Source organism: Microchirus variegatus, assembly GCF_963457635.1.
Source record: "Microchirus variegatus genome assembly, chromosome: 19".
NCBI classification, from domain to species: Eukaryota; Metazoa; Chordata; class Actinopteri; order Pleuronectiformes; family Soleidae; genus Microchirus; species Microchirus variegatus.
The window spans coordinates 5,572,429-5,716,607 of record NC_139820.1 but is presented as its reverse complement, the minus strand read 5'-3'; the positions used below and the strand labels follow the sequence as shown (position 1 = coordinate 5,716,607).

General features: G+C 43.1%; 1 protein-coding gene across 1 annotated transcript; it reads left to right on the top strand.

Annotated features, from left to right (window-relative positions):
• Positions 1 to 61,333: 61,333 nt before the first annotated feature.
• On the top strand, positions 61,334 to 143,942 carry xylt1 (xylosyltransferase I; the record flags this gene model as incomplete). The annotated part of the gene is made up of 11 exons (XM_083906332.1): positions 61,334 to 61,651; positions 106,677 to 107,289; positions 114,323 to 114,495; positions 115,956 to 116,158; positions 121,504 to 121,584; positions 122,690 to 122,906; positions 122,995 to 123,171; positions 127,172 to 127,437; positions 132,708 to 132,906; positions 139,424 to 139,757; positions 143,620 to 143,942. The coding sequence occupies 11 exons, from the start codon at positions 61,334 to 61,336 to the stop codon at positions 143,940 to 143,942; spliced, it is 2,904 nt and encodes a 967-aa protein (XP_083762458.1).
• Positions 143,943 to 144,179: the final 237 nt, after the last annotated feature.

Here is a 144,179-nt window from a genome sequence, read left to right as displayed (position 1 = left end):
AAAAGTTACTCACTACAGCTTTAAGTTTCCCGGTAACATTTCCGTGAACTTTGCATCATCAGAGCAGCCGAACGCGTACGTGTTTTCTTGCCTATTTGTATTGAATAGCAACATAAATATTTCAAGGACGTTACTGCCGTCGGGGTGCAGGTGGGAACTGTGAATGGTTTTGAGGGCAAACCTGATTCAAAGACCAGGAACAAAAAAAATAAAATAAAACAACTTCCAAAATGAAGAAAAGTGTCAAGACGAGCCTCGTCTGTCTGCTGTGTTCAAGGTCCGTCTAAGACAGGTCTTTTGGCACTGAGAAGATTAAATCCAATATGTGTCTGTTGCTGCAAGGATTTTTTATTTTTTGTCTTATGAGAAAGAAACGTTTTTGAAATGAAGCTTTGAAAGTGTTTGATTTGACCTTTCGGATGCGTGTCCTATTAAAGTGAAGTGCGTGTCTGGCCGTGGATTGGCTGCACTGCCGGCTCTGCCTCCCGCTGACCTTGTTAACCAGAGAGCCGACCTTCATCCTCACCTCACTCTTTTTTCCCCCCCGCCTCGGGCCAAATTTCTCCTCCTGCAGAAAACGGCTGACCTTTGACCCTGTGTGCTTTTGTAATTTATGTTGTTCTTTCAGTCTGACTGTTGTGCCAAGGGCTTTTGTTTCATGTCGCAGAGGGTTTTTTCCCTCCCTCCCTCCCTCCCTGAGTCAGATGTTCACAAAGACTCACACCTTGTCAGAACTAACATAATACTGTAAACCGCCCACTGAGAGGCCAAGCACACTTCCTGTTTCTCTTTGAACATGAAACAAAACACCCTGTGTGTGGCTACATACGAGTTTTAAATCAACGTGTGGCCTTCTAAATTGCACTCGCTCTATTCATATCCTAGCATGTGGTAATGAAAACACCTCCAAGAGATGAGTCAGACGGTGAGAGAGTGATGAAGGACATGTAGCTGTGAAAACCTACTGTACCTGTATACTGTTGTTTTTTCCATCCATCCATCCATCTTCTACAGCTTTATCCTGCACATGAGGCTGCTGAGCCAATCTCAGCTGACATCGGGTCACACCCTGGACCAGTGGTTGCACTAGACTTTTTTGGCTGTCCTTCATTTTGACACATAGGGTTGTAAAATCTGTGTGAAATCTCTAAAGACAGTGATATCTAGCGTCCTTTCCCACTGACTTTAGTTACTTTTCATTGACAGTAGTTGGTAACAGTGTCAAACAGTCGCCAAACTCAAGACAATGAATGACAGCGCAAGAGAGAGCTGGGGATAGGTCGTCTTCGTTTTCCTCAAGTAACGTATTCTCTGACCAAATGCAAACATGAGGCCGGTCCCTAAATGTGGGATATCCTGATGCTACGAGCACTCACTTGACGATCATTTGGACAGCCTTCAGATTTTTCTGTCATGGTAGAAAAAGGAAAAAGAGAATTCTCAGTTAACGCAATCCCTGCCCTGGACAGATCGACAGTCCATCAGACAACCTCACACCTACGGTCAATTTAGAGTGTCCAATGAGTTTTCCAAAATGGCCGACTTCTGGATGGGCGGAGCTAATGGAAGTAAATTGGAAATTTGTTTGGAATTATGAGAGCAACAAGTGTACCAAGTTTGGTTCAAATCGGAACAACTATGTGGTGCTTAGACAATATAGAATAAATCTGAAATTCAGCATTTAACGCAATTTCGTCCCGATCCGACGACTTTTGTCTGACCATGACCCAACTTCTGGGGGCGCTATTGAGCCCTGGGGCTACGAACGGGTTCTGTGCCCATCCACGGGATGGCCAGCGGGCATTCGATTATCGCTCTCAGTGGCAGTCCGGTTGAGGGCTAACAACAGTTTTTGATCCAGGTTGTCCCTCCCTGAGTAATCTGGGTCAGTGTAGCAACGAAGATGAGGTCTCCTGTGATGTGTTAGCACTGTATGAAGGTCTGTCTGCACTGTGCTCTACCACCAGCCTCTCAAAATACATCATTACCAGTGAGTGAGCACCATGAGTTCAGTCCATAAGAGCTTGGCTTTTTTTGGTAATGGGGATGATTACTGCTGACTTGAGGCGAGGGAGGATGGTGGCCGCGTGACGGGGAGATGTTGTGCGGTGAGGATCCCAATGAGCTGCCCTGCACATGCCTTTAGTAGTTTGCCGGGTGCATCATCAGAAGCAGCAGGCCCTCCTGGGGTTCACAGATCTCAGCACTTGAATCACCTCGCGTTCCTGCAGGGTGAGTGAAGTGTTAGTTGTGGAGGCAGGTGGAGGCAGGGAGTCTGCAGGCGGATTCACCTCAGACCAGGCAAAGAAACGCTTCAATACCTCTGCCAGTGACACGTCTGTGTTGCTGCTGCTGTTGGTGAAGTTGTATTCCCGGCCTCATCCTCCATGGGTTACCATCTGAGAGGTGGTCCTGTGGTCAGCTTTGGCACTGCTGTACTGAGACCTGTCTTTATTGTCTGAGAGCATAATGTTCCAGTTTCTGAGGAGGATTCGCTCCTCATTTGTCATCCAGGTGTTTCTGGTGATGTGTTTTTTTGGACAGACAAAGTTCTTTATACAAAATATGGCACTTTTGAATAAAACAGCTCTAGCACTACTTGACTTGACTCTGCTCGGTTTGGTATCAGGCATGTCCTTATGTGCAAAGCAGTTGTTTTCCAGACTCCTCTGTTAAATATTGAGATTTAAGAAATTCATTCATTCATTTTGGGGGATTGGACGTCTTTTTAACTGATCTACAGTTTGGCATTGTACAGAAAAGCCCCACTCCTTGTTGTGAGGCTCTTGTGATCATGTGCTGCTATGCATATATAATGAAATATGTACAATAGAATATGTATTATGTGTATTTTTGTAGTTTTTGAAACACTACCAGCTTATAATTAATAGATTTAGTAAAAAAAAAGAAGCATATTTATAACATAACTGCGTGTAAATCGTCTGATTTGACATCGTGTCATGGATTTCGGTAAAAATAGATGGTTTCTTTGGCTCTGACGAGAACTTTCTAAGTTTGTTTTTTTAAATTGATGATGTGACCAGGGTTATCGCAGAGAGGGTTTGACAAATTACACATTTTGACAGAAAGCTTGGGACTGTGCCGTCTGAGAGCAGTAGTGATTTATCACACATGGACGGAGTAAAAAAAAAAAAAGACCAAAAACTTTTTTTTCTCTTAATTACGGTGCACAGACTAAAATGTGGATATCTGCGTCTCATAATGAAATGTATCACCCAACTAACTGAAAATACTAATGTATCTGTAATTTGATTTGAGGCAAATGACAGAGATTACTGTAATGTTCTGAAACATGGAGGATTCGGGTCATTTAGCCTGGTATGGCTCGATCGGTTCATATATGAGCGAAATGGAGGCTGTGCAGTGATTTCCTAATTAAAACAGCGAATGCGTCTCTTCGAGAGAATTCCATCCAAATTTGACTGCCTTCTCCTCGTCTTAACGTCTCCAGGGGCTCGTCGCGAAACAGCCTTGTCACTTAAAAACTGTTTCCATTCACCGTTAACATAACAAATGACCGTCATCAAACCTTGATGTATGTGTGCTATACAGTGGTATCATTCATTCTGACAGTACACTTCGAATGTGCTCCGGGCGCAAAATCGTGTCAAAAAAAAATAACGTAAGAGCTGCACACGTTTAACCCTTCAGGTCTGCGTCGGACATTTGCCTCAAAATATACAAACTTCAAGGCCGTGGATTGAGGTTCCAACTTATTCTATTTAATAGATGTAATAAGCAATAATCAATGTAATAAGACTAATAAAAACTAGGACGACTCATAGGACTCACAGTCGTGATAACTGCCAATTTCATGTAGTTCTGTTTACGTCAAAGCTTTCAAAAAGTGTCTTAAGTACATTTCCTGCCATTTTAACATCAACTTTGTCGGAGCACTGAGGCCACGCCTTTTGGCTTAGAGAAAATTGTTTGAGAATTTTAAATCATTAACTTGTCTCGAGCTCATGTACCATGTTTGATGTGGCTAGCTCAGACATGCTAGGACAAGTTTGTTCAAATGCGTAGACTAGCCGTTTTTTGTTTTTCCAAAATGGCCGACTTCTGGGTGGGCGGAGCTAATGGAACTAAATTAACAATTTGTTTGGAATTATGAGAGCAACAAGTGTACCAAGTTTGGTTAAAATCAGAACAACTATGTGGTGCTTAGACATTATAGAATAAATCTGAAATTCAGCATTTAACGCAATTTCGTCCCGATCCGGCGACTTTTGTCTGACCATGACCCAACTTCTGGGGGCGCTATAGAGCCCTGGGGCTACGAACGGGTTTGTGCCCACATTTTTCACCGAACCAACCTCCATGCCAAATTTCAAGAGTTTTTATGCACGTTAACCCCCTCAAAAATGAGCGCAACTTCGGAGAAAAATAATCATCTCAACGGGAACAATAGGTTCCTAATTAAACAGAAGCAAAGTGAGTTAGGGCTGATACAAGCAGCTGGATATCAATATCAGCGTGCCAAAGAGCTTCAACTCTGTCTACTTAATATTCCTGTCTGCTTGCCCCATTATAAGTAGATAGCATTTTGAATGGCTCAGTAGCAAAATGCAATGTCAGTGAATTGCACGGCATTATCTTAACCACCGAGCTTTGTCATTCAGTCGATGTCGTCTGTGTACGCCCGGACAACTCGGGGCTGTTTGCCAGCGCGTCGGCCAACTTTATCACCTTTGCCAGTGAGCTGTAACTAATACAAACACACAAGCGACATCTGGCTCACTTCATCCGCCGCTTTAAAATAGTTGCGAAAGATTTGTTCACTCTTTCCTTCGAGGTCGAGTGACGGCCGCCTTAAAAATGAGTCAGGGGGGGAAAGAACGCAAGGAAGTAAGGGAGGATTCTTTGAAGGTGACAACTGCAATTTTGAATGTGTCATTAAGGCACGATTTACTCAGTTATATCATCTTACTTTGGCGTAAATGGGGAGGGCGTTTGGTGCCAATCTCAGCTGACATAGGGCGAAAGGTGGGGTCACATCCTGGACCTATGGTCAATTTAGAGTGTCCAAATTGACCTAATCCCCACATTGCATGTTTTTGGATATTTGATAACGCTCACTGATAACACGGCTGCTAACAGGGACAGAAGAAGAAAAAAATTGATTGAAGGCACTTTAAAAAAAAATGAGTGTCTAAGGAAAACCCTAATGAAAAGAGCTATTATCGCACATTAATGCTGTTGATACTAACCTAAGATAGGGGGCATTAATGGGTTAATTTGGAAAACGTCCCCCTTCCGTTCTGGCATCATGTATCTATAACATATCACGCATGAATAATTAACTGGCCATTAGCTGAAGCAACTGACGATTAGCGCAGCGTCGTTGTCCATCTCTGGCCTCAGGTTACTCATCTGAAGACGTCTGAGGACGACAAACCCGTCGTCCGTTGCCTACGTTTTTTATAAATTCACGCCCCAGTTCGCAGATGCAGCTGTGGTGTCTTTATGCACCGCTTTCATCCGGACCGCGTACAAGGAAAGTACATTTATTTAGAGAGTAACATCGCGCCTTTATGACTTATGTAAAGGTGAAGCACTTCTAAATATTGATAATGTTTTGCACAAAGTCGTTTCCATTGTCCTGGGAGTCCTGTGTCCTTTCTTAAATGTCACAAAAAGTCCCTTAATTATCTGCTGCCAGATAATGCGCCTCTGCCAAAATTGGCCCAATTAGATTATTGTAAACATCGTTGGTTTGTTTCGTCTTCCCATAAGATCATTAGCCAAGTGTCATCAAGTACAGGGAGACCTTTAAGTGCTGAAATGTTTGCTCTGTGTACTTTTTAACTGAAAGAATTGTGACTTTATGAGATTAAGCATTCAACAGTGACAACTTCATCACAGGCAGCGCTTGTATTTCAGTGCAGTAAAAGTTAAATATGCATCAGAGTTCCTAAACACCTTAAATGACATGCATCCCGAAAGGAAAGAACAAACAAAAAAGTTTTACAAGTGCATTTAAATGTGAAATGTTGAAAATGATCAATTGTTTCCATAAAATGTCCATAAAATATCAGAATATGTGAATCTGTGCTTCCCAAATATTGAATTGATGCTTTTATTTGTGTTAAATGGCGAAGAGAAACTCCCATTTAAAGCAATCATACACTTATACAAACACACATCTGGGGGAGGATATGCCATTCCTGTCAATGAACGCTCCACTAAATCGACTTTTATGGTAATATAATATAATTAGATTTTGTCCGTTTTTCTCTCTTGGATGCAGTTTATTATCGTGGTTATTGAAAAGCAGAAAGCTGGTATTGCTCACGTCTTCGCTCTTTGTTATTGCCGACGATACAATGATCCTTTTTTTTTTTTTCTCCTCCATCTGCATGGATTTCAAAGCTGTATTGTGTATGATATTATCAATCTCTGTTGCCATAGCAGCAACAGAGACACTCGCATACCCTCATAGCTCATAACGTTTGTTATGTGGCGGCTTGTTCTTGTCGTCCGAAATCTACTTTTGTGTTATTGGTTTTTTGAGGTTTGCCGTAATAAAGGACTGTCTTTTAGTGGAGGTTTTTGCACTGGCGAGAAAACACTGAGCGTGGGCTTCAGTTTCCTGAAGTTTAAGACTTTTTTATGCCTATTTTAACCATAAAAAGGTCAGAAAATGTCCTGTATCTTAGTGCTTTTATATATCTTTTAATATCTGACAGTTATTTACAATTTACTGCGTGTTAAAATGCGGTTTTAACAATTCAAAATGAAGATGTTAAATTTGGAATTTGAACGGTACAACACATAATATGTGTATGTACAGGCGTTTTTCAAACTCTTTCCTCTTTGGTGACAAAGGCGCTGATTCGCCGGAATTACCGTTATAACCACACGTTGTCAGCTTTCAGAAACTGTTGTTTCGGAATTTTCGATAGCACGAACCGTCGCGTAATTACGGTAATTCAAAGAACGTGCTGTCGCTCGTGTTTTATGCTGATAAGGGTCAACCCTGATCATAATTATAAACTCATTATAATTAATTCATATAATATAGTTTTATAATGTACTAAAATGTACCATACAATGCTGTTTTGCTCTAATTGGATCAGAATCTGAATACAATTCTTACATTTCTTTATTTATTATAAAAAGATGGTTAGCTCAGCATCTCACTGCGACTTTGAAACAGGAGAGAAATTACTTAAAGGCGCCACATGTAAGAATGTGGCCAAAAACGGTTACTACACTCAAATTCAAAATACCGAGGTCTTTTTTTTTAGGTTTCGTTTTCTCCGTCATTGTAGCTCAGACGTAACTGGCAACCCGTGGTTGCTCGGCAGCTGAGCCTCTACTGGCTGCAATGATTGGTAGACGGCGGTAGGTGGCGCCACATGTCAAAATATGGTTTCAAAACATAGTTTTGTGGTCCGCAAAAGTTTTTTTAATGTGATTATTTTGGCTGTACTGTTGTTGTTGGATGGTTCAGTTTGTTATATGAATATTATGAGTCTCTGTGACATATTAGGAGGATTTTACGGCCAGTTGCTTTAGATTTATTACACAATGCACCTTTAAAACCCCAAAAACTCACTTACTAAGTAGTGTAAAAATGAAAAGTTCTGATATAAAGGCGTTTACACAGTCATACCTGAGTCAATAATCTGTGGCAAAAATGATTTCCTCCTACTCTTGTCTGTATTCTTTCACATTTCACTGATGCAAGAAGGAAAATGCCACTGAGAACATAATCTCCTGTATTTTTAAGGATTATAAAATGTAGATATATGAATGAAACAAAATTATTTGCAACTTAATGCATGGTGAGATTATGCAGGCACAACACCAACAATGGGGATAACAACGATATCAAACATGTGCAATGTGTACAGTGGTGTTTATATCCCAGGGCTGCTGTCTGACAGGAATAAAGGGAAAGCAGGAGGAGGAGGAGGAGGAAGAGGAGGCGAGGGAGGAGGGGGAAAAAAAAAGCCTGTGTAGTGATCTTTCATCATAATCCTGTTACTGTTGAATAATTTAAGTATCTCCTCGCAGACATTAATTTCCTATCATCTACTTTTCCTCTAATTCACTGGGAGAATTAATGAGGATTGACATGGCCACTCTTTCTTGTGCCGTGAAAGCTAACATGGAGCCGATGATAAGCGAGACGTGGCGCTGGAACAATGGGCGGCCGCTGCTCGCCTCATCACTTATTTTACTTTTTTTTCCCCGTGGTCCGCTTTCATTAGTTTCCCGAGAAAATAGGGCATGAGGGAAAATATATATATATATGAAGTCATGTTAATTAGCTGCGGTAATAATGATTATCAGAAAATTATCGATGTACACTTCCGTTTTCTTTAAAAAGTCAGTGAATTAAACACGCACACCGTCATCTTTAGTGCGCATTATCTTTGAAAGGTCACCTCTAACGCCGCCGTTGTAGATATGTCAAGGACGAAGCCGCGCGACTGATAGGCAATCTGTTTCTAAGATTGATAGCTCGCCGCTGCTATCAATGATATGCCCATATGCCTCTTAGCATTCTGTAGATCTTCATTGTTTTTTTTTTTTTCCTTCAAGGGCATCGCGGGGGGGCCACGCGGCACCACAGACGATGACTTTTTTGAGGAAATGTATAAAAGGAGGAAAATAAAGAGCGTCTCCGATAAACGAACCACTGTCAGTTACAACAACAGGTTTGAAATACAGCGCTGTAACATCGCGGGCCCCCTCTTAAAGCGGGCCGTACAGTATGAAGCTGCCGGGGGGAGGGGGAACAACATCGCTGGGGTGAGTGATGTGTCGAGCTTCAAACATCTGTCATGTTTCCAGGCCGACTTCAATGGTTTGAGCGGGAATATGGAGCCGCAGCGACGTGCGTCGTGTCTCAGGAAACCCTGTGTACGAGTCGGTACGTTAAATTTTAAAAATACATGTGAACACGTTAGCGTGACTCAAACTGTACTAAATTGCCCCAGGGCAGGGCATATCAGGTGTGCCCACGGAATTCCAAGGCCAAGGATCTGCAACTGCAAAGGCCTTGGTCACCTCTGGTCGTCAGCTTCGTTTTTGGGACGTCCAGTAGCAGCTGGGTAACCGAGCGCCAAGCGGTGCCAGCCCCTTTAGTCAGTTTAAAAATCCAGGAATATGTGTTAATCTCCCAACATTTAGGAAGGAAATTTATAAACACAAAATTACAACATCATTTATCCCGTCAATCGGACTCAAACTGGCTCCACAAATGCTCCACAGTTCCGGCCCCCAAGCTTTGACCCGGAAATAATTGCAGCACCAGATGGAATCCCGGCTCTTTTATCTCTAATATATTGAAAATAAAACAATGTTATTCATTCATTCATTCATTCATTCATTCATTCATTCATGGTCTACTGCAGCCATTCCAAAACGTAAGAGTGTCAGGGCCCTCTTTGAAATCTGCCAATCCTCTGAGGTCCAACCAAACGTTAAATCACAACTCTGATCATCGCACGAGGCTTCGTTCTATCGTCTATCGTCTTTATCGTCCATATGAGGGTCACTGCTGGAGATTGCTGGTGCCAATTCCAGCTGACGTAGGGCGAAAGTCTGGGGTACACCCCGGACAGGTCGCCAGTCCATGTACCTGGTCTGAAAACATAATTGTTTGTACATTAGAAGTCCTGCTTCAGAGTTCACTTGTAAAATTGGCTTTACGAACAAATGCACGTTTACCACGACATGTTACCAACTGTAGGGGGAGTCCAAGAGCAAGTCCTTCTTTGTGTTACTTGAACGTCAACGGACGGTTGGACACACTTCAATATATCAATGACTCAGTTTCCCACAAATGTTTGTACACTGGGTCAAGGTCAGCTAAACGGCACAGTCAAGCTACGACAGTTGCTCGACTTAACTGTGCCGATAGAAATAAACCAAAAATGTCCAGATGTAGAACCACGACGGGCTGTGTGAATGTTTCCCCGTGAATGGAAAACAACCCGAGCGTTTGTGATTGTTTTTTATCTCGGCATCTTCTTACTGTCAGTGAAACAGAGAGCGTTTTCAGGCACTTGTAATCTCTTTTTTTTTTTTTTTTTTGCTTTCACGGGGGGGACACTTTTCTCTGTAATTCAAATCCTTCAGAGTGACAAAAAAATATCCGCGCGTGATATGAAGTCAACAATACTCTTGGCACTCGTGATAGTAATTTAATTGAAATGTCAGTCGAGATACAGGCACTCCAAATCTGCGAAATCAGTTTTTTTTTTGTTTCTCTGGTGGCCACGCTTCCTCTTCTCTTCTTCTTTTCGCCGCTGAGTTACAACTCCATCTCAGCGCAATGGCCGAGGACGAGGAGGCCGAGCCATGCATCAGGTGACGCACTCAATGCCGCGCTCATTTGACCCATCACCTCAACAATGGAAGCTGACCCTGAACTGCTCCTCCAATTAATCACACAACCCCTCGCTTCACACCACCACCACCAGCAATAGCTGCCCTCTCCTGCCACCTCATCAAAACGCCCACCCTCCACTCTGCGTTTCCCCCCTGCCTACGAGGGTCGGAGACATTCGTCCACCATTTCGCATGACTGCCAGTATAAATCTGACGGAAGTAATTACCCATCACCCTCTCGGGTCCGGGAGCAGGAGCCTCCCACCCCACTCCGCTGCTTCGGCGTAGTTCAGCCTTATTATGCTCAGCTGGGAGGAGGATTTCAGTGCACGAGCAGAAAGAGTCGCGTTTAGAGTTAATTGCCTCAGGCGGGCGAGGACATCAGTTCCACCGTGTGCCCAGGCAGATGGCTCACTGGAGGCAGGTTCAATCGACTAATTGTAGAGTTCTGATGGGGCTTCAGGGAGGCGTCGACCTCGAGGTGAGATCAAGGGACGTGAAGCAGACCGATTGGGTCGAGGTCTTCATAAGGCCACAGTTTGTTTTATAATGCGCTGCTTATGCCATGTCATCGTCCGACACTTGTGTAAACATTACATAAAATCAGACAGGAAATCAGAGATAACTCATTTGCGTCCACAACTTGGAGGATGATGATGGACGACTAGACACGATTACATAAATCTATTCGTCCATTTGTGTTGAGATGTAAAAAAATGACACGTATGGTGGAGGTATTAAAAACCATTCCGCGATATGGTTCGAGCACGACTTTGACGCAAGAATCAAACCGAACAATGCGAACTTTACACCAACTCATTTGTAGAGCACATTAAAAAAACAACCAAGGCTTGACCAAAGTGCAGAAGAGAATGACACCAACAAAAATCCATATACATAACAAGCATAGAGACGTTTAAAAATGATACAGAACAAAATAAATGCACAACCTGAGTTGCATGCACCTGACCATGATGCTCCGGTCATGCAGGAAGTACTTCTTCTTCTAACCCTGACCCTAACCCCAACCTAAACCCTGACCCTTACCCTTTACAAATAAACAGATCCTAATGATTCAGTACGCCAAAAACTGCTTTGCCCATCACTAGTTGTGTATTAGCGTTGCGTATTTGTATGCAGATTCCATATATGTAGTTTTTATGTCCCAGTGAGCATCAAAAGCAAAGCTATAGCTCTCTATCAGTCTTTGAAACAACCTGCCCAACACTTAGCTTAGTCATGATGCTATTCATTAGGGCAGTCCAAAATGATGTGATTGAGAGTGATTCAGATGTACTTGATGTGTGTACGTAAAATCTGCTGTACTTACAGTACGTATACACACATACATACACATAATATTACCAAGGTCCTGTTCAAGCACATGTCCTTGCAGTTGCCTTGAGCTGTGGCCTTTATTGCAGAGGGAATAGGGGGAGGTAGATGTAAATAAAGTTGTTGTATGCTGACGTGAAATTACTTTGCCGGCCAAAACAAAAAGGTGCAGACGGCAAAAACGGGAAGAGAAGCCAGGAGCCAAGTCATTCTGCTTTTAGCATTTTTGTTTGTTAGTAATGAACATCTTACCCGCTGTCTTTAAATGAAGAACAAGCCAAAGCCGCAGAGACGGACATTTGCACAAGATATGAAACACGATGGAGTTGGAGGAAAATAAAGTAAATATAGCCACTGGACTGTCGTGTAGGTGCTGAAACTGCATGATTAAAGGCGCCATATGTAAGAATGTGGCCAAAAACGGTTACTACATTCAAATTCAAAATAGCGAGGTCTTTAAGGTTTCGTTTTCTGACGTAACTGGCAACCCGTGGTTGCTCGGCAGCTGAGACTCTACTGACTGCAATGATTGGTAGACGGCGGTAGGTGGCGCCACATGCCAAAAACATGATTTCAAAACATAAACATGATTTGCAGTCTGCAAAATAATTTTTTTAATGCAAATATTTTGTCTGTACTGTTGTTGTTGGTGAGTTCAGTTTGTTATATGAACATTATTCCTGAGTCTCTGTGACATATTAGGTTGGTTTTATGGCCAGTTGCTTTAGGTTTAATACATAATGCATGTCTAATTTGACCGAAAACTATAAACTATCAAATAATGACATCTGTAACACATTAGATTCATATGTGGGAAATCACACACTTCTTTAAGACAGTAAGGACTACAAGTTTTTGCCATTAATTTGGAGAAACAAAGATGTGGTGCTGAGTGAAAGGCAAACAAGAAATTGCTGCTTTTGTACGTTAAAAAAATTCTAGACATCTAATTGCGATGTTAGATGTTATTTTTACGCGTCCAGATTTAATAAGACAGCCATCGTAAGAAATGTATCAATTAAACATAGAAGTCTAGACACAACAATGGCGACAGATCTCCGCACAGGCTGCGCTGAATATAAACATTAAAGACACAAATTACAGTTATGATGAGAATGGCGTTCCCTGAGGGATAAATAAGAAAGCTACATTATATATTAGCATTTTGTGTTGACTCAGGTAGAGACAGGAAAATTGAAGGGAATACAATGAAAGAGTCTGACAGAGACATAACAGGCAGCACAGGTCCAACTGGACAGGAGTCAAATCTGTGAGCAGCTGCTCGGGACACACTGTATCCTCCATGTAGCACGTGCCCGAAACCACTTAGCGATCGGGTCACCACAGAAGAGTAAAAGGTGATTTCTCCTGGACTGCACGCATGATAGAACACAAACACTGGCAAAATGAGAATCTCCCAGTGAATTCCTGCAACTGTTGGACGACAAGTGGTCGCCAAAGGTGCATAATAACTGCTTTAAATAAATGTTTTTAAAACTAGCTTACAACAAGTGACTAGTATTACACGGCATTTTTAGAAATTAAAATCACTCGATAAATAACTTCTCTCACACTTCATTACCCCCAGGGATAACAGTGATCCAAATCACCGCTCCGCTGCATGAAACGAGCGGACGTTTCTGCTCGTTTGAGCGCAAATACTAACCCAAAGCAGGAGGTCACAGATTGGGTTCATATATGTAGTTTTTATGTCCCAGTGAGTATTAAAAGCAAAGCTATAGCTCTCTATCGGTCTTTGAAACAACCTGCGACTATTGCCCAACACTTAGCTTAGTCATGATGCTATTCATTAGGGCAGTCCGAAATGATGTGATTCAGGGTGATTCAGTTGTAATTGATGTGTGTACGTAGAATCTGCTGTACTTACAGTACGTATACACACATGCAGACACACAATATTACCAAGGTCCTGTTCAAGCACATGTCCTTGCAGTTGCCTTGAGCTGTGGCCTTTATTGCAGAGGGAATTGGGGGAGGTAGATGTAAATAAAGGTGCACAAAACCGGCTTTAAATACATTTTTAAAACTACCTTACAACAAGTGACTTGTATTACATTGCATTTTTAGAATTGAAAATCACTCGATGAATAACTTTAAATGTCGTGTAACAAACATTTTCTCTCACACTTCATTACCTCCAGTGATCCAAATCGCCGCTCCGCTGCATGAAACGAGCGGACGTTTCCGCTAGTTTGACGCTAACCCAAAGCAGGAGGTCACAGATTGGGTTCATCATCAAGCGGTTGCAGCTTTAAAAGCAACAATAAACTGTAATAGTGTTTAATTGAGTCGCTGCTGATGGACAAAGTTTTTGTTGAAAACTTTTTGACGGTTTATTTTTCTTAAAAGAAAAAATGATGCGTGACGCCGACGCTGAGGGCAACGTCGCCCGAGGAAAGTCCTTTTGTTTACCGCGATGCCGATCACACGTCATTTTGGATGAAACATGTAATGCCTCGCAGCAGCTGGCAGCTCTGCCTCGCTCTGATTGGACATCAGTCATAAAAATGTGATAGTCGCTCATTCGTCACTCTCTCTCAGCGTTCCATCGCGCGCCAGTCGATCCACCGCGGACGTCTCTGTCGGTGCCGTCGACCGAAAATAGAAGTGTGTGTGAAAAACGCGCAAAAACCTCACCTCCACTTTGATGAGTCACTAACGCAAGAAAAACTGCCGTTTAACTGGCTGTGGCTGAGCCAAACAAAGTGAAAGTGAGAGTGTGGAGGGATGAGCTGAGCTGGTGTTGGATTCATCGGGTGAAATGACAGGCCCCCGCTAGATTGGATTTTCCCTCCTCCTCCTCCCCCTCCTCCTCCTCCTCAGCCACAACTCATTCTGCCCAGCGCAGCCACTGATCTGCAGCGTAGAAAGCGAGTGTCATTTCAGCGCCTTATTGAATTGTTTTTCGTCCTCTTGTTTTAGTGCAAATGAATTCAGTTCATATCCGAGCGCCGGAGCACGAGCCGCACCACGGATGTGTCAAATGAAGTGTGTTGCACAAGCTCTTTGGCCTTGGGAGAACGATGGCGCTTTCACAACAGCAATATGTGGTGTGTGTGTACGTGTGTGTGTGTGTGTGTGTAGAGAGAAGCTGATGTGCATTAGTGAGCAAGCAACGGGGATCCAAACTGCTTTCACAGAGGTAAGAGTATTGAAAGTTGCGGTTGCCACAGCAACAGCGATGGTGACTATAAATCACGTTAATGGTGCCTCTCATCGCGCCTCCGTCTTGATCAAATTCAGGCGCAGAGAGAGAAAAAAAAAAAAAAGCCGAAGTGACGAGGCCCTGCCCGCATCGCAGCCTGAGCCGTCAGCGAAAAATAAATAATGGTAGTGACAAGTAGTGTTTTTTTTTGTTGTTGTTGTTGTTTCCCCCCAGACATTTTTGTAATATTTAGCCCTTTGTATGCTGGACATCACTGCAGAGGGGTCAGTGAGACTGAGGGGGACAATTGTTGCTGTATCACATGCATGCAAAGCCCAAAAGAGGGATGAAACGGAGAATTTATTTGTGTTAACCCTGAGAACACAGAGCATTTCAGCTGCTTTTGTTCCCATTACATACAGAGGCTATAAGAATATGCTACATATAGTGTCTTATATCCTTTTTGTTAGCACACGCAAGGTCTGATGCAAGGTTATTATAGTTTTGAAATGTTCATTTAGCTCTGAACAATTGACTTGTTTCAGTTTTTATTCAGTTTTAGTAGTGCTGTGCACGTTAACGGCGTCAATGTTAACGCACGGCACGTTTCCATGACGACTGTCCCGGAAAAAAAACGCGCGTGACGTCATGTTTACGTGACTCCCGATTGTTAAAATGAGTCTCTAAAGTAACGCTAAACTAAAAAACAGAGGCACACGTACGCAGTACACAGGTACGCTGGTTATTTGTAGCGCTGCTCTTTTCCTTCAATAAACAGACCGCTCCAGTTCGACTGTAGGCGCGCTAACGGAGCTAATGCAGCTAACGGAGCTAACTGGTAAACGATGCCTGGACTCCGGTGCACTAAGCACTAACTTTTAGTCTTAGTTTTTCAGGTATTAAGAGAAAAACCTTGAACTGTAAAGAATGTGTGACACCAAATATGGATGATCAAATCCTAAATGATTATTTCAGTTTTCGTGAACTATAATAATCTGCTCTGATTTTCACCAGCCTTATAAACACAGTTCAAATTTCGCTTGGTTGTGTTTTTATGAACAAAAATAAAAAACTTTTTTCACAATTATTGCTACTTTATATCACTCCAAAAAAATGCGATATAAAACTAAATCATAACTTTGACTCAACAACACATTTTTTTTAAAGCCTGGAATATTATGCGACCTATAAACACACACCCTCAGGATGTCCATATAAGGCGTTAAACCTGTCATGATAATGTTAAAGGTGATTACACGGTGATGGAATAATGTCTGTGTTTATATCGCTCACCTGTAAGGCCCTGCTTTCATTTTTTTTTACTCGACACAAAGAAACTGTGATTTTATTTGTATTCCATAGTCAAAAGATAAAGAGGATGCATTCACTCAGTATCTATTGTGCTTTTCAAAAACAGGGCTTTGTTTAATGTGACACAACAGCAGCTCTGAGGAAAAGCGCCAGTGTCCTTACTGCTTGGTTTTTACCACAGAGACCAAAGAGCAAGATGTGTTTTTTGGTTTGTGGAAAAAACAAATTAATCAAGAACATTATCGACAGTTGCAGCCCTAACCTTAATCGGTAGATTATTTGTATTTCCTATGTGCGAGCAGCAGAATGCACTTTAAATGCATCCATGCCTTCGAGAGTGAGGTCACTGTTCTCGTCTCCAGCTCCTGCAGGAACTGGAGCTATCCCTCGGTCAGATGTAGTCTCCTCCAGCACAGGAATAATAAAAAATAAATAAATGTGCTTAGTACATATTAATACAGTATGACTTTATTGCCCGGGGCGATATCTCACCTCCAACCCGGGGGCCACAAGGAGTCATGGCCTAGGCTTGTATTTGCTGATTCTCATCCCGGCAGCTTCACACATGGCCACAGATCGCCTCAGGCCATGAACGCCGAAGCCCATGTTGCGCCAACAGAAGCACAGCAAAGATTCAATTCTGAGTTCCCCCAGAGAGAGGGGGAAGCCAGATTAAGATAATTCCATGTAATTACAATAAATCAGCATCAACAATGCTTTAGCAGCTCATCTGTAAATTGAACAACCTCCTGGAGCTTGACCTGGAAGGAGCCTCAGTCCAGGCCTCAAACCACGGGTCTCGATGGGTCACGGCCTCTGGAAAATTGGCTCCCTCGCACCCTCGGGGATAGGAACTGTGGTAGACTGCTTAGAAGGCTAGATGGAAGTCAAAGGTAGGGCCTTGGGTGCTGCTGACTCAAGGTCCCAAGGACTTCAAGTCAAAACTTGATAGTCTGTAGTTAGCAGTAGAGTCACTGGTTTTTTTGTATTGGTGTTGTACTTCCTGTGTCCTGAAAAATGTAAAGTGCCAGGATCTAAAATCAAAACGAGGGGATCTTATAGGTGAGTTTTCTTGGTTCATCACTCGACAATCGACCCCTGCTGTATTTAAAAAACAGCCCTTTCTTGCATCATTTATATGAAAATATTGCATATTTTTGCAGCATTAACTCCTAGAAAACACAGCATTTTGACTGCTTTTTTTTCCATAACTATATAAAAACATGCAGTATATACAGAGGCTATAAGAATGTGCACTGTAGAGTGTCTTATATTCTTTTTTTCCAGCACAACCTATAGGCAAAAATACTAAAAACGTTTAAAATCGCTTTGCATTAGAGAAATTTGAGTTCAAAGTTCACTTGGCTCGTTTTTATGAACAAAAACAGAAGAAAAACGTCTATTTTTGTGACTTTTGTGACAATTATTGCTACTTTATATCACTACTAACAAAGCGATATAAAATAACTTGGACTCAACAACACACAAGTTGGAAAACAACACATTTTTTAAAGCCTGAGTATGTGCCCTTTAAACGCACTCCCCCAGGATGTCCATATAAGGAGTTGTGTTTTATTCCCAGGCCAATTTACCACAGATCCGTGCCTCGTCGCTCGTCTTATCTCCCATTCTCTTAACATACATTCCTTTTACTTTGTTCGTTTATGTATTGGGACTTTGTGGGAGGAGCTATGCTTTTGTTGCTGCAGAAACATGGTCAAGATGGTGGCCTCCACAAAGTCAAGCCCCAAGTTTTATTTTAAATCGATTGCAAACTAATACTAATACTAATTGGTCGTATATTCACTTTCGGCATATATCCACAATACCCTAAATGTTACACAGTGGAACCTTTGAGATCTATCTTTCAATTCAGTGCCCACAGAACTATACGTTTAGAGGTTTGGAGGTCCTTGAAAAACACTCCACATGTGTCTTTTGCACATACAGAGAAAGACCGCGCTGCTGCAGGTCACCGAGTCTGCACATTTGCACTTTAGGTGGAAATCATTAAAAGGCGATGCATTTGCTAATCTCCCCTACGATCACTTTGACACACTGTATTTTTATCTGTATCGTATTTCCTGCCGCAGTAATAACCCCAGTTCCCTCCTCTGAGATCGATCGCGTTCATCTCCTCTTCTTCCTTTTGCCGTCTTTAACATCGCACGAGTAATAACGTCGTCTCGGGCGAGAGCGCCGTAGCCTCGCCTGAGCCAATCGGAACCACATGCGCTTGATGTGTTATTACTTCCACGCCCGTTAGTAGTCCACTTGGGATAATATGAATTTGAAAACGCCACAACGCATTGGTGAGAAGCGTCTATAATCACCGCTGTATTACCAACCAAAAAAAAACAGAAGGAAACCCTCAGAGGCAACACATATATGCAATTTGTAGTCCGCCGAGCAGGTGAGACCAAACAACTGCGATGTTTATGCTCGTCCCCGTGTCTGCTTTGGTGTTTGAACATATGCTGTGCGCTCTCCCATTCTGAATTTTTTTGTGAACAATTAGCTCCGGGGGGGGCGAACCACAGGTGACTGTGTCTGTTTGACTAAACACCGTCAAGAGAGGGAAAAAAGACTGTGAATAATCATCCAGACTTGGATAAGGATCAGTGACTGTAAAGTGGGGCCTGTATTGCTTACACACAGAGCCATGTCCTGTGATCCCCCCCCCCCCCCAGCCCCCCATCGACATGAAGAGGGCAGCGGCACTGAGGCGTGTCCAGGCTTGCAGGGCATGAATCAAGATCACCATAAACAGAATTAAAAAGAATAAATACTTGGCCATCATAGAGGCTGAGTGATTTATTTTACACTTTCCCCAGCACTGGTTGAACAACGGCCCCTGAGAAATCAATATGTAATTATAAACATCCTACCCAGGGCTGTTCCTCTCCCAGCGTCCACCTCACACCACCTGACACCACCACCACCTCCACCTCCTCCACTTCCTCCTCCTCCACTTCCTCCTCCTCCACCAACAACACAACAACAACAACCAACTTGAAAACAAATGTCAGAGAACTGAGTCCAGATAAAAACAAGACAGAGTAAAAGACTCTCCCTGTTGACTACAATCTTGTGTCTGCACATGCACCGTTTTCGGTCTGGGTGCCATTTTGAACATTTGCTAGTCTGACTTTAATCTGACAATTCTGACTTTGATCTCAGGTCTGACTTTTCCTTCAATTTCAGAATGATTACTTTTTTTCCTCAGGATTATGACTTTAATCTCCAAAATCTGACTTTAATCTCAGTTCTGACTTTTTCTTCAATCTCAGAATTCTGTTTGTTTCGTTAATCTCAGAATTCTAACTTTAATCTCAAAGTCTGACTTTAATATCAGAATTATTACTTTAATCTCAGGTCTGACTTTTCCTTCAATTTCAGAATGAAGACTTTTTTCTCCAAAATCTGACTTTAATCTCAGTTCTGACATTTCCTCGATCTCAGAATTCTGTTTTTTTTCTTTAATCTTAGAATTCTGACTTTAATATCAAAAGTCTGACTTTAATATCAAACAAGTCTGACTTCAATCTCAGATTCTGATTTTTTGTCTTCAATCTTTTTTTTTCTTTAATCTCCAAAGTCTGACTTCCATCTCGAATTATGAGATTTCTATTCTATTACATAGAAAACTAAATATTACAAGACAAAATAACAGAATCATGGACAAACACGGACGCTACAAAGATGAAATGCTTAAAAGCAAAAAGAACAGAAAGAAGTTGAAGCAAAAAGAGAAATAACTGCAACTCATCCAAACACTGACTGTTTGTACCGAATGAAAGCATAAATTATTTATATTTACCCAACAGTCAAATTTAAAAAATTGAAGAAATGCAAGGAGACATTTATTCAGCCTGTGATGTAAGATGAATTGAACCAATACTTTCATGGGTTTTTCCAATCGAACAAGATAAAGCTTCTTTTTCTAAAAGTAGTCTTCAATAATTTAACAAAAAAAGACGCATTATTCGACTCTTTTAGAGTCAAAAGTTTACACGAGTGTAACAGTATTGTCTTACGGTGAGACTCATTTTCACCGACGTTTTGTTTCCTTCAGTTAGACTGATATCGCGATGTGTCGCTGCGGTATCGTGGACCATGTGATTCCAACCAGTAAGTAAAGGAGAGATCTTGCGCCTCCATATTCTGGCCCATACTAGTTATGTTTTCATTAAGGTTTTTCGCAAAATAAAACTACAACCAAATACTTTTGCATATGAGCTGTGATTTTAAGACTCCTCCTTTGAGGAAGATGGCCAAAAGCATTTTGCGTTTCCACGGTTTGGGAAGAGTGATTTTCTGCTTCTGCTGTTGCTGTAAATGCAGAAAAAGCGTTTCCGTTACAGTTTTACCATAAACCTTCACAACCGCCTCATGAGAGCATAAAAATGTCTTTGCGGTATAGAGGTTTTTTTTCGAAAATGTAGACTACCGTTCAAAAGTTTGGCGTCACCTATACTATTTTTGGGTGTTTTCCATTAAAAGTCACACTTTTATTCATCAAAAGAGATGCAAAATGAATAGAAAATATAGTCAAGACATTGACAAGATTAGAAATGATGATTTTTTCTTTCGTCAAAGAACCAGCAAAACTGTTTTCATCATTGCACAAGGGTTTTCAGGGGTTTTCTGATCATCCAATAGCCTTCTAACGCGATTAGCAAACACAATGTAAGATTTGGACACTGGAGAGATGGTTGCTGGAAATGTGCCTCTATACACCTATGTACATATCGCATTAAAAACCAGACGTTTGCAGCTAGAATAGTCGTTTACCACATAAACAATGTATAGAGTGTATTTCTGATTCATTTAATTTATATTCATTGAAAAAAAAGGTGCTATTCCTTCAAAAATAAGGACATTTCTAAGTGACCCCAAACTTTTGAACAGTAGGTCTTTCCATTCTCACGGTTTTTAGGATTTATGCAAGGATTTTTTTTTTTTTTGGGTGGACGCCACGAGCTCAGGTGCTACAGTTGTGGGAGCCGCGTTGCTCCGACACATTGATCAACAGCAGGTACAGGTTTCCCGCAGTGTGCTCATTGCTCTGCGCTCACTCCCAGCCAAATCAATGAGCTAACCGGTCAATCCATGCACTCCCCCCCCCCCCCCCCCCCCCACACACACACACTCAAGCTGTTGCCAAGCCCTTATCTGGGCCCGGCAGTTTAACGCTGACCCCAAGCACAGGTAGCACCAGGGCAGCCTAATCCATCTTTCCTCGCCCAGACAGACTCATCTCATTCTACTCTCTGTCTCACTGGTTCTGTTTCTCAAAACATGATTTCTCTCCTTCGTTTCCCCCCCTTTCACCGTACTCCGCATGCTTATATAACTCCTCCATGTCTTCCATGTTTACTCCTACTCCGGTGTGGCCACAGGAGGGGGAGCTCTGGTTAAATTTACACACTCGCGTCGCCCGTCAATATCTGCTTTCAATAAGGCCTGAAATGATTGGGAATCCGAGCAGTTTTTGATTCGTCTCCTCCTCCTCCTCCTCCTCCTCCTCCTCCTCCCTCCGCCTCGGGGGCTCCAGCGTTTGATTACAAAGAGTTGAGCTACACAATACCTCCGCGTGGATGTGAAGTCATTTGATCCAACACGTCTCTCAGATTATAGCGCAGGAACAAGTGTTTGTACTGTAGCAGATCGAGTCCGTGGATGTATAATTTCATCATAGCTGCAGCCAGCGCCTGCTGTGATGTTAGAAATGTTAGAAACACAGCAGCACTAAGGATGCCGTGCGGTTATCAGTCGACTATAACGACTCAAACGGCATCCAAACCAATCGCTTGTGTCTCGTGTCCTGGAATTTGTGATAAAACGCAGCTCAGTGGATGACTAATGTGAACATAAACACTCCTCCAGTGTGAGAAAAACCCTGATAAAGCACAGTCTGAAGTCATCAAAAAGATATTTGCACATGGCTGGAAATCTGACCTTGTGGTTCTGTGGTATTTTTCATTAATAATTGGCAAAATAGTGTTTTTAAATCAGTCAATTTTGACTCAATACAACTGTATCTACCAGGAAAATGCACTTTCTAATCATAATAAACATGTTTGCCATTCAATAGTATCAATAATTGCAATTTCCTTTTCCTATTTAAGCCTAAATTTAATGATTCTTTAGAGAAGTCATTTTCAAATTCAGTCCTGTATTTATCTAAAGTGAGTGGGACTGTACACTGCCACATGTAGATGCTAATAATGGGATAAATACAAGTAGAAAATACAGTATTTTTAGCTGAGCTGGTGCTGTAAGAAAATAAGAATAGACGCTCTCCAAATGGGACGCAGCACAATTGTGAGCCTTCCGATTATGCTGCTTCAATTTAAACTGGTTTCCTTCTTCTTCTTTTTTTACCCCAAAACCCTGGATGGCAGAAAAAAAACTGATAAAAATTGATAAATAGAAAGTCTCTTCAAGTTTAGTCTGCCACTGCTTCTTTTAGTCACAATTCTTCGACGTGTATTCAGTGCGACCTATTATTATTTCATGAGTTATTATTGGCAATTTGCTCATTTATGAGGCCAACTTTGAGTCACATTGTTCCAATCCGAGTGCCAAAGCTCGTAGATTTTGACAGACAAAAACAACAAAGCCGGTTTGTGCCCAAAGACTTTTGCACGGAGAATGAAGCGAGTCGTCTTTTTCAACTCGTAGGTTGTGGGTTCCGCTCGGCTAGTCTACATGCCGACGTGTCCTTTGGCAAAACACTTAACCCCACGTTGTTCCTGAAGGATGAATGTCTGCAATAGAAAATGGGTGTGAATAGCAAAAGTGAAGGGTAAAGCAGCTTTGAATGGTCATCAAGACTAGAAAATCGCAATATAAATACAGACCATTGACCAAAATCTCCAGTTTTATTAAATATACAAATTTGGCCTGTATTTTCTGTCCAAAGTCCAGCAGTTTTGGTTCTATAATAATGTTATTCATGCACTCTTAGAAATAAAAGTGCTAAGTAGAACCATATCAGGTTCTTCGGCTTATCCTCATAGTATTTACCCTACTAGTGCAGTGCCCGTAGGAAGTATGTGCACACCGTAAATCAAATACGCCTTGTAAAGAGATTCCAGCTTGGCTGACTGTCACAAAACAGCTAGCTACGCTAATGCTAATCGTAGCCTCGCTAGTATAGCTTTGGAAACAGGTTCGCCAAGTTAGCCGCAAAATAGTAGCATGCTAATGCTAAATAAATATGTGCTTGTGGTGACCCATGTGAAAACGTTTCACCCACCGTGAGGACAGCCTCTTCACTCCCACCTCCCCATTCCAGACAGCACAGCTGCTGCTGATGAGCCGCTGCCATGCCTGGTGTACCGTGATAAATCAGCAAAAATTCTAATTACTCCAAAATACGTGAAAATCAAGGGTGCACACCATTGGGCCATGCTCAAACCATATCCAAAGTCTTAGGGCGATCTAACTAACGGTCAGCAAGATATGCCTGTCACAGACAGACACACAGACACAACTTGTGTTATAGATAGATAGTCTATGGAGAATTACAAAAACATGTTGGACCGGAGAGCAAAAACACTCCTGACACTAACACGTACACAACAAGAGTTTTGGGAGGGTAAAAAAAAAAGATCTTGTTTTGTGAGTTCTTCACCTCACAGGATGTCAGAGGATGGGGCTGTGATACGCTGAAATGAGCAAGACAAGGATGTGAACAAGAGTAAAGAAAGAAAGAAAAACTGGAGAGGCAGGAAGGGAGGAGGGTGAAGGCCATATCGCCACCAGGCAGTGCCATTTAGTATTCATTATTGGCAACTGCACGTGCCTCAGCAGGGAGAAACAGCTGTCACTCTGATATACGATAGCTGTGTTTCCCCCCCTAAATTCTAATGGCCCATAGTAATTTGGTATTTAGTAAGTGATGTTTATCTGCCCTTTTTCCTCATTCTCAACCCCCCCTCACTCCTCTGTAATAGCTGCACACTGACATTCTTGTTGGCTTTAAGGAGCTCCTGTAAATAACAGAATAAAATCATGTGTGAACGCGAGAAAGAGACAGCAGGTAAATTAGACTGCAGCTCCGTGGGATTGAAGAGAACATGTAGGACAGACCGAGGTTTGCTTCAGACAGATATGAATGTGTGTTGCACAGGTGGACGGAAGGTCAGTGAATGTCTCACAGGCATTTTTCCTGTCTTTTTCAGACCTGTGAGCTCAAAAACTACACACAAACACACACAGGTTTGCACGGCTATTCGTCTTAGGACACTGCATTGACTTCCATTCATTTAAAGGGGACATAATTATGCAAAATCAACTTTTTAATTGTGGTACTAAAACATGCAATGTTGACTTTTGCACACATTGGGACGTCACAATGTGCTAAATTCCTGGAATTGTTGTCTCGCGGAGTGGTATCTGTAAACTGGAAGTCTGCGAAAAGTTCTATTCTTGGCTCCACAGTGCAGCACAGAGTTCTACACAAACTCCCAGCCTCAGAGGATTTATCTGTCCAGTGGATACATGTTATATATGACGGCAATGTGCCTGCTAGAGCCTGCAAATGATCAGTTTTCCAAATGCTAGCTGCTGTTAGATCCCAGAAGCCTCTGTGGCTGATGTCATTTCCTGTTCCTTAAGTTTCGTTTTACTTTTTTTTAAGGTGGACCTAAAGAGATACTACTAAACAGAGCGTTCTGAACAGGGCTGTTTTGACAGGGTGATTGAACTGCTGTGGTGCTTCATCCGCATGTTCATTAGCACACCAGGGAACTAGGTTAACTTGGGTATAATAATGTCTCCTTTAAACAAAACATTATTCAGAAACCTTAACCATAACCAGTTAATGCCTAACCTTAACCTTGCCAAAATGAGGGTCCTGAAAAATAAGGATTTGTTCCGTAGATAGGGAACACGCTCTCAGTGCAAGACAATGACAAACATTTACAGATTAATCCACTAATGAAGACAAGTGCAATTTGCACGAGGGGAAATAAAATCCCTCTCCTGCTGTCAGGCCCTCTCCATCTGTCTGTCATTCACTTTTAATTGGTCGTCCGATTCACTGTCTAAGTGAGCAGAGAATGGAATTTTCCTTATTTTCTTATCAGGGAAAATTGCCCACCACTAATTTCAAATTAGCCCTGAACTTAACCAGTTCCTCACAAACGAGGTTCTGCCTCATTAAGACCAGGTTGTGATGCCCGACTGGTCCTGACAAGGTCAGTGTTTGTGCCAGAAAAAGGTCTAGATTATTAGCACATTAGCACAGCGTTAGCACACAGAGCTGATAGCATTGTTGTCGCCTGCTCTTCTTAGCAGCAAACGTCTCTGTCTCTGCATCTGTGTGTAATACAGGAGTTGTGTATATAACAGATGAAAAAGTGCCACCGTTATTAGAAACTCACACTTTGACTTTGGTTGTGACTTTGCTGCTTTCAAATGATGGCTTACCGGGGTTTTCTTTCTCCCGTCCTGCCAAAATGATTACAATCTTGTCCTAATGTGTTGTTTTGCAGTCTGAACAGTTGATAATCTGATTTTTTGATTGCCTGCGATCATCAAAGCACTTATGTGCGCACGCTTCTCGCAATGGCATTATATCCCACAGGGAGGGAATGGTTTAGTAATCACTGGGTTAAGGAATTACTGCAGTGACATTAAGGCTGGATTGGCTTGATGTGCTACCGAGGAAATGTTGTTTACAGTTTAGAGCTGAAATGTGGAGAATGCCACTGTCATTTTAATCATTATAACAAGATTGCTCGCTGGATATTTTTTTTTTCTTTTTCTTTTTCTCGCTCTCTGGCTTCATGACAGTCACAAATCTCAGTTTGTTCACCTCTGCAACCTTTACTCATAATCCAAATGTCTGCCGTGCTTACAGGAGCCATGATGCGATGTTATGTTATGTTTGTGCATAATGTGTCAGTGAGGGGTATGTGCATTCACCTGGAATGCAAAAGGTGCAAGAACGTAGACAGAATATTAAAAAAAAAGTAGGCATAGTCTTCCAGTATAAAAATATACTGAACTGGAAAAGCACTCGGAGAGCGCAGACCTCCGCCAAGGCAGCTCAGTACGTACAAAATACACCCTGCTGGCGTGCCTGGGTCAGACAGCAAGTTGTTGTAACCAGTGATGGCTTCTACGGATCACGCCCCAAAATGTTGCTAACACACAGACAAACAAACTCCGGCTAAAACATATACCTACTTGGCGGAAGTCAATAACCACCAAGTATGCTAGTTGCTAAAGGTTCTCTTGTGGACCTAGTTTGACCTTTTCTTCAATAGCACGTGATGTAAATTTTGTCATTTATGTCCCAATTTTAAATTTTCTCGTTTGGGGAGGTGTGAATGCGCAACCCAACTCTGATCCGCCTAAAACATAGGTCACAAATGCAGGAAATGGACTACAACGCAGGGCATTGTGGGTAGACACTACCTATATGCAGAGTAGAGCTGGATTTGTGGAGGAAACAGAAATTGTCCTTGCGTCAACCAACGGACGAGCGAGTTTTCCTGTTCATTGTTTGTCTCGTCTTCTCCTTCAGTCATTCTTGATGCAGCGCCGCCTCAGGCGAGGAGGGGAATACGCTATTCGAAAGGTTTGTTTCACCAAAGAGCTTACCCCGAATTGAACCGAGTCTAGCGGACGATTAGGTGTGAATACGACTCTAGATGTTTCAAATAGTTAGTTTAGCAACAACAAAAACACAATTTAAATGTGTTGGAGCAGGGAACTAGGACCAGGATTGAGAAACACTGGTCTCATGGGTGCCTGGGTTGCAGGAAATGTGACTTTCTGCTCATAAAAACCTCAACATCAGCCGGTCAAATTGCAATCCTGACGAATTCAGGTGCCTTACATTGTGTGACATCATTACCGGTCGCCACCAAGACAAAGAACATCTATTTGTGTCTGCTGAGTCATACTTCAACTGAGTTGTGAGTGCGCAGCATTCATCAGTGTCCACTCCACGAGCACATTTTAGAGGCCTTTGTTCCAGCGGAGAACAGTGAAAAGGTGTTTAATGAGAGCATCTCCAATCTTACGTGGTTCGGATATGGAGGAAACTCCAGTCTTTCCTCCATGCAGGGTGTTTTCCTTCACCTCCAGGGCTGAGCCGCATAGCTCACAGAAGCAGCATGGCAAATCTCTGCTGGTTGCCTTTGCATTTTCTCATCATCATTCCTCACCTGGGGGAGCTGGAGCCGGCCGCGGTTGCATGTGACACAAGGCCAAGAGAGAGAGTACAAGATAGAGAGACGGGAGAGAAGATGAAAGTTTCATGAGGCTGGTGTGTGCAGCCACAATGAAAATGCAAAGATTGAACTTTTCTCCAGGAGGAGGTGGGGGTGATGAGAGTAAAGGCAGCCTGGAGGCGTGTGGGTGAGGGAAGAAAAAGGCAGGTGAGAGGCTGAGGGGGAGTGAACACAGCCTCAGGATGTGAGGAAGGAAGAATAAATGCTTTATAATTGGGATGTTGTGTTTTTTCTCCCCCCCCCCCCACCTCTTTAATCTCCTCCTGATTGTTTTTGAATGCATTTCATCATCCACTGTTCCTCCTTTGTTATAATCCGTCTCCACCACCGCGCCGCGGCATCCATCCGCCCACATGCGGTGGGCGTAGGAAGGAGAAATCTGACCACAGGCTGCAGGAAGCAGCCTCGAGACCGAGCTGGGAGGTGGCAGATGTTTGGGTGGCACCTTTAGAGGACGCTCTCACAGTTCTATTGTATCTGTATATTACGGTGGCCCTGAGGTGCAAAACGCAAACGCAAATCAAATAACTCAAAAACGGAAACACAAATCACACAACACAAACACAAAAGCAGAAAACACGAAAACATTAACTCACAACACAAACACAAATCACACAACGCAAACACAGATGCAGAAAACACAAAAACATTAACTCACAACTCAAACACAAATCACACAACGCAAACACAGATGCAGAAAACACAAAAACATTAACTCACAACGCAAATACAAATCACACAACGCAAACACAAATGCAGAAAACACAAACAACATTAACTCACAACGCAAATACAAATCACACAACGCAAACACAAAAGCATTTAACACAACAACATTGCTTTTGTGGTTGTGTTGTGTGATTTGTGTTTCCGTTTTGAGTTAATGTTTTTGTGTTTTGTGATTTGCGTTTGTGTTTTGCACCTCAGGGCCACCGTAGTATATCCACACACACACACACACACACACACACACGCAGGTCCACACAGCTATGCTCTCAGCGACTCGTGTTGACTTCCTAAACCTAAAAAAAAGCCTAACCTTAACTCAACCCCAATTCAAATCTTAACACCTTAACTTCCTTCCGCCTCATTCAGACCAGGCTGTGGTCTCCTTGAGGACCTACTGGTCCCGACAAGGTAAAGTGTTTACGCCAGAAAAAGGTCCCAAAGAGGTAACAAATACAAGCACACACACACAAACAAACATAGCGGCTCCACGGTTCTCCCTCTTTGCATCATCTTGTCTCCTGCTTCCAGGAAATGTGCGGCGCTGTGTTATGATCGATGGGCTGCGTTCAGAGACGGAGCGGCCCCCACTGTTTGTTTGTCTCTGTTACACATGGCTGCCGAATGACAGCTGGGACTGGTGCATGTTTTTTTCCGAGGCTGTCTGGCAGGGGGAAAAAAAAAGTTCAGCTCCTTTTGGTTTAGCTCATCTTTTGTTGCAAAGAGGGGAAAAGGGATGAAGAGTTTCTGGCTGTCGCACACGCCGCGGATACGAATTCCCTTTGGGAGAAACCAGGGAATTTGAATATTGCATTCTGCTGCTGTATAATTTATGTTGTACATAAGTTCATTATGTGAAAATAAGTCAGTAGATTTAGCTATTTAGGATTGTGGTAAGTTCGCCTGATATGAATGCTTTAAAGGTGCATTATGTAATAAATCTAAATCAACTGGCCATAAAATCCTCCTAATATGTCACAGAGACTCAGGAATAATGTTCATATAACAAACTGAACTCACCAACAACAACAGTACAGACAGAATATTTGCATTAAAAAAAAATATTTTGCAGACTGCAAATCATGTTTTGCATGTGGCACCACCTACCACCATCTACCAATCATTGCAGTCAGTAGAGTCTCAGCTTCTGAGCAACCACAGGTTGCCAGTTACTTCAAAAACAAAACCTAAAAGACCTCGGTATTTTGAATTTGAATTTTTGGCCACATTCTTACATATGGCACCTTTAAATTATTATTATTTTTTGATACTTTGATAATTTGTACTTTGTGTTTTTTTCTGTGTGTGTGTGTGTGTGCGCGCACACGCTGTTAAAGTGAATAATGGCTAATCACACACAGAGTTGTGATTTCAATCTAAAAGTCTAAAAAACGAGAACGGCCTTGTATGAGTTCAACAACAACAACAAAAACCAGCTTTTTTACGGGTGAAGCTTTTCCTCATCCTGACTGAAGATGAGTCACGAGTTCACTAATCACCATTATCTCACCATGGTGCGCATAAATTGAGTGCAATTACAAACACGGAACCACGGCTAATCTCATAACATTTCCTGTGTAATTTAGTTTCAGTTCTCCCGTTTTTGTCCACAGGCAGAGCGATTAAAAAGGAGCGTCTACAGTACCTGCCTCATTGTTGAGACAAAAATGTATTTTATATTGGCAGCCATCGGCACTTACTTTGCCAAAGCTGTGAAACGTAATGGGAGGGGATGATTACCTTGCTGTAAAACACAGTTTTTTTGAGCTACGGTCGTGTTTTGCGAAGACGCAGCATCATCGTTCCTCTTTAATAACACCACTTTCACCAAATTGTAGCTTGTTTTTGACATTAAGTCCACAGACCTGCAAATCACCAAATAAACCAAGCTTTCAGACTCCTATGCTAATCTCGACTTTGGCTGATAGTGGGGGAAAAATGAGCCACAAAATATGCAATGTCTTACAAGGTTTTTAAGGCTTAGCCTCATTCTTGTAAAAATACCGTCAGTGTTAATGAGCAGAGTTGTTAAAACTTACTTTCATCTGCATAGTTACAGAGCCCGACATAAAAAACTCTCTCTCTTAGTTCCCACAAAATAGGTATACTAACAAATTAGTATTTCATGCGCACTTTTTAACTATTTCATGGGAATTAATTAGTATTTCACGCGCCCGTTTTACCTATTCCGTGGGAAATAATTAGTATTTCGTGCCCACGTTTTTACCTGTTATTGTCGGAACAAATTAGTATTTCACGCGCCTGTTTTGCCTGTTTCATGGGAACTCATAAGCATTTCATGCACAAGTTTTACTTATTTAATGGGAATAAATTAGTATTTTGTGTGCATGTTTTAACTATTTGGGCGGGAACAAATTAGTATTTTGTACGCACATTCTACCTATTTTGTGGGAACAAATAAGTATTTTGTACGCACGTTCTACCTATTTTGTGGGAACAAATTAGTATTTCATGTGCCCGTTTTACCTATTTCGTGGGAAATAATTAGTATTCCGTGCCCACGTTTTTACCTATTTTTTGTGGGAACAAATTAGTATTTCATGCGCCAGTTTTACCTATTTCTTTGGAACACATTAATATTCCGTATGCACTTCTTACCTATTTCGTGGCAACAAATTAGTATTTCTCGTGCACATTTTACCAATTTCGTGGCAACAAATTAGTATTTCATGCGCCCGTTTTACCTATTTCGTGGGAACAAATTAGTATTTCATGCGCCCGTTTTACCTATTTCGTGGGAACAAATTAGTATTTCGTGGCCACGTTTTACTTCTTTCGTGGCAACAAATTAGTATTTCTCGTGCACGTTTTATCAATTTCGTGGCCACAAATTAGTATTTCGTGCACACGTTTTACCTATTTTTTGGGAACAAATGAGTACATCTGTAGTACACAATAACACTGATCATTAAAAAAAAAGACAAAAAGAGAAGAGCTTCTACTGTTTTGACTGCTCAGATACGCTGCTGAGAATAGACAAAGTGAAAAGTTCTGCAAATGGACCTCACAATAATCTGTTTACAGTGCTATTTTCATATAAACTCCTAGTGTGTGTGTGTGCATATTTTCTTAGTTTGCTTTAGCATTAACACAGATAATAAAACACCTTAGAGAAAGAGTTCACCCACACAGGTTTTTCCACTGGCTAATTAGACCTGCTGTCAGAACAGAGGGAGAATGTTACGACAGCAGCTCTGTCCTGTTTATTTAAACCTCGCTAAGTAACACTGAATGACAAGTAAATGAAGCGGCATGGATTTGCTCACATTTTATTGTCACTCTTTCACTCCCACTGTAAGATACGATGGTTTAATGCTAATTGAAAAATTCCATAATAATCAGGTCGTTATTTAAGTGTCTCGGGGGGGAAACGGGGAAGAAGTTTCTAATTAGTTATGAAATCGGTTTGCACCCACACACACACAGGGCCGTGACATTTGTCAAGAACACATTACCTGAGATAATAGAAGAGATTCATGGAAGCAGGAACAAATAATACTTCAGTTTGGTGAAAAAGCCTCCATTCATTCAAACATGGATGCGAACATGGTGGACAAGGCGGGTGTCACCCAATTCTGATGGAGTGAATACATTTAAATTTCACAACTTTACAGCAGTATCTGCATTATATTAGTATATATTAGAGTCAAGTTCTAAGCTACTTATTTAGTTGAGTATTTGTTGTTAATAAACTGTACTATTTTATCATATTAAGAGGCAAAATTCACCCCCAAAAACCATCATCACCAACGCTAAAATACAGCGGTGTAATTAGGTTCGAGCAAAGTCAGCGACAGACTTTTCACAGGAGGCAGGTTTATTCCCAATTAGAATAAAGTTTGCTCTCTTATCATCCTCCTCCTCTTCCTCACATTATACTTCACACACTTGTATATAGTAGGGTTAAGGCGACTCTAATTATCGTTATTGAATTTATTTATCTTTTTGTGGTTGGTTTCATTTTCCAGTTTAAATACCCTGGTATATTAAGTAGAGCAGGCTTTAAAGCGACACAAGGACTCTGATACATGACCTCAGTTGACCTCTGTTTCCTGAATTATTCCCAAAATAATGCAATTTTTTTTTTGAATAAACACAAGTTGCAGGGCGTAAGAACGCACAGCATCCTCGTCATGGTCTCACCACCAGCCGTAGCGTAACCCATGGAGATGTCGGGGAACGTTTTAACGCTGGTTAAGATTTAACGAGTGAGGGCAGCCGTTTTAGCATTATCATGTCGTCGTTCTCATGAAACATTGAGAAAAAAGCTGCCTGGCAAAGACGAGGCGCTCGCTCCGCACTGCTTTCATGCATCCGTCAGACGGATCATGTGTCTGTGGTGAAGTTCTCCGTCTCCTAGCGTCCATTGTCGTCTCCACACAGGGATGGCTTCGTACAGTAGCTGCATATGTTCTGTCTCCATGAGAGGCAAGTTCTGGTGAATAATTAACCATGTATGTATAAAACATTGACTGCATGTACACAGTGTTCACATGTTTACCTTCATAGACCATTGGGATGCATTATTTAAAGATAAAACATACAATATGCTGTATACATGGATATTTAACCCTTAGAATACTTGTTTCCATTGAATGAACAGTATACACATGGTATAAGAATGTGCGATATTGAGTGTCTTATATCCTTTTATTTTTACAGCACAACCTGAGCAAAAAGTATTCAAAATGTTTAAAACCGGATTGAATTTGTATAATTTGGAAATACGCCACAGTTCTGCGTTCACTTGGGTCAGAAACAAAAGAAAAAATTCTCTATTTTGTGTATTTATATTATTATATATACAGTATACACAATATATACACAATTTTTTATATATTTACATATGTGTGTATATATATTATTATATATACAGTATACACAATATAAACACAATTTTATATATATTTATATATAAGTATATATATATTTATATATGTGTGTATATATATTATTATATATACAGTATGCACAATGTATACACAATTTAATATATATTTACATATATGTGTGTATATATATTATTATATATACAGTATACACAATATATACACAATTTTGTATATATTTACATATATGTATGTATATATATTATTATATATACAGTATACACAATATATACACAATTTTGTATATATTTACACATTATGTTTATATGTGTGTATATATATTATTATATATACAGTATACACAATATATACACACTTTTATATATATTTACATATATATATATATATATATATATGCACACATATATACACATATTATATTATATTATAAAAAATGCTATATAAAATTAATCATAACACAAAAACCCTTTTTTTTTTAAAGCCTGAATATGTGATCTATAAACACACACACACACACCCCCAGGATGTCCATATAAGGAGTTGTGTTTTCATTTACCATGGGTGCACACAGGTTTGAAGAGGGATATAATCACTGCACCACCTGGTGCTCAAGCGTGGACCCTATCATGAACACAAACATCCTGTAACATGACACGGAACAGAAATACAGCACATGCATCAAAAACTGCACACGTGCACAGAATATTTCACCTGTATATGTAAATGAATCCCCCCTCTTCCCTTCCCTGGAGACCCTTGCACATGAATACTTACACAGGTAGCGGACTTGCCTGGGGGGGGGTTTACTCTGCGCACCTTTCCTCTTAACCTTGACGCTCCCTGTAAATTCCCGCACATCTGTTTAACACGAGTAGCCCCGAGCTTTCACTTCTGCCTGACGAGGAAAAAGAAGAGATTAGAATAGAGAGAGAAGAAGAGTGTTGATGATTTTGCCGTCCTCTCATCAGCAGCAGAATCCCCGTAGAATAAGTGTTTCAAGAAGTGTTTAATAATTCACCGGTTTGTGTTTATGTTAAAGAAATCGTCTTAGATGCCCAGTGCATAACATTGACGAGCGGTTTATTGACTGAAATTAAAATGGAATATGCTCCCCATGAGTTTATATAAGTTTATATAAAAATATACTTACACATTATTTCATGCACCAGCCAGAGTGTGCAGGTTTGCATTTTGAAGAAGAACTCTTACGACTCTAGTGACACTGGACCTTTAAGCACCATAAGCATTAAAGGAACACAGCAACTTAACTTATCTTTTTCTTGTTTCTTGTATTCTTGTTGATGTTTATTTATTCCTCAGACAATGTGCTAGTCTTTCTTTTTTTTTCGGTCACTGGGAGAAGAGAGACAGCAAGATGGAACTGTCTTTGGTTACAGGAAGAACAACTGTGTGTGTGTGTGTGTGTGTGTGTGTGTGTGTGTGTGTGTGTGTGTGTGTGTGTGTGTGTGTGTGTGTGTGTGTGTGTGTGTGTGTGTGTGTGTGTGTGTGTGTGTGTGTGTGTGTGTGTGTGTGTGTGTGTGTGTGTGTGTGTGTGTGTGTGTTATTGCTGAGGGCAGAAAATCAAAGGGACGAGAAAACAATACAGACTATTGTCTTTATTCCCTCCCTTGGTGGTTGTCACAGACGGTCTTCTCTGCAGAGATTATGCCGCCTTCTCTCAATATTTTCTCTCCCTTATTTGTTTTTCCCTCTTCCCCCCACATCTTCTCTATATATATTGTCTCATATAATTTTTTTTTTCTCATGTCATGTTTCCACAGATTTTTCTCGTCTGTCAACGTCCATTTCCCCCTCACCCTCGCCCTCGGTATCGGACACGTTGGAGAAAATGGCTGAAGCTCTCACTGCTGCAGGTAAAAGAATCACAAACTCCTAAAACTGTATTCATATAGTAGTTCAATTCAATAGCACTTTTCATACACATAAAGTTTAACACTAAGGCCCCGTCCCATTTCTCCCCTTTAAAATTTCCACTTGGTGGAGGGAAGTGGCTTGACCCATAATCTCAGGATCCTGATTCTTAACCTGTTGAGCTAATTCCACACCATAAAGGTACTTGTTCCAAGCGGGAATCAAACCAGGGTCTCCTGCTCCAAAGACAAGTGTGTAAACCATTACACTAACTGTTTGGCTGGGCACGTGTGCTGAACAGACGTTATCAAGTAGTTCAATACGTTGAAGTCATAGGTTCGATTATTGAAAGGCTTCCAAATTTTGCAAATAAGCACACAAGGACAAATAGCTCATGGGACTAAGAGAATGACTCAAGTTCCTGAGATTCGTGTGAGTATGGGTTCAAATCTTGCATGGCCTGATTTTTAAATACAGTATTCGACCAAAAATAAATAGGAGTTGGAAGAATCAGAGAAGAGTCTGGAGTTAGCTCAACTGGTTAAGGAGCAGTACTCAGGATCCTGAGGTCATGGGTTCAACCCTTGGGTCCTGTGAATATGGGTTTGAATCTTACATGTACTGAATTTTAAATACAATATTCAACCACGAACAGTAAATGGGAGTTCGAAAAATGAAAGAATGAGTGTGGAGTTAGCTCAACTGGTTAAGGAGTAGTCATCAGGACCTTGAGGTTCTGGGTTCAATTCCCTTATCCTCCAACATTTAAGGTTCCACATCCAAAGTGAACACTAAAAAGCACCAAGAGCTACCAAATCTCTCAGGGATGTGTGGCGTAGTGGTTTCGTTCACAACAGTAAGGTTGTAGCAGTCCGGTGGTGGCTGGTTCGATTCCACCTCGTGGTCCCAAGACATTACTCGGTGGTGCGGAGCGGCAATAAAGTGGTGGAGTGGTGGGACCGGGGGAGGGGCAGGAGCTTCTCCCCCGGCGATTTTCTGAGACATGAATGGAAGAGGTTATGCTGTTTTATTTCACATATTTTTGACCACCTGACTCCCACAGAAAATCAGTGTGGGTGTGTCACACCCCAGCACCATATATCAGTGTTGGTGGGTGTGTCACACCCCAGCCCAGCACCGTATATCTGTGTGGGTCACACCCCAGCCCAGCACCGCCCCAGCACCGTATATCTGTGTGGGTGGGTGTGTCACACCCCAGCCCTACCCACCCCACCCCAGCACCGTATATCTGTGTGGCCGACGCCACCCCACACCGATTTACAAAAAATATAGATATACGGTGCTGGGGTGGTGCTGGGCTGGGGTGTGACACACCCACCCACACAGATATACGGTGCTGGGGCGGTGCTGGGCTGGGGTGTGACCCACACAGATATACGGTGCTGGGCTGGGGTGTGACACACCCACCAACACTGATATATGGTGCTGGGGTGTGACACACCCACACTGATTTTCTGTGGGAGTCAGGTGGTCAAAAATATGTGAAATAAAACGGCATAACCTCTTCCATTCATGTCTCAGAAAATCGCCAGGGGAGAAGCTCCTGCCCCTCCCCCGGTCCCACCACTCCACCACTTTATTGCCGCTCCGCACCACCGAGTAATGTCTTGGGACCACGAGGTGGAATCGAACCAGCCACCACCGGACTGCTACAACCTTACTGTTGTGAACGAAACCACTACGCCACACATCCCTGAGAGATTTGGTAGCTCTTGGTGCTTTTCAGTGTTCACTTTGGATGTGGAACCTTAAATGTTGGAGGATAAGGGAATCGAACCCAGAACCTCAAGGTCCTGATGACTACTCCTTAACCAGTTGAGCTAACTCCACACTCATGCTTTCATTTTTCTAACTCCTATTTACAATTCGTGGTTGAATATTGTATTTAAAATTCAGTACATGTAAGATTCAAACCCATATTCACAGGACCCAAGGGTTGAACCCATGACCTCAGGATCCTGAGTACTGCTCCTTAACCAGTTGAGCTAACTCCAGACTCTTCTCTGATTCTTCGAACTCCTATTTATTTTTGGTCGAATATTATATTTAAAAATCAGTCCATGCAAGATTTGAACCCATACTCACACGAATCTCAGGAACTTGAGTCATTCTCTTAGTCCCATGAGCTATTTGTCCTTGTGTGCTTATTTGCAAAATTTGGAAGCCTTTCAATAATCGAACCTATGACTTGTACGTATTGAACTACTTGATAACGTCTGTTCAGCACACGTGCCCAGCCAAACAATTAGTGTAATGGTTTACACACTTGTCTTTGGAGCAGGAGACCCTGGTTTGATTCCCGCTTGGAACAAGTACCTTTATGGTGTGGAATTAGCTCGACAGGTTAAGAATCAGGATCCTGAGATTATGGGTCCAACCCTTGGTTCCTGTGAGTACAGGTCTTGCATCGGCTGATTTTTGAATACAATATTCAACCACAAACAGTAAAAAGGAGTTTGATAACGAAAGCAAGAGTGTGTGGTTAGCTCAACTGGTTAAGGAGCAGTCTTCAGGATCTTGAGCTTGTGGGTTCAATTCCCTTATACTCCAACATTTAAGGTTCCACATCCAAAGTGAATACTGAAAAACACCAAGAGCTCCTAAATCACAAAGGGATTTGTGGCGTATTGGTTTCAGTCGCACCTGTAAGGTTGTGCCAGTCTGGTGGTGGCTGGTTCGATTCCACCTCGCAGTTCTAAGAGATTACTCACTGGTGGTGGTGGGAGATCGGGGCTGTGCTCAAGCCCCCCGGCCCCCCACAGACATGACAGGAGGGGGTTATGACATTTTATTTCACACATTTTATATATATAATAATAAAATATATATATATGTATATATAAAACAAGTAGGGATGCAATGATTAGCATTATTAAACCATTACTAAATGAATTGGCTATTACTTTAATAATCAATGAATTGTTGTTGGTTCTTTAATTGTTTTATTTTATTACACATGTTGAGCATTTTCCGCTTATAACAAAGAAATTATTAAAATAGAATCATTTTTGGCTTGTGGATAAAAAAAAAGAGAAGACATTTGAGAATCATCAATTCCAGGTTTGAGAAACAATGATGAACATTCTTTGTCTTTCTGTAACAAACAGAAAACAACATCATTTGTATGTGAAGACAAATTAAATGAAAGGTGTTTGTTTACTGTAGAGCAGTGACATCACATTAGCATTAGCATTAGCCGGTGGCATGTGAACACTTGTGATCAGATCACGGATGTTAACAACAGTTGTAAACAAAATCAAACAGTTGTAAATCAATAGAACATCTAAGAAATGTGTGGATCATTTTTAAGCAGCAGTTACCACATGTTTGTCCCCGCTGCTCCTCGTTCTCCTCCCGGTTGTCTCCTCCTGCTCCTGCTGGCTCCAAATGGCAAACAGGAAGCGGAAGATTCCAGATGGATTTATCTAAACTGCCCTCCTGTGGACAAATGTGATATTACATCATTCATGGCTGCTCAACTGTTGAAACTGCCCTCCGGTGGACAAACGTGATACTATCATTCAGGGCTATACTATGAGGTTTTTGACCATTTTTGGACGACATACTATAGTATGACGTTTTTGACCAGTTTTGACCATTTTTGGACGACATACATACTATGACGTTTTGGACCATTTTTGGACGAAATAGTGTAGTATGACATTGAGGTCGATGACATAGTATAGTAGGACGTTATGGTCACACAACTAAGCACCACATGCTCAGCATTCCTTAAAAGCTACATGTGGCAGACTTCACGTGTCACTTTCTACTTAATGTCTACTTAATATCTTGATGAGCTCGCTTTTGCTGTAAATAAATATACCTGGACTAGAAACTATCAATTCTTTTTTGGACATATTTATAGGAACAGGGTCTTTGATTCCACTCTCTGTCAATGTTTATCACTGACATTTGAGAGCAAGTGTGAGCAGGAGATGAGCTGTCAGTTTCTGTGGTGTCATCAGGAGCATCGTATTCCTGTGTAGGGTTTATTTCTGCTATTTAGGACGTTTCGTCCTTAATTAAACATTTATTAACTAACTGAGAGCAGGAGCATTGACCCTGCAGTAGCAACACTGTCTGTAAATGTTGTCCAAGTTAACTACATACAGTTCATTTAATCACTATGTATGGATTGTTGACAGTATTTATGGATTTCCTTCTTTTTGTAATTGTAGTCCAGCCTTAGTTTATTACAAGTAGAGTCTTTTTTTGTTTTCAAGATACTGCCATTGCGGTAACACAGCGTTTTTCCATCTTCACTGTGATTTTGATACAAACAGCAACAAAAAGCTGGTTTTAGTTGGAGTCAGTCATTTGTTAAAATAACAAACAGCATTTTCTCATTTACTTATTTCTCATTTTCCACACCACTACAGATTTGAACCATAATGCTGTTTTTGGAAGTATATTTATATTTTGTCTTGGTCATATCACAACTTTGATTAATTTGTGGTTGATCCTGCAACATTTAAGAGTCCAGTAATGATCACAGAGAACTCATAAGAGTCTTAACTTCATAGTTGTTCTCCTTTATACACTCTTAAGGGTTCCAAAAGGGTCCTTCTACAAGGGCTGAGGTTCTACCTGGAACCGTTTGCTTCCCAAAGAAAGGGTTTTTCAAGGGTTCTTGGTAACATTCATTGTTCCAGTAAGAACCATTTTGATCCAGAGAACCCTTTAAAACCCCTTTCCTGAATAAAGGGTTTTAAAAGGGTTCTGGGTGGAACCTTCCACCTGGAGCCAAAAAGGGTTCTCCTATGATGACAAGCTGAAGAACCTTATATGGTTCTACTTAGCACTTTCATTTCTAAGAGTGAAGACTCCATGATATATTGACCATACATATATATATGTACATATACACTAGGGCTGCATTGATTACTAAAAACAAACGTATAACAAAGAAATCATTAAAACTGGATCACTTTGGTTTATTTCCAGGTTTGAGAAACACTGATCATTTTCTGACATTTTAAGGACCAAACAAGTACTCGATTAATCCAGAACATAATTAATAGATTATGAAAATGATAGTTAGTTGCAGCCCTAATATACATATCATGTGTATAATGTGATGCCTTGACATTGTAACGTCCATGGTCTAAACTTAGCTTCATTCCAAACAGACTGGAACACTTTCATCCGCACAGCTGCTGTTTATGTTTACAACGTCTTTTAAGTGCCAATTTTTTTTGTTTTTTGTTGTTTTCCCTCACTTTCTAATGATAAGATTATGAGCTCAAGCTGATCTCCTTCCAAAAAAAAAAAACCGCTGCATGCACACTGACCAGAAATAGAAAGACTGTGCGGTTAGTTAGATTAATGAGCGGACTCCTTTGCCAAGGTGCGACTCCATCCCAAAAACACGGCTTTACTTCAAACCTGTCAAAAAAAAAAGTCAAGAATCATTTCCACCTCATTCACTCATTTTTTTTTGTTAGTCCATGTCCACGTTTTCCATATGCTCACACGTGTAATCTTTTACCTCGTGAGCCGGGGTTTTTGCCCTTTTTTAAAAAATATACTAATCTGCTCAGACAACAGCACCAGCCAGTGTCCAGAGGCTGTGGGCTAAGGACAGGAGGACCTTGACGGTGACGAGCGTATGGCGGCCTCCACCAGCGCTGACCGCTCTCACTGCATGACTGTCGAGACGATTGCGACTGCGTTTGTGCTGTAGAATTAGATAGAAATATGGCTCCGGGGGACGGGGACGGAGACGGACGTCCATTTTTAGACAAACTGTGTGCACGTGCAGCTCTCAGAAACTGAGGCAGAATGCAAGGCAAGGCGTAGCTTAATTGAGTGACAGGACGCAGAGTAAGATAGCAGTGTGACAGTAGTGTAGAGATAGAAGGGGTGGAGATAAGAGAGACACACAGAGAGAGAGAGAGTGATAAGAGCCGTCAGCCACTGGTGACTCTGGAGGGAGTCTGAGATATCGAGCAGCCGAACAGTACATCAAGCAGCTGGTCAGACTGCGCTATTTTGCTAAATTGGCTTTAAAGCACTGCTGAGATTAAAGCCTCCAACAATCCCAAACCCTTATAGACAAGAAGAACACACACACACACACACACACACGTTTTTCCCCATGCTATTTTTATCAGGGCTGATTCAAACTTCTCACATTCTTCAAAAGTCTGTGTCTGAGTGTGCGGCCCAAACACGTCGACTGCACACGCTGCATGTTAGAGTGAGGATGGAAGGTGAGATCGGGTACAAATTGGCCTAATTTTAGCGTGAATGGAGTCGTGGGTGAGTGGAAATTGTGTGCGACTCGGTGCAGAATGGCAAAAGTATGGAAAGGGTCCTTCAGGAAGCTGCAATGACTTCCATTCACTTGTTTCAAACTGTTTGGGTTTTTTTTAGCCTTCAAGATTAGCCTTTTATATGTAGCTTAAGTGGGGTGGCCATACAATACGTCAGTCCGGATTTTAAATAACCTGTGTCCCGTGTCCGGCTTTTTACAGATGCAATGGAACGCAGCATAACTTCCAATCTGTAGATCTACGGGGTGGTGCCGATCAGATATGTCTGATATGATCCGCCGAACATAAACCTTCTTTTAATTCTGAATAGTCAAAGTTTGTCTCCCAAGTGTGTGTTACTTTCAGCTTTCCCCGCACCGACACGTACCAGAAGTTCCTAGACGACAGAAATATCGCAGATAGACATTCAACTTTTGCATTTACTTGATATGATGCATCAAATCCTCCTAATATGTCACAGAGACTCAGGAATAATGTTCATATAACAAACTGAACTCACCAACAACAACAATGCAGCCAAAATATTTGCATTAAAAAAATATTTTGCAGACTGCAAATCATGTTTTGGCATGTGGTGCCACCTACCACCGTCTACCAATCATTGCAGTCAGTAGAGTCTCAGCTGCCGAGCAACCACGGGTTGCCAGTTACGTCAGAAAACTAAACCTAAAATACCTTGGTATTTTGAATTTGAATGTAGAAACCGTTTTTGGCCACATTCTTACATATGGTGCCGTTAACCTATTCACAATTCATATCTATTTTAAGTATTTTAAATAAATAATCTATGCACATGTATCCTATCTTTAACCTGAGTCTATCACCCTCACACTCACTTCCCAAAAACAGATCTCTGACGTATTAAACCAAACTTCATCTCCAACGCAGAGAAGGAAATGACTCATCTCGGGAAGAAAAGTATTAAAAAAAAAAAAAAAAGAGTAAAAAATAGTGTGGGTTCAGTCCAATATTAGCAGTCCACGTAGAGCAGAAATCACATGCATCAACTGTAATAGCTCTCATACATCACAACGCACTTGGATGCATAAAGCGCTCGCCACCAGAGACGTATCGCTAGTTGTCGGCGTGAGGAGGCACTTCATAGATTAGATTCATCACTGACCTCATCAGGAGCGCACACCGAAAAACAAATTGGCTGAAAATGTGCAATGTTTGTCATTAGTGGACATGCGGCCTATTTTCCCAGCGTCTTCCTAATTTGACGCCGCGGGCCGCCGCGCAATGCACGGAAATGTAAGAGCACTACAGCAGCAGCAGCGAGAGTGCGTACTGACTTGTATCTCGACAAACAAATCAATAAGCAGTCCACTCTCTTCCATTATCGGGCGGAAGAAAAGTTAACCACCAGCATCAACAGTGGGAGCACAGCAGCTGCTGAGTGTCGTCGAGGAGGAGGAGGAGGAGGAGGAGCGAAACAATATGAATTCCCAATTCATTTGAGAGCAAACACTTTACAGCGGCGTCTTATTGATTGAGGACAAGTTGGGGCGAAATCTATTAGTGTTTAAATGCTGAATTCAGCAGGTCTCTCGCCGCCGCCGCCGACCGCAGCGCACAGCACCACCTCTGCCAGAAATATCAAATATAGCATTCAAGTCTGACCTTACTTTAGTTAGCACTTCAGATGGTGATGTGTGGAATTTGATGTGATATTTCTCTCTCCTGTGTTTGAAAGCATCTACAAGGTTGTGCCGTAACTTTCAAAGAGGCAGGCTTGATCCTTTGGATCCATCAGCCCCATTCATCACGGGATGAATCCACTCTTTTATAACCCCGATTTCTGGATGTGTGGTGTTCTCTGAACGGGGTCGTACCCATGTTCCCCGGGTCCTATGTTCCCCGATCGGGGAGCAAATCTGACATAAGAATCAAACCAAACCAATCCCTAACTGTAGATATGTAGACCGAAAACGTGTTCATCTCCAACATTTAGCAAGGACATTTAAGATCTCAATTTTTAACAGCGGGGTCTGGTGTATTTAGTGACAGCACTAGAGCTGCAACTCACGATTATTTTCGGAATCGATTAAAAAGGGGACACATTATGCAAAATCACCTTTTTAATCATTTAAATCCTTATATTTAAGACTCTGGAGGCCTTATCAGTCGCCCAAGTGTGAAAAAAGATGACTCACTCATGTTTTTGTAGTCCTCCTCAGTCTAAGTACAGGAGATAAAACACAGGATGTTGACTTCCACGCTCATTGGCAAAGGTCATTTCAAAATAAAAGACACTGGCTTTGGCTACAACAACTTCCTGTATAAACATTTTGCACTTAGAGCAATAGAAATAGCTCAAAATAAAACAATTTGTTTTCAATGTTGATTTCCTGATATCGAGCAGCCCTACTGTGGTATTTGACAATGGTTAGAATGTAATGGACATTTTGTTTATATTTAAAAGTCACAGTACGTACTACAGCTTATTATATTTGCATATTTCATCATTCACCTGTCTAATTCTAATCTAATCTAAAGCATTACTTTCCACCTCTGCCTAGTAGCAATAAGAAGAAGTACTTTTACTTAAATAAACCCTAATTTATCATATACGCAACTTTTACACAACATTTTAACAATTAATATTGTGTGTGTTAATGTAATTTAATGACCAAGGTATTTGAAACAATGTTTAACATAAATAGGGTTACACTTTTATTTGGCCCCTATCAGGTACAAGAAGTTTTTACTGTTTCTCTCAAGCAGAACAAAACCGACGACTTATATAACATTCCAATTAAACCACACAATTTGGAATACAGTGTGTTACGTGCTGCCGTTTGTGTTGTGTTGTGTTGTGTAGCAGGGGTCATTGTTAATTAGACCAACCAGCAGGGTCTCTCTCACCGACACAGCTGAAAGTTGGGTTGCTGAGGACGTCTGAAGCCGGCGATATATTTCCCCGGCTGCGTATCCCTCATTACCTTTGCCTCTACCTCCTGTTTTTTTTTCTTTTTCTTTTTCTTTTCTCCTACTTCTCTGCAATCATTGCGGGTGTTACTATTTTTACCAGTCTAACAAGGTTGCGCGCAGCCACAGAGGACTTGTGTGGAGTGGCAAAGGAAAGAAAATGTTCACCGAGATAGATCGAAGACGCAGACTTCTGTTACGCCTGCCCTGAGAGCAAAGGGCCCTGGGACTGAAAGTGGAGCCCTCCTCCTGAGAAAGGGAAGAGATGGGAGAAAAATAAGAAGAAGACAGTGCAGGTGCAAGAGCTGCTGCTGCTGCTGCTGCTGCTGCTGCTGCTGCTCTTGTCCAGGTGATGGTTAGACAAACACTTAACCTTGGAGACAGATGAAGAAGAATCAGCGTGGGGTTTAAATTGTGGTAGCAAGCTTTTGTTTGGGGAGTAAAAAGTTGAACCTTTTATACTTTTTTTTTGTTTGCCGGTTTCCATTCTCTAACACTGAGCTCACCATCTCGTGGCTTCAGCTTCATCTTTAGCAGACAGATGTGAGAATGGTGTTGGTGTTAATTATCTTAGTTTCCGTATCAAAGCCAATGTGTCTCAAAGCCAAAATTAACATTTACAGCCACTCACTGAGAAGAAGCATTGATGATGGGTCATCACAGAACATGTTGAAGGAGCTCGTAGTAGAGAGTTAAGGTTTGAGGATCAAATCTAGGAGATATACTAATACCCTTAAGTTCAAATAAAACAGCCAGTTGTGTGTATGTGCGAAAACACAGCGAACCCCCAGTTACAAGCGCGTTGTCTTTTTAACGTACAGTAATTGGTGAAATCTGTCAACCTTCTTGAACCCCGCTCTTCCAGTGTTTTCAATTTGGACTCCAGTAATTATGTTAGATGCCAAAGGTTGCTGTTGTACATATTTTACACATATTATGACCTTAAACTCACATCCCTGCACTCGCATAGAACCGTTTCCAGTTGTATAAAACAGAAATTAAATAAAACCCCATGTTTAAATTCCACTTGGCAACAGCGTCTTGAGGCAGCAGTATCTTTTATTTATTTATTTGTGTTATTTTTTTGCAAATTAATTGTACTTCTTTCCTGTTATTTCGTCCACACCTGTACACACAGACTACAGAGAGGGTGAGTCTGACAATCTGATGCTGATTCACGTTCTGGTTGGTTGGTTGATTCTTTGGTTGGTTGGTTGGTTGGTTCATTCTTTGGCTAGTTGGTTGGTTGGTTGGTCGGTTCATTTGTTGATTCGTTGGTTGATTGGTTGGTTCAGTCTTTGGTTGGTTGGTTGGTTGGTTGGTTGGTTGGTTGGTTGGTTGGATGGTTCATTCTTTGGCTAGTTGATTGGTTGGTTGGTTGGTTCATTGGTTGGTTGGTTCATTGGTTGATCGGTTAGTTGATTGGTTGGTTGGTTCATTCTTTGGCTAGTTGATTGGTTGGTTGGTCGGTTCATTGGTTGGTTGGTTCATTGGTTGATCGGTTGGTTGATTGGTCGGTTGGTTCATTGATTGGTTCTTTGGTTGGTTGGTTAGTTGGTTCATTGGTTTGTTCATTCTTTGGTTGGTTGATTGGTTGGTTGGTTCATTATTTGGCTAGTTGGTTGATTGGTTGGTTGGTTGGTCACTTACTTATTTTTACATAAATAAGCTAGAAATACTCAGAGTTACACTGTGTTCATGCACATATATCAAAGTGATGAGCAGACAGTAAATGTGTTATTGACATTTAATATCCACTGTAAACAAGAGAAAGGACACGTCTGATGCTGTCTGTATTCGGCATCTTCTCCTTTCTCAGGTGTCTATATTTGAATACATCAGCGACTGTTGATCCTCGTTTTTCTTCTCCTCTGGTTGAGACGTTTTTGAGAGGGGTCCCGAGGCTTCTTAGGTCCCATATCGTTCAGTATTTCCAATAAAACCCAGAAACATCCCATAATAGCCAAAATGATGTCTTATAATAGAATTCTAAAGCATTTTATGCACTGGAAATATTATATATGTATTGCCCTGCCTTAGCTTTATTGTCTATACGATGATTTACACAGCCATGAAAATATATGAGAGAAAAATACCCAAATCACAATTGCTTGCAAAGCAGGGACCGGTGAAGTTTTCCTTTGCATACTGTGCACAGCTGCGCTCCGAAGGGTCCAGCCCATATGAAATCCAATATCTTCCTATTTACATAGAGGTCACACACAGTCCATTTGATATAATCTACTGTCTTCTGTGTCATATGAATAACTAATGCTCGGAGGAGAAGAGCAGACGTTGATGCACGAAAAGTCATTTTCTGTCTGTCAGACATGGCGACCCATTTAAACCCATTTCAGCCGTGCTTTCTATAATATCCAGTCAGCAAAACAACAGGAGGGGCTGGATCTGGCAAGGATAAATTATTCAGGGCTTTAATGAGGGTGCACGGGGGCTAAATTTGTTCAGTTGTAAATGGCGCCACGATGGAAGAGGAAGTTCACTGAGTGATTCGGGACATACAGAATAGCTGTAAGGTCACAGAATATCAATATTAATAGATGTAAAGCTACAGAGAGCGGTACCAGTCCCCAAAGGTTAATGCCACTGACAGTTTACATGACACGACATCCATACCGTCTGACTTGGAGAGATGGGATTTAAAGGTGCCCTCTTACTGCGCTCTTTCATCTCGGTGACAACCACAGACGATGAGTAATTAGACCTCAAATGGACAAAATTAGTGCTGAGAGACAAAAGCTGTGAAACTGAGCGTTACACATTTCCAAAGGTTTTACGGAAAACCATTGTATTTCACGGTAAATGGTCCGTATTTATATATTAGCGCTTTTCTAGTCTTGGCGAACAGTCAATGCTGCTTTACAGTAAAGTCATTATTAGGGCCTGAGCCCTCACACAATGGGGGTATTACAACCCCACATTTTTACTCCTGACTCTAAAAGCCTGCACACAAATTCACTCGTAATGTAACTGTGCGTGTACGCGTGTTAAATAATCTTGAGGTCTCAGTTAAATGCGTAACAATCTCCTCTTTCCGTTAAAGCTCACACAGAGTGGTCCTGTTGCACATATATGTTAGTTATGGAGGTCTACTTACATACATTAACTTGTTTTTATGGTCAAAAACCTCCTAGTTGCTGTAAACGAGCCGACAGAAATCCTCTTTTCTGACGCTGTTCCCCCCAACTCTCACCCCGGCTTCCCAACTGTCTTGTGATTGGCCAGTACCAGGAAGTGACATAGTCAGCACACCCGCTCTCAGAAGCGCAGCTCCCCCCTCTGGAACGGTGGATGCACTGCTACTCATTATCAAAACATTGTTTTAACAATGTTTAAAAATAGCTTCTTCACGACTCCCCGCCGCAGTCCCTTTTATGACTTTGACCCAGAGTCAGAAGACACTGTCACTCGTGAAACACCTCCACAACGGACGTTATTCTTCTTCTGCGGTTCAATGTACGCAAACGGATGTGCCCGGACTAGTGCCCGGAGCAGGACGATCTGCTGTTCCGGAGAACCGGTGTTTACGTAACTGGACCGGGTTTTTTCAGAGATCTCGCTGAGCCCGAGATTACAATAAAACACAGCGTTCTCAGCAGTGGCTGAACTGTTTGTTTTGAACCTTCAGGGCTTCTTAAACAAGGTAATGACGCAGATACACACTAAAAAACAGCGTTAATTGGAACTTCCGGTCTAGGTGACGCTAAAAATTGCACTTGCATCCTCTGCCTGATTGCTGTTAAAATGGCAAATGTAGGTTTCAAAAAAAGGGCTTCTCTGCAGAGGGACCCAGAATGCTTTGCGCCTGCTTACGTTGGCACATATTACGATGTTGATAAAGTGAAACAGTACACCACTGACTTCAGACCAGGTTTTATTTTGGTCGTGCTGCAATGGTCAGTGGACGTGGAACCTGATTCCGTCCTGATAGTGTGAAGCGAGAATACGCTTATGGAGCAAAAGACATCATTGATGCTGTTATTAAGGAAAAATCATTGATCTAAACACATCTCTGCATACATGTGACAGATAAATACTGACAATATACTCTAATATACTCTACTCTTTTCCTCAAATGGCGCCCGAGCATTTCCAAGGGATAACAGAGTTGCTTCCTAACTCCCTGATTGAAAGACAGGACTAAAGCCATGGATGCATTTGCAGTGGAGCCTTATGACATTTCGTCAAATTAGATTATATGATTAATTTCCTCGAATTCTAATTAAACAACAAGTAGAAATTCCCTTTTCTGTGAAAGGCCACGATTCTAATTCCTTCTCCCACGCCACTTCTGTCTGATATACATTCAAATGTCATCGGCGAATGGTGTCATTTTCAACACATAAAGTGACTAAAACAGCTTATATTTGCAGGGATTGGTAATATATTTGTGCTCTGACTTTTTCCCCCCCTTCATGGAGGTTTGTTTTGCCTCTTCACTGCCTCTGGGAGCTCTCAACAGTGTGAAATAAAGTCAAAGGGTGAAATAGTGAAGTAAAGAGAAACATAAATAAAGAAAAAAATACAGTGCTCAACCTTTCTGCTGCTCTGAAGGTGTATTATTTATTAATGCTATGATTATGCCATAAAGCAGAAATACGCATATGATTTATAATTTTTGCCAGGCTGATTATTTAACCGGGATAAATTTATGACTCAGAGGAGGTGAAATGAATCCGCAGTATCTTCTGAACGTGGCAAATACTCCACACACGGTGACGGCACGAACAGGAAAAAAAGCGCCCAAATTAGACTGTGCCGCTCTTGTGCTGTGCAGCGTGCCAGATATAACTCCTGCTTTCCCCCAGTAAGTCAACAAGAAATGTCTCTCAAGTCGAAAAAGAAAAGAAACATGTCTGCAGGCAAGAGTCCACAACATCTGCTGCGTCTGTTGCTTAGCAACCAAAAAATGTTATGGATCTGCGTCTGTGATGTGCTGACCTTCTAGTAACTTGACAGCGGTCTTTTGAAGAGGACACTAGAATCCAGTCTGCTGTCATCTGAAATCCCCCAAAAAACTTATTGTTTATTCTAATGTGCAAATAATGTTTCTGCATTTTAGTTGGCGGTTAACAAAACATATGGCGTTAATGCTCTGTTTTGTCGAAATTTCCTTGTGGCTGACTCCATTTTTTCCCCTTATCTGCTTGCCCTCCTAAAGCTGTGGATTCATATTTTTACTGGCTGGTTGCTTTTCCCGGGTGGTGATTTCAGCTTTGTACCTGATAAGCGCTACGGCGTTCCTCCAGGATAAGCTGTCTGATGTGAGAAAAGCTTATAGTATCCTGGGACACATCCATTTCCTCAGGAAACATGCTCGCGGTTCACACACACGCACGCGCACACACCGCACATGTGCCGGCAGAACCTGACATACAGCCATGCCGCCATGTGTGATAAGGTAAAGGACTTTAAATCAACCACATCAGCTATTAAATGAGCCAGTCACAACAGCCAGCTGTCACCAGTGGGCTCAGCGGGGAATTGTCATATCCCGTGTTGTGGCGTCTAGTGGAGAAATCTGTGACCTTTGTGAGCCTTAACTGTCACGGGGGTAAAGTGCTTTAGGGTACAGAACAGTGATTAGAACTAAAAGGGGGCCGTTCACATGCATGCAGCGGAAAAAACACGTGGGAGATACAGTATGTGGAGGAAGAGAGCGTTTTCAACCAAGCTGCTTGTTCTCCTGTTAAAACCTGAGAGCTGATGAAATGACAGTGTAGTTGCTGCAGGTTGACTGAATTACTTAAAAAGTTAAATTAAGAGTAAAGTCATAACAAAGAAAATAAGATTATAATGGTAGTTCAACGCTTATTTCAGAGCAGAAAAAGACCAGCTTGACCTGCTACTTTGGTTTCCAGTTGGGATGGGAATCGGTATCGGTATTGTCAAAATGACCGGATCAGATATCGGACAGATAAAAATGGAACATCCGATATCGCATGCTTCACAAAACCATTTTAGCTGAGTCATGTTTGGCCTGTTTTTGTTTTCTTCTTTTTTAGGAAAACAATACTTGTTACACAGTTGGAGAATTGTGTCTTTGAAACGACTCGGCTGTTGTTAACAGCTTCATAGTTCGTAAAATGCTCATAAATTAGTGTATGGGGATAATACCGATACGGTAGAAACTCTAGATTTTGATATCGTTATTGGACACAAAAAAAGTGGTATTGGGCGGGAAATCCCTAGTTTCTAGCATCAAAAGATGGACTGAATTTGAAAAAGTTGATTTTGTTTTTCCCGGCATGCCCAAAAAATGGGCGTGTTTCAACAGGTTGCACTCGTTGCAATGGGATAGCGCCTGACCACTTGCTAACTGTAAATACAGATTGTTACCCCATCTGCCAAACCATCTCAAGAGGTGGTCGGAGTTGCATTGTGACCACATTGAACAGAAGCGTATATGCAACGAGTCCCCGAATGTGTCAGCTCCACGTGCAACAGCTACATGAGCGGAAATACGTTGGTGGCTCCTCTGCTTTTGTCAGTTTTTTACGCTTATCGAAAACAACTGCAAGGCAAGAGGAGCCCATGCAATACTTCACGTGCGGCTAACGTCTTTGTCGTTGTTGACCTGGCGACACACAGGTTGTGACGCCATAGTCTGCTGCTGGAAATCTTTTCAGGAGAAGAGGGGAAGGTGACGTAAGGGGACGACCGCGATCAGATAGCAATCGGATACCGGAAAAGTGTAAATGCATGTGCTGTGATCTGATCATGGAAAACACATTGTGCCTTCTCTATTCAACATAATGTACATGTTTGCGCACAGGCCCCTCAGGCTAGGAATCATACTTTCCACTTCTGCAGGTTGGCAGAGGTCCACCGTCATGTAAACATCATCATCCACCCATGTCTCCGGCGGTGCACGCAGACCCTACGCAGACCTACGTGAGCACCCCTACATGTTTTTGGCCACGAACGCCCTGACGCACTCTTGTTTTTGTTTAATAAAAGACACAAGAAAGAAGAACATAGCCATGAATGCTTGCTTTGGGAGGTTTTGCCAGTACCCACACATGTACAAGCCATCACTCAAAGAATCAAGGACACACAAATGGAAACAAACCTCTGGCAAGAAGTTGTAGACACGGAATTCTAAAAAGTATGGTCCTGCCCTCGAGACTGGACAATCACTGCTCTGGGGAGAGGTTCAGGTAACCGCCGCCGAATCAGCAGCAGCAACTGGCCTTTGACTCCTTTAAGACTGTGACATTTTCAGTTTGACAGAAACAGTGCAGATTTGTTGCGCCCCGACTGACTCAAAGATCAGCCTAAACATTGCATTAACTTTTTTTTTTTTGCAGCAGCAGCATTTTATGAAAATGTCAACAAACGGCTCTCCCTCCCTGCGCGTACAGTAGCTCGAACCACGTCTTTATCGCGGCGGGAGAAGCAAAAAAAATGCCTCTCGCTGGTTTCCCCCGGAGCATCGCTGTCAAGGACACCTGTCTGCCGCTGCGTTTCTCTGTGTTCTACTGCACTCCAGTCTGCACGCTGCCAGATTACATAAAACCGCTGAATGCACGAGTGTCCTACAGCAGGACGCCTGAGGCTTCACCGGTCGTGCTGTGCGGCGCCCACCCAAGCTTTTCTCCCTCCTGTCCCAGACTCCCTCTACCAGCTGGCTGCTCATCTGTCTCTGTTTGTTTGTGCACCTCAGAAGACTCGGGCACAGGGCGTCTGTGAGGCCCGAGTTGCGCTTTGTTTGGCCCAAATCTCGCAGCGAGTTACCGCGGTCAGTCGATGTGCGTGTGCGTGTGCGTGTGCTCGCGCGTCCGTCTATATCTCCCTGAGTGACAAAGAGGTCGGCTCTAATTAAAATCAGCATTTGTTGCCGCAGGGAATGGTAACCATCGTCGTGGCGACAGTGGGCCCACACGGTCCCCTAAGCAACAGAGCTGCAGCTAATGAGAGGGGAAGACGAGGCTCTGCAGCAGGGGGAGTGTGAGCCGTTCTCTGTCTCTTCTTATTTTTTTTTCCTTTTTCCTCGCCTCTTTCATGTCTCCACGTTGTGAATGTTTTTGTTTTCCTTCCTCCCCCGTCTTCCTCCGTCTCTACCCATCGTCCAATCGCTCTCATATCCTTTACTAATTCAACAGACCTATGGGCTTTTTTTTTTTTTTTGCCACGCTGTGATTAGGGTTTTCTATATTTTTCATCCTCCTCCATCTTCCAACTTTCACCCCTACTTTCCAATTATGTCTATTTCCATCCTTTAACCGATCTTCATCTAATTTAGCTCTCATTTAGTGCGGCTGCCATCCCCTTTACCCTCTCTTCCTCCCTGTATCATCTCTGTTGTGATTAGAAACTTTACTTTATTTGCAGCATCTCTCCTCTCCGCTCCTCTCCAAATGTTCAAAATTCAACATTTAACATTTATCCATCTTATCTCTCCAGCCTCGGCTGTGTTCGCCCGCAGATATACCACGAAGTTAATAATTTGTCCATGCGATTCAAAATACTTTGAGACAGTGGTATGACAAGCATACAGATGAAACACTCGATCGGGCCCGACGAGATACTCGAGATACTCAAGGTCTGCAGAATATTTATGACACAAGTTTGTATAGACGTCTTCAACTGGAGCGGCGTAAAGAAAAACAGACAGAAAAGAATGAAAAGCTCTTGTAAAAGTGCAGTTTTGAAAACGGAGAGAATGTCTAATTGCCAAATTGTCGATTTTTAAGAATCAAAAGGTCAGCGTCGCGCACACAGTGAGACATATCATCCTGTGGCTCTTTTACTGTTGTTATTTTTGGGCTTTGCATAATATGCTTTGTCTGTGTGTCAGCCACAGCATTCTTGAGGATAAAGAAAAGCCAGTGCTGGAAATGATAACTTCTTTTTCGGGTTTTCCAGCTGCCACTTCGGCGTGTAACTCGTTTCCCTTTCTCAGGCTTGATGTAAGCAAGACTTGGTCTGGTGATTAAAAAATTTGCATCTGGCAATTTTCTTGTTTTCCTCCCACAATTATCTCGTGCTGCCCTTCATTCAACATCTAACCAACTATCAATTTTGTCAGGAAGCTATAGCCGCTCTCCGTGTAATCTTATTTATTCACCTCACTGGTTTGTTGCTCTGAAAACAAAGACCAAAAACGATTTTGACCAGCATCCATGAACGTGTCATTTCTCCAGCATTATTATTATTAAATAAAGCATTGACCGTATTATCTTTCTGTATGATTTGATAAAATCATTGCCCCAAAGCTTTCAGCCGAGCAGAGCAGAGATTTAAAGGTCCAGTGTGTAACGTTTAGGAGGGTTTATTGCCAGAAATTGAATATACTAAATATAATCACTGAAATATAAAAACAATGAATCCCCTCAAGCATGACCACAAAGCCGCGGAATAGTTATAATAAAGTATACATGTTCATGGTCGGTCTGTTGTGTCATGTATGATATTTTGAGGCAATTGGTCAATGTATGGCAACGTTTTTGGGCACTTCCTGTTTTGTGGCGAAATGGCAGCTAAATTCAAAATGGCCAACTTCCTGTTGGGTCAAGTTTGTGTCGGTAGACGTGTTCGGGATCAGTCTTTTGCGTCACGTTTAAAGTTTGACGGCGATCAGTCAATGTATGGCGAAGTTATAAGGCACTTCCTGTATTGTGGCGATTTGGCAGCTAAATATAAAATGGCCGACTTCCTGTTGGGTGAAGTTTGTGTCCGTAGACATGTTCGGGGTCAGTCTTTTGCGTCACGTATAAAGTTTGAAGGCGATCGGTCAATGTATGACGAAGCTATAGGGATTTCTTCCTGTTTCATGGCGAATGATTGAAATTCGGCAAAACACAGATGGTTGCGGAGGCCACGCCCCTTTAGAATCCGCTTTTTTTTTTTGGCAAACTTTTCACCTTTGATGTGTTGAGTACACATCGGTATGACAAATGTGCTCAGACGAGTCCGCTCTTTTACGGAGGGTGCAAAACGCCAAAATGGACGCCAAAATTCCGAAATGGTCCTCAGTTTCAGTTTCAAAAAGCAGTTTCGGCACTTTTATGGTTACAGTAAGCAAAAAAAAAATAAGACATAATTCAGATTACTTAGTTACTTAGTAGTTAATTAGAAGTCATGGTCGTAGTTATTTCAAACCAAAATCGTATTCAAACCTCTTCAAACGTTTCACGTTTAAAACAAAATCTTTACGTGGACTCGCAGTCGTTTATCCCAAGAGCAGCCTATAGTTTATTGGCCTAAAGCTCAACCACTTATTCAGCGGTACAGCGTAAACGCGATAAATGCTCCGACGAGGCAGTAGCTTTTATCCACCAACACACAGACTGGGCTGTAACTCTCCCTTGTGTGTCAGAACTCGGTAGATGAAAAAGTTTCCCGCCGCAGAGCAGCTACTTTAAGAGCTTTCGGCTCTCATTTAGATATACGGCAAATGGCAGCGTAACCTTAGCGGCAGACACCGTAGCCTGTTTTGAGTGATTAGGTGAACTAATGTAACGACTCCAAGAGCGTTCGCGTAAGCAGCCGCAGCAGCCTTTAGAAGGATGGTGTCTTGTTGTTTATTGCCGTGCCACAGTTGTCACTCAGCGTAGAGGCGACCGTAGCTTGCTCTTCCCTTGAGTGTGGAGCTGTGTGTCAGGTCTTTAAAGCTGTGCTAATCAATACTTTTATTCTGGCAGTAGCCGTAGGTGCGACGGCCACAAAGACAAACGACCGACAAAGTCCAAAGGTCAGTGTGAATTCATTACACACATTTTTTGGTCATAACTCAACAACTTATACAATACATTTAGCTCAGTGTCTTGGGCAGATGTGGATCCAACTTGACTGGTTGTCAGGCTTAATTACAAGGTGGTGAATTTTCTGACATAAATAACTGATAGCAGACTTTTTGGGTGGGGTTACAAAAAAGCATCCATCTCGTCAAATTGCTGAATGACTGTTTTGTGAGCAGTAGCCATTGACTTCTGAGACTTTTTTTTGGCCACTTGTGACAATGTTCATCTAAAGCTTTTACTAAAACAATGTTGTTGGTACCTACCTACCTACCATAATGACTTTGTAGGGAATGTGCATAGGCGACACAAGCTCTAAACTCATCTGTACTGATAAATCCAGAGAGACTAGGGCTCCGTCCCAATACCTCCCCCTTAATATTTCCCCTTGGTTTTGAGTGCCCTCAACCGTAAATTCCCCTCGTTGAGGGAAGTGGTATTGGGACATCACTACATGCAAATTAGCATAGTGAACGTAACGATGTGCTAACGTAACGACGTACCCTATATCACGAATGTGATTGTGTTTGCCGGGTGCTTCGAGAGTGTGCTCTCTCGGGGCCCTCGGCGGGAAATCGCCGCTCGCTAGCTAGCTAGCTAGCTGCTTTCATAAATCGTCACTTATTTTCTGACATTGGTGTTCAAAGCTCAACGGTCCTTTGGATGTGTATCAAACCAACATATTCCAACACAATTCGACATTGTAACGTGCTTATTTGCCAAAATATAGTACCACGAAAATGTTCCTCGATAGATGTGGCCGCCATCTTTGCCGGATCGCTGAATCCGCAAAGCATCATGGGTAATTTCATCTTCCACTTCTTTTCAAGCCTGCACCAGAGGGCAAAATCACATTTCCCCTTACTCCACCCTACAAAATGTAGGGTTAGGGGAGGTATTGGGACAGAGCCTAGATCAGCATTATTTGAACGCATTTGACAATGGTTTGAATGTAACAGATATTTGTTGATTTAAAAATCCCAAAACATCATAGGTGCAGGTACAAATGTGCAAAGGAGCACTAGCGGAGCAGGGAATCAAACCCACAACCTTCACTCTACCACTGAGCAACATAGACGAGCATTTAACCGTTTAAAGACCAAACCAAACCTTTCGCTCATTTTGCTCAGTTCACGAGCAAACTCCCTGTAACATCTTCATGAGGTCAGCTATGTGAATGTTATGTTTTTTCGGTTTGATCCTCCCCAGTGGCCAATAAGGCAGCGGAGCAGCGAAAGTGAATTTGAAGATATTCCCCCATTCTTCATTATCCACTGTCCTGAAGTGTAGCCACTGGCAACGGCTGCAGAGTTTCTTTTATATTTATTCTCAGTCACTCCACCGGCGCCGTTGTCAGCCTGCGGATCACAGCCTCCTCTCGGGGCAAGTTTTATATAGTCTGTATTTATATAGCACTTTTCTAGTCTTGATGGCCACTCAGAGCTGCATCTATGTTTTCATACACCTATCAAGGTCCTGCACACACACTGCTGGCTCTGCCGTAAGGAGCAACGTGGGGTTTAGTGTCTTGCCCTCGGATATTGGCATATAGACATATTTAATACATTTGATATAATACATTAGATTTTAGATCTATCTATCTAACCTAACTACCTACCTAGCTTAAAGTAAGCTAAAAGAAGACATTCCTACCTACCTACCTACCTACCTACCTTAAAGTTAGCTTAACATTTGCTAAATCTACCTACCTACCTACCTTAAAGTTAGCTTAGAATTTGCTAAATATACCTACCTACCTATAGTTCTAGCTACCTACAAGTTAGCTTAAAATTGGCTAAATCTACCTACCTAACTACCTTAAAGATATCTTAAAATTTATTTAAAAGAAGACATTCCTACCTACCTACCTAACTTATAGTTAGCTTAGCATTAGCTAAATATACCTACCTGCCTAACAACCTTAACGTTATCGTAAAATTTGCTAAATCTACCTACCTACCTACCTACCTACAAGTCTAGCTACCTTAAAGTTAGCTTAGAATTTGCTAAATCTACCTACCTACCTAGCTACAGGTCTATCTACCTACAAGTTAGCTTAAAATTGGCTAAATCTACCTACCTACCTACCTACCTACTTACCTAAGAGTTATCTTAAAATTTACTAAAGCTACCTACCTACCTACCTACAGGTCTACCTACCTACAAGGTAGCTTAAAATTGGTTAAATCTACCTACCTACTTGCCCACCTACCTAGCTTAACCATCCATTATGTCATATCATATCAGTATTATTTCAAAGGTGTGATTCTACCAGCATAAATATCCTCATGGGCAAACGTGGCCATTATAACAGCACAAGCTCCCTCAGTAGACTGAAGCATAATGCTGCATATATAACACTGACTGATGAGTGATCTTACAGAGATGTGCACTACACCATGATGATGCATGACGCAGCCGTGACACATGACCTTTGGAAGGCCTGTTATTGGCTGATTCGATGACATTACATTAGTCACTGCCATCAGTACTTGAGTCACAGATTTGGCTTCAGCTGTTGGGTTTATTTAAGCTCGCAAACGTCCATAAAGAACAGTTTTTGTCATATGTATTTTAACGTTTAAATCCTCCGGTTATGAGTATTACATATTCACTTAATAACTGGCCTATGTTTTGTCAGCATGAATGTCTCCCTGCTGACGTACACACTATGCAGAATCACCTGATTGAGATTTGGTGCAGTATTGGGCTGTGTATGCACTTGGAGAAGTTTTTCCAAACTCTATCACTCTCGGCGTTGCCATGCATGGAGCACAGGAAGCGTATTTACTGTAACAAGGATCTCTGAATCACTCTTGAGCTGAAAGTTTGAATGATCTAAAAATATTTCCATCTCACAGTTATTTATGAAGTTTCATACGCAAACTCTCTGCATGCATTAGACAGTCTCCTGCTGCAGCGAATTATCATTTTTAAGACTGTATGTGGTTTTATTTTATAATTAAATTGCACTTCCAAGATAACTGGACAGATTGTGTACATGGACTTAATGCAGGATTTCTTCTCTTTAGTGCTAAGAATTCAGGATTGAATGTGCAAGTGCATCCTGGACTCATTATAACTTGTCTTCCTCTGCGCTACGGAAATTATTTTATGTGAGCTATTCAGTGACAAATGCAAGGAGACCACCAGTTTGAATATAGCAACTTATTAAATCATATTAAGCCAGAGACAATATTGAATAGGAATGGCGCCGATGCTCCGAGGTGCAATAAACCTATACACAGCTGTGAAGGAACCAAAGTTAGCGCTGTTGTAGATTGATTTCCCTTGTTACAAACGCAATGGAAATGGTAAGGCAAAATAAGTTTAATCTGCTCAGTAACTTTTGATATTTGTTTACAGTAAGTCATACGTGCTTCATTTCCATACGACCAGCAGTGACACTATGTGAGGTACCGCAAACGTCAGAGCACAGGATGGTCAATATAATAGATTTTTAGTCTCTACTTGTTTTTCTTGACTCTATTGTGGCTCTTAAATGTAGAGTTGGAGATCCTGGAAAAACAGGTTCTATCTATCTATTTATCTTAAAGTTAGTTTAAATTTGCTAAATCTACCTACCTACCTACCTACCTGCACCTTTAAAGTTAGCTTAAAATGTGCTAAATCTACCAACCTACCTACCAAGTATAAAGTTAGCTAAAAGAAGATATTCCTACCTACCTAGCATAAAGTTAGCTAAAACAAGAAATTCCTACCTACCTACATACCTACCTACCCACCTAACTATCCTACCTACCTTAAAGTTAACTTACAATTTGCTAAATCTACCTACCTAGTTGGATAAAGTTAGCCAAAAGAAGACATACCTACCTACCTAGCATAAAGTTAGCTAAAAGAAGACAGTCCTACCTACCTACCTCAAAGTTAGCTTACAATTTGCTAAATATACCTACCATTAAGTTTGCGTAAGATTTGCTTAATCTACCTACCTACCTACCTACCCACCTGTACCTTTAAAGTTAGCTTAAAATGTGCTAAATCTACCTACCTACCTAGCATAAAGTTAGCTCAAATAAAACATTCCTACCTACCTAACATAAAGTTACCTAAAAAAAAACATTCCTACCTACCTACCTAACTACCCTACCTACCTTAAAGTTAGCTTACAATTTGCTAAATATACCTACCTACCTACCAACCATAACGATAGCTTAAAATTTGCTAAATTTCCTAAGCTATACCTAGCTTAAAATTTTAAGCCAACTTTAAGGTTTTAATGTCACGAGGCCTGCATTTGTTGAGCACTTTCACTGACCAGTTTATTGAACACCATCATAACTGTGCCAGAAACTGAACCAAATAGTATGTGACTGATTAGACTCATTATCATGCTTAGCCTTTTGATAAATATGGGCCTAGATCTGAGCAAAAAAATAAGTAAATAAATCAATGAACACAAAAGTCATACAGGTGCCCCCGACTCACACTCTGGCAATTATCTCGCATGTTTGGACCGTCTTCAGGCAACTCCCTTAATTCTTGCAGCTCAGCTGTGACGTACCTCCTGGAAAGCAGCGGAGAGGAAGTACATTTTTCCTACTGGGTTCCAGCTGGGATCGAGCAAGCGTGAATGCAGATAGGGTAATTTCTCTTAAACTTAGTGAGGAAAAGACAGATATTCCACTGGGATGTACGGTTAAACGGTGGCCCCAGGAAATCCTACACCAGGAGACCCAGTGTTCCTGTAGCTACCTGTTGGGATCAGTTAAGTCTGTCGAGAGTCCCTGGAGCCTCAGTGATACTCTGTAATAACCATATTGAGCTTTTCAAATGGAGCCATTTACAGGTATTGGGTCATTATCGGGGTTTCTTCCCCCGGATTTCGTTTTGGAAAAATGAAAGTGTAGACCAGTGTGGCAGCGATTTTATGTTTAATTAACAAATCCATAATTATAATACGAGATCAGCCAATAACCTCACATTTCAGAACAACCCTTTTCCTTCCTGGATTCTGCTGGAATCATTTACCTCCTCATATTGGAAATCCATTCCAATCTAACTTCATTTGTAAAGCACTTTAAAAACTCCTTCTTGGTTTGTGACTCCTGAGAATAAGTCTTTTGAATATAACGTTTGGCTTTTTACTAACAGCCCAAACAAACATGCTTTCCATGTTATTGTACATGAATTCTCGCTTCAAAGAAATTCACTATCATGGATACTTCTTTCTCTCCAATTTAATTTTGCTTTTAATGATGTCTCTCATAAGGAGGGCGTCATGGAAATATATATATATAATTTTTTTTTTTTTTTGGATTCCATGCAACCAAGTGGCAACCAGGCGTGACGTCACCCATAGCAATCTCAACCTCCTTGTTTTGAAGCATTGAGATTGCTCCTGTAGATCCTATCTCTATCCCCTAATACCTGATTGTGTTTGTTTTGTTTCCATTTGGCGTCTTCCTCTCTCTCTCTCTCTGCCACCACTGTGGATGATCTGCATAGATGATTTGCCAGAGATTTTACGCCGGATTCTCTTCCTGACACAACCTTCCCATTTATCCAAGCTTATGACCGGCACTGGGAGTATACACTGGATAATAGAGAATGGATTATTAGCAATGGGGGATTGGAACCAGTAACCATCCATTACAAGCCAAACTCCCTTCCGCTCATCCATTGGTCACCCTCCATTTTTTTCTCCATGTAATATGTGCATATATTTAACATTAATGGTAAATGGTAAATAATTTAAATAGTAAAATAAAACCAAGTCTTTTCTTTTGCTATTTGATTAAAAGTGCAATATGGAATAAATTTAAAGCAACTGGCTGTAAAATCTTCCTAATATGTCACAGAGACTCAGGAATAATGTTTATATAACATATTGAACAACAGTACAGTCAAAATATTTGCATTAAAAAAAATATTTTGCAGACTGCAAATCATGTTTTGGCATGTGGCGCCACCTACCACCGTCTACCAGTCATTGCAGTCTCCGAGCAACCGCGGGTTGCCAGTTACGTCTAAAAGACCTTGGTATTTTGAATTTGAGCGTAGTAACCGTTTGTGGCCACATTCTTACATATGGCTCCTTTAAACGTTGTCATTTCTTCTATTTATAATACATTTATTTATTGATTTGTTTGTTTGTTTTGTTGATTTTGGACGTTCCCTAAAGCTCCGACCTCTTGACTTTGCCGTTCTTCTTTTGGATAAATAATTAGTCTGTTAATTATTATAATAATAATAATAATACTCATAATAATATTGATAAAATCCCCGTCGTTTCACCACACGGTGGCCCTCTGCCTCTCCTTCTCGACGCTCCTCCTCGCCTCCACCACTCTCTCAGCCTCCCTCCTCCTCCTCCTCCTCCTCCTCTCTATTTCCACCGCTTCCTCGGGTCGCGCTGCGCACAGTCACAGCCACAGACGCTCCTCCAGCTCCGTGCTGCCCCGGTCGTGCGATGATGGTCGGCGGCTCGTGTGCTCGCAGGCTGGCCCGCCGCTCGCGCTCCGCCCTGATCGCGGCGCTCACGGTGCTGCTCGTGCAGACGCTGATCGTGTGGAACTTCAGCAGCCTCGACTCCGGCGAGGACGGCGGCACCAGCGTGCGGGAGAAGAGGGACCGGGTCGCGGCGGGCAACAAAGCCGCCGCCGCCGCCGCCGCCGGCAGCGACTATTTCCAGCGCGGCGAGAGCCACAAGCGGCAGCAGCAGCAGCAGCAGCAGCAGCAGCATCTCCCTCCTCCGCCTGCGAGAGGAGCGGCTCGGCACATACAGCAACCGGTAAGAGAGGCGGAGACAGCGGTGCCCAATGTGTCCATCATGTGTGTGTGCGTCTCTGCGGGGAGGATGATCATGGTCAAAACATTCCCAGTTTGCGCTTTTGGCGGCCTTGCCTCTACAAAAAAAAAAAAAAAAAAGAGCGAGTGCGCGGCTGTTGTCACCTTCCTCGCAGGGAAATGAGAGGATGTGTGAGGATGAGGATGAGGTGAGCGATGCTGGGAGACTGGCATCCTCCGCTGATGGCTCAACACTCTCCTGCACACACAGATCTGATCTCAGCGCAGTGGTTCACTCCAGGGCACGCGCTTTTTTTTTTTTTTTGGAGATGCAGAGTCAACTGAGTGGGGTGTTAGCTTTTTTTTTTTTTTTTTTTTATACCTGTCATGGTCTGTTTGGTGTTTGGTGTCAAATGCAGGAGCTGCTGGGCTCAGCAGCGCAGGCCAAATTGAAACCTAATCCAATTTACATCCCTGCTTTTGATGAGTGCGCACAGATATTAGAGTCACGCGCTGTCTGTGGAGACTGTTTTTATTGGTGATGGCAACATTTAAAACAACACACACACACACAAAGGTCAAGAGGGGATACAATGGTGGCACACACGCACACACACACACAGTAGTTCAGTTGTGGCTGCATAATGAACATCATGCACACTAAGATGAATAAATGAACTACAGATACAGCCTGTGAGACTGTGTCCATTCATAAGCTCAGAGGGGAGAGTGTTGCACGCTGGGAATTCAATAAAATCAGTGTTTATTTGCAGTCTCTGCCCTGGAGACTTGCACACACTGACTGACTGAGTAGGTTTTTTTGCATTTGCAGAGATCAATTTTTGCACAACCTGATGTCTGGAATTAAATTGAGCTGCTCCCCTCACAGTTGTTGTTCCTGGCAAAAAAAAACCCAAACATAAACAAAACACCTTTTCCCTTCATTGAGGCTGCCAGGCGTTCAAGTACAACCCGCCGCCGCCGTGCAAACTGCAACAGATAAAGCGCGCGGCCAGCGATGTGCTGCGATACACTGTGGCCTCGCAGACACAGTTCAGTCGCTCTGTCGCTGTATTATCTGTGTCCTCCGCAGATTTCTGCAGTGACTCACTCACTCACTCACTCACTCACTCTCTTCATGTGGCATCACGGACCGGCCTCGTCCCACCTGCCCGGCGTCCAAGGGCAGCTTTTTATATGTATTTGAGGCGTTTGTCTGCTCTTTGTCAGTGAAATATCAGCGGTAATACACCAGTAACGGCGCTGTAGGGACTGATGAGTGTGCGGCGCTTGTTAGTCAGGATGTTGTTATTATTATTACCTCTTGCTGGCGTGGAATTACTGTAATGTTCCTTCAAGGACTCTTCACGAAATGACAAGCGTGCGTCACTTTGTGCCGCAGCCGTGAGCTCTTAAATAAGGCTTTTCCTGCCCAGTCAGAGGCTCTCTTCTGTTTCTTTTTCCTGCAATTCTGTCGCCCCCCCAGACTCTTCACGTGCAACTAGTCGCCCGTCAGCCACACTGCATTTTCATCCCCCACCCCCTTCCTCCCCTGTTTGGTAGTCCAGCCTAAGGGTTGAGGCACAAGCACCAACTGATGCTTGTATATACGAGGCGAGAGCAGCACACTTCCAGAGTAGAAGGAGCCACGAGCTACAGAGCTCCTGCGTGGTGAACTTGTGTCGGGAATATTCTGCATAGCCGAGGATGTGTCACCCACAGCAGGCCGGAGATGCAGCTGTCATTAGTGGTCGTCTCCTGTCGCGTGTGCGTCTTTTGAGGAAATGGCAAAAAACGGAGATGTTTTTTTCTCTCGTGGCGGCCGCTTGTTTGTCATCACGTGAACGATGTTGTTGAACTCTTTGCTCGGCTCTATCATCAGTTTTTTCCCCCCTGTAAAAATGTTATTTTAAGGGGATGGAGTCTACGATAATCAGTGTTGGTAGTGGCCAAAATCACTCGATCTGATATTGGGAAAAGTTTAGTACCAATGGTTTTCTAGAGTCAACAGAAGTCAAATCAGGAATTAAAGTGAATTGGAAGCAGATAGACTATACAAATACAATTGATTATTACATTACATCAACTTTTTTTATTAATATCCCTGCTAATGGACATGAAAAACTGCTTTACCTTCAGCAGGAGGCTAAAGTAAAGCTTTTTGTGAGCTCCACATCTGGTCGTCAAGCGCTTTCTTTCCATCTGCCACAGTAGCCGTACGCTGTCATGAGCCCCTTGTGCCCAGCGGGCGTCCGGCTCACACATGCTGTAAAGAGTTTCCCAGTTAGTCATGGGAAGACGTGAAACATTACTGACGATGTTCACTTTTTTCCACCGAGTTTTTCCTCGTGGCTTCCTGTGTGGAAGATGACGACATCGCTAATCCTTACAGGACGTTCAAAATCTGCTATACTAATATTACATGGCATGTTTAACCACAGAAAATCATACTCGTTAGTGGACCTTACGTATACAAAGAAACGAGAGATGAATAGGTTTTGAGTGATAAAAGAAAACAGCTCTGTGGGTTTCCAATACCCTTTTCCTCCTGGTCAAAAAAAAAACCTGTGTAATCCCTGTTTCTTGACTCGTGGGAACGCGTTTAATCTGCAACTATAGCACTTTTGTAGCACCGAAAAATCACTTCTTCTTCTTCTTCGTTAAGTTCTGACGTAAAAGATACAAGCTAGTAACGACCGTAACTGTCATTCGTGACATCACGTTTCACGCACAGATGGTGCAGCGGTGAAAACACCACAGGGCAGAACCAACCGCTGGCAACTAGAATGGTGTTAATCACCCTTTTTTTTTTCTTTTTTTTTAGTGGGTTCACCGAGGCTCAAAACACTGTAAAGACTCAGCATCAACGTGAAAATGGAATCATCGTTTCAAACCACGACCGAGTAACGACTTCTTTTTGCGTTTGGGAGCTTTTGCTGGAAATTCATTGTCGCTACCAGTCTGTGCTGCGACTGTCAGCGCGACCACAACGTGATTCATCCCACTGTGCCCGTGATCACAGCGCTGACTCACAGCTTTGACTTCCATTCATTTGGACAAACTAACCACAATTCAAATCTTCCCCCTTAAATTAACCAGTTACTCAGAAACGAGCTTCTGCCTCATTTGTCCCCATGAGGACTTTGTTTGTGCCTCAAAACCTTCTAAAGAAACAACACAAGCGTCCAAAATGATGCACAAACAGAATCCACTACATAGCGACACACGCGTACATTCCTATTGAAAGATCCCATATTATGCAAAATCAACCTTTTAATAATTTAAATCCTCCTCAGTCTAAGTACAGGAGGTAAAACACGCGATGTTAACTTCCGCGCTCATTAGGATGTCACAATGCGCGGAATTCCTGGAATTGTTGTCTCGCAGAGCTCCGGTTTGTCTGTAAAACGCGAGTGAGTGAGTGCTGGCTAGGGCAACAGTGTGCGTAAAACATAAGTCCGTGAAAAGTTCTATTCTTGGCTCCACAGTGCAGCACAGAGTTCTACACAAACTTCCAGCTTCAGAGGATTTATCTGTCTAATGGATACTGCTAGAGCCTGCAAATGATCACTTTTCCAATGCTAACTGCTGTTAGCTCCCAGTGTGGCTGATGTCATTTCCTGTCCCTTAAGTTTTGTTTTTTTGTTTTTTTTACTACTAAACAGAGCTTTCTGAACAGGGCTGTTTTGGCAGGGTGATTGAATTGCTGTGGTGCGTCATGCTTATGGTATTTTGACCAAAACATGTCACAGATTCACATGTTCATTAGGACACCAGGGAACTAGGCTAACTTGGAGAAATAGGGTATAATATGGGACTTTTAAAGCTGCATATAAATTTGCAGTTTGACACGGCTGCGTAGCTGCAAGATTTATGTGTTTGAATGTGTCGCGTTGGCGTGTTAGTCCTCATTCAGTCAGATTTGTTCGTATTACAAAGCGGCGTTGCAAAAACACGCTTCTTGTGTTTTCTCTTTCTTCACTGCCTTCCTCACCTTTTCCCACACACACACACACACACACACACACACACACACACACACACACACACACACACACACACACACACACACACACACACACACACACACAAACACACAGTTTGTTCGCTGTGCCATTTCCATGTGCCAGTCACTGTCAGCGCGGGTTCTTGTGTGGCAGCAAAGCCACTTTAGCCGCGGTAATTGTCGGTTAAATTGGCACTTCGCAAAAACTAAATCACGTCGGAGTGTGAGCTATTTTGCTTTAAACAGACATCGGGACATACGTAATTACAGTCCGGAGACGCCCCCGGAGATGCACTGTGTGATTTAAAATTTCAACTGTCCCAATCATTACATCAGTAAAGTGTTGCTCCGTTAAACCCGTAATGAGGGAAAAGTAAAGTACAGGCTGCCCATCAAGTCCGTCCATTTGTCGCGATGATTCAACGCGCAGAGATGATTCAACGCGCGTAGAGATCTTCCTTCATTTCAAGTGCTCGTAATCTCAGCGAGACACGGACACGTTCACGTCTGACGGAAAGGAATAAGCAACTCAGACTTGAAAGAGATGCATCAAAAAAAAACACCAAGACACTTTGATGTTGATGGGTAATTTGTATACGTGACACCTTCCGTCTTCAAAAAAACATCTCATTACGATCATGATTCCGTGTGCCGTAAAAGACCCGTCATGTTGTCCCGCCGAGCCGATCCCACTCCTGTGCAAAATATCTGTGTCAGCGCAGAATCCGAAAAACTTCAGACTCTGTCTACTTTGTCGACTGACAGGTTTGCGTAGCCATGGCAGCGCAAACATCACACACGGACGCCTCTATGCCGAAACGCTCCTCCGCGCACAGGTGCTACATGTACGGCGGGGGCCTCTTTACTGTGGTGGTATCCATGTAATCTGTTTACAGCAGAGGCAGCAGAGCCTCTCGCTCTCTCTCTGTCCTCCTCTGTCTTTACTCAGTGTGTGTGAAGGAGGGGGGGGGGTCGCTATTCAACAGGTGTCAGGATGTTAGAAATGCTACACAGTAGTCCTGTCAATGGTGTTGAATCTTGCACAGGAGATGATGATTGTCTTATCCCTAATGGAGCAAGTGGATAATTACAAAATTGGTGTAGAGTTGTTGCCTTTGCAGCAAGATGACCCAGCGTTAGAGACCCGGTCAGAACAAGGGTCTTTCTGCATGGAGTTTGTATGTTCTCCCCTTGTGTTCTCCAGCTTTCCTCCCACAGTCCAAAACCATGCGATATGGGCATTAGGTACATTTGGACACTCTAAATTGACCGTAGGTGTGAGAGTGAGTGGTTGTTTGTTTGACCGTCTATTGCCCTATGTTGGCTGAGATTGGCACAGCGACCCCCGGGAACCTCATGTGGAGGATATAGCAGTAGAAGATGGATGGACAGCTATTCTTCTTAGGACATGTTGTGGAAATTCTCTGCTGCTGGTGAAGAATGAAATAGAGAACTTCTGCCGGCCGACAAGTATTTATTTTCTTTGCAAGGAAAAGGTCAATCTTCACAGGAGTGATCCTAGCTGGAGAAAGACCCAGAGCATATTGAGCTCTCTACATTTATACCTGAGCAACTCCCCTCCAATAGACAAAGTGTTTGGCTTTCCAGGCTGTACCTAAGCAACTCCCCTTTTGCATTCCTCCAATAGACAAAGAGTCTACCTTTCCAGGCGGTGTTTTCACACCTCTTTTTCTACTGTAGGTATCGGGGAGCCGACTCCCTGCGGATGATGTAGGAAGGTGCAAGTTCACTCTAAACATGCTAATTACACAATATACAACACACAATACGCAAAAGGGCCTGGTATTCTGTGTTCGACAAGTATAGGGTGATGGGCAGTTGTAGCTCTGAGATCGAGAAATTGAATATACAATTATAGACACTGCATTGACTTCCATTCATTTGGACACGCTAAACAAAGTGTTATCTCTAACCTTAACCCCAACCTTAACCCAACCACAATTCAAACCTAAGCCCTAAACTTAACCGGTTCCTCAGAAATGAGGTTCTGCCTCAGTGTTTAATGCCAGAAAAAGGGTCCTAAAGTGGTAACAAATACACAGAACACGCATCATCCCCTCACCCATCATCCTGCACCGCTGTTACAGATGGTTTCATTCCCCCAACACATTAATAACGCATCATCCAGATGAATGAAGCTATATAATACCTCGCGTTGCCAATAATCCCATAGGTAAGAGGCTTAGCAGGCAGCCCGGAGAGAGAGAGAGCGGAAGAGAGGGAGAGAGCAAACGAGGCAAGGCAGCGGCCAGATTTGTTTTATCTGAAGTTGTGTCCATGTGGATGTTTAGTGCAGGGCTAAGAGGTCACACACACACACACACACACACACACACACACACACATGCATACAATGCTAGTCTTCTTAGGACACTGCACTGATGTCCATTCATTTGGGCAGCAAGAGTTATCCCTGTTCTTAACCACAACCGGTTAATGTCTAACCCTTCAGTTAACCCAGTGTTGTAATGTAACAAAGGGGTTAAGTGTCTTGCTCAAGGGCACACAATAGACAAGCAGAGCCAGGAATTGAACCCACAACCTTCCAGTTGATACTTAAGTAAAGTAAAGTCATATACTTTCAGACACTCACTTGAGTAATATTATATAAAAAGTGACTTCAACGTCTACCAAAGTCATTTTCTGGTAAGATACTTCCCTTTAAGGAACTGTTTACCAGACTGCCTAACCACAATTCAAATCTTAACCCTAGTTCCTCAGAAATGAGGGTCTTCCCCATTAGGACCAGGTTTTGGTCAACTGGTCCTCACAAGGACTGAGTGACACACACACATGTAGGGGTTATTGACCCATTGCTCAACTCCCCTGCTGTTTCAGGATTATCCCTTTAAATAGATCTACTCCGTGTCATAAAAGGAGATTAGCGCTGACTGCTGTAAGACACATCATGTGTTGCATTGATTTTGATTCCTGATCATATAAAACAACCTTTTTTTTTTTCGTTGAAAATTAAAATAATCAACAAGAAAGTTGTTCACTGAAGATGCGTCACGACAAAAGACTTGCGGTTGTGTTTTTATTTTGATGCTCATGCACACAGCATGTGTCTCTGAGCTCAGTCTGGACTGAAGAAGGAAAACTTCTCATGAACAAAGAAATGTGAATGATGAGCCTCCATAAACATGTTTTCTCAGTCTGTGGGCTGCACAATTAACTTCTGTTGTAATGAAAATAAGTCAGACATTAATTGGCTTTTCTCCGTCGTCGCGGGAGCGACTGTGATGTGATTTTATGCTGCGCGCCGCATCAGTCTCGGAACAGCGGGGCACAGTGAAAGGAGTCGGTTACCTCGCTGAGAGGGTGGAGGTGTGAAGCCTGTCGCCTGCAGCTCCTCATCTTTACAGCTCGCTGTGGCTGCTCCTTCTTCTGCCATTACACTGTGCAATATTTCAAACTCAACTGCTGGAAAAATCAGACCAAAAGAGACAGTTGTTTCTTTTTTCGGTGAACTCGAACACCAGGGCTGTGTTTCCATCATGGTAAACATGGTTCAGTTGACTTGGTTAGGCAGGGTGTGGGCTGTGCCCTGATGGACGCATAGTGTGATGTTGTTGTAGTGGTGCAACAACAACAAACGACGACATTGAACGCAACACAGCAGACAACAAAGGAGGACACCCAGTAGCTCTTTTTTTCCTGCTTGGTTTGTGGCTGTATGTTTTTGTCGCCCAATCAGCTGTGAGTGGAGCCACTCTGACCATACCGTACCATTCTACTACTGAAGTATGGAATCATGGGGGCCAGTTATTTTGGTATATCTTATAGAAAAATATGTACTCTACCATATCGTACCAAGCCGGACCACTCCATTTGGTGTAAAACACAGCTCAAGTGTCCTGACACACACAAGGTCTCTGTTTTGTTTAGTTTTGCTATTTAAAAGCTCTTAATGTAAATCTTGAGCCATGAATGGCCAATTGAGCAGTAACTTGAGTCCGCACCAGTTTTGCCTGACTGCAGATATTGTTCAAACATGCTCATGTAAACAGGAAGCAGCTTGTCGACTCTGCAGTCGGTCACTTAGTTGCACAAAATACTACTAAGTGAGGCACAGCAATGGGCAAAAAAAAGCTGAAAGAACCATATTTTTAAATTCAGTGCACATCACACGTCAATCTGACGATCATCTACATTGAATGGGACTACATTTAGCTGCCCATGCTAGTTATAAAATAAAAATAACGTGTTTTGTTTCAGCTTTGCCTAAATAATATAAAATACTGGGTCTGAATCTAAATAAAACGATCATTTCAAAACAGGACACATTTTGAATTGACATATTTTTACATATTTAAGTCATGATCATGTGAGCTGGACGTCCATCTACAATAACCCGCTGCTGATTTTTTATTGATTGCTTTTCAGGGAAACATTGTAAGCTTAATGTTATGGTGTTGCTGCCACGCTGGGGCGGTGGGACATGATGAGAAGCTGCACTAAAGCGCTCGCATCAGGTCAGATTGTCTGCAGCGCCACTCATATATATCCTCGCTGATTCTTTTCAGTCTTGATCACAGCGTGCTCTGGATCTCCTGCAGCATCTCATATATCTCAGCCACCGCTGCCGCCGCAACATTCTCCACAAATAGGCATTTCGCGTGTACGGAGTCATCAGACAGCATGGAGTGTGTTCGTCTCCCGAGCGTTAATGATCGCATCACGCTGGAAAACACTCGACAGCCCCTTGTTGTCGCGGACGCGTCCTGCAGAATGTCCACTTCTCTGAAACGACTGCGTTCGCTGCTTCATTGACATGCAGCGCACTCGTGCGACACGCAAGCTGCACGCCAACATGCAATCACACCCACGCGGACTCACAACGCCCGAGCGTGAGCCACCGCCTTGCTATCTCCTCAGCACACCATACACTAATCCCCGTGTATTGTATTGCGCTAATAGGACAGAGAGAGTTAGAGACAGGAAGAGAGGAGAGTACGTGGCGGTGTAGTGAAGACACAGGGTGATGACATGTTGCTTGGGTAGAGATAGGGATCCTGTCAGAGAGCGCTTTTGTCCTTACAGTCCCATTGAGCACCAGGAGAGGAACTGACAGCGTTGACTTCTCAATACAGGAGCTGAACGCCAACTCCGCCGAAAGACTTGTCTCAATCTGTAAGTTGGAGCGATAGAAAGGGAGATGGAGACGGGCAAGAGAAAGAGAGACAGATATGTAAGGCTGAAGGAATGTCGGTGGGGAGAAAGAAAAGATAAACGCCTCATCCCTTCGACAAATCCGACGTTGACTCAAATCCTGGCGTAATCCTCAGGGGAACCCCGGTTTCGGTTTGAAGGCTTGTTAGAGTAGCGAAGGCCTGGTTGGCAGAGGCTGTGTGGTTGGTGCAGAACATTTCTGGAAACTAACTGGGGTCCAAATGGCCTCCACGCATGCAGGGATCAGGTCTCTGTAATTTTCCCCTCTGTTGATGTAGTTCAGGATTCAGGGGGTAAGCTGATACGAAGACCCCGTTCATGCTGTTTTTTTTTTTATCGAGCATCTCTAAATTGGAGCCCTCGTTCGAGATTATACCGAGGAGGTTTAGCTAAATCTGCCCAATAATCCCTCTTCTCCGTCGCTACCGTAAACAGGAGCGGTGATTGCACTGGTTTGATTATTCACCCTGATGGATGCAGACAGCTTTTCACATCTGGATCACGTACAGGAGACATTTTGTGATGGTTGGTGGTGGCGTTTGACCCTACTTCACTCTGTAAGTCATTAAACTGAACAAACATGTCATCCACAAATTATGCTAAATGAATTGTTTTCATTTGATATAATATCACACTGTCCAAAACATCAAGATCAACTTTTCAAACATTCAATATGGCTGCCTGTGTTTAGACATTTGGCTTCTCAAATTGATTACATATACCTGTTTAACTGCTTGTTATCACAAATAGCTAACCAGTTAGTCACATGGCAGCAGTTTGCTGAAGTTCAAATTGAGCATCAGAGTGGGCTAGAAATGTGATTTAAGACAGGCTGGTGTTTCAGAAACTGCTGATCTACTATGATTTTTTATTTTTTTTTAACACATAACCATCTGTAGATTTTAAAAAGAAAAAATCCAGTGAGCAGCAACAGCAATATTTTTACGAAGAACATCATCATCAACATGAAAGCTCAGCACATTGAACCTTGAAGCAGATGGGCTACAGCGGCAGATGTAGTCGTCCTGTGTACCTGACAAAATAGTCTTTGAGCGTAAATGATGCAGCAATTGCCGTTTTTCCTTGTCCTACTTCGTCTGTATGCCAGTTTGGATGCTGGACGGCTGAAACTGTATCAAATGAGTGAAAGTTGCAGGACTTAGTTGCAGCAAGAAGGTGCTGGGGTAGATTTCTGGTCTGGGAACGTTCTGTGTGGAGTTTGCATCAAAATATGTATGAATGTTAGGTCCTGGTCCCTTGCGGTGGACGCGCTCAGTCGCAGCAGCTCCGATCAAACCTCCTTCTGACCTTGCAATTTGACTTGTATAATAACAATAAAGATCCTCTCCTTTAAAGCCTAGGGGATCATTCTCAGTGGGTTCATCACTGCACGCGACACCTTTCAGCAGTTTACCACAGTGAGAGCATAACACTATGGATTAGTGCAGCTTTTAAGTGGGACATTAGCTGAAGGAAACGGTGGTGACAGAATCAGGGTTTTCAGGGTTTGTGGTCAAGGTCGTGTTGACGATTCCCTCACGGTGCGGGTCGGTGACGCGATTCATTTGACGCTGCCTTTGCCTCTGGGCAGACACCGTTCGTGACACTGGAAGTATTTTGCGAGCTCGTATATATATATATATACCTGCAAACATCCGCACAAAATTGGACACATCCATACACACTCCCACACACTCTTCAGAGTCCCTTTTGTGCTAAAGGTGCACACCTACAGAATGCATTAAATCATAAAATACTCCCCTTCCTGCATCACAAAACAAACTCACCCACTCAGTCTTCATCTCTCACACACACACACACACACACACATGGACACAAACACACGCATAACGGCTTACAGATGCACAAAACCCTTTATCTCTCTGCCTTTTACTCATGCACCTCGCTCACACACACTGAGAGTAAATAAACTTCCACAACAGTGAGGACCACAGGAGTAGCTTGCCCTGCAGGACTTAGTTACTTCTTCATTTTGGTTTAAAAATGCATGAATTTAAAATACGCTGCTCATTCTGTTTTGTTTTTTTTTTGGTTTAAAACCTCTGCGGCTACACGTGGCTCGCCCTGTCGCACCAGTTCATTTCCAGCTTCCCCAAAGTGACCCACTAGGCGGCTCACATTCCATGCCCCAAGGGTCCAAGGCAGCAAGCTTGGCTTCTTACCCATTTAAGGTTTGAGAATAGGTTGAGATCGTTTTGTGCCTCAAGGCTTCTTATTATTCGCCGAACCATATAAAGACTGTAAAGGACCCTGAGCTCCAGTTTTTCCTGAGGGAAACGTCAGTTGAGATGGTTCATTTAGTCTTTCACCAGGCCTTCTGACCAGGCACAGTTCATTATCTTATTATTTTGGCTCCTTAAATGAGATGTTTGGAAAACCCACATCCACTTCCCTGATCGCTTCTTATCTGCTGTAACTTGGACTATAACATTTACACAGTCTCAGGGTCACCTTGTCGTCAGTACTTACTTTTCACGATGTCTGTTTCTTGTTAGTAAAACTCTCTTAAACTGAGCTAAGAACTACAAAGGAGAGAATCAGTTTTCTGTTTGCATCGGCATGAAAAGAAATTCTTGTCTGGACTTGTCTGAGAGAGCTTGTTTGATCAAAAAATGTTGACAAATGTTGGTCTGTGTGTTGACCAAACCTGGAAATGAAGATGCTCTCGAATGTCTAGTTTTGTTCACAAACAATTTTTATCATTTCTAGCTCATATGGAGCAAAGAAACCAGAAAATATTGAATGAAAACCCTTTTTTAAATTAAAACATTAGTATGGATGTACACTCGAAATAAGGGTTCCAATAGGGTCCTTCTACAAAAACGTCATAGTATAGTATGTCGTCCAAAATTGGTCAAAAATGGTCATAGTATAGTATGTCATCCAAAAATGCTCAAAATAGTCATAGTATAGTATATCATCCAAAAATGCTCAAAAACGGGTATGGTCTACAAGCCGAAGAGCCTTATTTGGTTCTACTTAGCACTTCTATTTCTAAGAGTGTAGCCTAAACTATCAGGATCAGCAGCAGAGCTTCTACTCATCACTGAACAGGTGTTTAAATCCTCTCTGTCCTTCCTGTCTGACACTACTCGACGACTTCCCCCCCCCCCCTTCGTTCCTGCGTGCCCTCCTCTCCCAGGTCGTCCTCTCCTTTTCCCGCTCTTCTTCGCCGCGTCTCCTCATCTGAAGTGGCGACGTCTCGCCGCGCCGCTGAGTCGTTGACTGGTCCTCCAAGACGCCGCAGGCTCCCCAAATCAGCTTCAATGAGGAGCCCTGCAGAGGCCGTCGCAGCCGGGGAGAAATTGCCGCTGTAATTGAGCTGCGTGATAATAATATGTTCTTCTGTCTGATTTCTTACCAGCGGTGAATCATCATCATCATCATCATCATCACCGTCGTCGTAGTCGTGCCATCACATCAGCGGCGCTTTCACGCCGCCGCCGCTACGTCAAACTTGCCCCACTCGTACGCTCGCTCTTTCGCGTCTCGTCAATTTGCGGCGGTTCCACTTGTTTTATTCTAATTTCCTCTCCCTTTCACTCTCTTCCCCTCACTGCTACTCGCTCCTCTCATCCGTCTCCAGCCATCCTTCCTGTCGCTGTTCCATTTCATTGAACTTAATGCCTCAGAGGTATACAGATATTACAATATATGGAGAGAAAGAAGTGTGTGTGTGTGTGTGTGGAGGGTGGATGAGGGGTGGATGGAGACGACGATAATTAGGGTGGATGATGGTGTGATGACGGTGTGTGAGGCACAATGTCAAAAGCCTTTTTGACATTGTGCCTCACACTGTAGGAAAGAATACATTTTGATCATTTTGTCTGCGGCAGGTTGAGTTTCCAGAAACCAATTTAAATATAAAACATTTTGAGCATTTAACCCAAAAGGCCCGTCTGTCTTTTGTTCTCTCTCTTGTTCGCTCACGCTCTCCTGTTGACAGCTGCAGGAGGTTTGGAGGGTGGTGAGGGAATTAGTGAAACTGTGGCTGACAGATATTGAAAAGTTTGGTTTAATTGTGAGCAAAAAAAAAAAAGACTTGATGGACATGCTTCAACGCTCACACACAGAAGTTTATTTACCTTGTCTTCTTTGGGCTCTGCATTGACCCCCAATCAACATTATCTTAACCACAAGGTTTTGGTCTACTCGTCCTGACAAGGTCGGTGTTTATGCATCGCCATTCAGACCTGGACTAATGTCCAATTCCGGTTATTTAAATGTTAATGTAAAATGGACGGCACGAAAAGGTGGAACTCCGAAGTGCAGCGTTTTATGGGAGCACTTAACAAAGTAGCACGGAGCGCTCGCTAGGTTACCTTTGGAAACAGGTTTGCCAAAGTTAGCCACAAAGCATGTAGTAGCATGCTAATACAAAATAAATATGTGTATTAGTGAATGGAAGCCTCGTCGTTTTCAGTATAACATGTTCTGCGGTGAACCCGTGTGAAAATGTCTCACCCACCATGAGGACAGCCTCTTCGCTCCCCGCTCTCCCCTCCCAGACAGCGCAGCTGCTGCTGATGAGCCGTGAAAATTAAAAATCCTCCAAAAAATCTGAAAATCAAGGATGCACACAACCGGGCCGTGCTCAACCCATATCCAAAGTCTTAGGGCGATCTGACTAACGGTCAGTGAGATATGCCCGTCACAGACAGACACACATACACAACTTGCTTTATAGATAGATGGAGCGTAACCGTACGGGATACCATCAAAAATTAACTACTAAAAATAAACTATATTGCTAATACAATGGTGAGCACTTAAAGGTAGTGATATTAAATTGGCATTTTATAACGTATACTGTCAAAAATAAGATGCAGTCTTTGCAGTTTGCTAATTGCATTGTTTCAAATTGCAGTTTCGATTTTAAAACGATAAAATTGTTCAAGCCAAGACAGGTTATAGACCTGTGTTTGTGTGTGTGTGTGTGTGCGTGTGTGACGGAGAGAGTATTACCAACAGGAGGGAAGTTTACACATGGCTTTCAGTGCTTTAACCTTCCTCATGAGAATTGCCTTTCCATACAAGAGAACCATTAGAAAAATCATTGACTGCTTATGGTGTCAGCACTCTTTGTGTGTATTTGTGTGTGTGTGTGAGTTCAAACAAAGAACAATGCTGCTCCTTTTCCCTGACCGTCTTCCCTTTGAACGGCTGGTATAGCCTAGTTTTTAAGGGTGGGTTTTTTTTTACTAAAACTTCAGTCTTTGTCCCCAATTTAGTCCAGGCAAACAGGCCAACAACAATCTTTTTACATCATTCTAAAAAACTGTATCTGCCGCCGAGACCAATTATGTAAAACTTATTTGAGATGTTCATGGATTGACAGCTGCCTCACAAAAATACGGTTTCTCCGATACCCAGACAGTGACTGTGTTCCCTGTGTTGAAAATGTTAATTAGGAGTATTAAAGCGCAAAATCACACAATCCAAAGCAGGCTTTTAATGTTGTAGTCGGGTGGAGGTGGATGTTTTCTGAACAATGTTAGATTCAACTGCAGGTAATGATTATTATGAACATGAATAAATTCGCCGACTATAGTGTGTTGGGAAAATGAGGGCATTTTGGCTGGTTCTCTCATTCTGTTACCACTTTAAATGGCTTTTTGAGGGTTAAGACTTGGATTTAGGGTTTATAGGGCCAATTCCAATTCCTATCTTAACCCTCAAGCTCAACCCTTAATCTTAACTGGCCCTCAAAACCAAGTGTTGAGGGTTATTTTGTCACTTAGAAATGGGACACCCCTGAAATGCAGATTCGTCTTCACACTGTAGGGGGCAGAATAACGCGAATGCTGCGTCCAGTCTGTCAACTCCAAAAAAGATGAAGAAGAAGAACACATTTACGTCACGATTATTTATTACGATCCGTTTGTCAGTCAAGTTATTAGGTTGTCAGTTAGTTATAAGATGATACTCATACAAATACCACAACCACGGACATATTCAGCTGACCGATAGCAAACTATTGACAAAAGATCATAAAATAAAAATAAATGTTACGCAACAATGACGTCAGTAATCCATAATATGGGCCTAAACTAAGATAATACAATGGTTTTCATCATTTTTATATCTCTATTAACAAAGAAAATACTTAATTTGTAGCGTATTTGTTTCGCTGCTTTCGGCGCCATTTTTGTGATGTGAAATACATTCTGGGTAGCCCTTGTACATGGTATGCTTGCAATGTTCCTACCACGAAACTGTGATTTCATCTCTGGACAAGACATGGACACAAACATATACCAAACAGTACCGAGTGATTGATGTATGAAATGAGACTTTAGCATGTAAACAGACTCTGCAGCCGTAATTGTCTGAACTGCTCAGAAAGAGATTTGGTCAAGACGATCATAATTGAGCCCGGACACGTGCGCTGGCTGAGCACTCGGTCTAATTTGCCTAAGAGACACAAACGACTGCAATTTAACAGCGATAGAAGAGGCCTGTAATGAGCTGGTAACTGTTGTGTCTGATGTTGGCGCGTTGGCTCTAAGGTGGGGGAGAATAATCAGAGAAACAGGACGGTATTTCCACAGGCATTATGTCCAGTGGCAGCAATGGAGATTCATTCTGCCTTTTTTTTTTCCCCCATCCTCTTTAATAGACTCAGAGTGTAGTCCGTGTACTACATCTCCTGAGATGACTCCATTTGAAGGGAGATTAGTGGTTTTCTCCATTAGCAGCGAACGTGAAGAATTAGAGCTCGGCTGATGTGTTTTTTTTTCATTTCGCTATCATTAATAAGGATAAGAGGGAATAAAATGTTATATTGACATTGCTATCATTATCAAAAGGTTATAACACAGAAAGGTAACTAAGGCTCGATGTTTTACAGTTAAACCATACATTTAAAATAACTAACAACATCATGTAAGGGCCTTAAAAGCAATTACTCTTCACGTTGTACTGATTAAACAAACATGGTAATAAATGGAAATTGTCATTATGTCATTCTGCTGCTTTGAGGTCACGTCTGTCCAGTGTGACTAACTTCAGACACGGAGGATAAACCCTCTCTGGTTCCAGCTGCCTGGACGTTGCAGTTTTTTGCCGCTCGATTTTGGCTTCTTCATCTTATCACAACACAAGCAATTTAAAGGCGAGAGCTACGGGCGATAATAGAACATTCTCCGCTATTACCAGTGTGAGACTTTCACTTTGGTGGACAACATCATCATCATCATCATCATCATCATCATCATCATCTCGGGCCTTTTAAAGTAACTTGAGCTGAGCAGAAACCTCACTTTTCTAATACCGTGACACACAGGAGCTTGAGAGTTTATCCGTGACCTTGGAAGCAAGTGCTTGTGTCATAATCTGCTAATTACTGGAGCGCTTAGTTTAGTGATGACTCTCAGCTGCATATTCTTCATGCAAAATGGGGGGAAAAAAAAGTATTTTCTTATTTCAGTCATAGATATTAAAACCTTCCATTATGTCAAACAATATCTGCTTCGTGACGTACATGTGATATAATCAAAAGCCTTAAAATGACTATTGAACCTTGAGTGTTGGCGTGTTTTGTCATCAGGATGTGATGTTTACAGGTGTCAACTCATACCTTTACGTTAATATTTTGTTTCTTGTCCGTTTAGTAGGGTTTGAAATCTGTAATTGCAGTGAGAACAATAACAGAAACGCCTATTATGTGGGTGTACGGTCAAATTTAAATGCAGTATATGCATTGAATGCAGAGATCAAAAAAAAGAAGTACTACTATCTTATGTTACTCATGTTTAATGGATGAAAGTGAGATAATGGTAGCCCATGGTTATACACACTCTTTGTGCGTGGGTTTGTGTGTGTGTGGTCTTGTATTTGTGGATTTGTGGCGACCGAAAATCGTATAAACCATGCAGGGTAAGGACATTTAGGCCTTTTGGGGGTTAATGGTTTCTGTTAGGGTTAGGGTAAAAGTAGTTGTTATGGTAAGGGGTTGTAGGGTATGCATTATGTCTATAAGGGTCCTCACTATGAATGAAGCTTGAATTTGTCCTGACCTTGTCATATCCAGTCGTCCAAAACCTGGTCGTGATGTGGCAGAACCTCATTTCGGAGGATCTGGTTTATGTTTCGGGTTAAGATTTGAATTGTGGGTCGGTTCATTATGGTTGGTTTAAGGTTAGAGACGATGCCTTGATGAGGTTGTCCAAAGGAATGACAAACCTCTATGTATGTGTGAGGTGGGGTGAGGCTATTATAATCTGTGTGTACGGTGCATTGAACATCAAAGGTGAGGGAAGGTTATAGTTCTCTCTTGGTGTCTATATAGTGTGTATATGTGTGTATATGTGTGTGTGTGTGTGTGTGTGTGTGTGTGTGTGTGTGTGTTCTCCACATGGGATCTCAGCCTGCAGCAGGGCCGATGATTCAGAGGGGACTGGCTGCATGACGTGAGCTGTCTTTGACCCTGCGCTGATGCAGCTGTTGATGTAACGCTGCAGCTGTGTGTATATGTTGTACTGTTGTGTGTGTGTGTGTGTGTGTGGGGGGGGGGGGGGGGTCGCGTAAATTGAACTAAATATGTATGTTTGTCATCCACTTGTCACTATTAGTATGCACTCAGTGTGAAGGATACGCACATTTCTGTGTGTTTGTCATATATCAGCGGACAGCTGTGTGTATTTAGCGCCTGCTGCGTCACCCCCCGGGCCCCCCCGTCGCTCCTGCCCGTGCTCCGCTTCAGCTCCCAGGGGCCCTGGAGGATTTTTTTTTTGCTGGGATATGCTGACAAATGAATGCTGCCGGACTGGCTAACTGCTCCTTCTGTGGCTGGCACTGTCCACTATGTACTCTGAATACCAAGTGATAGCCGTGAGCACTTTCCTCTTGCCTGGTTGTTTCCCACACACACACACACACACACATATACTCACAGTGAATTTCAGATAGGCCCAGCTTGAGGAAATAGCGAGAAATCCAGAAAAAATCTGGATCAGAAACCTAATCCTCACCTCCGGGGAATCCTATCTGAGTCGCTGCTGGGTCTGGCTTTTGGCCATTGCCCTCTCGCTCTCTCTCTCTCGCTCCTTTTGTCTCGCTGTCTCTGTTTTGCTCTCCATTTTTGGACAGCTGTTTCACCCATGTGAAAATTTGAGGAAAGCAGCTTTAATTTTTGCCAATAATGCCTCAGTCTGTGCATCTGCTATGTCAGAGCGATTAGCGCAGCAGAAGCTGTCTTTACTGTGGTGACAGGCCCATATGGTTTGTACTTGTAAGTATTAGGCTTGATCTGTCACTTTGCATTAGAATTAGTTTTTTTTTTGGTAACATAATCGTAGTAAAGTAAAGTAAAAGCTGTCCCGCAGTGCAGTGGCACGAGAGGAAGTCTATGTTTCTGATTTAGCGACAAATGAGATGAAGTAACCTGAAACAATAACAGATATCCTGTAATCTGGAAATATTGGGTTTGCAGTAGCAGTTTTCAGACGTGGGCAGGTTAATTTCACAACATTCATCCATCCATTTTTCTACCGCTTTATCCTCCACATGAGGGCCGCGGGGGGTCGCTGTGCCAATCTCAGCTGACAACCATCCACAAGTCAATCTACAAGTGGTTGGGTGCTATCCGATTGCAATCCGACCAGAGAAAACACATTTTAATTTAAAGCTCCCATAAAGTGGTCCTATCGCACATATATGTTAGTTATGGAGGTCTACTTACATACATTAACTTGTTTTTATGGTCAAAAACCTCCTAGTTGCTGCAAACCAGCCAATAGAAATCTCTCCTGACTGAAGCTCTCGTCAGCCGCGCTGTTTCAGACCGAAATCTCACACCCAGAAGACAGAACTGTCTTGTGATTGGCCAGGTACCTGGAAGTGACGTAATTAACACGTCAGCTCTCTGAAGCGCAGCTCCCCCTCTGGAACGGCTTTGTCACAACTCCCCATCGCAGTCCCTTTTACGACCTTTGACCCAGAGTCGGACCCAGAGTCAGAAACTCCTCCTCAACGGACGTTCTTCTTCTTCTGCGGTTCAACGTACGCAACCGTATGTGCCCGGAGCAGGAGGATCTGCTGTTCAGGAGATGGGATCCTTAATTCCAGGCTTTTTCAGAGCGCTTGCAGAGCCCGAGAATACAATAAAAACCCAGCGTTCTCAGCGAAAACAGCAGTAATTGGAACTTCCGGTCTATGGGAGCTTTAAAGGTGTACAGAAAGAAGCCTTAGAAACCAGTATTTTTTTTTAATACCACCTACTATGAGCATGCTGTAAATCACCCGGAGAGTTTCTCGCTGTGCTCTCACATCGGCTCCTCAGTTTTCATTTGCGTCGTCACATACATTCCCCTCTGGAAAGTTTCAAGACAACGTGCAGGTCTGGAAGCATCTGATGTTTACGGGAAGAATATTGACGAGTGTAGTGTCGCACATTCCCGAGCACGCAAACCAATCTTAACATTCAGCGTGTCACTGAACCCAGTGAACCTCATCTATCCCCACAGAAGGCACTCCCCCTCGCTTCATAACACACACACACACACACACACACACAGACGTTCCCCTCAGACAGAGCCAGTTAGGCAGCAGTCTGGCTGCTCGTCGCCACACAGTGCACCACTGTAGCTGGCTCTCCGTGCCTCCATATTCCAGACCTTCACTTATACCAGTAGCCTCCGCCACTTGCCAAGGCTAACCACATAATTACTGCACTCATCTGGCCAATCTCTACTCAGCGCAGCGCAGAAGCACGCTCCTGCCGTCGTGAAGAGCTGCTTCAGTCAAAACCCTTGAGCGCACAAGACGGACCTGAAAGGCGAGAGCTCAGCCTTCAATAACCCTCTCCTCAGTGTGCTGGAGATAGAGACACACATTCTCTGCTTATCTGTCTCAGAAGGTCATGGATTAGCGATCGTAGGGCCTTGTAGCAACAATAACCTAGCTGCGTGAATGTGAACGTATCAGCACCAAAAGGATAGTCTACAGAGCGGCACTGCAGCGTGAGTTGCTCAGAGTTGTGGTAGGAAAGTCTGATGGGGTTGGTGGGAACTGTGGTGGAACAGGATCTTATAGTCACTCGGTCCATTTCCATGCACATTCAAGTCGAGCTATGGTTGAAATGAAGCTCAAATATGGAGTTTCATTGGACCACTGTCCTTCGTGTATTTACTGGCCTTTACTTCTTCTACGTTCTGGCTTCATCTTTGTTCCAGGTCAAAGTCTTGGCGTTAGGGTTAGGGTTGGCGTTAGGGTTGGCATGTGTGGAGCTCCTTGGTCATTCACTCTGACTTTGAGAAATTTGATTTACTAACATTTCAGAAAGATGTAACATGTATTTCAAACATGCAGTTGCATTCCTAGCCATCCATCTTCTACCACTTTATCCTCCACATGAGGGTCGCAGTGGGCGCTGGGCTAATGTCAGCTGACATAGGGCGAAAGGCGGGAGGGGGGGGTCTATACAGTGTGGAGACCACATAGAGACAAACAACCATTCACTCTCACACTTGCAGCTACGGTCAATTTAGAGTGTCCAATTTACCTAATCCCCATATTACGTGGTTTTTGGACTGTGGGAGGAAACCGGAGAAGCCGGAGAAAACCCAACCACCCACACCCACACACACACACATTCACATGCAAACTCCATGCATAAAGGCCACTTGTATTCCTACTTACACATCGTTTCAAACGTTTCTTTCTATGTATTTATGGACGGTATTTGCACGTATAAATTGTAGAGTATGCGTGTGGGGCTACATCCCATAACAGGAAAAGAAGAAGTAGACAGAACTCAGCCAGGGAAATTCTTAAATGAATCAGCGCGCTTGTCAATGAAAGACGGGAACTTCCTCATTAACATCAGCAAATGCCACTTTCAACTAAATAAAACATTCTGTGGTTTTTCCCCCGTTATCTTTTTCTTCTCAGAACTTCTCCGGCTGCTTCAACCTTAAATACCACAGGTCCTTTTTTTTCACCGAGCATGTGTTAATGAAGGGATGCTCATTAAGCTCGGAGGGAAAAGTACCTGCACTTCTTACTACAGTGTCGACTGCTACATCTTTCGTTTTTAATTACACCGACGGCCATTACTCTCATCCGTGGCGAGCAACCGTTGAACAAACTGACCCAACGGTGCCACGCCGCGGTCCAAAAATGTGCCGAGCAGACAGCAGTCAGCACGACGTGTCGGGGACTCGCACCGACTGACTGATCGTAAAAATAACAATTGCAACCAGAGAGGTACCACCTCTGTTGTGTGTTAAACCCCCTTCAGCAAAAAAAAAAAAAAAAAAAAACACCTCGTAGTAAATGTGCTGCTGCGCCGATGGAAAAACGTGTAAAAAAAGTTTGCCTTGTCAGACGCTTTGTAGAAAAGTAATTACCTCTTGTTTCCATTAAGGCTGCAGATAAGCCAAAGACGCCTGGTGTACGGAGGAGCAACTCTCAGATTATACACGTTCTCGCCGAGTTCTGCGCGTACACAACTCAAATCTATATGACGATGTGCATAAAGCAACGCTGAGAGAAAACATTCATTTTATTTAAATCCGTGATTCAATTATGCGTTTACCTCGGCGGTGTTTACTTTAGGCAGCTGCAGGATTTGGTTCAAACTGTCAAACCTCATTACTGAGGTAACCTGCGCAACAGAAAGGAAGAAAAACGAATGAGAGGCAAATGACAAACAAGGATGAAATAATAATAAATAAATAAATAAAATAAATTGCAATAACACTGCTTAGGAGATCTGTAGTGACCTAATTAAAATGTTGAAATCCCGAGAAGAATAAATTAAGAAATGTCAGTTCGGCTGAGCCGTGCGAGGGTAAGATTAAGAGGAGCGAGGCTCAAACGCTGTCTGATTTCTGCCCTTCTTCTCTTTTATCAGGGCCTTTAACAACGATACAGCCAAGTGAGTGCGGCCCTAAATTTAACTATTCAAGTATATTTAGAGACAACAAGGGAAGCTCAGCTTCAAATATGTTCGTTCAGAATCGGCTGTTTTTATCCCCGGACGTGATTTTCGTATTCCCGTAGCAGCCTACGCATTAAAACCACTTCGAAAATCGTCACTTCCATAGAAGCTCAGCTTCTCTGGGAGTTAAATAGAGCAGTGGGCTGCTGCATCGTGATATGAGGAAGTGTCTGAAAGGCGGAGCCAGTTTTTGACAGCGGAGCCTTTTCTGCCTCGGTCCTGTGTGGATTTTGTCTGTCGACAAATAGCTGCTTATTTGCTCGGTGGTGTACAAATACGCGGCAAATAAAAACCCTATTATAGCGTTTCAGTTTTACATAATTATCCTTGTTCCAGTTGTTTGTTTGCAGGATTTATGTAAGAATGTCTGTATAAATAACCGGGGCCTGAAATGAGCTTCCCCGTGTTTCAAAGAGCAGCGGTTGCCGCCGGTGCAGAGCATTCGCAGATGTCTGCGAAAAGGGGAGAGAGAAATGAGGAAGTTTGAGAAACTTCCAGAGGAATCAGTGAAGTGAAAATGGAAATCTGAGAAAAAAGAAGAAGGAGAAGAAAGAGCGTGTGGTTTAAGTAGCTTAAGGTTTTCACATCATTACTGTACAGGAGCACTGTTATCGTCCACCAGCCTCCTCACATGTATTCTCTTTGTGGAGACGCTCCATATGGGGCTAATGTGTTTGTGCTGTGCTGGACAGGACCATACGGACGCTGCCACACCGGATGTGTACTGTGCATTAGAGCGGATGATGGCAGTGTGCAAACGCGTCCATTGTCGGCACCGAGGAGGAAGACGGGGATGTTCAAAGAGCGGGAGGAGGAAGGGAGGAGAGCGAGGAGAGGACAGCTGGTTAGTTAAGGATGACTAAATGACATGTTGACACGAAACAGATAAGAGGACCGAGCAGAAGATGTGAGGGAGGCTCTGATAGCAAGTTCAACGTCTCTGATTCCACTTCCCTTTGAAGCGATCCACGGAAATAACAGCACCCGACATGCATGGATTTGGGCGATGGGTGAAGAAAAAAAAGAATAAGGAAAATCCAGTCTGGTGCAGCATCGCTAATGTTCATGCTTCACAGTCTTCATTGACTTGCACAGCTGCGGTGTTTACTTCATGCCTTTGACAACATTACAGCCTCAGACTGTTTGTGCACCGAGCTCCCACTTTACTTTGACTGCTCATCACGTCACAAAGCTGGGGTTTCATCAGTGTTTTAAATGTGAGAAAAATGTCTCCTCCTGAAAGCGGCGTCACGTCGAATCTATTGGACCATAATCCCCGGCAAACAAACAGCGGGTTTCACTTTTACGTCTTCAAGTGAGCCGAAATGAAAGGAAATTGGCCCCAAGTGCTTTACGTGCCAGACTCCGGCACCCAAAGCCACACTGTGTAATTCAGACCTGTAGCGTTTGTTCGGAAGGCGCCCGTTTCATTGCTGAACTCCACAACAACAACAACAACAACAACAGCTCATTTGTTTCACTCTAACAATGGACGTTGGCAACAAAGCATAATTTTTCTTGCGTCAGCTGAGGGAGGTTTTTACAAAATTTGTCATCATTCCTTTTAAACCAACCTTTAAAAATCCTGCGGGCTTGTATTTCTTGTGTTTGTTGAGCACATTTTGCTGCTGTGTGCGACTTTGAAAAGATGAAGGAGACCAACGTTTGGAATTGCATTAGCAGTAGAATTATGTTCCGTTTGGTTTCAGTTTGGAATTTATTTGCATTTCCATTGTCAGTAGTCTGATTTTAGTCGGACTAAGACAATAATTTGGTTTTCTTTTCTTAATATCATATCTTAACATGTTAGTCGGACTAAAATCGAGGTAGTCTTAGTCGGACTAACATACCTGGATGATGTGAATCATAGTCTGATTACTCTCGCATGTATATGCTTAGTCTGACTAGAGTTGGACTTGGCGTTCTGTGCATGAACCAACATTTCCTCTCCAGTCTTTGAACCAGACATAGAATCTCACCGTACACTATTTGTATGTTCTGTGACAAACATACTAGCATACTAGCTTATTAGCATACTAGCATTGTCCAGTTGCCTGTCTTAGTCGGACTATGGCCTTAGCTTGATTAAACTGTGCATGTAAACCTACTGCGTAATCTGATATCTAAAGGGCGGAGCCAGACGCACTGCAGTGCCTTGATTGGGCGACAGAGAATTGGCGCTTGGAAGGCATGGAATGGGAAAAACAAGCAAACACAAAGACAGAGGAGGTTTTGTTATTCTAAACTGTTCCACGGTGAGCTGAGCCGAGCTGCACTGTCGTGCTAATGCAGCTTTGTAGGAGCAGGTCTGACTTGACTGCTGTGGCTTTGTGGATCTGTTATACACTAAAAACAGAGACCTGTGGTTTCTAGAATCCTAATAAACATGTGTTTATTCCCACAAAGGTCTATATTTTTTTTCCCAGCCATATTTGTTTGTTGGCTTGGTTTTTTTGGGGGTTTTTTTTTTTACAGCGGGATGACACAAAATGAACGTGTGCCCTAGTTTGAATGAGACTTAATTTCGAAATAAAAGTCTTCCTTTTGAACACAATGTATTTATAATGCCAAATAAAGCTGTAAATTAATGAAACGTGCAGAAATAACTAGATATTTAATGATGAGACCTCTGCCCAAGATGGTTAAATATTACTTAACACATTATTATTTTGTAACGCTCACATATGATATTAGCTCACTGTGCTCGTATTATGGTCTGCATCATCACTCAGCTCTGCCTAAGTGGAACCTCTCAACCTTTAACAGCTTTGCTGTAGCTGCCTTTTCTTGTCTGTTGTCGTCTGTCTTTCATCCATGAAGCTAACGCTTATGCATGATAAGAAAAGAAGTAAAAAAAAAAAATATTACAAAGTTGCCCTGGAGCAAGAAATGAGAGTTATGTCATATGAAGATAGATGTCTTTATTCTGGTAGTATTTCACTTTTTGGTGGTCGGCACGGAAACGTTTCAAAGAGATGAGTGTAGCTGAACATTTAACACTTTTAACGTCATGTGATAAAGACAGAGATGAAGATTAAACAAAAAATAAATGAATGCATGATTGAATAAATGGGTGGGTGTATACAGTGTGGAGTGCTGCCACGTCACAGCGGCTGATAATGAAGCACAAACGCCTCCTCAGATGTGAAACACTGATCCCACGTCACGATTGATTTGATATAGCGACGTTTGATGACCTGCGTCGTATTCCGACGGCTTCCTGAACGTCTTCACTTCAGATGTAGTTGAAAAGAAACGAGCTCTATTTGATTTAGCGGGGGGGAAGGAAAAAAAATGTCTTTCTAATGAGACTCAGCGGTGTTTGAGACGCTGTCGTCTCTAAGCTCCTCGTTCTGCCTCCTGTTCTGTTCTGACATTCGTGCGTTTTATGGATCCTGTGCCGTTATGTGTCGTATGCCTGTTTGTGCTGTGTATTTGTGTGTGTGTGTGTGTGTGTGTGTGTGTGGTTTTCAAAACAACCTAGTGCCAGGGCTTAGCTGATAGGCTAATTAAGCTCACCACAGGGAATAAATGTTTCCTCTCTGCCTGCCATTTGTCACACCTGGCACAGAAATGTCACAAGGAGAAGACACACACACACACACACACACACACACACACACACACACGACTGTATCCTCAAGTAAGAATCCAATAAGAAGTGATCGTTCAAACACACTGAGAGACAGACGAGCAAAAAAAAAAAAAAAGAAAGACAAATCACTTCAGTACATGAACCACACACATAATTGCACAACAGAATTAAATGATGTCTAAATCACGGCCTCCAATCCTTATTTTTTTTTTTTTCCCTTCCCTGGCTCCACGTCCAGAGGGACTCGGCTGTAGCCAACCTCATCTTTTCTCTATTAAAAGGTTAAATCATTTACAAATTGCAGCTCTCTTCCAGCAGTTAGCATATGGTGGGTGTGGAGAGGCCACGCGGGGGCCAGCAGGCAAGACTGGAGGAGAGACAGTGATGAGACAGCACGTGTGTGTGTGTGTGTGTGTGTGATTTTATATCAGTGTGGTGAATTACAGTCGGGGCAATTTTGCATCATATCGCCACGTAGGTGCGTATCAGTGTGTGGAGGCATCTGTCTGCTCATGTACACTACCGTTCAAAAGTTTGGGGACACTTAGAAATCAACTTTTTTTCAATGAATATAACATTAAATGAATCATCCTATACATTGTTAATGTGGTAAACGACTATTCTAGCTGCACACGTCTGGTTTTTAATGGAATATGTACATAGGTGTATAGAGGCCCATTTCCAACAACCATCTCTCCAGTGTTCTAATGGTACATTGTGTTTGCTAATAGCGTTAGAAGGCTATTGGATGATTAGAAAACCCTTGTGCCATTATGTTAGCACAGTGGAAAACAGTTTTGCAAAAATCATTATTTCTAATCTTGTCAATGTCTTGACTATATTTTCTAGTGCTGTGCAAAAGGTTAAACACGCGTTAACGCACAACACGTTTCCATGCCGACTGACCACGACGCCGGAGTCCAAGCACCGTTTACCAGTTAGCTCCGTTAGCTGCATTAGCTCCTTTTAGCTCCGTTTTAGCGCGCCTACAGTCGAACTGGAGCGGTCTGTTTATTAATTAAAATAGCGGCGCTACAAATAACCAGCGTACCCGTGTGCTGCGTATGTGTGCCTCTGTTTTTAAAGTTAAGCGTTACTTTAGAGACTCATTTTAACAATCCGGAGTCACGGAAACATGACGCCAGGGGCGCATTTTTCCGGGTCACTCGTCATGGAAACGCGTCGTGCGTCAACGTTGACGCCGCTAAACGCTGTTGACGCCGACGAAAAATTGTATAGGTGACTCCAAACCTTTGAGCGGTAGTGTAAAGGTAGAGCAATTTTTTAGAGATTTAAGCCAATAGTAAAATATTTTTTTACAGTGCTATGCAGCTGAGACGTGGACGTTTGGAGTAAAGGAGGATGGGTGGAGTGGGATGTGGGGGCTTCCTATCGTCCTTCAACGCTGCAACTAATCAACGCGGCTTTAACGCGCTGCTGCTAATTACGACACGGACGAGCACATAAAAGTGCGTCCTCTGTGGCGTCTGGGGTCCTCAAGTCTGTTGTGGACAAATTACAGACACCATCGGCTGCAATAGAGACTCTTTTTTCACGCTGGGGACGAGGCCATGGCCTGTCTCCTGTCTCCTGTGCCCCCCCCCCTCCCCTTCTCACCGCCACTGTGGAGAAGGAAATGAAAGCCAAAAATGTTGCAGATGTGTCTCCCTTGCTAAGCACTGGGTTTGAGGGCTTTGATGCCAGCCAGGTGGTGGAGGGGATATTAAGGTGCCCTTCAAGGGTAGAAACGGGGGGGGGGGGGGGGGTGAGCATTGTAATTTGACCAGACTGTGTTATGACTTGTCTCGGGTGTGGCCTGGTCCAGCAGCCCCGCTTGCTGCCAGCAAATGGCTTTTGATGTCGGGGGTTAAAAGGTTCGCCTGGATTGCTTGAAGAGACGACCTGCTGTTCTGAGGTGGGATTAGTGTTGTTGTTGTTCTCCGGCACCTCAGCAGTTTCTCTGCTTAAGTAGAATTGGACGCTACGCTGGCTTGTAAACGATCCCGTAAAGGCCGTGTTAATATGTTGTACTCGCCAACGCGAGACAAAGGAGAGAACCTGAGATCGAGAACCACGCGGTGTAATAAGAAAGAAAGAATGTCTTCATTTTGTCGGTGTTTACAGTCCTGTCTGCAACTTTCCCTTTCTGTATCTCTGAATTCCTGGTCTTTACCGCCCTGAGGTGCTAAAGACAGTAGGAATGTACTTGGTTGAACAAGATTTGAGGATAAGACGCGATCATCTGGTTCATGAAGACAATCTACTTTGTCCAGTCAGGACGTGGCATTGGTATAAAGCATTTCTTAAATCATATAAGCTGGCTTTATACATCGTGTGTTACTTCTTTGTACCTGAACCTGTTGTTTTGACCCGAAGCACACATTTGTTCTTTGCGATTGCAGTGTTGGAAGCGATGAAATGGCAGGGGTTAAACATTAGGGTTGAACATTAGGGTTGAAAAAAATTGATTATGTTGTTTTTCTAAGCCAAAATTCTGCTCTATCATGTCCGTACTGAAACATTTAACTCCGATACCCAAGGGGAAGGGTGCCAGGGAATGGATCAGTTGAGGACAATGGAAAACCCCCCAAAAAATACGTACAGTACTGTACCAAACCGTTCCAATGCTTATGTAGCATTATTACATTCTAGTTAAAAGCTGTCGGAGCTTCCTCCTGTTGTCAGTGATTTCCCAATCAAGCAGTGTTTACTGTATTCCATCCTGCTCTAGTGCTTTACACTGTTAAATCATAAACTCTTCCAATAACAGCAAAATAGAAAAGTCATTCACTAATACTACATAAGAAGTTAGCCATGAATTTGACAAACAATTCCTAGTATAAACATGGGATAAATATGATGCATACTATACTCTAAATTGCAGCTTTTGTATTCGTTCAACCCTAGTTTAGAGTTTAGTGTTAACATCTGTCCTCAGTGAGCGTGAGTGAGGATATTCTCTCACTGACCACCACTCCGTCAGTGAATTCCAGCGTGCGCAACAAAAACATTCCAACAGTCATTGGATTCTGGCGATTCCCTGGGGAAGCTTCCGGCACCAGGCATCGTGTTCGGAATGCAAAGCTTGAAACTTAGCTCACCACAGACACGCAAAAAGGGAACTTTAGCGTGTCTGACCTGTAATCGAGTGACGTTCCCATCGGCCGCGGATGTAATTAACCAAACAGTCTTTTTTTTTAAAAAGTGCATGAGCTATGAAGAGCATGAGGGAATTAATTTCATGAATTAAAAAAAAGTGACAAATACTTCATCATTAGCTCCTTTGATGAATGCTGCTGCTGTAATTGTTGCCGTTTTTGTCACAAATAGACTTTGTACGATATGTTACAACGCTCTATTTTTTTTTTCCTCTGGATCCAATTAACGTCATTAAAAACAATAAAAGCGACTTAAAGTCCGGAATCTCCGTTCTGCTCCAGGGTGTGCTGTGTTGTTGGACTGTGTGTGTGTGTGTGTGTGTGTGTGTGTGTGTGTGGGGGCTCCACTCAGTCAAAGGATTTAATGATCGCCGTGTCAGACTAAAAGATCCTATCAGCCGCCTCTGCGCTCATTATTGCGAGCTTAGGTGCTCAACTCCTCACCTTTATCCTGCCGCCGCTCCCCGTTTTCCTCTGATCTTTATCACTGACAGATTATTCCCGACTTGAAGACAGACTCTCAACCTCTCAAACGGCAGATTCCCTCGCGTCGACTCGCAGCGCGCGACGCTCGACGAGACTGAAAACTCATTAGCCGCTTGCCTTTTGTTGTTGAAATGCAAATCTGACTATATGATGCGACTCCCAGATTAATTGGTTATAATCGTTTTCGGTCATTTACATTCAAGACAAAGTGTTGAAGTGTTTCATTCAAACTGCATCTGGCAAATGTGAACGGTAACAACAGGGTCATTCACACTTTGAAAACACGTTTGTGCAACATGTTTTCCTGCTAGATTTCCAACTCCTTGGCTTACGTGTGATTCATGAAACACAGTATGAAATGTCTGACAGATGAGAAGTGGTGATGACCCCGGTCGTCTCCTGTCATCTCTTTTCTCTGACACAAACAAACACACAAACACAACACAATCGTCTGTGTAGTCAGACTCTTTAGAAAAAATTATCTATTTGAATAAAGGACAGGGGAAGCCCTGATCTGAGCACATGCAGGCACAGGTGATGGTGTATCCAGGATGTATTTTAAAACTAGGTATGAACACTACTTATTATGTCTTTGGAACAGGGGAAGCTCATTTCAGGCCCAGTTATTTATACATAAATAATGAACTAGAACAAGGAAACGTGATAATTATGTAAAAACGAGACGTTATTATAGTGTTTTTAGATACAGTATATGTACAAATAACGCACAACAAGCAGCTATTTGTCTGCAGACTTCCCTTCCCTCAGGACTGAGGCAGAAAAGGCTCCGCTGTTTTATCGATTGCGAGAGAAGCCGAGCTTCCTCGGAAGCGAAGTTTTTGCCGCATTTGTCAAAATCACCGCAGTGAAAACAGAATCCTCTGTACGGTTGATTGTGAACGAACTAGTGACACGTTTTAATCGCGTTCTTGCTCACGTTTAGTATTGAAATGTAAGTTGACAACTGTCTTGTCTGCCAGGTGTGAGCCTATACACTCTTATAAATAAGAGTTCTAAAAGGGTCCTACAAGGGCTGAGGTTCTACCTGGAACCATTTGCTTCAAGGGTTCTTGGTAACACTAATGGTTCCAGTAAGAACCATTTTGATCCAGAGAACCCTTTAAAACCCCTTTCCTGAATAAAGGGTTTTAAAAGGGTTCTTGGTGGAACCCTCCAAAAGGGTTCCAGGGGGAGCCAAAAAGGGTTCTCCTATGAGGACAAACCGAAGAACCTTATATGGTTCTACTTCGCACTTTTATTTCTAAGAGTGTAGTTGCGTTCACGATGGACGTTAAGCCGATTTTTCTGTCGAGTTGACTGCGGTACGATCGAGTAAGCACGACCTGTAACCATGTATCATGTAGCTTAGCGCAAATGCTAGCGCTTACCGCAGTCATCATGATAACAGAAAATAACCTCTCTTCCTGGTTTGTGCTCGTGCAAATACAGCAACCGTTCTCCATATCTCCATATAAGTCTACTGTATGTCGGAAGAATCTGAATTCAAAGGAATGACGCACGAGTGAAGCAAAAACTCACATCTATTCACGGCCAGATTGAGTGTGTAGTCTCATCACATTCATTGCGAGCGCGGCGTAAGAATCCTCGCCCACATCGTGACCCTTCACTCATTGAAGGCAAAGGCTGTGTCAACACTCATTCATTTGAATGATAGAGCGCTTCGGCCTCTAAAACTCTGCTGGACCCGTTTTTAGTTAAAACGTCCAGTATTTGCATTGTAGACACATAAAACCTCATCAGTCATAACCTGAGCAGAGGTTCCACGTTGTCTGGAATCTTGAGTTCCATAGGCTGTAACTTATTTTTTTAAATAACCTACGTTTGGGGCTCACGGAACAATCTTTAGCTCCTACAAATGGACCTCAGGTGATTACAGCTGTCTCTCTATTCCATCTTGTATGTTTTTATATTTCACCTTCAGTCCGTCAGTGCAGAGAAATATTATTTCTCCTCTCTCTGCAGGTGTAACCACAGCATGTAGAGGCCTGACCTCTGCATGGCAAATGTTCTTTTCTAGATTGCGTGAGTGGCACAGGGTCACGTAGTCGCAATAATGTCGTGTTCTTTTCAAGAAACTCGATTCTTACTGCGAGAGAGAGATGATGCGAGTGATTTTAAACCTCTCATTGAGAGGTGCGCCACGCATCCACGTCGCCAGACTTGCGAAGGAAATCAAAAGATAATTATTATTATGTAATTAACAAGTGCTTATGAGGGTATGATATGAAATACATGAAAATAAATAAAAGCAATCCCCAGGACTGCTGTATTACATTTGATATGAAGAAGGTGGTTTCCCTCAGACAAACATTTAACTCTTCATTTTAAAAAAAAGCGATGACACAACAATCAAACTTCCATCAGCGGGAATAGATGATTGTGCGATGAGCTCGAACACCCAATAACAAGTCAGCAAAGTCCGGAATAACAAAGATTTAAAGTTTTGGTGGCAAGTTATGACAAAGCACAAGGAACACATGACTGGCTTTTTATTGTCAATTTGCTGATGATTCATCCCTGATAGCATCCTGTGAGACTGTTTTTGTGCTAGTTTTGAACAATTCGTCCAGAATGAGACAGGAATATCCCACTTTTTTGGGTCATCCATTCAATGTTCATTGTCAGGAATTTCTTTTCACTTTTTGAGCTCCACCAGGAAATGGGACCCGCAATGGGACCAAGTGATCAGTTTTTGGGCGTGATCCGAGCATGCTGGGAGGATGTATTTTGCAGGTCTGCGCTCTCCGAGTGCTTTTCTAGTTTGTCACTGAGGGTTCTTGTTTCAGATTCCACTGTTAAAGTGGAAAAAGCTCCCACTCTCGTGCTATATTTGCACACGATTAGCATGCCGTACTCAAAAACAAGCAAACAATTCGTAAAACTTAACGTGCACGTGTTTTTTTTTGTGGTTTTTAGTCTCGACCGAATACGACGCAGTGTCTTGACCCGGTCGACCTCTGCGTTAGGGGTCACCGCTATGTCACACACGGGCCCAGGAATCTGTGCTGTGTTCCCTGACAGCCTCACGACAGACCTTACCTCATGCGTTAACATGTCATTCCCACAGTCCATTCATGCAGAGGGAACAAAGGGGATGGGGGCCTTTCCCATCAATGGTCTCTCACCCACCATCACCACCCCCCCCTCTCACTCTCTCTGTCGCTCTCCTCCTCTACTTTTTAAGCTTACTATGTCCACTCCACCCTCAACTACTTAAAATCCTTCTCACATAGCCCTTTTTTTGTCCTGTTTCGCTGCTATTTTTAACCCGCCGCTATTTCGGGGGGCCTCAGTGAAACGTTTGCGAAGGCTCTCTTTCTGTGAAAGGTCCACCATCTCGCTCTCTTTCCCTCTGCAGTAAGTGCTCTCGTTGACTTCCGTTCCTTTAAACCACCTAACCGAAGCGCTATCCCTCACCTTTTTAACGCCTTAACCTAAGCATAATTCATATATTAAGCCCCTTAACTTAACCGGTTCCATCAGAAATCAGGTTCTGCCTCATTAGGACCTAGTTACGGTCTATACTCTAGTGTTTACGCCAGAAAAAAAAGGTCCTAAAGTGGTAACAAATACAGGTTCACGTACAGTAGTAGTTCACACCCCCACAGATCAGATCCCAGCGTACTCGTCCGACCCCGTTAGACGTGGATTTAACAGCGGGGGGTCTCTGGTTCATTCAGCAGAGGCCCCCGCGACCGCGACGTCACAGAGAAATCGCTTGCATCTCACACACACACACACACACACACACACACACACTCCTCCCCCCGCTCGCCTTTCTTCTCATCGCCGTGGTGAATGGAATTGCATGGCTGTGCAGTTCAATCACTGTCAAGTGCAAAAGAAAAGGGGTCTCTTGTGCAAAATTTCATGATTCACAATTGATTAAATAGGGGTGTCATTTCATGGCTGAACAGGGAGGGAGGGGTGAGCGTTTTTTTTTTTTTTCACGCCCTTGTGAGATACTGCTCAGAAAAGTCTCCCGATGGTTCCGCCGTTCAAGAGCTGAAGTTGTGGCGTTTAATCGCGGGGGGATATAAGAGGAGGAGGGGGGACTGAATGTTCTGTAGGTGATGATTTAGATTCCTTTTGTCATGTGGAAACTCCCAGGGTTCACCCAGCGGGGGAGGGAGAGGGAGAGGGGGAGGTTTATATCATCACAACTGTACTCACTACAGTTACAGTTGTGATGAGAGAATCGTCTCAGTTCTGTATCGAGTTTCAAACCCCAAACTGCACCTTTGAGCTTTCTCGGTTGCATTTAAAGGTGCATTATGTAATAAATCTAAAGCAACTGGCCGTAAAATCCTCCTAATATGTCACAGAGACTCAGGAATAATGTTCATGTAACAAACTGAACTCACCAACAACAACAGTACAGACAAAATATTTGCATTAAACAAACAATATTTTGCAGACTGCAAATCATGTTTATGTTTTGAAATCATGTTTTGGCATGTAGCGCCACCTACCGCCGTCTACCAGTCATTGCAGTCAGAAGAGTCGCAGAGCGACCGCGGGTTGCCAGTTACGTCTGAGCTACAATGGCGGCGAAAACGAAACCTAAAAAAAGACGTCGGTATTTTGAATAAGAGTGTAGTAACCGTTTGTGGCCACATTCTTACATATGGCGCCTTTAAGTCAGAGGTGTTGGGAACCTGGGATCAGACGACATTTATTATATGATACATCATAAATGTTGTGAGATAAACCATCAAACTTTACTTCTGTCTCTCTTGATGACTAGACATAGATTTCAGTTTGGTGGATTTAGTGCATTTGGAGAAAATCACAGTTTTTTTCTCTTTATAACTCTTGCTGAACTATAACTGCTACTAAATATTATACATAATCCAACCATTATGGTTTAGTTTGAGTTGTTTGCTTGGTTGGGCTTTAATAATTGTGTGCAGTTGTAAATATCTACTTAATATCGCTCATTTTTACACTTTATACATCCATTTATTAAAGGTTTACACTGTATATTCAATAACATATGGCTTTGAGTCAGGTCTCCATGCTTTATATTTGTGGAAACCCGATATCATAACACCTTCTTTTCAAATTTGGACACAAATATTGACTTGAATTGAACAGATTTCCATATATACAGTGATTTATGGCTCAAAAGTTAAACTGCATATACAGAGTGTACATTATAGGTGACTGCATCCTGCAACGCAAAGCCATTGTGGACACATTAAATACTACACATGTATATTTAAACAGTAAACAGTGTCATATAAATAATATGTGAGCAACTTTATTTATTTATTTTTTTGCACTTTTTGTTTTGTTTACACTGAGTCATTTACACCCTGAGGCTCGATACCCTGCCTGCTCTCTGGCTTCTGCTGCCTCCATCGCAGAGAAATCACATATTACTGCACACACACACACACACACACACACACACAAGGGCCCGAGGGTAAACTAAAATAGTGATGAGTGTGTGTGTGTGTATGAGTCTGCAGAATTGTGTTTGTGTGCATTTGAGACAGTACACAGATCGAGTGTGGAGACACGTGTGTGTGTGTGTGTGTGTGTGTGTGTGTATGTGTGTGTGTGTGTGTGTGTTGAGTAATCCGTCCAAGTAAGCGGCTGGGATGTCGAGTAAAGCGTTTTTTTTAAGGGGAGAAGGCAAACCGAACCTCGTGAGACTCATGCAGGACGGCTTCACTTCAGCCACATACTTTGGGGATTTGAGCTCAGACTTTGCTCCCACTGTGAGTTTCCTCGTCGTCAGGATGAGGTTATTTCAGGTCGTCTCTCACCAATATTTCTATTTCTCTTTCAATTCAATTTAGGAGGAAGAATAATCCTGATTTCAACACATTTTTAGTCTTATCTTTTTTTCCTCCCCCTTCCTCTGGAGCACTTTGGAGCTAAATTAAATTCTGCCCATTAGGTGACTCATTTTTATTTCAAGCGTTTTATCCGACGCTCTTATCCAGGCTGACCTATAGTGAGTGCAACCCGCGAATTAGCTATAATTTGTGGATTTTTAGACGATAATAAGAACAAAGAGAACAGATTTTAATGGTCAAGTCTGAGAATAGGGAGAAAAAAAAACACTGTACGTCGTGTGATCATGCGACGTTAAGTTTGAGCAGGAATCTAATTATATACATGAACGTGTCTGCGTTGTACATGTGAGTGTAATAAACTTTGAGGTTAATTAATTCTGACTACGGGTGCCCAAAATTCTGAGTTTAAAGTCAGGATACTGAGAATAAAGTCAGAATTCTGAGTTTTAAAGACATAATTCTGAGTTTAAAGTCAAAATTCTGAGTTTAAAGACAGAATTCTGAGTTTTAAAGACATAATTCTGAGTTTAAAGTCAGGATTCTGAGTTTAAAGTCAGGATACTGAGAATAAAGTCAGAATTCTGAGTTTTAAAGACATAATTCTGAGTTTAAAGTCAGGATTCTGAGTTTAAAAACAGAATTCTTAGTTTAAAGTCAGAATTCTGAGTTTTAAAGGCAGAATATTAAGAATAAAGTCAGAATTCTGAGTTTTAAAGACTGTATTCGGAGTTTAAAGTCAAAATTCTGAGTTTTAAATACAGAATATTGAGAATAAAGTCAGAATTCTGAGTTTAAAGTCAAAATTCTGAGTTTTAAATACAGAATATTGAGAATAAAGTCAGAATTCTGAGTTTAAAAGACAGAATTCTGAGTTTAAAGTCACAATTCTGAGTTTAAAGACAGAATTAGCTATAATTTGTGGATTTTTAGACGATAATAAGAACAAAGAGAGAAGATTTTAAATGGTCAAGTCTGAGAATAAGGAGAAAAAAAACACTGTACGTCGTGTGATCATGCGACGTTAAGTTTGAGCAGGAATCTGATTAGATACATGAACGTGTCTGCGTTGTACATGTGAGTGTAAAAAACTTTGAGGTTAATTAATTCTGACTTTAAACTCAGAATTCTGACTATGGGTGCCCAAAATTCTGAGTTTAAAGTCAAGATACTGAGAATAAAGTCAGAATTCTGAGTTTTATAGACAGAATTTTGTGTTTAAATTCAGAAGTCTGAGTTTAAAGTCAGGATTCTGAGGATAAATACAGAATTATGAGTGTTAAAGTTAGAATTCTGAGCTTTAAAGACATAATTCTGGAGTTTAAAGTCAGAATTCTGAGTTTAAAGTCAGGATTCTGAGTTTAAAAACAAAATTCTTAGTTTAAAGTCAGAATTCTGAGTTTTAAAGACAGAATATTGAGAATTCTGAGTTTTTAAGACAGAATTCTGAGTTTAAAGACAGAATTCTGAGTTTAAAGTCAAAATTCTGAGTTTAAAGACAGAATTAGCTATAATTTGTGGATTTTTAGACGATAATAACAAAGAGAAAAGATTTTAATGGTCAAGTCTGAGAATAGGGAGAAAAAAACACTCTACGTCGTGTGATCACGCGACGTTAAGTTTGAGCAGGAATCTAATTATATACATGAACGTGTCTGCGTTGTACATGTGAGTGTAAAAACACCCTGAACTGTGGTTAAACGCGATAATTCTCCAACTCTAAAAACAAAACCCTTTTAATTATGTTAAAAACAAACTCTCGCGGCTTATAAGGATCCTTTTTGGCCCGGATTATACTTATTACCACATTCCAGCACTGGGTATTTTTGCATTTTTTTGCAATTTAAAGTTCAATTTTAGTCGCAGCAATTTCAGCCTCATTTGTGTGTTTCATTGTATTCTTTGAGCGCTGAGTTGTACACGTGTGGTACTTCCAAGCAAGTTTCCAGATTGTGCCACCAACTGGACTGGAAAGTGTTGTGCGATGTACACACAACTGTACACGGACACTCTGAGTTTAAAGTCAGAATATTGAGAATAAAGTCAGAATTCTGACTTTTAAAGACAGAATTTTGGGTTTAAAGTCAGGATACTGAGAATAAAGTCATAATATAATATAATAATAATAATATAATAATATAATAGTAGTTATGATTCCATGTTTCCCTCTCACTCTGATTAAGAGATGAAGATGTCACAGTGTGTCCATCACAGCATCAGTTGTTCTCACATGGAGATTTCAGTGAAAATTAAAGTGGGAAATCACAAAATGATGCAGTGGAATTGAATGGGAAACAACTGCATTGTGAGAGTAGCAAAAGTACATTTTCTCTCGTGTCTTCAGAGAACCCGGCACATTTTATCCATTTCCTCATAATCTGACTTTGTGGTCTTTTTGTCGTCAGAGCGTTCGCTGCATTTAGAAGCGTTTTTTGAGGAAGAGAAACTCTTCAGTACAGAAGCGTGGGCTTTTTGTGTCCTTGCCCAGTTAAAAAAGCCACGCGTGCACAATGCAGCCAGTGAAACCATGTAATTATAGAAAAGGCAGAAGTCAAATTCAGCAGTCGTTTGTTGTTTCACCGCTGATCTTTGAGAATATCCATGTTTCTCACTCCTTATATCTTAACATCATAGCCATAGAGAACAGCTGCTTTTGCCCCCCCCCAAAAAAAACTCCACATCTGATAAGCTAGAATTAAGACGTCTAGGAAGCATTTAGGTCAACCCCGCTCATCTCTCCTCTACGTGTCCTGGGGTTTGCTCGAGCAGCTGTGAACTAAAGTCTGTCGGTGCATCCGTCTCCTGTGTCACAGCAGATGCCACGTCTTGCTCAGACTATCGCAGGGATTTCAATCCCGGTGATTAATCTGGGCTTGTTAGCCACATGGCAGGTAGGCCGCAGCAGAATCCCGCCCCACGCGCTTCCGCAGAAGTGTCTCAGCACCACCCACCTGTGTGTACAGTCAGTATTCTGTGCTCGGTTAACCTGACTGTCAGAATTCTGACTTTATTCTCAGAATAAAGTCATAATTCTGAGTTTAAAGTCAGAATACTGAGAATAAAGTCAGAATCGTGAGTTTTAGAGACAAAATTAATTAATAGAATAAAGTCATAATTCTGAGTTTTAAAGTCATAATTCTGAGTTTAAAATCATAATTCTGAGTTTTAAAGACATAATTCTGAGTTTAAAGACATAATTCTGAGTTTAAAGTCATAATTCTGAGTTTAAAGACAGAATTCTGAGGTTAAAGTCAGCATACTGAGAATAAAGTCAGAATTCTGAGTTTTAAAGACTGTATTCTGAGAATAAAGTCAGAATTCTATGTTTTAAAGTCAGAATTCTGAGTTTTAAAGTCAGAATTCTGACTTTAAAGTCAGAATACTGAGTTTTAAAGTCAGAATTCTGAGAAAAAGTAATAATTCTGAGGTTAAAGTCAGAATACTGAGAATAAAGTCAGAATTCTGAGTTTTAAAGACATAATTTTGAGTTTTAAAGTCAGAATTTTGAGTTTAGAGTCATAATTCTGAATTTAAAGTCCTAATTCTGAGTTTAAAGTCAGAATACTGAGTTTAGTCATAATTCTGCCTTTAAAGTCAGAATTCTATGTTTTAAAGTCAGAATTCTGAGTTTAAAGTCATAATTCTATGTTTTAAAGTCAGAATTCTGAGTTTTAAAGTCAGAATTCTGACTTTAAAGTCAGAATACTGAGTTTTAAAGTCAGAATTCTGAGAAAAAGTAATAATTCTGAGGTTAAAGTCAGAATACTGAGAATAAAGTCAGAATTCTGAGTTTTAAAGACATAATTTTGAGTTTTAAAGTCAGAATTTTGAGTTTAGAGTCATAATTCTGAATTTAAAGTCCTAATTCTGAGTTTAAAGTCAGAATACTGAGTTTAGTCATAATTCTGCCTTTAAAGTCAGAATTCTATGTTTTAAAGTCAGAATTCTGAGTTTAAACTCAGAATTCTGAGTTTTCGAGACTAAATGTAATCTATAAACTACTTCATTCATGCAATTCTGCATCATGATATAAATCGAAGGGACCCTGACAACACAGCCACAGCCTTCTGCCGCTCTTCTGATATACAGTATATTGCCTGTGTGATTCGAGTTTGCAGCCTATTACGTTTAAAGTCGAGGTTGATAAGAATATTTACTGTGTCGCAGAATTTATAACAGGATAGCGCGGTAACACGGGAGATACCATCCAAATACTGTACAATCATGCAAGGAGGAGAACGTACTGTTTTGTTTTTCATCAATCGTGGTTCACAAAGTCGAGGTCTGAACTAGGTCGATATCATTAGATATCAGATATAGTTTCACAACAGCACACTGAGCACAATAGGAATGAGGTTAGAGAGACGTGTTCCGGCACCGTCTTGGGTTTCAAACCTCAAACTGCACCTGTGCGGTTTCTTGATTTCAATACAGTTATTTTTAAAGTCAGAGCTGTTGGGACCTCGGGGCCTAGACCTTGGTAGGAAGTGACATTGTAAAAACAGTTTCATTGCACATGTATCGCATCGTGACCACAGCCAGAGATATCATATGACGTGTCGTAAATGTTGTGAGATAAACCGCGCGAGGCCTGTGAACTAGTTCAGGCAGTCAAGTCGAGGTGCATGTCCATAGCTGTAAGACACACCTCACACACAAAAAAAAACCACTCCCTCTCAATTTGGCAGCGGACTAATTAAGCTCTAAAACTTTCCTCTGCCTGTGCTTGTGATGCTGATCATACATTAAGCATTTTCCACCCCTGTATCCATTTGTATATTGGAGTTCTGTGCTGCTATTTACAGTTTTGTTACTTTATTTACGGTGTATAGCACGAGAGAAGGACGGAATAAACACTCGTCGATTGGGAAATCACTGACAACAGGAGGAGGCTCTGACAGCTTTTACTGAAAATGTAATAATGTTACTTCAGCATTGGAGCAGTTTGGTACAGTAAAGTACGTTGTTTTTTTTTTGTTTCCGACCCAACAGTCCCATTCCTTGGTACATTTCCCTTGGGGTACCGGAGGAAAATGGTTCAGTACGGTTAGATCAGCTCCAGAGAAACAGAAACGCTTGCGATCGGTATAAATATCCCACGGAAGTCATGCTTGCGGTCTATTCTCATACAAAGTTTGATGTCCTCCATTGTCGTCCGTTGTGTCACGAGCAAGTAAAGGTACTGTTCTCGGTAGGAACACAAGCCTCGCCCAGGGCGTTACCATTACAAAACCATACCGGACTGTACCAAACCAAACGGTACCATGATAGAAACACAGCAAGGCAAACGGCCCAACTGAATTTCTGATATTATTTGCCAGAAACACAAGTCTACCAGCGAGAGAGAAGAGTCTACCTCATGTAGGCTTGCATCTCCAGGGTGCTGTCGCTGCTGCAGCTGCCTTTGCCAAAGTCGCTCAGTATGTACGGGTCCCTCTTGTGGAGGACCCCCTGCTGAATCCTGAGGGGTACTACTTCAAATAGTCTATGAGACTGCAGCACTAATTTCGAACAATATTTCATTTTGAGTGACAGTCCAAGTATACTGAGGCAATAAACATTTAGATCATTGTGAAATACAAGCTTAATATCTCAACTCTGTACACATTTGGATAACAATGGTTCACTCAGCGGAGGTCTGAACCGTACCGTGGATTCTGGGAATAATTACAGCCGTAGTTGATGGTCTATTATGCCCTGTTGGCAAACACGGTAGCTTATCGCAGCTCGGCCTCCGTCGGAAAGGCTGTCTTTTAAAGCTGCGTGTGCTGGGAGGGTGTGGTGAAACTGATATGTGCTGCTACCTGGCTCTGCAACAGTAAATCACGGCGTTAGGCGAGGAGGGGAATGGGAGGGAGGCGGACTGGATGAACAGCGCTCTCCTTCCTAGAACGAGGGATGATACGCGGGGCCAGGCAGGAGGTGGTGGAGGAATGAGGCAAAGCTGGACCTGTGCTGAGAGAGAGATATGTGGCCCTTTTTTTTTTTTTACTCTCTGGTGCACGGGAGATTGGGAGGAATGGAAGGAAAGGGAGTGAAGAAGGAGAGGTGAAATATTTCCCCCTGTGGCAGAGGAAATGAGGGGGAAACTGGAAAGGGCCAGCTCTGTGTTGAGAAATGGATGAAACCATTCCCAGTGGGGTGAGAGGGCTCAGCCCTAAGGTCCAGAATTTCTCTTTTTTCTCTAAATGTACCTTCCAGTGATGGATTATATTAGCAAGTACTGTTTCTCCTTTTTTTTTCTCTCACACTATGGAGCACATACCAGGCCAATCCTGGTTTGGCCTCTGTGACACTCCAAGGGAGAAGCAAACATATCCCCTGCAACAATCGATAGCTGCCCCCAGCTCCCAGCGCCGTCTGCAGTGCTGCTATTAATGCGCTGTCCCGCCGATTCTGCTTTAGAGCCCGGTCCCTGAGATTAAGGAGCAATTGGAGTCCTTTGCTCACCGGAGGAGGAGGAGGAGGAGGAGGAAGGAGAGAGTCGGGCGCAGCATGAAAAATTGTTTATCCGGAGAAATCTCCTCACCGCCAGCTCACAAACACTACTCATTTCCACTCCTGGGCCACATGGGGGCCTCCTCCTCCTCTGCCCCTTATCCATGTCAATTAATTTGCAGCAAGATTTAACAACAAATCATCATCTATTGTGATGAGAAAAAAAAAAAAAAACGGGGAGAAAACAATTATAGCCAGCTGGGACGCATGTAAGGAAGCTCCGGCCAACACATTTCAGCATTCTCAAAGTGGATATTTTGGCAAGTAAGGACAAAATAATCAGAAAAAACGCTAGTTTGCCAGATACTCGATAGACAGATATGGCACAGGTGGAAATGGGCAATAAGAGCAGATGTTCTTTATGTTTTTTTCTGAATAAAAACAACAATAGGAGCAGGGTTTAGTTTTTACATTTAACACGGCAGAGCGTAACTTTAAGTTCTGCCTCTGTTTCGTCTTTGGCAAACTTTACGTTATCGGAAATAAGAGCTGACTGAGGGAGCGTTGGTGTGTATGCACCATTAAAAAAATCGACAGTCTTCTGGTGAAGCGTTATCCCGTTAACACGCTGAACCATCAGCAGAATTCACTTCTAAAGCTTTTTGTAGGCGTGTGTGTGTGTGTGTCTTTTGCGTTTCCAGTCATACTCCAGCCTGTTTGCCGTCTTGCTTCACTAGTGCATTGTGTGCAGAGCGGTTGCCTCCGTCTGTCTCGACATGGAACAAATCACGTCCTGCAGCGTGCAGCGTGCAAAAGAACAGATTTAAAACACTGAGAAGTACAGGGTTGTGTGAAGCTGAAGGGGCATAATCAGCCAGAGGCAATTCTAGAGTCTGTAGGGGCCCTAAGCGAAAATTCCCAGGGGGCCCTTCCTTCCAACCAGTGTTCATCACCATTATGTTACAAATAATCTGACACCAACGAAAAATGTATAAGTTCAAAATATTATTATTGTTCTTTTTTTAAATGAATGAAATAACATGGAAAAACCGTGTAATTAAAAAGTATGTGAAAATATAAATGTAAACAATACAATACTGTAAATAGCTTTTAAAAAACTATATAAGCAGTAAAAAAAAAAAAAATGCATTACACTGTAAAGGCCCCCTATCGGCTCGGGGGCCCTCGAGCAGTTGCCTGCCCTGCCTGTTCACAAGCTGCGCCCCTGTAATCAGCATTGTTTGAACTCACTTGACAAATGGTTTGAATGAGTTACACACTGCAGTTTTAATTACTGCACGGTAATTGTCACCCATATCGTATCATGGGAGACTCGAGGTGAAAGTATCTGTTACTCCAGGGCAAACACATGCTGCCTTCTTCCTTATTTGCCGTCTCTCTCTCTCTCATTTAAACACACACTCGAGTGAAAACATCCAATGAACAAACACAGACTCATTTTACCTCTGCAAACAAATCCAGCGACTTGGATTAGTTCGCTAAAGTATTCCCTTTGAAAGTTTGGCAACTAGAGATTTCTTCTTTTTTCACTGCGATCACCGCGCTAAGCAGCTGTTACAAGTGGGATTATCGGGGGCTCTGCCATTGAGAGAACACGGACTGTTTTAACCGGCACAGCGAGGAGGTTAGGGGCAGGCGCGAAGAAGAGATGGAGTTAAAAATAAAGGCAGCGGAGGGAGAAAAGGAGGTGTCGGAGATGCAAAGTGGGGAACAGATGACGAGCAGAAGGGATGAGAGGTGAAAAGTGGAACGTGTGAAGGGAAGTGGAGGAAAAAGTCAAGAAAAGTTAGAGATGCAGACGGTGGAGGAGGGGTGGAGGGGGGGGATCACAACTCTGAAAAGAAGCTGACGAGAAGACGATTGTCCCCCATACACACTCACACCCAACCCGCTTTTTCACCCCCCTTTTTTTGGCGTCTCACTTCTTTTCTAAAATACCATCTCCCTCATGTGTCTGAGTGTTAAAGTGTGTCATCCAGCCACTTTTATAATTGTGCTGGTACAAGGTGTTTGGAGAGTGGGGGGGTGGGGGGGGGGGGGAATGGTGATGGAGCTGATAACAGCCCGGCTCCAGGGTTAGAAACACGTCTCCATGCAGAGCACCTGCCTCACAGCAACAACACACGTGTCTTTTATTGCGTTTAGCGCCCCCTGCCTTGTGTTTCTGTGTCTTGAAAATGGACTGAACACATCAGGGGGAATCTCTACTTTGAGCTCTTTCTTTCCTGGGCTGCTTTGTGTCTTCTTGTACACTACTGTTCAAAAGTTTGGGGTCACTTGTCCTATATTCGGAATGTCCTTATTGTTTACATTGTGAATGTGGTAAACGACTATTCTAGCTGCAAACGTCTGGTTTTTAATGGAATATGTACATAGGTGTATAGAGGCCTATTTCCAGTGTTCTAATGGTACATTGTGTTTGCTAATGGCGTCAGAAGGCTATTGGATGATTAGAAAACCCTTGTGCAATGATGTTAGCACAGCTGGTTCTTTATTTGGAATGAAAATCAATATTTCTAATCTTGTCAATGTCTTGACTATATTTTCTATTCATTTTGCAACTATTTTTAATGAATTTAAGTGTGACTTTTAATGGAAAACACAAAAAAAATGGTATAGGCGTCCTATGCATCATGACACGTTTCAGCCGCCACTTCCAGGAAGCGGAACTCGGAACGCCATCGCTCCGTCGCCTCGCGCTCCCCCCCCCCTTTACTTTCCCTGGTTGCCCTTTTTTTTTTACTTCCTTCCTCCCGTTCCCCTGTTCCGCTCCTTCGCGTTTAGCCTATTATGCCGGGGCGAGATAGGGAACCGGTGCGTTCAAAAGTTCAGACACATGCTCACTTTATCTCATTTATGCAGAGACACTAGACACTGACAAGTGTAGCCTTTTCCAGTCATAGCCGGCACCACTACACTTTCTTCACATCCTCACGTGACACACACATATACACATATATATATATATTTATATATACACCCACACACACACTCACAGTGAAATTTGGTTCCTTTATCCTGTCTCTGGGTAATCTGTTTACGGAGAGCTGGGCCCATTTGAGGCAGAATTTAATTGAAACCGGGCCTAATCTGATGATGGCGCAGCACAGCAGAGCCCTCAGCCGTCCAACACCTCCTGCTAAGTTGCACCTTGTTGTCCTCGCACTCGGTCGCTTAATTTCATGCCTCGCGGTTCAGCGCAGCAGTGACCACTCATACACGTTCCATTGATTGTTAATCCGACATTTGTTATGCTACATGCTCACTCCATTCTGATCTTGTTTTTCTTGCTTGTGTCCCCCCCTCTCCCTCCTCCCTCCCTCCCTGCTTCCCTTCACTTCAGGATGGATATTACTCCCACCGGCCAAAGGAGAAAAGCAGAGTCGACAGCAACAACGAGAACTCTGTACCCAAAGACTTTGAGAACATAGACAATAGTAACTTTGGCGCGCGCTCGCAGCCGCACAGGCAGTCCGTGGGCGCGGCGAGCAGCAAGCAGCGCGAGCATCTGCAGGAGAAAGCTCACGCGCAGCAGCAGCAGCAGGCCTGGAGGGACAGCTCCCCTCATCTGGGCCGCGGCTCCAACGAAGTGCTGCCCGTCGGCCACCAGCCCCTGGCGCTCGGCAACAACTCCTCGTACCCGGGCGGCCAGGGCGGGTACGCGGGGGTTTCGCGGCAGCAGCAGCAGCAGCAGCAGCAGCAGCAGCACCATGCCGCGCAGGCCCAACAGACGCAGCACAGGCATCAGCACTCGCACAAGAGGCAGGCGACCGCCGCGCCGCTGGAGGTCACCTACGACCAGCCGCCCAAGTGCGAGATCGGCGGGAAGGAAGCCATTTCGGCTCTGTCCAGGGCCAAGAGCAAGGACTGCCGGCAGCAGATCGCCGAGGTGTACTGCAGACACAAGGAAGGGCAGCTAATGCCGGAGAAGGTCACTCGCTACTGCCACCTTGAGGGTGAGTCCGTCCTTGTGTGTGATTAAATTGATTGATTATTTGATTTTGAGTTAATTGGAATGGTTATTCCTGCAGTGGCAGTGCAGTCACTTTGTGCTCTGCCTCTCTCTGGATGGGTCACAATCTATGAAGCTGAAGGACAAAGGGCACTTAGTGATTTAAGAGGACAGACGTCTCTTTAGTTACGTGATGTATGAAATGAAGCTGAAAAGAAGATTTAAGAAGCTAAAACAATCAGAAATCTTGTTTTAACCATGAAAAAAAGCTTCAGACCGATTAACCGATCATCAAAATCAGCTCAAGATTCACAAGGATGAGTAAAACCTTCACATTTCCAAACGGCGAGGAGGACGAGGCAGTTGCTGCAATGCCCTTTAATTTCTCACCTCGAGTCGATAAAAAAAAAACCCTCTCAAATCAGGATATCAATAAGCTAATTAAGATTTCTGCTGGAGTTGATTTTTCTGGCCGTCTGACTGAAAGTACAAAGCAAAGAAAAAAGCCAAACTTTATGAAATAATGATGACAGGTTGTCAGTGGCCTGTCTGTGTATTGTTTTGCCGTTTAATTTTCTTCTACTAATTTCCTCCAGCTATGCTGAAAAAAACAATAATATCCTCAAAGATAAATACAGCGTCTGCTCTGACCAGCCCAGGCTTCAGCACACGGCAAAAATATTTCCTGTCCTTGTAATTGCAGTTCTCGTCAAAGGCAACAAATGTCTTTTTGTTGTTGTCGTTGTTGTCGTTTGTTGATTTGTAATTGGTGTAAGTAAGTTGTTAGGGAGAGTGCTGCATGTGTTCTCTGCAAATTGGTTTCCAATTTTCATTCGTTTTGTCGACTGGCCACAGAACACAGGTTCTTCTTCTCTCAGATGAACAAACGCACACTTTGATGTTACATGAGGTTCTGCCTCATTAGGACCAGGCTTTGGTTTCCATGTGGACTACCGCTCCTGATAAAAGCTGGTGTTTAAAAGAGAGGGAGGTAACAAAAACACATTTTAGTGGTCCTAGCACACATATATGTTAGTTATGGAGGTCTAATTACATACATTAACTTGTTTTTATGGTCAAAAACCTCCTAGTTGCTGCAAACGAGCTGATCAAAATCTCTCCTCACTGAAGCTCTCGTCAGCCGCGCTGTTTCAGACCGAAATCTCACCCTCAGAAGACAGAACTGTGTTGTGATTGGCCAGGTACCTGGAAGTGACGTAATTAGCAACGTCAGCTCTCAGAAGCACAGCTCCCCCCTCTGGAATGGTGGATGCACTGCTACTCATTATCAAAACATTGTTTTAAACGCAGTCCCTTTTACACCTTTGACCCGGAGTCAGAAGACACTGTCGCTCGTGAAAAACCTCCACAACGGACGTTATTCTTCTTCTTCTGCGGTTCAATGTACGCAACCGGATGTGCCCGGACTAGTGCCCGGAGCAGGACGATCTGCCCGAGAATACAATAAAATCCAGTGTGTTTAAGGAACTTTAGGGCTTCATAAACGAGGTAATGACACAGATACACACCAAAAAAAAACAGCGTTAATTGGAACTTCCGCTCTATGGGAGCTTTAAGACACCGACTACACTTGACTTCCGTTCATTTGGACACATTCCCTCACCTTAAGCAGTTCCCCAGAAATGAGGTTCTGCCTCATTAGGACCAGGTTTTGGTCACACACAGGCACATTTTTCTTCCTTAAGATTTATAGACATGTGCAGTCTGGTTTGTGGACGCTGTAAACACCGGTGAGCCGCACGCGTCGGCAAACCACGTTTTAGTCGACTTCTCAGATACACGGACAGCAGCGGGAGAGGAGGAGGAGCAGGAAAAAGCTACTCCACATCCAGACTGTTGCAGTCCTGGCCCTCGCTCATGTTAAGCCACGGTGACTTAGCAACTTCTGCGCATTCCCTTTTCCCCCAGGGGGGGGCGGGGAGTATTATTTGTCCGTGCATCATCCTCCGATTTTGTCATCTCACACAGCAAACTCGCCATCCCACTCAAACTGACAGTTTGATCAAAAGAGACACAGAAATTGAAAAGGACTTTCCCCCTGGTAGCAGGGGCTGTAACAACACGACAGCTAAATTAAATCACTTTTCTTTCTTATTCTCCATCTGTCTGCCTGCTGCTTGCCAATGTGTTTCTCTCTCTCTCTCTTTACTCCTCTGCCCAATTCAAGCGCTAACCTTGTTAGCAGAGAATTGTCCAATTTGATTTGATCAGCGCTCCGTCTTTAAGGCCTTTTTTGCGTAGATTACGTATTGTGTTCAGGAGGAACATGCACAATGTTTTTCTTCTTCGTTCTCCTGCGAGAGAACTTGACTAATCACAATATGGCGAGGCTGTGATGCTCCAGAGGAGGGATATTAGCTGGAAGACGATGGGTTTAATCTGGTGACACTAGGGTTGGGTCCAAATATGGATTTGGTGATATATGTGCAATATGATAATGGCCAGGGGAAATATCGATATTATAATTATCAAATTAAGGCGCTTTAAAGTCAACAGTTCTGCCAGTTTCACTCGCCGGGCGTCGCTACTCGATGTATTCTTTTGGCGGCACTGCTCAAATGAAGTTACCAGGCTGAAGAACATAGAATTTACAGCGAGATAATGGAAGAGAAAGCTACATAAAGATATGCCCAACCAGTTATCTATGCTGTGAATAAATAGAGTAATCCTTGCACTTAGTTTTCTTTAGTTACCTAAACAGGCTTTATACAATATATTACAATCCTATAATGATACATCATGATATCTAACATATGTAACAAACAGACGTGGGTACGGTTTGCTTTCACATTATGCATAGTTCTAAACAAACCAAGATAGACCGTGAAGACCATCGGCACCGGAACCAGACTAACCCCGGATTTCCACCGGGTGCGTCAGTTGGCCGCACTGGTGGAAATCCGGCGTTATCCTGTATCTCATAATGCATTAAACTAGACCGTTTCGTCCCATTTGGTTTGGTTGCTTTCACACCAGAGGAACTGTACCAAAGTAGAGCAGATAAAGCTGCCCGAGAACACCCCCTTCAGGCAGGTCTTGGGCCGGTTGATTTGGTCCTCACCAAAGTACAGAGATTACATTCACACCTACGCAAACAAACCGAACCAACAAGTTTGGTGCGCACCAAATGCTTGCTCCAACACGCCTGATTCAAATGATCAGGCTTCTGCAGAGCTTGTTGAGGAGCTGAACATTTGAATCAGGTGTGTTGGAGCAAGGAAACGTCTAAAACATGGAGAGCAGTGGGTCCCCAGGACCAGGATTGAAGAACCCTGAGTTAGACAGTTCGATATCATGATGCATCATTATAGGATTGTCTTGCAATATATTATATAAAGCCTTTTTAGGTGTTTGTATTTAATGAACGTGTATGGACCTTTGGTGCAGAGTCCACAGATAACTCAATACATCTCTATTCTTACTTTGAGTCCAGCATTTCAGTGTCTCCTCTGATCAACAGCAGCGCATCTTAACTATGTTTATTGTTGTTGCAGTGTTTACCATTAATTACCTCAACTGGGAGATTGTTGTTGTGTTGTCTTCTTCCTTGTGTCGTTTTTTTTTTTGTTTGTGTTACGGCTGCGGTTTCATCACAGGCCAGGGAGAGAGGAAAAAACCTGCAAATTACTTGCGGTGTGTCCTTAAGTGTTTTTTTTTTTTTTTTTTGCACTGTGTGGGCCACATCAGTAATCCACTCTGCAACACGGCTTCAATAGAAACTGACACTTTGGAACAATTTTTACAGTTTTTTCCTTCTGTTTCCAGCCGCTTCACAGCAGCAGCAGCAGCAAGAATGAATGAGTTTTCGGCTTCTTCGCTATTCGCTCATTCACCACCAAACGTCTCTGTGCAGCATGGTCTCTGTCAGAATGTGGTTATGTTAAAAGCTGGACACCTTGATTTAAAAGCGTTTGTCCTCTCAGTTTATCCAGTTTAGCTGCATGTTTCCATTTGAGAGAAAGACCATGTTCCTGTAAACGGCAGACACACTGGCTTCTCTTCAAAAACAATCATTTGTCTATTTCTGCTGGAGAGCCTGATGTTTGTCATTCAATTTTTTTTTTTTTTTTTAACATAGTGTCTGTCAGTGATAACACAAAACGTGTGTGTGTGCGTGTGTTTTCATCCCAACCGTTAGGTCTTATCCACACGACATAATTTCAGGAAATTACTTCATCCACCATGAAAAATGACTCAAAATGCTGTAGTACGTATGCCAGGCCTGTAAGTGGCGCTGTAACGCTAAATGGAGAAGACGAGCCAGAGTAAAGGAAGGGAAGTAAATTACAACAACTAAAGTTATCATAAAGCAAACAGGGTTGCAAACGTAGCGAGTTCATCTGTACATTTAGCTACTTTTCAGCGACTTCTTATAAATAAAGTAAATTGCGACAAATCTCGAGACTTTTTGGTTGAACCATAACTACTTTCACACAATGATAGTATGTCATGTTATTTTCTTTTATGACTAGCGCTGGGCACTAGGTTCACGCATGTTAGCGCTCAACGCGTTTCCATGACGACTGACCGGAATAAGACGCGCGTGACGTCAAGTTTTACGCCCCGCGACACCGTAGTCGAGGCACCGCTTACCAGTTAGCTCCGTTAGCTCGATTAGCTCCTTTAGCGCCGTTAGCGCGCCAACAGTCAGATTGGAGCGGTCCGTTTATGAAACGATAAGAGCAGCGCTACAAATAACAAGCGTTTTTAATGTTTAGCGTAACTTTAGAGATTCATGTTAACAATCCGGAGTCACGTAAACATGACGTCACACGCATCAGTCGTCATGGAAACGCGGCGTGCGTTAACATTGACGCCGGTAACGCGCCCGGCACTATTTATAACCTTAAAAAAATGTGTTTTTTGGAGTTGCTTTGCTATGATTTCGATCAAACTTACCCAAGATGTTCACCTCTGATTTGAGAGAATATGTTTACAAATCTGACTTGGTGGATGATTATGATTAAGAGTTATTTTCACATGTAATTTGCTAAAAAAAGAGAGAGCTCAGCCCTTGTTCAAACCCTCTCACATCAGCAGTTAAAATGGGAGCGTCGGTGGTAATAAGAGCCCGGAGCTACACTGGGATGATGGGAGGGAAGAGAGCAAAGTCATGGCAGGATGAGGGAGAGGCAGTTTAAAAGATTCATGTTGAAAGGAAGCATGATGAAGAATGATGAGAGTTCAAGAGGGAGGCTCCTCGATGGGGTTTTTGTCCCTTTTTTGTTTGCGGTTTATCCTCAGGTACAACGTCAGGTCAAACACGACGACACATGAATCATGTGAAATTTGACAGTCAAATTCAAGTCGCCCCCCCCCGACACACACACACACACACACACACAGCACAGTGCTCATTAGTTCAGCTAGCTTACATAGCCAACACTGGCCAATTATCTGTGTGCAAAGCAAACCAGTGAACCTTCTTAGCTGTCCACCAATTACCGTTCAATCTGATATGGCCCACGGCAGCTCCCCCCTGGGCTGTCTTTCTGCCTCACACACACACACACACACACACACACACACACACACACACACACACACACAGAGTGAAAGAGAAAAACTAGCAGCGAGAACTAAGTATGAGTGATTGACAAGAGTCACGGTCAATTAAAGCCAAAAGAGCTCGTCATTAACCTCACCTTGGTGGTCACACCCACCTTTAAACGAAGCCATGATGGACACCTGGCCTTAATGCTGAACGGCGTTAGATCGTCCCCTCGCCGTCACCTCCCAAAGAGCAGACATGTCAGACACATGCCTTCCCGTTTGAGTAATTACAGGACACTTAGTCGAGCCAGGAGGGTTTCTTTCTATCCTTATTCTCTTAAACGTTCCGTCAGATTTGGCGTCTTCTTTATCGGGGGACGGACCTTTCGGGAGCCAAATTGTAGCCATTAATCTCCTCGAGGCAGATTGTGTGAACACACGTGACCGTAAGATTGAAAACCAATGTCTGCGATATTGTTCTGGGACTCGACGGAAAAGGTTTTTCGTTCCGAGTGCAGTTAACGGCGGTGCACCTGAGCGGCGAGCTTTTACCGACGACTCTCCAGAGAGCGTTGGCATTGTTTGGTTTGGTAGTGGCTCGCCTCTGGCAGGCCCGGACGAGGGCGGCGCTTGCACCGCGCGCCTATTTTTGTCAACTGTGCGAAATCCAAAGCATCTTCTGGGAGTTCTCGGCAGAGAGAGGAACGATACCACACTGTCAGACTGTGCTTCACCCTGGAAGCCCCCCTCTCCTAGAAAAATGATTATAGGATTCCTGTCTGGAAGAGGATAGTAGTTACAGTGTGTGTAGTGTTTGGTTGAAATTGTCATCGCTCCAATTCAATCATGTTAGAAAATGGATGAGTGAGCAGTGGTTTTTTTTGTGGCACCGTTTCTTTCCAAAGGCGCGTCTGAAATAGATGAATGACTTCTTTGTTCTTATTTATTCGCCTGTTTGTTAATATTTTAGAGTTGCAACATGACTTTGGATTCCTGCGCATAATTGTGGCCAGTTCCGCCTCCTGAGAAGGCCGAGTGAATTTAAATGAGAGCAAAGGGGAGTTATTTATTGTACCTGTATGTTCACACACACACACACACACAGTCAGTTTATCGAAGCAGTTTGTACTAACCTCTTATTTTACAAGAAAGCAAATAAAGATAGAATGTAAACTACCCACTGAATTGTTAACTGTTAATTATTATGAATATGCTAATCGCCTCTCAAGCCGCTACTTACTGTGTTGCCTGGCAACCGTGTTGTGTCGCTGTTTTTTTTTCCGTTTTGTTTATTATAGGACTAACACTTAATTTTTATTAATTACTATATTCATTAGACGTTTTAAATTAGCTCTCTTTGTCCTGTGAATATCCTGCGAGTATGGTGTAAACGCACAACTTAACAAATAAACGTGATTTTGCAATCAAACGTACAAATCGCTGCTGATTAGCAGCTATTTGAATTTGAAATGAGTGAATATATATGATATAATATTAACCCTGTTGTCTCTATTCTTGCACAGGTAAAGCCAACGTTAACGTCCTGTGGGACGAGGACTCGGCCGAGAGCGTTCCGTTAAACCCGGTGAGGATCGCGTTTGTCCTGGTCGTCCACGGACGAGCCGCTCGGCAAGTCCAGCGCCTCTTCAAAGCCATCTACCACTCCTCGCACTACTACTACATACATGTTGACCAGGTAAGCCACGCAGAGACTGTCACTGTAGGGCTGAGAGATGTGGACTAACAATCGTATTTATCGTATGTCGACCAAAAATTGTCAAAATTGGTGAAAAACGTCATAGTATAGTATGTCGTCCGAAATTGGTAAAAAAAAAAACATCATAGTATAGTATGTCGTCCAAAATGAGTCAAAAATGTCATAGTATAGTATGTCGTCCAAAATGGTGAAAAACATCATAGTATAGTATGTCGTCCAAATTTGGTCAAAACTTCGTAGTATGGTTTGTCGTCCAAAATTAGTCAAAAATGTCATAGTATAGTATGTCGTCCAAAATTGGTCAAAACATCATAGTACAGTATGTCGTCCATAATTGGAATAAACTGGAATATCCTTTTAAGTTTGTGAATCTGATAAACGTATTTCAAGGTTTTTGAAAATCGCCCTAAATAGACTTGAGTCATTGAAAGTGCTGGAATCTAATGCAATAAAGAAAAGTTGATATATAGGTAAATGTCTACCGTTTCATGCCCTGCGTTGCTTGACGCACGTTGACTACGCCTACGCAGAAAAGACGTAATTACTAGCCGTGTTGTGGACACTGTCCAGTGTCTCTCATTGGCGTGAGATTCCACGCAGAACAATGAGCGAGTAAAGTCAAGCAAGAGAGAGCAAATTACGACGTGATGTCTGGGAAATGCAAATTGCAAGATCTCTGTCTCACCAAAGGAAATTATAAAGACTGACTCTGACCAAAGGACAATCACTTGTGCAAGTCAACAAAAGCTCTTCCGTCCTTGAATTTGAGGGAATTGGTCCTGGAAAAGGCCTTGATAAGTCCTTGAATTTGATGTCAACCAATGCGTGGGAACCCTGTGAGCCATTTTATCTAAAGTCATTGTGCATTATTGCACAAACAATTAATCTCACATCCAAATCTCGCTCTGTTCACCAAAAAAAACGCTTCTTACACATACGAAAATAAGCTCATTTGATCAGAACACTGTCACTCACACACTGACTTAAAAACAGGGAGCATCGCATTAGTGCTAACTTTGATCTTTGGAGGTTTAATGACTTTTCACATCAAACAGTGAAATCATCAGAGAGAGAATAAAAATGATATATATATATATATATATATATTTATTTCAAGGGAGACGGAGCTTTTGAAGCGAAGAGATTCAAGTTCCAGGTACTTCCTGCTCGAGTAAACACGGCACACAGAGTCGGTTGCTTCCTTTCAAGCGAAAGCGCATAATGTCCTTTTATCATTCCAGTTTCCAGATTGTACCTAATTTTAGTTTTTATTACTCGTTAGCGTTGGCCGCGCTTATGTTATTTTATTACTGTGTTTCTGTTTTTTATTTGTGAATAATCTATGGTTTTATTTTTGAAATAAGGGTTCAATCAAATCAAAGGAAATCCAAGGATACGATTCATAATACATCATTGCTTTGTCACGCTCTCTATTCCAGCGCTCCAACTACCTGCACAGGCAGGTGCAGGCCCTGGCCGCCCAGTATCCCAACGTGAGGGTGACGCCCTGGCGCATGGCCACCATCTGGGGCGGTGCCAGCCTGCTGACCATGTATCTACGCAGCATGGCTGACCTGCTCGCCATGAGAGACTGGAACTGGGACTTCTTCATCAACCTCAGTGCGGCCGACTATCCCATCAGGTAACAGATGTGGGGCCACCTCACACCGCGGGGGAGTCCGGGAAAAGGGTTGTGGGGGTTGTCCTGAGGGAATGGTGGTCGAGTTATTCTACTGCTTTATCCTCCATATGAGGGTTTGCTGGTGCCAATCCCAACTGACATAGGGCAAAAAGCGGGGTACGCCCTGGACAGGTCGCCAACTCGGTCTAGTTATTTCTGTAAAGCTCCCATAGACCATAGAGGCTATTGCGTACATTGAACCGCAGAAGAAGAAGAACGTCTGTTATGGAGGTGTTTCGGGGGACGTGGAGTTGAGACAAAGCCATTTTTAAACATTGTTAAAACAATGTTTTGATAATGAGTAGCAGTGCATCCACCGCTCCACAGTCGCTAATTACGACACTTCCAGGTACCTGGCCAATCACAACACAGTTCTGTCTTCTGGGGCTGAGATTTGGGGGCTGATGAGAGCTTCAGTGAGGAGAGATTTTGATCGGCTGGTTTGCAGCAACTCGGAGGTTTTTGACCATAAGTTAATGTTATATAAGTAGACCTCCATAACTCACGTATACGTGAGATAGGACCACTCTATATGAGCTTTAAAAGGACAGAAGGTGAGGTATGACTGTGACATAATCTCACCGTGCTCTGCTCTACTCAATAGGGATACTCGTCTTTACCGACATAAGTGGTGCCACTAAAAGTACAGTGTTCAGTAGCCCCCACACTAGTGGAATAGTCCTCAGCCTCCATGGAGGAAACTCAATACACACACTGGTCTGGGCTCCTGTGGTTAAACTGTGAGCTTTAAATACAGAGTCACTCCAAACTAAACAGATCGATGAAGAAGAGTCTTCACTTTTTTCTTTTTTTTTTCCATTCCCTTTTCTCTCACATCTCTTCTCTTCGCTTTGCACTCCATTGAACGTCTTACACGGTGAACTGATTACAGTTTAATTGGCCCCCGGGTCAATACCTATCGACTCTGCGGGTTCCGTTGTATACAGTACGCTCGGAAAGTCTCAAAAACATCCCCTTTAAGAAGGCCGTAAAGGGTAATTAAAAGCCACAAAGTCCACGTGAACCGGACGCGTAAGCAGGGATACAGGCTATCGAAGATGAAATTTCACGAGTTGTACCGTGTTTCTTCTTCTTTTTTTTTATGCGAGTTTATCGTCCTCAGGGAGTTCAGGGTCTGCTGGGTTTTTGATGTAACTCTGCAGCAGCCAATTAAAAGCCTCCTATTAGGGGGAGAGTTATCTCCTCTGCACAGCCAGATGTCCACCAGTTGAATTTAGACAAGCTGTAATAGCCACTGGGTTAAAAAAAAAAAAAAAAAAAGGGGGGGGGGGGGAAGCTGGAGCTGATGTTTCCACAGCTGGAGCCGAGATGCAGATGTTGTTCAGAGATGGGTTCAGTTTTCATTTTCATTTTCATTTTCATTGAACCCTGTGTGTGTGTGTGTGTGCGCTGCAGCACCTGTACATATGTGTGCGTTATTATTCCGTTTGTCTGTCAGTGCATGATTACAGGTATTTTGCACGCGCCGAGTGTCTGTTTTCCCCACTCGTCTTCTTCTGCCACCTCATTTGCATGAGGGGTGATGTGTGTTTTTTTTTTTTGGGGGAGAAAAAGGCTGACAGTGGAGGTTTTTAAGCCCCCCCCATCTGTTGGGAAATGAAACGATTGATGGAGCGAAGGAGGGAGCCGAGAGGCAGAGACGACAAGCGAGCGAGAATAAACAGTTAGGGAAGGGGAACGGCGACGGAACCGCATGTTTTTTTCGGAGCCGCGCAATATGGGAAATATGTAAATTGCACTCTTGTATCTTTGCTTAGCGAGTGCATTTGTAACCGCGGTCTTCACACTATTGCGTATTTACCTGTTTGAACTTGCAAATGTGGCCCCTTTTTTTCGGTTCAAGCGCCTGTGTGGGTGAGAATCCACGTGTTACTCGAGTGTCCTCCAGCAAACAAACTGAAATCCAATCAGTCGTTCTGGAGCTGAAAAATCCTCGTTTATCTCTTTGGAAAAGAGGATTTTTTTTTGGGGGGGGGGGATAAACAGCGGCATTACATTATCATTACAGACTCACTACAGCCGAGAAAAACATGTTGGTATAAGCAGAGGCCGCGCTTGAGTTGATGCATTACAAGCTTTAACCCATTACTTCAACTGATCCGATTACATTTATCCAACTAAAAGTGTCCGACCTGCTCTAGTCTTTTCCTTCTCCTGGTCCAAATGGCCCTCGTCGTGGTGTGGTCAGGAATGTGTGTGTGTGTGTGGGGGGGGGGGTGGCTCCGCTGACCTGCACCGGACTGACAGTGGGGCTGGAGACGAGGCATTATTTCCCCTCTAATTCCCCCGATAATGTCTGTCCTGCCGCATGGATGGCTCTCAAAGGCAAACCCAGAGCCCTTCTTCACACCAGCAGAGGGACTGAGTGTCCACGGGGGGAGATATACTGCCTATGTGTGTGTGTGTGTGTGTTTGTGTGTGTGTGTGTGTGTGTGTGTGTGTCCAGAGAGAGGCCAGAGCATGAGTTACACACTTGCTTTGTCAGAGAGTACCGCGCTCTTTTCACAGCTTTTTTATCTACAGTCTCTCCCCGACGTTACCTTTAAAGCTCCTTTCATAGACTTTACAGCAGCTTTAAAAAAGTGTGAGCTGTGTGAGACAATGACTGACTGCAGGACCCATATCCTCTAATCTGTCGTCTGCATCCGGGAAAACTGTAGATATCTATATAAACACTACCGTTCAAAAGTTTGGGGTCTTGAAGGATGAGCACTTTTTTTCTCAATGAATATAACATTAAATGAATCAGAAATACACTCTATATTATTACTATTCTAGCTGCAAACGTCTGGTTTTTAATGGAATATGTACATAGGTGTATAGAGGCCCATTTCCAGTGTTCTAATGGTACATTGTGTTTGCTAATCACGTTAGAAGGCTATTGGATGATTAGAAAACCCTTGAAAACCCTTTTGCAATGATGTTAGCACAGCTGAAAACAGTTTTGCTGTTGAAAACTCATTATTTCTAATCTTGTCAATGTCTTGACTATATTTTCTATTCATTTTGATGAATAAAAGTGTGACTTTTAATGGAAAACACCAAAAAATTGTGTAGGTGACCCCAAACTTTTGAATGGTAGTGTATGTATTAGATGTTGGAAAGGTTTCCCACATCTTTCCAAGACCGGTACATGTTTTTCTATCATCTGTTTGTTTATTATTTCGAGTGTCAATCAATCGTTTGGTCCATAAAATGTCAGAAAACATATATATATTAAAAAAAATGTTGATCGGTTTGTCAAATATGGAAAGGATCATCTTGTCGAATGTCTTGTTTTTGTCCACAAACCAAAATGACTCAGTTTTAATGATTTCTTTGTTACGTGGAGCAACGAAACAAAGAAAATATTCACATTTACGAAGCTAAAACAATCAGAAATCTTGTTTTAATCATGAAAAAAAAAACTCTTAATTTAGTAATCGATTAATAATCGATTCATTGTTTCCGGCTCTGTGGTTTCACTGACACGCATTATGAATTTAAGAAGACTGTGCGAGTACAACAGTGGAATAATGATGAAGTTTAATTGGCTATGATATTGAAAAGCCACACATTGTTGTATGCAAAGTGGGGTTTAGTGTCCCAGCGGTGTGTGTGTGTGTGTGTGTGTGTGTGTGTGTGTGTGTGTGTGTGTGTGTGTGTGTGTGTGTGTGTGTGTGTGTGTGTGTGTGTGTGTGTGTGTGTGTGTGTGTGTGTGCGTGTGTGTGTGTGTACGTACCACAGAGCCACAGCCACACGGCTGACACTAAGCAAATTAGACCTCGCGGACGAGGGTGACCACTCAGGTGGCAAATGTGGAGCGCGACATGAATTTCCTGTGCGTTGTTATGTCGCGTGTGTGTGTGTGTGTGTGTGCGCGCGTCAACCGTATATTGTCTTGTCGCTTGCGCTGAAGCGTGAGTGTGTGGGAGGGACGACACAGAGAAGACTGTGATGTGTCCGTACGGCGCGTCTTCACTTCGACTTTATGGCTCAGGACCTCCTAAGATAAGCCCCCCAGGCTGTGAAATTGCTCCTTCAAGAGAAAATGACATTAATATGCGCTTGTCCCTCCCCCCCCCCCACTGATCCGTGAGCTCTAAAAAAAAGGCCATCATGCAAAGCTCCACCACAGATGAAGTGTTGGAGACACTGACTGGGCCATCGCGTTTAGCTCGTCTGCCTTGCGTATGAGAAAGTACACTGCCCTACAGTGTGAGATCAGCATGGAGTTATTCATCAAAACCATGTGACAGAACAAAGGGGGGGGGGGGGTGACACTGACAGCATCCAAGAGCTGTGACTGATCTGAAGCAGCCCCAAAAAATAAATGGATTTCTGTATAAGTTTAAAGCATATGTAGACACAACAAGGAGATCTGATCATCCATCCATCTTCTACCACTTTATCCTCCACATGAGGGTCACCAGTCCATTACAGAGCCACATAGAGACAAACAACCATTCACTCTCACACCTATGGTCAATTTAGAGCAGGGTTCTTCAATCCTGGTCCTGGGGACTCACTGTCCTGCATGTTTTAGAAGTTTCCTCGCTCTAATACACCTGATTCAAATGATCAGGCTTCTGCAGAGCTTGTTGATGAGCTGAATCAGGCGTGTTGGAGCAAGGGAACTTCTAAAACATGGAGGGCAGTGGGTCCCCAGGACCAGGATTGAAGAACACCCAGATTTAGAGTGTCCAGTTTACCTAATCCCCAATACCTAATGCATGTTTTTGGACTGTGGGAGGAAACCGCAGAACCTGTAGAAAACGGTCTGATCACAGTTCTCTGAATGAAGAAGTAGCAAAATTAGAAATAAGGGTTCCAAAAGGGATCCTTCTACAAGAGCTGAGGTTCTACCTGGAACCATTTGCTTCTGAAAAACCCTTTCCCAAAGAAATGTTTTTTCAAGGGTTCTTGGTAACACTAATGGTTCCAGGAAGAACCACTTAAAACCCCTTTCCTGGATAAAGGGTTTTAAAAGGGTTCTTGGTGGAACCTTCCAAAAGGGTTCCACCTGTTCTTCTCTATGACAAGCCGAAGAAACATATTGTTCTACTGAGCACTTGTATTTCTAAGAGTGCAGCTGGACTTTGAAGATGTTCCACCTTGTTCTGTTGTCTATTGTGTGTATAATACAGTACAGAGTGAATGTTGGACCAGGTCGATTCGAGGAAAGAGAGCAACATTTGGATTCGTTTGCATAATTTCGTCTAACACGGACTTCCATAATCCATGTCCTGCTTCTCACCCTATGTTTGACCGTCAAAGTAAAAGTCTGCGTCTCTCGTTGTTTCCAGGACCAACAAGCAGCTGGTGGCCTTCCTGACCAAGTACAGAGACATGAACTTCATCAAGTCCCACGGCAGAGACAACGCCAGGTGAGTGTCTCTTACACTCTGGTAAACTGCTTTTGTTACTCTGCTGCACACACACACACACACACACACACTCCTGGCAGCACAGCGTGGTCACTGACTTATAATACAATTAGCTCCCCCATCTGTGACTTCATAAATTAACCTTCTTGGTGGGGTGAGCTGCAGAGGTCCCTGCCAGAACAAGCCCCGTCTCTGCTGCAAAACATACCCTAACAACACAGGAAGGGAGAAAAAAAAAGACATTAAAAAAAAAAAAAAAATAAAAAAGGCCCAGCATGTTTGCATGAGTCAGCGTGACTCAGCAGTACCTTTATGTGTTTGCAGGCACAGTTTTTTTCACACAGTGCTGTTTGAAGGTTTTTGTACCAGATTTAATTTGCCATTAACAACAGCAACAGCATCATTTAAAAATGAATAAATAAATAAATTGCCAATCAAAAAGGGAGCATTAATCTCCACCAGTGTAAGCTTATGATTAAACTGCTAAATAAAAACCACTTGAAAATTGGGGTAGAAATATCGATATACTAACACTGTCACTCTCGCATATATGCATATGTACGTGTGTGTGTGTGTGTGTGTGTGTGTGTGTACGCACCACAAGGTCACTACATCAACAGTCCTTTATCACCCTTGGCAGAGCAGAGGGAACAGTTTGACCCGGGTCGAACCCCCGAATTTGACTCGCCTCTCTCCAACACCCGATACGGTCGCGGCAGTAACACCATCCATTATGTATGCGGGGGGGGGGGGGCGGGTGTCGCTTTTCTTGCTGTGGATAAAAGTCTGTAGCGACAAGTGTGAACAACACATCATCGTAAGAGTCACTTAAGGACAAGGCAAGGACGGGTTTTTGTAAAGGAACGTAATGTTTGGATGCAAGACTAGTGCAAAAAAAGTTGGGTTTTTAAGCAGTGGCAGTTGCTTCTCGAGACTCAAATGACCATTTGTGTTTGTTTCCACTGTGAACTCAAGTTTGTTTTCGTCTTAAACTGAAGCTTGTATTCATGGAAACTAAATAAAATGTCACATAAAATAAGGATCCTCGTCTATTTTGTCACGTTTAGTTGGCCGTCATTGGCGTAACGTCATATTTCTTTATTAGGTTTATCCGCAAACAGGGTCTGGACCGTCTGTTCTACGAGTGTGACACGCACATGTGGAGGCTGGGCGACCGAAAAATCCCCGAGGGCATCTCGGTGGACGGCGGCTCCGACTGGTTCCTCCTCAACCGCATGTTCGTGGAGTACGTCATCAACTCCAAGGACGACCTGGTCACCAACATGAAGCGATTCTACGCCTACACTCTGCTGCCTGCAGAGGTAACGGCCGTTTCCCCCCTTCTTCAACCCTGCTCTTCAAATCTAAAATGAAAGTTTTCCTGATCCGCGTTTTACTCTGTTCCCTTAGTCGTTCTTCCACACCGTGCTGGAGAACAGCGCCTACTGTGGCAGCATGGTGGACAACAACCTGCGCATCACCAACTGGAATCGTAAGCTCGGCTGCAAATGCCAGTACAAGCACATCGTGGACTGGTGCGGGTGTTCGCCCAATGATTTCAAGCCTGCGGACTTCCACCGCTTCCAGGTGAGGAACGGATAACAACAACTCTTAAATATTCCAATATAGTTTCAGGAGACTCAAACACAAGCCTGTCATGGCCCGGTGGGATGACAGGAAACTCCCGAGGGATCACATGATCATCCACATGTATGTTCGTGGTACAAATAACCAGCCAGGCATTTGCTGTTTACCTCATATCTGTCATAATATTTACCGCCGCCATCTCTTTCACGGTGTTTACGCGAGTAATCCTAGACCAAATACAGCACGGAGGGATGAAATAACAGGACAGGTTACAGAAAAAGGCTCGACAAAAGTTCACTGGCGGTCGACTCAGAACATCAGAAAACAGTTTTCAGACAAACATGGTGCAGAGAAATAGGGTTTCCTCAAGAAAAAATAACTTATGTTTGTCTCTTTTACCAAGAAAGATGTGTTTATTTATCACCTATACAAAATTCAGTGGCATTTTCTGAAATGCATTTGTTAGGGCTGTGATACAAGAGATGGATATGGTGACAAGATAAGAACTAGTCAAGATGAAGTAAAAATTTCAGTCAAAAAATCTAGGAGAAAATGAATGTTTGTAGCCGTGTATCATTTAAATTAGTGCTGGGCGTCAACGTTAACGCATGACGACTGACCGGAAAAAGCCGCTGGGACGTCATGTTTACGTGACTCCTGATTGCTAAAATGAGTCTCTAAAGTAGCGCTAAACTTTAAAAACAGAGGCACACATACTCAGTACACAGGTACGCTGCTCTTTTTGTTTAATAAACAGACCGCTCCAGTTCGACTGTTGGTGCGCTAACAGTGCTAAATGAGCTAATGCAGCTAACGGAGCTAACTGGTAAACGGTGCCTGGACTCCGGTGTCTCGGCACATAAACATGACGTCACACGCGTCTTTTTCCGGTCAGTCGTCATGCGTTAACGTTGACGTAATTGAGAACACGTCATGCGCTAACGTGCGCTAACGTGTGTTAACCTAGTGCCCAGCCCTAATTTAAATACATTTGTTAGACTCAGCCTTTCTGCTCTAATGGGTAAATGCACCAGTGTGTGCATTTACCCATTTGAAAGCAGAAGCATGCTATACAGATAAAGAAGAATGGTATCGTTTATTAATGGTATGCAAAGGCAACTTAATGAAGAGCGAATGAGTCCTAGGTTTGTTTTTCAACCAATAGATGTCACCGGTTCCTACACGCTGGACCTTTAAGGGTGAAATATATAGAACCGTGCAGTGTAAATGCGTTTTGGAGATAAGCGTAAAGCAGCATCTGCAGCTGGGACGCCAACAATGAAGGCACTCTCGAGTGCTTTGGATATTTACTCAGAGTAACCGATTATGATGCCTCGTGATTCTAAAGGGTCTTAAAGGGTTTTCCGTCTCGCTTCAATCCAGACGTTTTCCTTTTGCAGCTGTCTCAGGTTGCGCATCCCAAAAAAAAAGGAAAAAAGTTTGAACTTTGCGGAGTACGACTACGAGAGACATCTGGTGACCCCGAAAGGGAACAGAACGTGTCACTTTGGAGGATGTTTGCTGCGCACACACACACACACACACACCTCACACGCGTGTTGTGGGAAATCAGCAGCAGTCAATCTCTAAATTCTCTGCCCTCGAGGTTCCGTCCTCTTGTCCCCTCTGTGTCCAGACTGTTCCCATAGCTTTCAAACACCACGACGTGCTAAATTATGTCTCTATTAGTGTGACCCTGAAAGGAGGGAGAAAAAAAATGAAAAATTACGACTAGTTAGATCCCTGTTTTTTTTTGCCGTGGGGTTTGAGGGGGAAAGCGAGGGTTAGTGATATGCGGCTGGCAGTGACTCTGGGACCCCAGAGGAAGTCAGTATCACAGTTTGACTTTTTAATGTGAAGCAAAAGCTGCGAGACAAATTGAAAGCATTCTGCCACAGTAAAATATCCTCCAAGTCCTGAGCCTCATTTGGCCTCCTCTGTCCTTCACATAGCAGTCAAAGTCGCACCGTGCTGACCTCAGTTCTCCCCTGACCGGACCTGTCTGCCATCTGTCTCGCCTCAGTCTCTGGCACTTCAATGCCAGCACATTACCACAGGTCCTTGGCACTTGCTTCTGGGTCTGGCTGGCAACCCCGATACCAATGAAGTTCATCCCTGGGAACAAAGCAGCCTTTCCAGAAACCAGTCAAGCCAGTATTAATAGGTCTTAATATCCTTTTGAACTCGAGCACAGGGAAAGATGCAGACAATTCAAACGCGGCGACAACTCAAGGTACGACTGCTGGATTTCCCACATGGTGATTTCGAAGTGCACTCATGGGTGCGGGAGTTAAAACGTGGTGTGTGTGAGTGCATTATTGTGAAGTACGGGGGTGCAGTTGGGAAATCTGTTAGAGAAAGCGGCTTTGACAGGTCGCTGCTTTCAGAGGACGTGTCAGGTCAGACGAGGTCTGGCAGTGTGCACAAACAAAACCCCCTTTTTCATTGCAAATCTAGAGCTAATGCATCATCTGGTGCCGCAGCATCTCAGAGTACAGCTCACAGCAGCCTGAGAAACGAGTGAAGTCTGTGCTGCAGCTTCATTAGGTTTTTTCTGAGCGAATAGCACCACGGTGTTTTGAAGCATCAGTGAAAAAGGTTCTTTGTGACGACGTCCTTTGTGCGAACGCCAAGCTGAAGAGGCGGCGGAATCCGTGACGCGCCCATCAACCACGTACGCAACAGTGTGAGAAAGAGATGGGTGGAGAGGGGGAGGAAAGACAGGGTGACACAAACACACACACAGGAAACACAGATGATGGTGGACAAACACAGAAAAAGGACAGGTCAGTGAGACATTCTTCATCAACACACTGTGAGTGTTAGGACTGAAACGATCAGGTATTGGCAGTGGTTGATTTGCCATGTGGTGTTTTTTTAGTTTTTCGCAATTTAACACGTGGGTGAATTGTCACCAATGAGCCAGAAAAACACATTTAATCGAAAAGAAACAACAACACAAGCACGGAACTTTGGCGACGCTGTCACACACATTAATATGTTGTGTCTTTACCTCGGTTCATGTTTTAGTCGATCATTCAATTGATTTTGATTGGTGAAATTAAAAAAACAAAAAATAAATATTGAGGTATTTGTGCCGGTAAATGAATGCATGTCAAAGCGTTGCACTGGAAATGAAACAGGGAAGCAGACGGAGAAGAAATTAGCATTTTAGCTTGATAAATCTTGCTATCTTGATTGGAGCTGAAGCTGATAAAAATCAGTTTAAACCCAGTTTTTTTAGCTGTTTTTAGACCACTGGACCATCGGTTGTCGTTTTTAAAGTGACCTGCAGTCGCAGTAAAATTCAATCATTAACTTTTTAAGATTTCCTCCAGATCTTTCTTCCTTTCACACTCTGCTCTGCAATAGTAATAACAAAGGAAATGAACAGTACCTTTTCTTCTCCTTCTCACTCGCAGTTCCCTTGATAATCCATTCAAACATTGCAGACTGTGTGTGATCATGACTGGAATGAAACTAAGTAGTGGTTTCCTAAACTTTCAGACTGTACGTGTGACTTTTAATATGTTCAACCATGCTGGATTCCCCCCCCCCCCCACCACCCCCTTTATTCTTTAATTAGAATAATTTCTGGAGCCCTGAAGGCATACATTTATCTAGTTAATTAAAAAAGAAAAGCTAAGCGGTGCAGATGTTAGCGAAAAGTGTGAAAAACAAATAAAGAAGTGAGGGGGAAAAACGCACCCAAACACACCTGAAACATCGACGGAGGTGTTGATGGTCGTGCATTGTGGGTAATGGATTCTTTTTGATTATTCTCAACACCTCGTTCGCAGCAAGCGTGAGAGACGGAGGAGGAAGAAAAATCTGATTTAATGTGCATAATAATTCAATCACTGGGAAATATTTACCTCCCCTTTTTATCTACTGCGTGCCATCACCTCAGCTCGACTCTGTATTTGAACAATTTCCTACTCTCTAGTCGGCTCACGCGTCACTTTAAAAAAAAAAATCTCTCTGTGTTTTCACTCTGCAGCAAACGGTGCGGCCCACGTTCTTCGCGAGGAAGTTTGAAGCCAGCGTGAACCAGGAGATCGTCAACCAGCTGGACACCTACTTGTTCGGCGCCTACCCCCAGGGGACGCCGGCGCTCACCTCGTACTGGGAGAGCGCCTACGACGAGTCCGACGGCGCGGGCGGCCTGTCGGACACGCAGCTCACGTACCACCACTCGTTCTCGCGGCTGGGCCTGGCCAGAGCGGCCGCCTCGCTGCAGGGGAACCCGAAGGATCACAGCTGCAGGTGTGTTTTGTCGCTCGCATGCAAATAACACCCTCGCTACACACACCTCCATCTACAGGTGCACTGCGCTTTGGTTGCAGCTGTGTTGGCGCAAGAAACCACAACACGCATAAAAGCCTTTTGTGTCCACGTTGATGCCTGTGATCACATGTCATGGGAATAGGATAACAGCAGGGAACTCTGGGTAATGCTATTCATTTTGTAACGCGATATCTTAGCTCTGTCAATTGACATAATGAGGTTATATAGGTCAGAGTATTGAAAGCTGTCCCTTCAGGCCACTGTTATTAGTATGAATTCCTGAGCGCTGTTAACATATGTGGTTAAAATGAAAAGACGGGGAAAACCACACATTATTATATGCTTTCATGTTTATAAAATGGAACATTTCAGCTCGGTGCACCGCGGCAGGCGTTTCCACGCCATGTATTTTTCAGTAGCAGCTGCTGCAGGAGGCATTTGTGGTTCCTCTCATTCACATGCACGCCTGGTGATGAACGTCAGATGCAGAGTGATTAAAAAAAAACTTGAGACCAAATAAATATTCTTGTTTTTAAACAGGAAGCAGAGGTGAGAAGTGCTAATTAAGGTGACGGCGAGATCTCGCCTGAGCGGCTCGTAAAAAAAGTATCTCAGCCGAACAGAGAAAAAAAGATTATTCCTCTTATTTGACTCTGCTCCACTTAAGGGAAGCGCTTAAACGATGACAAACGCTGCGGTGTTCTTTCGTTGGCGGTCATCAAGCTGCCAGGTCTGCCGTTTGTTTCCGCTCATGAAAGTCTCACAAACGCGAGACAGAAATGTGTCACAACACAAAAACCTATCCTCATGCGTCAGGGTTTGATCCCCGTTAAGTGGGGGTGCTAAGTACCCCTCCCTCCCTCCTCCCCCCCCCCCCCGTGTGTCCTGTGGGTAAAGCCGAGCAGAGAAAGGAAGCATGTTTTCATTTGTCAGACCTCAAAACATCCATCCATTACAGCTGTTTCTATTCATGCATCTGTTAAAGAGAGAGAGCGAGACCATGGGAAATGTGTGTGTGTGTGTTTGTGCCGCTGCCAGGAAATGAAACTGTGAGGAGAAACATCTCCAAACAAACCTCGCAAAAGGCAAATCAAGTTTTTAATGTTTACACGAAACTCTTTTAAATGTCGGCGAGGCGAAAAGGTCACGAAGCAGGGAAATTGAAAAACGATATGCGTGTATATGTATATATATGTATATATAAAGCACAGGTGTCAAACTGCTGGTCCGTGGGCCATATGCGGCCCCTTTATATCATGTTATAATGAAAACATGGCCCACGACCTCACCGTCTTTTAAACACAGTGTTTCGCTGAGGCACAGCTGCCAGCGAGGTGACAGAATATAATGTAGTATGTGTTTGTTAGCAATGCTAGCAAAGTTGTCGAACGGTTTTGCGGATTCAAAACGGCGTGACCGTGGCAACCCATTCACCACGATACAGGAAGTGCCCTATAACTTCAGCATAGATTGAGTTCCACCTAAACTTGGTGGGAAGACCATGGCCGCAACTCAACAGGAAGTCGCCCTTTTTGAATTTTGGCGTCCATTTTGGCGTTTTGCGAATATCCATGTAGGGGCAATGTTAGCAAAGTTGACGAAAGGTTTTGCGGATTCAAAACAGCGTAAACACGGCAACCCTTGGCGTGTTGGCGAATTTTGATTATTTGCTACGATACAGGAAGTGCAGTAAGTTATTTTTTTCCCCCTACTTTTTGTTCTAAAGGTCGGCCCCCTATTGACCACACTCGACGCTCATTGGCCCCCAGGTCATTTGACTTTGACACCCCTGATATAAAGGAACGTGACCATGGCAACCCATTCACCACGATACAGGAAGTGCCCTATAACTTCAGCATAGATTGAGTTCCACCTAAACATGGTGGGAAGACCATGGCCGCAACTCAACAGGAAGTCGGCCTTTTTGAATTTTGGCGATTTGCAAATCTACGTACGCTCCTTAGCAAAGTTGTCGAAAGGTTTTGCGAATTCAAAACCGGGTGAACACGGCAACCCTTGGCAATTTGGCGAATTCCGATTATTTACCACGATACAGGAAGTGCCCTATAATTAAGTTGTATTTTCCCCCACTTTTTGTTCTAAAGGCCGGCCCCCTATTGACCACACTCGATGCTCATTGGCCCCCAGGTCATTTGACGTTTGTACTCGCAAGTGTTTGTGCGAAAGTATTGTGGAGTTAATTGAGCATAAACTAAACAGATCACAAAGATGAGTGTATTTCACCTATAATAAACCAATAACAACAATTCATTCAGAAGTGTCACAATGTTGTTGCTCCTCTAAAATTCCCCCAAATCATAAATATACTTTACTAACTTCTGGATAAGCTATAATCCATATGTCTCATACTTTTTATTGCCTCGACACAACACAAGGAAATGGAATTTATTGATCCAGACGCTTATGGCAGAGCTAACGATGAATAAACTCTTCTTTTCTGTTTTATTCCTACAGTTTAGAGAGTTTGTCGTAAACGTCCTTAAAGAGTTTATCTCGACACGGCAAACCCCATCTTCTAAGTGGACTTTGTTGTGTCCCCGTTTTCATTTATTGCAACGAGGAGATAAGATTCATGGAGTGGATCGTAAACTTGAGCGCGGTGGTTACAGTGAAGGAGTTATTTACTCTTATTTGACTTCTTCAGACGTGTGCCTTTTCACGAGTTGGACGAAATGGTGGCACAAATGTCGCCAAACTGAGGTGAACCATTAAATAATGTTGCCAAAATGTCTACTACTCCTACTATCATAGGCCCATTAATTAATACACACTGTGTATGTGTGTGTATGTGTATGTGTGTGTGTGTGTGGTGTGAGTTCACAAGGTTATTTGTGTTGTATTGATTTGGATTTTGTCTGATGAAGCCAAGAGAAATTAAAACCAGATGATGATAACGAGTCCCAGCAAATTGTGTGTGTGTGTGTGTGTGTGTGTGTGTGTGTGTGTGTGTGTGTGTTCTTGTACTTAAGGCATACTGAGGGCCAGTGAGGGGTTTTATTGGTACTGCACCCATTAGTTCTTTATATATAGTAGATATTTGTAACTGTGTTGATTTATAAAGCGGAAATGCTGGTCCTCACTTTGTCAGAAAGAATGTGTGTGTGTGTGTGTGTGTGTGTGTGTGTGTGTGTGTGTGTGTGTGTGTGTGTGTGTGTGTGTGTGTGTGTGTGTGTGTGTGTGTGTGTGTGTGTGTGTGCGTAATTGTCCACCTATCTCATCACTAATGCATCGTAATGCAACGTCAGTTTGTCAGTTTATCGCAAGTGCAATAAATCCTCCTTCATGGAAAACTGTGTTAAAACAGGCATCGACTCCAGTTTCAGCAAACGCGCTCCTGAAGATCCAACAAAGGAAGTGTGTTTCAGAATTTCGACGTGTTACTAACAGATGGATGGGTTTGTGGAGGAAAAGGCCACAGAGAGAGGGAGAGAGAGATATTTGGCTTTTTAAGACTCTGACTAAGACTGTGGCGTAAAGGTCTGAATGGAGCTTCTGTGCAATGCTACGCCTTGGCCCCTTTTCCCAGCCTCTCACGCTGGCATCCGCACCGCATCTCTTTTGGGAAAACGCAAGGCAGGAGGGGACGACAGCCAAGGGATGAGGAGACGAGGATAGGAGGAGAGGAGAGGTTGCAAATGTGGAAAATGCAAATGGCAGAACAGAGAGGAGAAACAGAAACCGGCGTCACGGGGAGGAGGGAGAGTGTGCACCGCTATCCTTTTGGGAGTAAATATTTGCTGTTCTGCTTGTCAGGGTAGCATTTACTGGGACGGGTTGACTCCCGGTCCTTTAGTAGAATACTGATGAGGACACGGGCACTGAGGAGCAGCGAGTGTGTGTGTGTGTGTGTGTAGGTTTGCATGTGTGTGTTTAAGAGGAAGGAAGCTGAAGGAAGTACAAGAGACGAAGGATGAGGAATCGTGAGTGTGCAGGAGGGAGCAGCTGTGGCGTGTTTGCCAGCAGTGCCCACACTGGACTCCTTTTTGGTTTGTTTTTTCCCAGATCTCAGTGTAGCCGGCTGCCTCGAGGGCCACTTATGAAGCAACACACACACAAACAACAGACTAATCATAGGGGCAAAGACCTTCATTTGGCTTCAGCTGACTGCATGACCCAGTTCAACTTTGTTCAGCAGACTTGCAGTATGTTCAGCCGTGTGTGCGTCGGTGCTGACTGTTGTGTGTAATTGTCTGGAGCCGGCAGATTGCTGTAGTCTCCGCTGTCTTGTGTCTTTTTAAACCGTCTGTTCCTCTTCAGAACCCCAACGCTGCGTCCAAACGCGTTTTGAAAAAGCGATGATTAACCGCCGGAGAAGTTTGTTATTTACTTTTCAAAGATGCTCGCGCTTTAATTAAGTGTTCACCAGCCCATTACGCATGTTTGATCTACTGCTATGGTCATGTACGGGCATAGAAATAATTAAAAGCCCCCCCCCCATTATCCAAGTGTGGTCACACAACAAGCAACACTGATTGGTCCGGTGTGTAACATTTAGGAGGGTTTTACTGGCAGAAATTGAATATACTACACAGAGGTATGTGTATGTGTGTAATTGCTTTAAAATAAAAAAAATGTTTGGGCCTGGATTACCATGCAAAAAGAAGAGCAGCTCTGCCCACGTAAACCTGATGCTTAGGCCAACAAAGGAGAGGGAGGACACAGCAGAGAGCGTGGGAGAGGAAGGAGGTGTGAAGGAGTCGGTGCGTGACGTTCGAAAAAATCCGACGATTGTCTTAGTCTGACTAAAAACGGACATAAAAATATGTGTAAATGTTAGTCTGACTGAACTGCGACACAAAAAGAAGACAACCGCGAGTATGTTTATGTACGGATGGCAAGAAGACTCGGATACGTGCTCAACATCGTACCAACGAGCCGACAAAATGGCTCGACTGAACTGTGCGTGGAAAGGAGCTGAATGTCAGTGTCCTTTCTGGTTTGTGAAGGCCACCGTAGTTCACTGATGCACCAGGGAAAGGGAAACGGGAGCGGAGACTCTGCAGTTATTCTTGCACACTGGACCTTTAAAGGTAGTCATCAGATAGATAGATAGATAGATAGATAGATAGATAGATAGATAGATAGATAGATAGATAGATAGATAGATAGATAGATAGATAGATAGATAGATAGATAGATAGATAGATAGATAGATAGATCGATAGATAGATAGATCAGCAGCTTTCCGGCGCACTAACGAATTCTCTCTGCTCTCTGGACACTCTCAGGTACTTCCCCATGGGCCACCCGGTGTCCGTGCATCTCTACTTCCTGTCCGACCAGTTCCAGGGCTACCTGATCCAACACCATGCCACCAACCTGGCCACGAGCAAGCTGGAGACCATGGAGACCTGGGTGGCGCCCAAGAAGAACTTCAGGATCACCACTCCTCCGGCCAGCACGTTCAGCCGGCTGCAGTTCGCCGAGGTGAGTCAGCGTTATTGGCTCGTGTGGCGTCGCATTTATTTAATTTACATTTAAGTCACACATTTGGCGAGAGTCACGGGACAATCAGTCAGCGGTTGCCAGCGTCAGGAAATGAGTTCCATTAAAACCCAAAGCACCACACAGGAAAAACACAGCTATTCAGCACATAATTAGAGGTGAGATATACAGCTCATTGCCATGGTGACCTTATATTCATTGCTATGGCGACCTTGCCAAGACTCATAGTGCTGCATCTCCACACATTTTTAAAATGGTGCCCGTAATGGCCTTGTAAAATGTAAATTGATTGAATTCATCTAAGTTTATAGGGATGAGCGCCTCCTGTGCTGCTTATTTGTTGTTTCTTAATAGAACGTCTTCTCACCTTCACACTGCAATGCTTCCCTTGATTGTCTTGTTATGTTAATCTGTGTTTCTGTTTACCACACGGCCTGTTTAGGATACAGCCACTGGGTTGCGATGTGACAGCCACCAAGTGTCTTCTTAAAAGGGAACAAAATTAACTGAGGGAATGCAAATCGTCCTCTTACTCTGGTTCATCACGAGCTGTTTTGTGAGGAGGCGGAAATGTCAACAGATTTGTGAATTCATTTGTTCATGCCTTTGGAGCACCGTCACACAAACTCCATGTTTGACCTTCTACGGTCATGTTCCCCATTCCCAGTGGTCAAAGAACCTGTCTAATCCTGCCAAGGTTCCCACAGGTCCTTGAAATGCCCTCATGGGTCAATGAAAATGCTTGAATTTTTTACAAGAAACAAGTCAAAATGTTAAGTTAAATGTCTCCCGACGCCACCTGCTGTTTTGATGTATGTAGACTATTATGTAGAAGTAATTACTAGATAATTATGTGATGCCTGGAAAATGCTAATTCCAAGATGTGTAGCTCACCAGAGAAAATTACAAAGACCGACTTGAACCAAGAGCCCAAGGACAATCACTTGTCCAGATGCAGAGCAGGCTGCAAATCAATAAAAGTGGACTCCATGGGCAAAGCATGCTCTTACAATTTACCCTCCCATCTGTCAGCACATTCGGTCCTTGAATTTGATGAAATTCGCCTTAAAAAGTCCTTGAATTGGATGTCAACCAAGGTGTAGGAACCCTGTCCTGTGCATGAACGTGTTTTTGAGCTTCAGTTTTGGTGACGCTAAGATGCACGTTCATCTTCCAGCAGTGAGGGTTTTTAACCAACAAAGTGAGGTCATTTTGACGAAGTGAGGACATTTGGCCCGGTCCTCACTTTGTTTTCATTGAAATCACTTCCTTAGTTTGTAAACATGCTATAACCTGTTTTTAACAGTGTTCCTCAATTTGGTACAAAACCCGTTTTCCAGCCCTGGTGTTTCGCACACTCTTTGCTCTGGGGCTCCACCTGCAGACATTTCATGGTACTGCACCCAGTCGTTTTTTTATAGATAGTAGATATTTGTAATTGTAACAAACGCGCTCCTGATGATCCAACAAAAGGAAGTGTGTTTCGTGTGCTTTCAGAATTTCAGAATTAACGCTAAGATGCACGTTCATCTTCCAGCCGTTAGCATAGCTGTTAGCAACATGCGACGGCGCTCGCTATTCTTTATTTGCAATAAAGTCATTCTCTCGCCTTTGAGTTTGTAAGTAAAAGAGCAGAAGATGCACAAGAGTAATGACTTTAACATTGTCACTGAGCTCAGTTTACCCAGGTCGACAAAAAAACCCACAAAACAGAGCGTGACAGAGGCTTTAGCGTGAACTCAAAAGGCCTCCATATGCTCATTCTCCATAGGACTGCGTCTCGCTAAGCCCCCGCTTGTGCTTCTATGTTATGAAACCATGAGTGACAGAGAAGCAATATGAGCTGTGGCTTTTATCTGGATGCCCAGCTCAAGGAAGCATTTGCCGCCTGGCGCTGTGGAATGGCTGTCAGTCAGTCAGTCAGTCAGTCCGTCTGTCAGTCAGTCAAAAACCCAGAGCACAAACGGCTTAAATAAGACAGCTGCGGCAGCACTCTCTGTACTTTTTGTCAACTTTGCAGATATGACCCGTTACGTTCAGGCTTTATGCTGGATTTTGGTAGATAAACCATATGGTTGGGTTAACAGCGTGTTCCCTGTCCTCGTTCAGATATATAGGAAGACAGATGTGTCTTTCTTCTCACTCGACTGCTGCCTCTCAGCAGCCTTTATGGGCCTTTTTACAGCATGATTTAGTGAAGGACCACTTACAGCCGGCACAGTTAAAATTAGTATTTCACCTCAAGTCAGTTTTGACATTGAGAAGTATATTATGCTGTGTTGGGTAAATCTTATACAGTAGAATGACTGGCTTTGACTGATGGTTTAGTCCTCGCTCCACCACCGTATATAGCATATTATAATGTATACCACAAGAGGATATAGAGTGGGCGAAGACACCTGCAACATATGATGCTATAATCTAAGAAACTGCTCAGTTGAAACCCAATTTTTAAGTTGTGATATTTAACGGACGGTTTAATCGACATGCTAAAAACATGAAACTTACACCTATATGTTATGTTATAAAATAAAAGAGCAATCATCTGCAGGACAGAATTGTGATCTCAAAGTTTTAAAGGCGCCATATGTAAGAATGTGGCCAAAAACGGTTACTACACTCAAATTCAAAATACCAAGGTCTTTTATGTTTCGTTTTCTAGCGTAACTGGCAACCCGTGGTTGCTCGGCAGCTGAGACTCTACTGACTGCAATGATTGGTAGACGGCGGTAGGTGGCGCCACATGCCAAAACATGATTTGCAGTCTGCAACAATGTTTTTTAATGCAAATATTTTGTCTGTACTGTTGTTGTTGGTGAGTTCAGTTTGTTATATGAACATTATTCCTGAGTCTCTGTGACATATTAGGAGGATTTTATAGCCAGTTGCTTTAGATTTAAGTACCATTTTTCCCCCAGTATACCCGTTTAAAATATTTATGTTAAGCTAAGCAACCTGGATATGTTTATAGATATGATATATGATGTTTTTCCTGAACGCTATACGGTCAAACTATCTATTCTGGTATGTTTTGATGCACAAACGTGAAGGAATCTCCTTGTTTCCACTCCGCCCTCCCTTCCTTGGTCCACCTCTCCACAGTCTATCTTCATTAACAAGCAGCCATGCGTCTTACCCATAGACCCTCAGTGGCGATATGTTGCCCCGGGGAGCCTCTAAAGTCCTCTAATGCTGCTCGCGAACACCTGCTTTTGATTACCCCCTCACAAAAAGTGCCAATAATAAGGTTCCGCACAGAGTTTGAAGGGAACACTCATGCCCTCTGGTTTTAAGCACGGACAGATGCGGACTAGGGACTGTCCACAAAACTGCCCGATCAAACTGACCTCCAGATGTCAGACTGCAGGCGCCGGCGAGCCAGCGATAGAGAGAGTTTATGAGGGTCAGGTGGAAGAAATGGGGGGAAAAAAGGTGAAATACAAGTTTTCTATAAAGTGAGATGGGAAAATAGGCAGATAATGAAATGTGTATTAATATAGGAAAAGGTGTAATTGTTATGAATGTTCTACCTTAAACAGCAGCAAAGCACAATAATTATCTCTATTAGCTGATGTGCTTTCTTTCCCCTAGCTTCTTTTTAAGGTTTTTCCACAGTTTTACAACAATATGGTGGAACAAACAATGGTCGTTAGTAACTGGTGTTGATGAAGGGGAAACGCTGATTAATCACTCTGAGTGGAAAGTATGAGTTAGTGGGAGCGTAGAGGTCACATTGAGTTTGGATCAGCATCAGTTTCACAGGAGCGTGTTCCTCTAAGTATATTTCCTGTAAGTGAAAGAAGGTCGAAAAAGGTTATTGGTTATTGGTCTTAAGCTAAAGCTCGTTGGGTAAAGGCAGCAAAAAGGCAGGTTAAGAGCGGAGGTCATCGTAAGCTCGTGCGCTGCGGCTGAAATGGGCCACAAGTTAATCCCCGTTTGACCCACTTTCATAGTGGAAGGCAGAGTTTCTTCCTTTGTTACCTGTAAGTCATCTCGCGGGGAGCGATACCTGTGTATGTAGGTATGGTAGCATGTGTTTTACTGTATTTATCTTTTTCCTGTAGCGATAAGGATTGAGCCATTGAACGCCTCTCGCGTGTGAACCCGATTAACCCCGATTAGGAGTCGGCTGTCGGCTGCACAGGTCGTGCATAATTCATGCTGCCGTGTCGCCAAATATTGTACGAACACGGACGAGCAGCAGGTCTCAAGCATGTGAACGCTGCGAGGATCTCCCTCTCACAACTCGTCTGCAGTGGATTACAGTGAGACTCGTCCGTCAATACTCCCTTCATTTCTTTCCGGGGCTTAGAACGAGAGAGCGCCTGCCAATCAATCGAGGACGTAATGTGTGCCAGCGCGTTAGCCTTGAATGAAGTAATGAGCTCCAGAGGTGCCAGACAAGGGAGTTGATTAGTGATTTAAAGAGAAACGAACCAATGCCAAGGGGCAGAAAATGGCAGAGGGTCAGTTCAATAATTGAGTGGAAAGTGAGGTGTGTTTTTTTTACGGAACGGTGCACACACACGTCTCTCCCCGCGTTAATTTTCACGTTGTGTCTATTTATACTCTGCACCGCGATCTCAATCCTCGAGAGGATGTGATACAGTGTCAGTTCCAGTCAGTCATTGATCGCGAAGGCGTGTTAATCAACCGCCATTGTCAGGACGAGCGCTTCCTAAAGCCGCCGTTCCTCTCACGTTTCTGCCAGCGCGCAAGACATCGTTCACCGTCGGTGTGTTCCCGTTTGTGTGTGTGTGTGTGTGTGTGTGTGCGTGTGCACTTATGCTCCCCCTCTATCACCGTCTCCGCCATCAATCTGGATCAAACCGCGCGTCTTCCTTTTTGCACAGCACGTAGGTTTCCATTCTCCGCACTTGAACACCTATTGAATTACAGTCTTCACCGTTAATGACGGCATAAATTTACACTCGTGTACCTTTTTTCCTCTTCTCGTACTTTATCCTCTCTCCCCTTTTTTTCCGCTTTATTTAAATTCAGCTCACGTTAGAATCACTTTTCTATCGTCAAAACCATAGGTTTAGATTAGGATTACAGCCAGCTATTCGCACTTGAGTCAAACTTGTGTACTTAGTTTAAATGTTTTTGTAAGCGTGCAATATGTATTCTCTCAGATTGGCTCATTATTCCTCTGCTGTACGTCTCATAAATCACCTGTTATTAAGTTTGTTGCAAATAATGCAGGTGAATGCAAATGAAACGACTTCTGCTGGAAAGAAGAGGTGTTCTCTAATCTGCCCTGAGTATGGATCGCATTCAGTTCAAGAATGCGGTCACATCCTGAAACCACCTCCGAATGTGGTTTCTGTGCCCATATCTGAAGACACGATCTGCACTTGGCTGCAATCCGATCGCTCTGGACGGATGTTAAGTCTCTTTGTTGACTCTGATTTCTTCAAAGGGGACATATTATACAAAATCAACTTTTTAATCATTTAAATCCTTATATTTGGGACTCTGGAGGCCCTATCAGTAGGCAAAGTGTGAAAAAAGACGACTCACTCCTGTTTTTGTGGTCCTCCTCAGTCTAAGTACAGGAGATAAAACACGCGATGTTGACTTCCGCACTCATTGGGACGTCACAATGCATAAAAACATGCGAGAGTGCTGGCAAAGGCAAAGGTATGCGAAAACCGGAAGTCCGTGAAAAGTTCTATTCTTGGCTGCACAGTGCAGCACAGAGTTCTACACAAACGTCCAGCCTCAGAGGATTTATCTGTCCAGTGGATACATGTTATATATGACAGCAATGTGCCTGCTAGAGCCTGCAAATGATCACTTTTCCAAATGCTAACTGCTGTTAGCTCCCAGCAACCTCTGTGGCTGATGTCATTTCCTGTCCCTTAAGTTTTGTTTTACTTTTTTTTTTTAAGGTGGACCAAAATAGATACTACTAAACAGAGCATTCTGAACAGGGCTGTTTTTGCAGGGTGATTGGACTATTGTGGTGCTTCGACCCTTAAGGTATTTTGACAAAAGCATGTCACAGACATGCTCATTAGGACACCAGGGAACTAGGTTAACTTGGAGAAATAGGGTATGGAAATAGGGACAGAGCTGACATGTTGAACACATGTTGTTTTTTGTCAGAAAATACCAGTTAACAATGGACAAATTGACTCAAATGTGCAGAATGAAACAATCGGGCTCGTCAGCGTGTGCACATTAAAGACTTATGTAACGCCTGTGTGGAGGGCTGAGGCTGGCGTGTGGTGCTGTTTGATGAAAAATGCATGCGGAAGATTATTTCCCATGATAATTCAGTGTAGATGTTGGTAATCTCAATAGTATGGTGAAATGGTGCTACAAGCACACAGCGTTATTTATTTATGATCACTGTGCAACTATCTGCTGTCGGCAGGAGGAGTGAATTTACAGACACCGATCTGGTGCTTTCCCGCTTCCCCTCGTGTTTGTGTTCCACATTCTGTCACTCACTCTCTTTGTGCCCGTTCTGTCTCTCTCTCTCTGCTGTCAGATCGGCACAGAGTGGGACGCCAAGGAGCGCATGTTCAGGAACTTCGGCGGCTTACTGGGGCCCATGGACGAGACGGTGGGCATGCAGAAGTGGAGCAAGGGGCCCAACATCACCGTCACGGTCGTGTGGATCGACCCCACCAACGTCATCGCGGCCACCTACGACATCCTGATCGACGCCAGCGCCGAGTACACCCACTATCGCCCGCCGCTGAACCAGCCGCTGCGACCCGGCGTGTGGAGCGTCCGCATCCTGCACCACTGGAGTCCTGTGGCGGAGATGAAATTCCTCATTGCGCCGCTGACCCACCACAAACGCCAGCCCATACGTCAAGGTGAGATTTAGGCCCCGTCCCAATACCTTCCTCTTAAAATTTCCACTTGGTTTGGAATGCCCTCAACCGTGAATTCCCCTCGAGGGAAGTGGCTTCCCTATGGAATTGGGACACCGCTATGTGCAAATTAGCGCAGTGAACGAAACAAACGTGCTAACCTACGTCACATTTTGACGTCAATGCCGGTTTTTCTCACACTATGTCACAAATGTGACTGAAATCTGACAAGTCCAGGGTATTTGTGTTCAAGTGAACGCCGGTCCACACATCCAAAACACTGACAAAACGACCCAGATGTAGCAGAGCTAGCTAGCGGCTATTTGCCGAGTGCTTCAAGAGGGTCTGTCCTTCATGTAGCTCTACATAATAATAATAATAATAATAATAATAATAATAATAATGATGATAACGCATTATATTTGAAGGCGCCTTTCAAGACACTCAAGGTCGCCGTACATGACGGGCATACTCTCTCGAAGAACTCGGCAAATAGCCGCTAGCTAGCTAGTTAGCTAGCTGCGTCCACTTCGTTTTAAGCCCGCATTAGAACTCACTACATTTTGAGGGTTGATTGAAGGGCAAAATCGCACTCCCCCTTGCACGAGAATGCGCAAAATGTAGGGTTAGGGGAGGTAGCTCCACCCTGACTTTATCGGACCAGTTGTACCCCAAACCTACGGGGGCCAAAAATATGGTTATTAATGGGTATTTCTATTCCTAATGGAAATGCTGTACCATACTGAACCAGTTCCACTGGATGGAAACACGTCTATGATCTTCTTACTCCACAAGGTCTGAACTCGGGGGGGGGGGGGGGGGGGGGAAGGTCCTCGCAAAGATAGAACCTCACACTCGCACCCACACACATACGCTCCAGAGCCTTGGTGTGTTTGCATCGATGCCCTTTCTAATCAAGCCTCTGGGCCTCCGCAGACCCTGGTTGTTTGTCATAAAGTCAGCCCTAATAACCCAGCGAGCCGCTCATACATACTAAACAGAATGTTAAACAACGGAACACTTAGCCCTCCAAAAAACAGTGACACAATTAAGTCAGTCAGTCAGCGTGGATAAGGGGCAGGGCTCGATTGTTCTCGTTCCGTAAGCGGCCGGTTTGCTCGCGAAGTCGCATGAGAGTTGAGGACGTTTAGCTTCCGCGTAATCACGTCTTCCTCCGTTTAATAATCTCCCTGAGCCGCTTTAATGACGAGGAGAAACAACAAATAAAGTTAGAGCCGTCGTCTTTAGCCCGAGTGTCTCAGTGGAGCCGTGCGATATAAACAATGAGCATTAAATATGAATCACTGGTTTATGGGTGTTTAGGTTCATCTGCATTACAAAAACTCCGCTCTGGCTTCTCAATTAATTCCGCTCGTATCTGTTCGTCACCTGTTTAATCAACTGTCTTCCCAGCTGCGCTGTAGCTCACTGGTAAGATCAGAAGTGTCAGTCGTCTGTTTTATCGGCGCGTCGCTAAAACTAACGCGGTGGCGTGCAGCAGAGATAAATCCCCTACGTTTTATGACGGTTGTAATGTTCTGTTTCTGTTGAAAGACAAGAGTGAAGTAGAGGAACGTCTCGACTGTTATGAACTGCGTGAAAGACGGAAAATAAAGAAGTGTTCCAGTTTTGCAATTGAGCTAAAGTAAACTTTAAAGCACCGTCTTCATTGCTGTGTGAGCCAGTTAGTGCAGGTGCTGCAGTCGTTCTGCTTTTAAAAGGTCACAGATAAACAATTCAAGTGTTTCATCCAAGAGGCAGAACCTGTATCTGAACTCCCAAGCCTCAAGATTTTTGCAATTTGACCCTCGCCATGTTGACGTTTTGCAGTTGTCGCCTACAAAGACTACAGGCTCCTATTGGATGACACCGGCTGTCAATCACACTATTGTCCACTCGTATGTGACGTGACGCACTTCCCAGCATCTGGTTTCCCTTAAATGAGGACATGTTGTATAAAATTGACATCATGGTCTATTGAAGAAGAAATTAAACTAAGGATCATTTTACCATAGACTTCAATTCAAATAGAGTCATTTTTGTAAGCAGCAGAGTCGCCCCCTGGTGGCTGTTCAATGTATTCTTACTCCCAGGTTGTCCCCAGCTGGCAAACAGGGAAAATCACTTTTTATATACAGGTATAATGTGTGTGTACTTGTATTTGTTACTTCGTTAGAACCTTTTTTCTGACAAAAACATATAACTTGCCAGGACCAGTTGTCCTCACGGAGACCAAATCCTGGTCTAAGTATAGGCCTAAAATTTGAATTGTGGTTGGGGTTGAAGTTAGGGTTAGGTTTTGACTGGTTATGGTAATAATAAGGCAATAATTCAGTCCGATTTTAGTCAGACTACGGCAATAATTCAGTCCGATTTTAGTCAGAATAAGGCAATAATTCAGTCTGATTTTAGTCAGACTAAGGCAATAATTCAGTCCGATTTTAGTCAGACTAAGGCAATAACTCAGTCCGATTTTAGTCAGACTAAAGCAATAATTCAGTCCGATTGTAGTCAGACTAAGACAATAATTCAGTCCGATTTTAGTCAGACTAAGGCAATAATTCAGTCCGATTTTAGTCAGACTAAGGCAATAAATCAGTCCGATTTTAGTCCGACTAAGGCAATAATTCAGTCCGATTTTAGTCAGACTAAGGCAATAATTCAGTCCGATTTTAGTCAGACTAAGGCAATAATTCAGTCCGATTTTAGTCAGACTAAGGCAATAATCCAGTCCGATTACTCCTGCATGCGCTTAGTCGGACTGGAGTCGGACTTGGCGTCTTTGACGAGGAAGTAGAAGGAGACAACATATAAACTGTAGTACTGTTGCCTGGAAATCATATAGCGCCGTCTTTCTTCGGACAACCCAGCAACCACAAGAGATACGGCGTCACCATGGAGGCCAATACATTGATTTTTATCCTCTGCATGTACATGTATGCAAGTTGTCCAAATGACCGTCTTAGTCGGACTATGCCCTTAGCTCCATTAAAATGTGCATGTAAACGTCCTGAATGCAGGGTGAAGGTCTTTAGAAGAATAGCTGAGCAGACCTGTTTTTTTTTCGTGTGTGTGTGCGCTACTCAATCCACCCCCCTGTAATTTACTGGCATGTCTGGCAACCGGTTCCCCTCCTACATGCAGTGCAAGTAAAACTTAATGGCGTGGCTTTCCGCCAGCATTGGCAGCAGCAGACGCACACACACACAACTCTACACAACATGCAAAAGACTTTTCACAACACACACACACACACACACACACCTCTCCCTCAAAGCATGAGTTAAGCATCGCCTTTTGCCGCACGTCTGGCTGCATCTTTCTGTCGCCGGTGCATGAAAAGCGCTGACGTCTGCAAACACGTGGGTGCGAGGGCGATTGTGTTCCACTGCCACACTTAGAAGGCACGGGCTCGAGCCCCAGTTAGAGACGATGTGAGGAATTTATAGCTTTCCCTGGGTCTCAGGGTGGAGAAGGTGTTTCAAGGAGAAGTTTTGTCTACAGATTCCCGTCTTGCCATGCGGGAGATTTGACCGTCATGGGAAGAATGAGTGTGCGTCTGGGTATTTCTCTGACTGTGTCCAGAAAGGCAGCGTTGCAGTGACTTGACAAAACCGCATCAAGGACTGGGATTTAGGGAGGGCAGCCAGGAAGAAAAAAATCAATCCAAGCACATTAGCAACCAGTTAAAGCTTTTCAGATAATATCATGTTTATTGCTTTGTTATCTCATCTGTCCTTTTTTTCCTCTCTCATTCCCCTGCAACTTTTTTTTTTTTACCGTTCTGCAAATTCTCCTTTGTCTGTTTGACCCGCGCATCATTTCTCTCTTCTTCTTCTTCTTCTTCTTTCTCACATTTCTCCAGAGGACACTGTGAAGCTGCACAACGGGCCGGCGAAGAACAGCTACATGGAGCAGAGTTTCCACGGCCTCAACCCGGTGCTCAACATCCCCGTCAGCCTGGGCTACGCGGAGCAGGCCAAGCGGAACGCAGCCCTGACTGGCCTGGAGCTGGAGCGCTGGACGGACAGCCTGGTGGGCGAGCTGTGGGAAGCGGCCGACGTGTGCTCCGTCGGCCCCTCGGCCTGTCCTGTGATGCAGGCCTGCACCAAGAACCCGTGGAGCTCCCAGAGCCCTGACCCCAAATCCCAACTCAGAGCACCGAGAGCAGACGGGCGCATCAGGTAGCAGCGAGGCCTCCAGCTGGACAGGAGGCCACGGCACAGGAGAGTCACTGTTGATTTTATATTTATTTAAAAGCGTTTGTTGCAACCCAGGGGGAGGGGGAGGAAACTTGTGCTTCCTCTCTTTTGGGAGAAGAAATAAAAAGTGGATTTTCAGGGCGGAGGGGAGGCTGTTAAAGAACGATCCTCCCGTGGGATTCCTCCATTTAGGGGATTATGCTGGCTTTGCTATTTCAGTTTC